Raw genomic sequence first — 143,151 nt, forward strand, 5'->3', positions numbered from 1 at the left:
TTGACTAACATTTTTGTTATTTATAACATTGTTTTTTCAGAATCGTTTTCTCTCTCTAGCCTAGCAGATCTTAAGATAGATTCATGTCCAATGTTGGAGTCACTGTTTACGACATCTGTAGCTAAGACCTTGACTTCATTGGAAGAATTGAAAATATATAACTGTCATGGTTTGAAGTATATAGTAACTCCTGAAAGAGTGAAAAGAAAGGAAAACATGGTTGAAGATGAGCATGAATTTGAAAGTGATATTTCAATGTTCTCAAATTTGAAAAGTATATTTATTTGGAATTGTGACTCGATGCAAGATATATTTGCAACACCTGCCAATGGGTCTTTCGAAAAATTAAAGAAACTATGCATAGAAGATTGCAAACAATTAACATGTCTCCTCACATATGTCATTGCTCAAAGAATGACAGAGTTGAATATTAAGAAGCATTTTCTCACCCAGCAAACTCTGCGCATGAGAAATGCCAACAATGGAGAATGGATGATGGGACAACATGTCAGTTTAAAGTTAGAATATTTGAAGTTGATAAGTCTACCTGAATTGACTCATATTTGGGTGGCTACTAATAACTCATTTACCCTCCATCATCTCAACTCATTAATAATACAAGACTGTCAAAAATTGGAAGTAATATTTCCTCAGTCTATGTTGAGATCCCTACCAGAGTTAAATTATCTGGAAGTAAGTGAATGCAAGGAATTAAGACAGATAATTGAAGAGGATTTGGAGGATAAAATGTTTATTCAACCATGCTTCCCCAAACTAGAATCATTGATTATTAAACAATGCCATAAGATGAAATGTTTCACCTCTGTATTTGCATCCAATGATCTTTCCAACTTGAAGATTCTAATAATAAAGGAAGCCAATGAACTACAAGACTTTATTGCATGCGAATACGATGAGACAGGAAAGACCAAAGTTCAACTTCCACAACTGAAAGTTATAATATTTATGCATCTTTTAAATTTTCAACAAGAGAGTATATTTTTAAATGTGAAGCATCGCATTATCCGCAATTGTCCAAAACTCTCTTTGACTTCAACAACTCCACCTCAGGAGCTCCAACAAAATCTTCTTTTGGAAGGTAAATACTATGAACGGACATGTTGTTGCAAACATTACATATTACGATGGAAGCTTTATATATAAACGACTAATGGTGATTTCGCTAAATGTGTTCAATGTAGCTGTGAAATCTGAAATCTTCAGGCAACATCTTTATTTGCTTATAGAATTAGAGCACAACTACATTTCAAATAACTACCCTTAATAACCAAATGATTTATGTTTCTTTCTTCCACCTAAAGAAAATACGAACAAATTACATGTTTCATTCAAATTTTGAACCAAACATTTGTACAAATAATCACTTGTATTTATAATTGTCTGCATGTTATTTTCTTTTCCATTTAATTATTTTTAGTTGTGACGATATAATGATTATTCATGGAATGTTGAGGGTGCGTTGATTTCTGTGTTTGCTTTGTTTCATTGTTAAACGAAGTCCTTAACTATATGCTTGAACTACAGTTTTGGAAAATTCTAGAATTCCTGACTGGCAAATTTGGTCACTGATGGAGGAAATAAAGAAATTAGATCAAGTTTCTAGGAGCAACAATTATACTGAGTTGCCTTCTTTACAGGTCAGAACCCGCCAACCTATTCAAGTTAACCAAGTGAACTTCAATATCATAATAATAATGACATTAAACTTTAGTATATACCACTAATTGCTTAACTAAAATAACATTACACAAACTAAATATTCTCATTTTTTAAAAAAATTTACAAAAAATGAATGGTTGATTTATATACTACAACAACTGAAGGAAATAAATTAGTCTGGAGGCTATCAATCACAAAAAGTAGTCCTAACTTTTTACGATCAATTGTTTTCGGCAGCATTTGGATCCTACGCCAAAAAACACTTCTCCCCTCCAAATGAATCGTGAAGATCCATCTATATCTCAAATTAAACCATTTTCTTCACAAGTCAATGATAACAATCAATCTATGTTGGAGAGCAAAGTTGAAATGGTGGGTCAACATAACAAAATTGAAGAGTTCCAAAAAATAGACAGAAAAAGTGAAATGACATCAGACCCAGAAGCTATGGAGCAAAACTTTCCAGACATTTCATCTCCAAACATGAATGAGGTATTTGCATATTTTCTTTTAATCTTCTGAAAATGATACATTATTCAACTACATGATGGAAGAAATTAAAACAACCACAACCAAACTTTACTTACTAATCAATCAACATAACTTTTGGCGTTGTAAAGCGTACTGATGAAATAGAGACAGACAACTTGGGAAAAACTACGACATCGGATAAACCTGCAATACCAACTTCTGTTTCAGAGGTAAGAAGTTCGTCTCAAACTTGTATGGTAACTCCTTTGCATAAAATACTTTTACTTGTAAATATGGTAACCGTTAAAAATGGTCAAATTATTGTGGTACCAACACATGATATACATTATGAAACAAATGTTTTTAAAAGTTATAACTTTAAATATACACAAACATTACTTTTCCATTGGTGATAAATAGAATATTGAGGAAATAGGAAGAGAAAGGAGCAGAGGTGGAGCTGCAACAGAGGGAGCTACAATTAAAACCTTGCCAATTGGTGGAGATAATATTAGCTTGGTTAGTGGTGTTACTATTCACAAGTCAAGCGGTGCAAATATACTCGTACAAGATTCCCAGGTTGTTAAACAAGATAGTGAGATGAATGAAGACAAGACAGAAATAGCACCATATCAAAATATCAAAATCCAAGAAGGGTTGAACTTGTTGGATAAAACAGAGGGAATAGGAATTGTTTCCAATAATGACGTTGTGGTTACTCCAGGTTATAGCTCTTTTCTTGTCTCCTCTCCATCTTATATATATTTGTCACCTACTTCTCAAACTTTTTACAGCTTTTACAGATATTCGTACAAGATTGGAAGAGTGTAAGCATTTTGCCGATCTCAATGATTCACAAATTTCTTTGTTAGTGGAGGCAATATCAGCATATCCACATCTTTGGAAAGCTTGTGAGAAGTTTAGCGATCGCTTTCAAGCTTTGATGTTGAAAACATTGACAGATATGTTGTTGTTTCTTCGAAGTGAAAGTGTTGGTAGTGTTAATCCTGATAAAGAAAAAGAGTTCCTTAAACTATGTGATGAAGCTGTTCAACTCGGATTTGAGAAGTCGTGGGTTGATGAAATGCGTCAACGTGTTGTGGGAAGGGATTCTAAGTTGGACCATGCTAAGACGAGAATTGGTGATCTTCTTAAGAGACACGCTCATTTAACTCAAGAACTACACAATATGAAGATAGAACTTGTGAGTCTCCATGACTATTTTGATGTTCCTACAAAATGTTTCGACTTTTTGTGATTTTCAAGTTCTACTCAAACACTTTTATTTTACGTTTTTTCTATTTCTCTTTATAAATACATTTGGCTTTGTCTGTCATACTTCTAAGAATGAGTGTCAGGTATACTGTTATTTCGTTTAATATTAAAACATTTCATATTAATAACACGATATATCATTAAAACATTTAGGATTTTTGTTTCGCCCATTACACAATTTTAATGCAGAGAATTTCATAAAAGGACTAATATATCAACAAATGTATCATTTATTTAAATTTAATGGCGTTAAAATTTGGCATAAGTAACGTCAATATCATTCCAGTCATGTGAAAAGGCTATTTAAGAGGTATAAAATAATAAACATATCATTCCACTGACAGAAAATAGTGGTTTTATGCTCTGCAAAATTTACTCATTTGCTATTTATTTTAGTTAAAATATGCTTTTAATAAACTGATGAAAACATAATACTTTTATTTCTTCAAGAAAAAAAATGGGTTATTATGAAATATTTATTTATGGTGACTTTTTTTAAAAAAATATTTATTTATTTTTCATTACAAAGTCTTGCTTATTAGGAATATAAGCATAATACTTTTGAGACTCAAGAGACTTGTAATATTTAAAAAAAAAATAGAAGGTACCGGTCGTGTAGAATTGAAAAAGAAGATAGATTATTAGTGTAATTGGAGAAAACTTCACGGAGTATTAGTATAAGTTATTTTTAAAAAAAATTAATAACTTTGAATAATAACATAATACAAAAACAACATAATACAATATGAAACAATATAATATAATAAAACTCAACGTAATACAGTATTGTAAGTACAGTATAGTAAATTTATATTATATATAAAGAAATGTATAAGTTAGTATTCGTCTGAATAAATTTTAAAAATATAGTATCAATAAAGAAATGTATAAGTTATTATTTTGAATCTGTTAAGGTACTATATATTTTGAATTTTGAAGCACATAGTAACTCATCTAAGAGTCAAAACAGATAAAAAAGGAAAAGACAGTTGAAAATGACCATATTTATAACGATCTTTTCAACTGTCATCAAACCTAGAAACGATGATGAAGCAAAATTTTCAAGACATTTCTTCTCCAAACATAGCTCTGGGAATTCTCAAGGATCTCTGTCTAACTCAGAATGTACATCAGAAAAATCAGTAATTTCATTTTCAATTTATTTTTCCGGTAAAGAAAAACGAAGACAATGTTTTTCTTAAAACACTTTTTTTAAATATTTTCTGAAATTATTTATCATTAATTAAAATGTATCAGAAATAAGAAACAAATATGTACTGTCTTATTTCTTATTTAATATTTTCTATTCTTGATTTTATAATTTGTATAAATCTTAGTTATAACAGAGAATATATCAGAAATAATAAGAAAATTAAAATTCCTCTATAGGAAAAATAAAAGAAACTTGACTTGGTCCAGTGTCATGTTTCCAATTAGTATTCTTTTAAAATCTATACTTTAGAATAAAAGTTGTATATTATATTATAAAATTTATTCAAAGACTATGATCTTAAAAGAGAAATCATTAGTATTAGACAGAACGTTGGTGTCCTTTTTATTTTAACTGTGTCGGGTATAAATTTATTTAGTTAATAAACAATAGATAATAATATTTTCTTTTGAAGCATATACAAAATAAGAATGCATTTCGAAGTGGATGTTCTACGATAAAAAATCAGGTGAGCTATATCATAATCAAATCTATTATTACCCTTAATAACTAAAAGGGATTCTGTCACAATTATGAAGTGAATTCTTAGTACGAGAGGAAATACTCAATTCAATTAGTAAATAAATTTTAATTTTAACTCAATCTTAGAAATTTTAATTCTAATTTAATCTTAGAAAATTGGCTGTAAACTTTATATTACTTATATATTTTTTATATATTTTAAATTGATCTTAGTTTTTAATAAACATGCGACTTTGAACTGAAAAAATTAACAATCGAAATTTAGTTTCCAATAAATTTTATATCTAATTTTAGAAAAGATAAATATTATCTAAAATTATATAAAATTGATAAATAAAAAGATAATAATGTAAATTAAAATAAATATTAAATAAAGTTATTATACAAAAAATATAGTTAGCCTAATTTTGTATATTTATACCTATATAGAAAAAGATACTTCTTGTACACAATTTTTATTTCCACTTTACTCTTTTATAATATAATTATTAATTGATTTGTAAAAAATATTATTATTAATTGATCTTTTAGAAATAACGACTATTTTATAAAACAGACACATGTTTCTTCTTTTTTTTCTTTATTATATTTTTCTCCATTTTTTTATTATATTTGTAATATCCACGGTTACTTTTTATTATTTTCATTATTTTTCTCTTATATATTTAATTAATCAATTTACATATATAATTAAAATATAATGTAATACAAATATTCAAAAAATATTATTAACTTATAATATAATTTGTTAACTGATTTTTGAGTGGTAATTTTAAATAAAAATGTCATATATTTTTATTTTCTTTATTATATTTCTTTTTTATTCTTTATTATATTTGTAATCTCTACCTTAACATTTAGGTACTTTTTATTATTCCCATATTTTTCTGTTATATATTAACTTATCTACACACATATATATATAACGAGGATATTTTTTTTGTATACACAATTTTTATTCTCATTTTATCTGTTATAATATAACTATTAACTGATTTTTTTAAAAATATATTTGTGAATTGATTTTTAAAAGTAATAACTATTTTAAAATATTTTGTATAAAACTGTCACATTTTGTATATACCTTTTTTCTGCTTTGATAATTCATTTTCTCAGAGAAGTTGATTGAACTTATTCTCCTAGAGAGGCTAGATATGGTTGTGTTTCAATATATTTTTGGGTAGAGGGATGACGAAACTAAAAAAAAAATGTTTTCTAAAAAAAATATTTAACAAAATTATAGAAATCATATAGTACGTAAAATTAAAATAATGATTAAAAGTTAGATTATTTTTAATTGTATTCTTTCCATCGTGTATCCAATAATTTAATATTTTTAGTATAAAAATGTAGAACTTATAACTACTAATAACTCTGTTATTGTGATTTTACCATAAAAGCCAGTTATGGACATTGAAAAGTTGTAAGCATAATGAATGATCTTTAAGTTTTTTTTTCCTATTATATCTAAATAATTTTTTATAATATGTTCATTTCTCTTGTTCAGGATAAAGAAAGTTGCATTTAGTAGAAGAAATTGATGGAATGTCTATATGGTTTTGCATCTTCTATTTCAAGAGATTTAGTGTGTGGAGGGTTAAATCAATTACGTTATCCTTGTTGTTTTAACAATTTCATTGAAGAGCTCGAGAAAGAAGAGGGAAATTTTGTTGCCACAAGAGCAAGTGTCCAAAAATTTGTTGTACAGACCCATAAACAAACGAGAAAGACCAGTGAAGTTGTCGAGAAGTGGCTACAAGATTCTAACATTGACATACAAAATGTGAATCAGTTGTTGAAAGAAGCAAGAAGAAAAAATAGTTGTTGTTTTGGATACTGTCCAAATTGATTTGAAAGTGTACTATAGGATACCGGATCCACCAACGGTCGACCGGTAACCCAGGCGATAGTTAAACCTAATAATAAGGATATGCAATGCAGAGCCTTCTCACGGTCGTAATGTCACACGATTACATGTTGATGTCGACCACTTGGTGATTGACAACCAAACAGTGATGTCGCGACATATAGCGTTCGCGCGACAAGTCGTCTATTTGTGTCGATACACAGGACGATCGACATACAGAACGCGATATCGCAGTATATGGTTTAGCAGTTAAGAATAAGCAGTTACGAATATTAGCTAACGCCACGAATCACGGAAGTAATTGACTCAGTATCAAACACGACCTAGCAGTTGTAACTTCCAAATAGTCAACTTCAGTAAGTGACCGGATTTTCAGGTAAACGGTTTATTATACTGTTTTAAATATGCAAAGCACACGAGAAAAAAGGTACGTTTTTCCCTAAAGAAAATTAAGAGAGAGATTATTCTTCTTCTGATCCATCACACATTCCTTTCTTGACTTGAGCGTCGGAGTGCCTTTGCAGGTACCCAGCCCATCTTCCTTTAGAGAGCGGAATATAGAGAGAGAAAGAGCATCGTAATAGCTTTGACAGGAGGAAGCAGTCCAGATTTGTTAGGTTCGTATCTCGGTCTTCACACCCCTACTGAAACAGAAAGTATGCACCTGGACCGCATTGCTAGTCTTTCTTCAAACACTTTTCATATCTCACAGAAGAATGTTTGAATTTTGAAAGTAGAAAACATGCTTCTAATCAACTAATGGAAGCACTGAGAGATGATTGGGTTATACGGGATGGGGGGTTGTGGTAAAACCAGCAATGGAAGTTAAAAAGAAAGCAGAAACTGAGCATCTTTTTGACAAAGAAACTGAGCATTTTTTGACGCGTTTAGCATAACTCTCATAGATGTTTTAACTTGAGAGTTGTTTAGTCATCTTGATGTGTTAACTTAGGTTGTTCTATGATGCATATATGCCTAAGAATTTTCCTAAGATTTTCCTATGTTGCTAGATGACTGTGGATTTTGATCTTAAACTTAGGTTTTTGCTTATTCTATTATAGATATATCATCTTCATATTTTCATTTCGTTTAATATTATTTGGTTAAACTTCAAAACATATATAATAGTGTTTAAACATATAAATTTTATAGACAATTTTGTCTTAACAAATAAATCATTTCAAACTGAAAATAAGTTAAGAGTACTTGGTACGAGATTATTTATAAGTGCAATAATCAGCATGAAGTTATTATATAGTATCTTATTATAACATAATAAACTAAGCGTAACCATTGTGAAGAAACAATTTTGAGACCTTACGAGAAGTTATCTTGTTTATCTTGCTTCCATGATAAATGAAAAGTAGTAGCTATCAAAATTTACTATGGATAATCAATTATAAAGATGATAATTAATGTGTAAACATTTAGTTTAACACCGTAAAAATATTTTCGGTTTGTGTGCCTTTAAGATACCTTGCTTGGATAAACTTAGACATTTTCATTTATTGTGACCTTTGTTCTTCCATGGTTACAAGTGAAGGAACTTTTCTGAGAATCCAAGTTGCCTTTCATTTGCAAAATTCGTGGATGCTCAACAATTTCCAGAAATTAATGAAGAATCACATAAGTTATTGCAAACACTTTAGGCATAACTTCAAACTAGGGATTGCCAAATTCTTCCTTTCATTCTTCAATAATGTCTACATAGAATCTCTGCTTTTTAACAGTTTCAATTTTAATACTTCAATAATTGATTTTTCTTTCCTTGCACTCAAAGAATATGAAACATTTTGGAAAAGAATAAAAGACCATCTATCTTCATTTTTTCTTCATTTGCATGTCCGTGTCCTATAATTGTTCTTCATTTCACCATAGCAACTCATATAGTACTCAACATTCGGATCATAAACTCACCAATCTTCACAAATATATAATTCAGAAGTTCTTGAATCTTCTGTAGCGACAATATTTTAAAGAGGTAAGGTTTCATATTTTTGCTCAAAATCCTTGTTGCAAATTTCTTTAGATCAGATATTCTTGTAGCAGACTTTGAAATCTCTTTCTGACCAAGTCACACATCAATATTCTAAACAATGCAATCAATAAATGGAAAATATTATGTTTTTATTATAGTCTACTGGATGAAAAACTCAACCAATGCATTAGTTCATTACCTTTATATTTTTATTTAATAGATATTATATATAATTAAACTTAAAAATTATTTAGTAGCATATTAAATACTACTACATTGAAATTGAAAAATATATTTATTATTTTTAATTGAATAGATATTTTCTTTAAAAACTAACGTGGATAATGAAATCTAAAACTATATTTTTCTCGTCAAGCAAGAAAGTAACAGAATACTTGTACAAAATATTGATACATTAAAAAACTATAAGTTTATAAATGAAAGTAATGACTTTATAAATATGTCATTAAGTTTAAAAATAGATTAATTATACTTTTTATTCATAAACTAAGCCATTTTGGTTTAATTTTCCCTTTCAAAGTTTAAACTTTGAAATGGTTACAAATTATTGCAAACACTTTAGAGATAACTTCAAACAAGGGATTACCAAACTCTTCCTTTTGTTGTTCAAGCTCGATTGCAATAATGTCTATAGAGAATCTCTGATTTTTTTTAATCACTTTTGTCTCTTGATTAACACTTCCCTGATTAATAATATCTTCACCAAACTCAACATTAATCAATTGTTTCATTTTTAATACATCAATTTGATTTTTTTTTTTCAATTTAATTTTCTTTCCTTGAAATCAAAGAATCTGAAACATTTTTGTTCGAATACAAGGTTATTTTTGCATGATATCCTTCTCATGTTCATGTCCTAATTGTTCTTCATTTCACCGCAGCAACTGTACTCAACATTTGGATCATAAAATCATATAAATATATAATTCAGAAGTCTTGGCGACAATATTTTAAAGACATAAGGTTTCATATTTTTGCTCAAAACCTAGTTTCTTTATTTCATATATTCAATGTTCTAAATCAATGATACTGTTTCTTGTAGCAGACTTTGAAGCCTCTTTCTAACCAAATCACTCATTATTGTACATTACATATAGCATCAATATTCTAAACAAAGAGGTAAGTAAGTGATTAAAGCTTTCTCATTTCTTAAATTTTAATTTTCCATAATTTCTCACCCGTGATTACTTGCTCAAATTTATGCCTTCTCTAGAGTGAAACTATGTTAAGATTTAAGTATGTTATGAAAATTAAATCTAAATTTTAATATTATATATGTTTACATATCTTAACTTTTTTTCTTATGTTTATAATTATATATACATTGTAAAAGTTAAATTTTAAAGAAAAGGAAACTTGACGATTTTTGTTGGGCGTGGTCAAAATTTAAATTTTATAATATCATTTATTTGAAAATTAAATATTTTAGAAGTATTTACTACAAAAATCTATAATTGGAAAAGTCGGTCTCTAGTAGTATTTAGAGCTTCGTGTCATGATCGACGTTAGATTGTCCACGCTGCCTATTAATAATTTAATACCAGAAACACAAAATCTCAAAAACAAAAGATCCTTTCATAAACTAGCCCACACCTTCTTTCACTATTAAAAAGTTTACCGGATCATCAAATCAGTGCATTAGCTCTACAAAATTTTCGAATCATAAAAAACATAGGGAGAAGAAACAACAAAAAAATAAGGCCAAATTTAGATTTTTTATTAATTAATGTTTCTAAAACGAAATTATTACTCTTGACATGATACAAATAAGCACAAACTGATATTTTCCCCTTTATCTTTTATCTATTTTCTTGAAACTAAAACAGTATAACAGAGCAATACCGACAAGAATGCCATAAAATGGATTATCTACATTTTTTTCTTAAAAGCATCTCCAATACTTCTCATATAACCAACCCACTTAATCTTTTTATATACCGTCAAATTACTTCAATTTATTCCAATAAAAATCACACAAATTATTCAAACACTTTAGGCATAACTTCAAACAGGGGATTACCAAATTCTTCCTTTCATTCTTCAATAATGTCTGCAGAGAATCTCTGCTTTTTAACCGTTTCAATTTTAATACTTCAATAATTGATTTTTCTTTCCTTGCACTCAAAGAATCTGAAACATTTTGGAAAAGAATAAAAGACCATCTATCTTCATTTTTTCTTCATTTCCATGTTCATGTCCTATAAGTGTTCTTCATTTCAACATTCGGATCATAAGCTCATCAATCTTGACAAATATATAATTCAAATCTTCTGGATCGACAATATTTTAAAGAGGTAAGGTTTCATATTTTTGCTCAAAATTCTTGTTGCAAATTTCTTTAGATCATATATTCAATCTTCTGTAGCAGACTTTGAAGTCTCCTTCTGATCAGTCACCCATTATTGTCCTTACATAGCATCAATATTCTAAACAAAGAGGTTGCTGATTAAGCTTTCTCATATTTTTTTTTTTAATTTCCTATTTGGTTTTAATCTTCCATCATTTCTCACCGCTCAAGGCTTCGTTACCCAAATTTATCCATTTTGTAAAGTCAAATTATGTTAAGATTTAAATATATAATGAGAATTCAAATCTTAAATGGAAAATATTATGTTTTTATCATAGTCAATTAGATGACCTTAGTTCCTTAACTTTATATTTTTATTTAATAGATATTATATATAATTAAACTTAAAAATAATAAATGAATATAAATATATGTGATTAAGTTTAAAATAATCCATTTAATTATAAATAAATTGTATTTATATTTTGAAAAACAATATATTTTATTTTTTTAATCTCATCGTTATGATTATTGTTTATAAAAAAAGGATTATAATAAAGACTCATTCCATCACATATAGTATTTATCAAAATAGGTCTCGTTCCATCATTAAAACCAACAACATATTCAACTCACAATTTTTTAGCTGTCCAAGGCTCAATTTCCACATAAAATATAATTTTTACATCTAACTGGATTCTATTAAACTTAGCAATTCCATATAAATCTTATTTTTATAAATTAGGTTGTATTTCATTACCCTAACTTCTATAGTTTTCCTCATTCTTTGTTTAGAGTTTACAAAAATTCACTTAAGGGAAATTAGTTTTATTTTACAATTTATTAATTTATTTGTTGTATATATGTAATATTTTGGATTTAATTTTTACATTGAATAATTGTTTCACATGACACATTAGAATTGATAATTTGGTGAAGCTTAAGAGATACTTTTAGTTCAAAACAAGTTTGAATATGAGTCAAAATGATATAGTAAAGTTTGAGATTAAATATGTTGTTATTTTAGTTATATTGAGTTTAATGACTTTTGGTTTATTAAATTTTCACTCAAACAAGTCATTCTTGCTTAAGTAATACTTTTTTCATCATATCTTATCTATGATATTTAATTATGTGCATATATATGTATTGTGGTGTGTAATTATTTGTAAGTGAAATGTGATAAAACAAATGATCAAAATGTTATGACATAGTAGTTATCGTTAATATGTAATGTTAAGCATTATGAACTACATATTATCTGTTATCAATAAATATAATTATTGAGTTATGAAGTATTATTTAGACATTTGTGATAGTCTTGATAATATTAATAAATGAATGTCATGGTAAAAAACGATGAAAATATTTGCTATCTTTTTAGGATGGATTTTCATGTGGAGAATCCAATCACTAAGTATATCATATATGTATTGTATTGGTACTAGAAAATTACTTATCTTTTTATATGAATAAACCAGATATTCTGTATAATATATAGAATAAACTACAATATCTTCGTACCCAACACATTTTTATACCTATCTAACATGTCTTTCTTCTTCTTCAACCAGATAATCTATTTTTTCAAAATTCATGATTTATTTTTTCAAAATCAACGACATTATTGTTTTCTTTAACATGACTGTCGATAATTCACGTCAACGTAACATGTAATGAATTATTTAATTCTTCACTTTCTCCATTTCCGTAACATTATCATCCATTTATTTATCTAGGGTTTTGCTTATGTAATTGTGATTATCATGTAAAAGTTTGGACGACACTCTCCAACCGAAAGAGTTTGTGAATTGCCTGCATGCAACTGAGAGAGCAATAGTGTTGCTGCTATTATTAATATAAAACTTAAGGGATTACCAAACTCTTCCTTTCATTCTTCAAACTCCATTATAATAATATAAATGTGTCATTAAGTTTAAATTAATATGTAATAATTTTTAATCAATAATTGAGGATATGAATAAACTGTATTTATATTTTGATAAATAATATATTTTATTTTTTTATCCTATCGTTAAGATATTATTTATGAAAAAGATTGTAATAAATAAAGACTCATTCCATCACATACAGTATTTGTCAAGATAGGTTTGGTTCAATAATTAAAACCAACAACATATTCAACTCAAAGTTTGTTAGCCATCCTAGCCTCAATTTCCACATAAAATCTGACTATTTACATCTAATTATTTCCCTTTAGGTTATACAAATCTTATTTTATTGAATTAGGTTATATTTCATTACCTTAACTTGTATAGTCTTCAAAGAATTGCTTCAAAAAATAAAAAAAAAAAATTAGAAAAGTCATAACTATTTTTATATTAAAATATTTATTTTTCATTTAACTTAAACTTTGTTGTTTTGAAAAAATTGTTCTTTAAAATTATGAAATGATGCTTATATTGATAATTATATTGGTAAGTTTTACGTATCATTTTGTGAAATTAGCCTGTTCTTTTACTAATAAAAATTTGTACTTATTGAGTTGGTTCTTAATTGGGTACAAAACTCATTATGTTTATTTGATCTTATATTTGTATATCAGGTTATTTAAGCTTAATCCAGTAAACTGAATAGATGGACATTCTGAATGGATTTTTGTCTGGAGTTTTAAAAGATGTGGCGTGTGGGGCTATTGATCAATTACAATACTCCTTTTGCTTTAATAGTTTTGCTAAAGAGCTTCAAAAAGAAGAAGACAACTTGGTCGAAACGATAAAGAGTGTAGATGATCGTGTCAAACATGCTCGAAGGCAAACTTTAAAGACTGCTGATGTTATTGATAAATGGTTGAAGAATGCAAACATTGCTTCAGAATATGTGAATGGTTTGCTTAAAGAGACAAATGCCAAAAAGAGTTGTTTTTTTGGATACTGTCCAAATTGGATTTGGCGATACCGTTTAGGAAAAAAGTTGGCAATTAAAAAAGCAGACCATCAAAAGATCATTCAAGAAGGTAAACAATATATACAACTTGAACGCAATGCCTCAATTCCTTCAAACATTGATGATATTCTCACAGAAAAATCTATGAATTTTGATAGTAGAAAATATGCTTCTGATCAACTTATGAAAGCACTGAAAGATGATGGGGTTACAATGATTGGGTTATACGGGATGGGGGGCTGTGGTAAAACCACATTAGCAATGGAAGTTAAGAAGATAGCACAAGCTGAGCACCTTTTTGACACAGTTATTTTTGTTCCTGTGTCTAGTACAGTAGAAGTTTCAAGGATTCAAGAAAAAATTGCAAGTTCATTAGAGTTTCCACTTCCAGGAAGCCAAGAAATAGAAAGAGCCAAACACTTGTGCATGAGATTAACCAAGGAAAATAAAATTCTTATGATTCTAGATGATGTGTGGGAAAAACTTGATTTTGGTCGCATAGGGATTCCCCTCTCTGAATACCATAAAGGCCGCAAGATTCTCATTACCACTCGATCTGAAGAAGTTTGTGTTTCAATGGATTGTCAAAAAATAATTTATCTACCCATCTTAACTGATGAAGAAGCATGGACTCTCTTCCAAGAGAAAGCACTTATGTCGAAAGACACTCCTGAAAACATAAAGCATTTGGCAAAATCAATATCAAATGAATGTAAAGGATTGCCTGTTGCCATTGTAGCTGTTGCTAGTAGCTTGAAGGGAAAACAAGAGGCGATATGGCGTAATGCGTTGAATAAATTGAAAAGTTCTAAATCGATCAATATCAGTAGGGGTTTGCAAGATCCCTATATGTGTCTAAAGTTGAGCTACGATAATCTAGATACTGAAGAAGCTAGATCACTTTTTCTATTGTGTTCTGTATTCCCCGAAGATTATGAGATTCCAGTGGAATGTTTAATAAGATGTGCAATAGGGTTAGGTGTGGCTAGAGAAGTTGAAACATATGAAGCGGCAAGGATTGAACTGACTGAACCCAAAATCAAGCTTGTAAGTTCTTGTTTATTGTTGGAGGCGGATGATAAACATGTCAAAATGCATGACTTGGTTCGTGATGTAGCCCATGGGATAGCAAAGAATGAAAATAAGATCATCAAGTGTGAAGTGGAAAAGGATGTAAGTTTGGAGCAAGGTTCGATAAGATATCTATGGTGTGTGAAATTTCCAGATGATGTGGATTGTTCCAATCTTGAATTTTTAACTATACAAACAAAATCAGAAGTATCTGATGGAATTTTTGAAAGAATGGGAAAACTTAGAGTTTTGATTATTACCAATAAAAACAACTATAATTTGCAGTTGTCAACAACCTCTTTCAAAACATTAACCAATCTCCGTTGTCTAGTCCTTCAATCCTGGGAATTGAGAGACATTTCATTTTTGAGAGATATGAAGAAACTGCAAAGTCTTTCGTTTCATAGTTGTTCATTTCCTTCGTTCCTTGACTTGCAAACTGATGTTGCACTCACAACACTTACAAACTTGAAGTTGTTAGAGTTTAACCGTTGTCACATTGAAAGCAATATTTTTGAAGAGATCAAAAGAATCCCATTTTTAGAAGAATTGTATATTTTTAAAGACTACTGGGGTCATCCAAAGGAAGAAAGTGTTAAATTCTCTAACTCATTTAGTGTCCCCCAAAAGCTGCAAAGGTATGGAATTATATATAATGTTTATACTTATATATTTCAAGAGTTTTTCTCTTGTGAGAGAACTTTAGGAATTAATTATTTTGACATATCAAATGAGGTTATTAAAGGTTTGGCCAAAAAAGCAAAAGAGCTATTTGTAGCAAATATTGAGGGAGGTGCAAAAAATATGATGCCTGATATATTTAAAAGTGAAGAAGGTATGAATGAGTTGGAAGAACTCAAGATACGTGAGTGTGAAGAAATAGAGTGTTTGGTTGACACTAGCAATTATTTGAGTAAGATGGGAAATATTTTCTCCAAGTTACGTTATATGGAGATCATAGACATGAATCATCTAAAAACTTTATGGCATGGTTGTCTACCTGCCAATGGGTCTTTTGAAAAATTAGAGAAATTATATATAGCAGATTGCGAACAATTAACATGTCTCTTCACAATTGACAAAACAAAGGAAAATGATCAATTTACAATTATGCAATTCAAAATTTTCCAGAATCTTCAACAACTGGAAATATATAGATGTGGAGAATTAAAACATGTATTCTCAGCCAATATCACAGGAGGCCTAACTCAGTTGAAAATACTTAAAATTGGAAATTGCGATATGTTAGAACAAATAATTGAGGAAGTTCTTCCACCAGCACACTGCGAAGAAACAAATGAAATTGTAGAAGAAGATGTGCAGAGTACATCCTCAGGTACCTTTTCCATATTACATATCTCTTAAGAATCTTATTCTTTTCTTCAAATTCAATAAAAGTTTTGGTAATAGCTATTTATAATTTAATTTTATCAATTAATTCCCTGAATCTATTAACCAATTAAAACTGGCTCCATTCCTTAAGAATTCAATTTAGATTTTTGTTTGAAATTTATCGAATAAGTATGTTTCTTACCTTACAGTTATATTTTAATGTAGTGGTTTAGATAAATTTGTGGGATAAGTTTTGGGTTTTCTTCCATTAATATTATGAATACATTGTCGTATATGAAAAATATAAGAAAATTAATTGTTAAAACATTATATATGATATTTGTCACGTAGTAAGAGAAAAGGGAAATATATTTGAATTCGAATTTTAAATATTAATTTTTCATATAAAATTATAAACTATTTACTCAATCGATCGCTTTGGTTAGAAAATTTTCTCTTTTAATCTATCTATTTAAGAACATATCTTTCAGTTTATATATATTACCTTGATGAGTAAAATAAAATACAAATGGTATCTTTACAGATTAAAAAATATACTATATTAGAATATAGGAAATTAAGATGGAATTATTGTAAATAGAGATTAAAAAAGTAATTAAATATGAAATTGTTAAAAGAAAAAAGGATGGTGAAAATGTGCAGTGGTTTTATCGTTATTATGAGCTGATTATTTGATGTTTGGATTTGTGATATTAGTTGGTGGAGATCAATGTATTGAAAATAAGAAAGGAAAAACTAATATTTTTGTTATTTATAAATGTTTTTCAGGATCGTTTTCTCTGTTTAATCTTGAATTTCTTAAAATATTTTCATGTTCAATGTTGGAGTCATTGTTTACAACATCTGTGGCTAAGACCTTGACTTCATTGGAAGAATTGAAAATATATAACTGTGATGGTTTGAAGCATATAGTAACTTCTGAAAGAGTGAAAAGAAAGAAAAACATGGTTGAAGATGAGCATGAATTTGAAAGTGATCTTTCAATGTTCTCAAATTTGAAAAGTATATATATTTGTAATTGTGACTCGATGCAAGATATATTTGCAACACCTGTCAATGGGTCTTTCGAAAAATCAGAGAAAAGTGAAGATCAATTCACAAATGGGCATTCGATACAATCCAAAATTTTTCAAAATCTTCAAGAAGTGGAGATACATAGATGTAAAGAATTAAAACATGTATTCTCAGTTAATATCAGAAGAGGCTTAACTCAATTGAAAACACTTACTATTCAAAATTGCTATACGCTAGAACAAATAATTGAGGAAGTTCTTCCACCTGCACACTGCGAAGAAACAAACGAAATTGTGAGCAATAGCTCAGGTACGTTTCCCATATTACATTATAAGCATCTTATTTTGTTTTTCAAATTCAATTAAATTTATGCTCAAGATAATTAAATAAATCCATATGGAAACCCACACCTTATGCATAAATATCTAATTCGTTTTTAGGAAAAAATCATATTGTAAAATATTTTTATTAAGGTGTATATTTTCAAAAAACTACAAAATTATAGATTCGCGGATGTTTTAGTATTCAACAGTTTGAAGTCAATAAAAGGATAAAAGTTTATTTAACTGTAAGAAAAATGAAAAAGCAACTAATTATTATTTCCAAAAACCGTTCACAATAATTATTATTCCTCTTATTCTTAAATTATATTTTTTTCTTATATTTTTTTCATAATTGCAATAATCTCATTATTAGATATATAACTATGATATTTTAAAAAACTGACAATATAATATTTTTAAGAGTATTAATATGCTGACATCCATATTCTTTACACTCTCACTCAAAACTCAAATAAATTAATATTTTATTAAAATATAAAGTGTAATTAAAAAATAAATATGTAGAATGTATGTTATATAGAATTGTGGTGTAAAAAACTTTTTTTTCCTTAATAAATGAAAGGTTTATGTAGAATCTAGAAAACGTATATTATTATATATAAAAAAATATAGTTTGACATTTATAAAGTTTTTAAACTCATTTAATATTATTTTTTCTTTTCTTTACTTTAAATTTTTCTTTTAAAATATAAAAAATTATTTTTTATGATCATTTTATTTTTATAATATATATCACATAAATCACATAAATGTAAATATATATCACAAATATAAATATGTATTATTATTTTGAAAAATAAAAATATAAGTATAATTTATTAAAAAAGTATAGTTAACATTAAATAGTTTACTCTAGTTATTAAGTGAAAAAATTCCTACATGGAGAGGAGAAACTTTTTGTTAAAACAGAATACAAATATAATAAAAACATGAAAAAGAAATCACTAAATTCAACTTTTGAAACCGTTTAATTTTTTGAAGTCATTCTTTCTATTAAACTCCAGAAATAACATATATATAATGACTAAATTTAACTTTTGAGATCGTTTAATCTTTTTGAAGTGATTCTTTCCATTAAACTCCAGAAATAAGACATAATATAATCTAATATAACAACATAATATATATATAATCTTACGAATAAAATAAATCACAAATAGTATCTTTACATCTGAAAAAAGATACAATTTTACATATGAAAAATGATACAATTTTAGAGATAGGAACTAAAATTAAGACGAAGTTGGTGTAAATATAGAGATTAAAAAAGTAATTAAATATAAAATTATTAAAAGTAATAGGATGATGAAAATGTGAAGTGAGATAATAAAATTGTATGGGATAATTATTTTTCATCATTATGAGTTGATTATTGGATGTTTGAGTCTGTGGTTGTAGTTCATCGAAATCAATGTATTGAAAATAAGAATGGATTCTTAATTTATTAACATTTTTATTTATAATTGATTTTCAGGATCGTTTTCTCTATCTAGCCTGACATATCTTAAGATAGATTCATGTCCAATGTTGGAGTCATTGTTTACGACATCTGTAGCTAAGACCTTGACTTCATTAGAAGAATTGAGGATATCATTCTGTGATGGTTTGAAACATATAGTAACTCCTGCAAGAGTCAAAAGAAATAAAAAGGAAAACATGGTTGAAGATGAACATGAATTTAAAAGTCATCTTTCAATGTTCTCAAGTTTGAAAAGGGTAAATATTTGGAAATGTGACTCATTGCAAGATATATTCGTAATGCCTTTTGTTGGGGGCATAGTGAATATTCAGAACCACTTTCCCACTCATCAAACTCTAAGCATGAGAAATGCCAAGAATGGAGAATGGGTGATGGGACAACAAGTCAGTTTAAAGTTAGAATATTTGGAGTTGATTCGTCTACCTAAAATGACTCGTATTTGGGTGACTACCAATAACTCATTTACTCTCCAGCATCTCAACTCGTTAACAGTAAAAGGGTGTGAAAAATTAGAAGTAATATTTCCTCAGTCAGTGTTGAGATGCCTACCAGAGTTAAATTATCTGGAAGTAAGTGAATGCAAGGAATTAAGACAGATAATTGAAGAGGATTTGGAGGATAAAAGGTTGTCCAATATCCTTTCTCCACAACTATGCTTCCCCAAACTAGAATCATTGTTTATTGAAGAATGCCATAAGATGAAATGTTTCACCTCTGTATTTGCATCCAATGATCTTTCCAACTTGAAGATTCTAATAATAAAGGAAGCCACTGAACTACAAGACTTTATTGCATGCGAATACGATGAGACAGGAAAGACCAAAGTTGAACTTCCACGACTGAAAGTTATAATATTTATGCATCTTTTAAATTTTCAACAAGAGAGTATATTTTTAAATGTGAAGCATCGCATTATCCGCAATTGTCCAAAACTCTCTTTGACTTCAACAACTCCACCTCATGAGCTCGAACAAAATCATCTTTTGGAAGGTAAATACTATGAATGGACATGTTGTTGCAAACATTACATATTACGATGGAAGCTTTATATATAAACGACTCATGGTGATTTCGCTAAATGTGTTCAATGTAGCTGTGAAATCTGAAATCTTCAGCCAACATCTTTATTTCCTTATAGAATTAGAGCACAACTACATTTCAAATAACTACCCTTAATAACCAAATGATTTATGTTTCTTTCTTCCACCTAAAGAAAATATGAACAAATTACATGTTTCATTCAAATTTTGAACCAAACATTTGTACAAATAATCACTTGTATTTATAATTGTCCGCATGTTATTTTCTTTTCCATTTAATTATTTTTAGTTGTGACGATATAATGATCATTCATGGAATGTTGAGAGTGCGTTGATTTCTGTGTTTGCTTTGTTTCATTGTTAAACGAAGTCCTTAACTATATGCTTGAACTCCAGTTTTGGAGTTCAAAGATCATCGTTCAAAGGAAGTGACTCCTGCAACTTCAATAAATGCAGAGGTGGATGGAAAATCTAATCGTGAAACATATTCCCAGGAAAGTAACGTTACACAAACTAAATATTCTCATTTTTTTAAAAAATTTACAAAAAAAGAATGGTTGATTTATATACTACAACAACTCAAGGAAATAAATTAGTCTGGAGGCTATCAATCACAAAAAGTAGTCCTAACTTTTTACGATCAATTGTTTTCGGCAGGATTTGGATCCTACGCCAAAAAACACTTCTCCCCTCCAAATGAACCGTGAAGATCCATCTATATCTCAAATAGAAGAGTTCCAAAAAATAGACAGAAAAAGTGAAATGACATCAGACCCAGAAGCTATGGAGCAAAACTTTCCAGACATTTCATCTCCAAACATGAATGAGGTATTTGCATATTTTCTTTTAATCTTCTGAAAATGATACATTATTCAACTACATGATGGAAGAAATTAAAACAACCACAACCAAACTTTACTTACTAATCAATCAACATAACTTTTGGCGTTGAAAAGCGTACTGATGAAATAGAGACAGACAACTTGGGAAAAACTACGACATCAGATAAACCTGCAATACCAACTTCTGTTTCAGAGGTAAGAAGTTCGTCTCAAACTTGTATGGTAACTCCTTTGCATAAAATACTTTTACTTGTAAATATGGTAACCGTTAAAATTGGTCAAATAATTGTGGTACCAACACATGATATACATTATGAAACAAATGTTTTTAAAAGTTATAACTTTAAATATACACAAACATTACTTTTCCATTGGTGATGAATAGAATATTGAGGAAATAGGAAGAGAAAGGAGCAGAGGTGGAGCTGCAACAGAGGGAGCTACAATTAAAACCTTGCCAATTGGTGGAGATAACATTAGCTTGGTTAGTGGTGTTACTATTCACAAGTCAAGCGGTGCAAATATACTTATACAAGATTCCCAGGTTGTTAAACAAGATAGTGAGATGAATGAAGACAAGACAGAAATAGCACCATATCAAAATATCAAAATCCAAGAAGGGTTGAACTTGTTGGATAAAACAGAGGGAATAGGAATTGTTTCCAATAATGACGTTGTGGTTACTCCAGGTTATAGCTCTTTTCTTGTCTCCTCTCCATCTTATATATATATGTCACCTACTCCTCAAACTTTTTACAACTTCTACAGATACTCGTACAAGATTGGAAAAGTATAAGCACTTTGTTGATCTCAATGATTCACAAATTTCTTTGCTAGTGGAGGCGATAGAAGCATACCCTCATCTTTGGAATGCTTGTGAGAAGTTCACTGATCGCTTTCGAGCTTGGATGTTGAAAACATTGGCAGATATGTTGTTGTTCCTTCGAAGTGAAAGTGTTGGTAGTATTAATCGTGAGAGAGAAAAGGAGTTCCTTAAACTGTGTGATGAAGCTGTTCAACTTGGATTTGAGAGGTCTTGGGTTGATGAAATGCGTCAACGTGTTTTGGGAAGGGATCCTAAGTTGGACCATGCAAAGGTGCGAATCAATGAGCTTCTTAAGAGACATGATCATTTAACTTGGGAACTAGACAACATAAAGAAAGAACTTAGGAGTCTTAATGACTTTCTTGATGCCCAAGCAAAATGTTTCGACTTTCTGTGATTTGAGATTTCTAGCCAAAACACTTTAGTTTTATCTGTTTTATGTTACTCCTTTGAATTATATTTGGCATTATATGCAATTCTTTTAAGAATGGGTGTTATAGTTTCAGAATGTACTTTTATTTGCGACGAGAAGTTGTTTAAGTTTCTGAATATTTAAGAAGTACAATAAATCAATATTTGTACAAGATTTCATCATTATTATGTTTTGCAGTATTCAATTATAACAACTATTTCGATAGGGCCGGTTTAGTACTTTCAATTGCTTGTATCGTTTCCATTTTTTTCTCCATTCGGTCTTCAAGGTCTTCCCTAGCTCCAAAACTGCTTGGATGGTACCTGCACAAGGTATTATAATGCTAAAGTCACTAACTGATCGATCGGGAGAATATTAAATGCTATATAATACATGTGTCTAAACAATCATACCTTAGACCTTAATTAGCATTAGTATTGGTTGATTCGTGATTATCATTGACTAAGTGTTAGTCTAATTTTAATTCTGCAATCGGTTCGTCTGCCACTCAATCAAGTTGATCGATGAGAGTGATCAAGATCAACAAGAATAATCAATCAGGATGATCGGCCAATGTGATTGGTCAAGATGATTGGCTAAAGTGATCGACCATATTGATCGACAAGAATGGTCTCAACTCAAGCATGATTTGAAGTTAAAACACAAGAGTTTCAAAAAATAGACAAAAAAAGTGAAATGATTGAAGTAAATTTGCCCGTCATTTCTTCTCCAAACATGAGTGAGGTATTTATATATTTTATTTTAATCTTTTGAAAGATGATATATTAGTAAACTAAATACAGAGAAGGAAGAAAATGAAATACCTGTAATGAAACTTAGCTTGCTAATCAATCAAGATAACTTTTGGCATTGTGAAGAGTGGTAATGAAATGTAGGCAAACAGTATTGGAAAAATTCCAACATAAGAGAAACTTGTAATACCAACTTTTGTTTGAGGTGAGAACTCCTTCTCAATCTTGTATGGTAACTCCCTCGCATAAAACACATTTGCTTTTAAATTTAAAAATTACTAGGATTGTTGTAAACAGATTTCCTGGTGTAAACACTAATTCTTGTTATGCTTATTCAATATTTCAAATAAAAAATGGTACACGAAGAATCAACAAATGATATTGGTTTTCCATACCAGAGAAACAATGATAACCACTAAATTTGCTCAAACTATTATTGTACCAACACATTATGTTTATTATGAAACAACTACTTTTCCACGCTATAACTTTAAGATACATGAACATTTCTTTTTCATTTGTGATGCACAGAATATTGAGGAACTAGGAAGACAAAGGACCAAAGATGGAACTCCATCTCTTAAGACAAAGAACTTCCTTAAACTATGTCATAAAGTTGTTCAACAAGTGAAGATCAATTCACGATTGAGCATTCTATGCAATCCAAAATTTTCCAGAATCTTCAACAAGTGAAGTTGTATAAATATGACGAATTAAAACATGTATTCTCAGCCAGTATTACACGAGACCTATCTCAATTGAAAAGACTTGAGATTAGAAGTTGCAATATGCTAGAACAAATAATTGAGGATGTTCTTCCACCAGCACACCATGAAGAAACAAATGAAATTGTTGAGGAAGACGAGGATCGACATTTTGAATCTAACCAAGTCAAAGTTTCTCCTAAAAGCATTTCAATTCCATCAGTATCTATTGTGAACAGTAGGTCAGGTACGTTTCCAATATTACATTTCTTAAGCATGTTATTTTGTTTTGCAAATTCAATAAAATTTTAGCTGAGAGAATTAAAGAAAACCATATGGAAACCCACATGTTATGCAGAAATACCTACTTCGTTTTTAGGTAAAAATCATACTGTAAAATATTTTTCAATGTGATCTTTCAATGTTCTCAAGTTTGAAATCTGTAAGGATCTGGAAATGTGACTCGTTGCAAGATATATTCGTAACACCTTTTGTTGGAGACATAGTGAATATTCAGAACCATTTTCCCACCCAACAAACTCTATGCATGAGCAATATTGCCAACAATGGAGATTGGATGATGGAAGCACAAGTCAGTTTAAAGTTAGAATCTTGTGGTTAAAAAATCTACCTGAAATGAGTCATATTTGGATGGCTACCAACAACTCATTTACCCTCCAACATCTCAACTCATTAACAATAGAAGAATGTGAAAAATTGGAAGTTGAATTGTCTAAAAGTAAGTAAATGCAAGGAATTAAGACAGATCATTGAAGAGGATTTAGAGTATAAAAAGTTATCCAATATCCTTTATCTTTTATGTATTTGCTTGAAACTAGAAACAGTTTAATTCATGAAACATTAAACGAGGTCAATTCTTGAATTGACTTAACTCTGTAAACTTTTTCCATGTTTCTGAATTTTCATTTTTTATTCTGCCATCGTTATTCTCACCTTTGTTCTGAGTGGTTACAAGTTAAGGAATTTTTACGAGAATCCAAGTTGCCTTTCATTTCCAGAAATTAAGTGAAGAATCACACAAGTTACTTCAAACACTTTAGGCATAACTTCAAACTAGGGATTGCCAAATTCTTCCTTTCATTTTTCAATAATGTCTGCAGAGAATCTCTGTTTTTTAACAGTTTCAATTTAATTTTCTTTCCTTGCACTCAAAGAATCTGAAACATTTTTTAAAAGAATAAAAGACCATCTATCTTCATTTTTTCTTCATTTGCATGTCCATGTCCTATAATTGTCCTTCATTTCACCTTAGCAACTCATATAGTACTCAACATTCAGATCAGAAACTCACCATTCTTGACAAATATATAATTCAAATCTTCTGTATCGATCGACAATATTTTAAAGAGGTAAGGTTTCATATTTTTGCTCAAAATCCTTGTTGCAAATTTCTTTAGATCAGATATTCAATATTCCAAATCAATGACACTGTTTTTCTCACCGCTCAAGGCTTGGTTAAACTTGTGTAGGAAGGACAACACACGTATACATATAGATCTCCTTTGGGATGTTGTCCACTCTGAACCAAGCTCTCACGGATTTGTTTATGGTATGATTCCAAATGGTCTCTTAAGGTATTTTATGTGTATATAAACTCATGTCCATCTCTTATTTTATCTTATGTGGAACTTTGCTTGTACCCAACATCCTCCCCTCAAACAAATGGCTATGGTTCTTCACCTCTACCTTGTGAAAGTCTTTTTCTTGTACCCAACAACTTGAGGTTTTTTTGGGCGTGGTCAAAATTTTAATTTTATAATATCATCTTTTTTAATATTAAATATTTTAGAAACACTTTTTATTATTAGATAATTTATAAATGTCTAAATACAATAATAATAACATCATATCTATATTAATAATCATTTTCTATTTATTTTTTTAAAACTTAGTTACTTTAAAAGATATTTCAAAAAAAAATTAATGACTTTATAAATATGTGATTAAGTTTAAAATAATCCTTAATAAATTTTAATTAATAATTAAGTATATTAATTATAAATAAAACTGTATTTATATTTTGAAAAACAGTATATTTTATTTTTAAATCCCATCGTTAAGATATTATTTATGAAAAATGATTGTAATAAATAAAGACTCATTCCATCACATACATTATTCATTTCGTTCCATCATTACAACCAACAACATATTCAACTCAAAATTTGTTAGCTGTCCAAGGCTCAATTTCAAAATAAAATATAATTTTACATCTACCTAGATCCTATTAAACTTAGCAATTCCAATTAAATCTTATTTTTATAAATTAGGTTATATTTCATCACCTTACCTTGTATAGTTTTCCTCATTCTTTGTTTAGAGTTTACAAAAATTGAGTTAAGGGAAATTAATTTTATTCTACAATTTATTAATTTATTTCTTGTATATATGTCATATTTTGGATTTAATTTTTACATTGAATAATTGTTTCACATGATATCTTATCTATGATATTTAATTATGTGCATATATGTAGTGTGGTGTGTAATTATTCGTAAGTGAAATGTGATAAAAACAAATTATCAAAATTTTATGATATAGTAGTTATCATCATATGTAATGTTAAGTATTATGAAATACATATTATTTGCTATGAATAAATATAATTATCGATTTATGAAGTATTATTTAGACATTTGTGATAGTCTTGATAATATAAATAAATTTATCTCATGGTAAAAAACGATGAAAATGTTTGCTATCGAACATATCTTATTTTACCCTTCATTATCTATTTCTTCAAACATTTTGGAAAAGAATAAAAGATGATCTGTCTTCATTTTTGTTCGAATACAAGGTTACCTTTGCATGATATCCTTCACACGTTCATGTCCTAATTGTTCTTCATTTCACCGCAGCAACTTATACGGTACTTTGGATCATAAACTCATACAAATATATAATTCAGAAGTCTTAGCGATAATATTATAAAGAGGTAAGGTTTCATATTTTTGCTCAAATCCTAGTTTCTTTATTTCATATATTCAATGTTCTAAATCAATGATATTGTTTCTTGTAGCAGACTTTGAAGCCTCTTTCTAACCAAATCACCCATTATTGTACATTACATATAGCATCAATATTCTAAACAAAGAGGTACGTGATTAAAGCTTTCTCATTTTTTAAATTTTAATTTTCTACAATTTCTCACCAGTCAAGGATTAGTTGTTCAAATTTATCCCTTCTCTAGGGTGAAATTATGTTAAGATTTAAGTATGGTGTGATAATTAAATCTAAATTTTAATATTATATAAGTTTTCATATCCTTAACTTTTTTTTCTTATGTTTATAATTATATATACATTGCAAAAGTTAAATTTTAAAGAAAAGGAAACTTGACGATTTTTGTTGGGCGTGGTCAAAATTTAAATTTTATAATATCATTTATTTAAAAATTAAATATTTTAGAAGTATTTACTACAAAAATCTACAATTTTTTCGAGGGTTATTTTTTTTTTTGTTTTCGACGGTTTTAATCCTTGAAAGATACATTATCCACGGTTTGGAAAACTTCTGGAAAAAGTTGAGTCGCTAAATAACTACTGATAGTTTATTGAAAAATCGTCACAATTTTTAAAGGTTTTGAGAAAACCGTTGGTATTAACGGAGTTTAGCACAAACCTCCGATATTAGCGAAGGTTTAACAGAAACCGTCAGTATTTACAGGAAGTTTGGAAAAATCACAATATTAGTGAGAGTTCTTCAAAAACCGTCAGTATTTACAGGGATTTTGAGAAAACCGTTGGAACCAACCAGGTTTGTAAAAATCACTGGAAATATGTACAAATTATTTTTCTTTTAGTTTTTAATTGTAATAAAATGAGATTATGATGAAATTAGTTTCACGATTATGCCTTTTTCTTTAACCGTCAAAGTTCATGTTAGTGTAAATTAGCTCTTAGCTCTTAGAGACTGAGATTATTTTATTTTGATTCTTATTCAAGAGAGACTAGTAGCACGCATAGCATAGTCTACTTTAGACATTACTAGTCCATACACCTAAGAACATGACAATTACCATAACAGTAGAAGATATAAACCCTATCAGTTATTTACCAACCAGGTCATTGAGATGCCCTACACAACCATGGATCAAACTCTAATTTTTCATTTTGTTCTTCTCAAAACTTCTTAACTGAGTTAAAGCGTGAATCAGATTCTTAAAGTTTGCATCCAGAACAAGCTTTCTCCGTACAGAGTCACTGCTCACTAAAGTAGCTGCATTTCCTACTACCCAAAGGCAATATCTGCATTAAAAACACTCTTATTAAACCTTACAGTTGAAATTATTATGATATCTTCTTCGCCTCCTTGAAAACCATCCATAGAACGAACGCTAACAAAGAAGCCAGGATGAGAAGTGCAACTGTATTGCTTAATTTTGTCCTGAATCTCATACACTTGTGCATTGTATGGAGATATAATTCCAATGCTAACCTTTTTCTTTGACTTCATAAACTCTGCCAAAAAACAGAATACAAGTAAGATGAATATTCTGTAATATTTCTTTCCAACATTTATTCTGATAATATTCTGTAATAGTCACATCACATTACATCTATCCTCTTTTTTTCTTCCCTTCCTCAAGTTACTCTCTTTTGAAATGTTTACAGAATTTGGCATATTACAATATTGTAAAAGGATATTGTCTCACCGTTTTATTCTCGAGTTCTGTTTTGCTAAAATCATTTGTTGCATGTTCCTTCCATTACCAAAAACCTCTTAAGTGTTAGCCAGTTTGCAAGGGATAATTCTACATTATCAAAAGAGAGATTAACATAAGTTAACCTACAAGATTACGAGTGACTTAAGGCCTTTTACAAAACCCACAATTCGAGAGTTCTTACCTGACATCTAGTAACTAAAGCATACTTTTCTAAAATATTCTTAACCGAGTTAAGTGAACATTTTGTTCGGTGACTGAGGTGCTTCTATTGCTTGTTAAATGTTTGTTTTGTTGAAGAATGAAACATTGTCAGTTTTTCAAACTTTTAAAACAATGGTTGAGTTGTAGCTGAATTCTAAAATTAAAAATGTTCAATCTGATTGGGGTGGTGAGTTTCGTCCTTTCATGCAATGTTTAGCTCATCATGGCATTGTTCATAGACTCATATGTCCTCATAATCATCACCAAAACGGAGTCATTGAACGGAAACATAGACATATTGTTGAATTGGGCCTTACTTTGTTACATCATCCCTCTCTTCCTTTGGGGTTTTGGAATTATGCCTTTGTCACTGTTTTATATCTATCTCATTAATATATAAACACACATATAATATAATATAATATAATAGCAGAGTCTATAAGGTCTAAAGTTCTATCTTTTTGGCCTAGTTTAAATAAACTTCTATATAAATATCTATATCTATACAAGACACAAAAAAATAAGTGAATTGAACTTCTGCACTTAACTTTTATGAAGTTGCCCGGTTTAACTTAAGAGTTTGCTCGGAACACAGAAGCCCCAAAGCTCTTCTAGCTTGAATTGTATAAAGAACTGTATCCAAACATTGTTTATATCAATTAGAATTCAATTTCAATGGCTTTGTGTCACTTTTCAACTCTTGTTACTGGTTTTGTCACACAAAAAAATGAAAGTAAGGAGTGGTTACTTGTTGAATGATTCGAAACAAATCGTTAGCAGCTCATCGTGTAAGTCTTCCCACTATTCGTTTGCCCGTAAGCGAAGACAGTACCTACGATTAACATTACATCACAAACCCTAAGTTATTCAATCCAACTAATTTACAGACAACAAAATGAAGAAGAAAGCAAATAGGAAAGCATGCTGCAAACCTTTGAATCCCCGAACTCCGGCCTCCACAATATCTTTGGTGCGAGCTTTGAACTGCAAACCGTCAAATCGTGAAGAAGAAGCACAAATCCATAAGTCGAAAAGTGGAGTGAAGAAGAAAATCTTGAACGATGAATGCGAGGTCGAGAGAAAAATATCAACTGGACAACTGGTGTAGAAGAAAATGATTAATTGTGAAGGCAAAGTGAAGAGGAAAATGGGAAATGAGGAAGAAGAAATAGAGGGAAGCCTTGAGATGGTAAATCGTGAATGCAGAGTGAAGAAGGAAACATGAGAGAAAAGAAGAAATAGAGGAACCTAGGATATGGGGAATATTTTTTAACATATTATGGGCGGTTTAGCACAAAACCACCGAAAATATAATTTAAAAGAAAAAGACTAAATTCACTGCAGTTTTATTAAAAACCGTCGAAAATAAAGCTCCACTATACATTATTTTCCTAGTGTTTTTTTATTATTAGATAATTTATAAATGTGTAAATACAATAATAATATCATTAGATCTATGATTATTATTTTTATTTAAAGTTAGTTACTTTAAAAGATATTTCAAAAAAATAATAAGTTAAAGTAATGACTTTATAAATATGTGACTAAGTTTGAATTAATTTATAATGATTTTTAATTAATAATTGAGTATTTGAATTATAAATAAAATGTATTTATATTTTGATAAATAATATATTTTAATTTTTAATCCCATCTTTAAGATATTATTTATGGAAAAAAGATTGTAATAAATCAAGACTCATTCCGTCACATATTTATAAACCAATAACATATTCAACTCGAAGTTTATCATGCTAGCCTCAATTTCCATATAAAATCTGATTTTTTACGTCTAATTAGAGATCCCTTTAAACTCACCGATTCCATATGAATCTTATTTTATTGAATTAGGTTATATTTCATTACCTAACTTGTATAGTCTTCAACGAATTGCTTCAAAACTTAAAAAATGATCCTTATATTGATAATTATATTGGTAAGTTTTACGTATAATTTTGAGAATGGCTGAAAATTTGTTTGCCATTTAAGTATACTCACATTTGAATTTGAATTTTTGCGTGGAGGAGGGGAATTTTTTTTTTTTAAAAAGAAATAAACAAGAACAAAATGTTTTTTCATTTACAATTTTTTAAAATTTTACTATAAGATTGCTTTTGAACAATTTGAAAAACAAAATTAATCTTTAATCTAAAGTTGATTCTTAATTGGATACAAAACTCATTATGTTTATTTGATCTTATATTTGTATTATCAGGTTATTTAAGTTGAATCCAGTAAAGTGAATAGATGGACATTATGAATGGATTTTTGTCTGGAGTTTTAAAAGATGCGGCGTGTGGGGCTATTAGTCAATTACAATACTCCTTTTGCTTTAATAGTTTTGCTAAAGAGCTTCAAAAAGAAGAAGACAACTTGGTCGAAACGATAAAGACTGTAGATGATCGTGTCATACATGCTCGAAAGCAAACTTTAAAGAGTGATGTTATTGATAAATGGTTGAAGAATGCAAACATTGATTCAGAATATGTGAATCGTTTGCTTAAAGAGACAAATGCCAAAAAGAGTTGTTTTTTTGGATACTGTCCAAATTGGATTTGGCGATATCGTTTAGGAAAAAAGTTGGCAATTAAAAAAGCAGACCTTCAAAAGATCATTCAAGAAGGTAAACAATATATACAACTTGAACGCATTGCCTCAATTCCCTCAAACACTTTTGATATTCTCACAGAAAAATCTATGAATTTTGATAGTAGAAAATATGCTTCTGATCAACTTATGGAAGCACTGAAAGATGATGGGGTTACAATGATTGGGTTATACGGGATGGGGGGCTGTGGTAAAACCACATTAGCAATGGAAGTTAAGAAGATAGCAGAAGCTGAGCATCTTTTTGACACAGTTATTTTTGTTCCTGTGTCTAGTACAGTAGAAATTTCAAGGATTCAAGACAAAATTGCAAGTTCATTGCATTATAAATTTCCAGAAGATCAAGAAATGGAGAGAGCCCAACGCTTGTGCATGAGATTAACCCAGGAAAAAAAATTTCTTATAATTCTAGATGATGTGTGGGAAAAACTTTATTTTGGTCGCATAGGGATTCCCCTCTCTGAATACCATAAAGGCCGCAAGATTCTCATTACCACTCGATCTGAAGAAGTTTGTATTTCAATGGATTGTCAAAAAAAATTTATCTACCCATCTTAACTGATGAAGAAGCATGGACTCTCTTCCAAGAGAAAGCACTTATGTCGAAAGACACTCCTGTAAACATAAAGCATTTGGGAATATTAATATCAAAAGAATGTAAAGGATTGCCTGTTGCCATTGTAGCTGTTGCTAGTAGCTTGAAGGGAAAACAAGAGGTGATATGGCGTGCTGCGTTGAATAAATTGAGAAGTTCTAAGCCGACCAATATCAGTAGGGGCTTGCAAGATCCCTATATGCGTTTAAAGTTGAGCTACGATAATCTAGATACTGAACAAGATAGATCACTTTTCCTATTGTGTTCTGTATTCCCCGAAGATTATGAGATTTCAGTGGAATGTTTAATAAGATGTGCAATAGGGTTAGGTGTGGCTGGAGAAGTTGAGACATATGAAGAGGCAAGGACTGAAGTCACTGCAGCCAAAATCAAGCTTGTAAGTTCTTGTTTGATGATGGAGGTAGATCATGAATTTGTCAAAATGCATGACTTGGTTCGTGATGTAGCCCATTGGATAGCAAAGAATGAAATAAGATCATCAAGTGTGAAGTGGAAAAGGATGTAAATTGGGAGCAAGGTTCGATAAGATATCTATGGTGTGTGAAATTTCCAGATAATGTGGATTGTTCCAATCTTGAATTTTTAACTATACAAACAAAATTGGAAGTATCTGATGGAATTTTTGAAACACTGGAAAAACTTAGAGTTTTGATTATTACCAATAAAAACGACGATAGGTTGCAGTTGTCAACAACGTCTTTCAAATCATTAACAAATCTCCATTGTCTGATCCTTCAAAAATGGAATTTGAGAGACATTTCATTTGTGAGAGATACGAAGAAACTGCAAAGTCTTTCGTTTCATCGTTGTTCATTGCCTTCGTTCCTTGACTTGCAAACTGATGTTGCACTCACAACACTTAAAAACTTGAAGTTGTTAGAGTTTAAAAGTTGTGACATTGAAAGCAATATTTTTGAAGAGATCAAAAGAATCCCATTTCTAGAAGAATTGTATATTTTTAAAGACCCCTACATTGATCGAAAGGAGGAAAGTGTTAAATTCTCTAACTCATTTAGTGTCCCCAAAAAGCTGCAAAGGTATGGAATTATATTAGAATATAATTTTTATACTGATAGATTTCAAGAGTTTTTCTCTTATGAGAGAACTTTAGGAATTAATTATTTTGACATATCAAATGAGGTTATTAAAGGTTTGGCCAAAAAAGCAAAAGAGCTATTTGTGGGAAATATTAAGGAAGGTGCAAAAAATATGATGCCTGATATATTTGAAATTGAAGAAGGTATGAATGAGTTGAAAGGACTGAGGATACGTGATTGTGAAGAAATAGAGTGTTTGATTGACACTAGCAATCATTTGAGTAAGATGGTAAATATTTTCTCCAAGTTACGTTATATGGATATCCTCTACATGAAACGTCTAAAAACTTTATGGCTTGGTTGTCTACCTGCAAATGGGTCTTTTGGAAAATTAGAGAAGTTATATATAAGAGATTGCGAACAATTAACATGTCTCTTCACAATTGACAAAACAAAGGAAAATGAAGATCAATTTACAATTGGGCATTCCATGCAATCCAAAATTTTCCAGAATCTTCAAGAAGTGATGATATTTAAATGTAAAGAATTAAAACATGTATTCTCAGCCAATATCACAGTAGGCCTAACTCAATTGAAAATACTTGTAATTGAAAATTGCAATATGTTAGAACAAATAATTGAGGAAGTTCTTCCATCAACACACCGCGAAGAAACAAATGAAATTGTAGAGGAAGACGTGCAGAGTACATCCTCAGGTACCTTTTCCATATTACATATCTCATAAGAATCTTATTCTTTTCTTCAAATTCAATAAAAGTTTTGGTAATAGCTATTTATAATTTAATTTTATCAATTAATTCCCTGAATCTAATAACCAATTAAAACTGGCTCCATTCCCTAAGAATTCAATTTAGATTTTTGTTTGAAATTTATCGAATGAGTATGTTTCTTACCTTACAGTTATATTTTAATGTAGTTGTTTAGATAAATTTGTGGGATAAGTTTTGGGTTTTCTTCCATTAATATTATGAATACATTGTCGTATATGAAAAATATAAGAAAATTAATTGTTAAAACATTATATATGATATTTGTGACGTAGTAAGAGAAAAGGGAAATATATTTGAATTCGAATTTTAAATATTAATTTTCCATATAAAATTATAAACTATTTACTCAATCGATCGCTTTGGTTAGAAAATTTTCTCTTTTAATCTATCTATTTAAGAACATATCTTTCAGTTTATATATATTACCTTGATGAGTAAAATAAAATACAAACGGTATCTTTACAGATTAAAAAATATACTATATTAGAATATAGGAAATTAAGATGGAATTATTGTAAATAGAGATTAAAACAGTAATTAAATATGAAATTATTAAAAGAAAAAAGGATGGTGAAAATGTGAAGTGGTTTCATCGTTATTATTATTAGCTGATTATTTGATGTTTGGATTTGTGATTTTAGTTTTGTAGAGATCAATGTATTTAAAATGAGAATGAAATTTTTAATTGACTAACATTTTTGTTATTTATAATATTGTTTTTTCAGGATCATTTTCTCTCTCTAGCCTGACAGATCTTAAGATAGATTCATGTCCAATGTTGGAGTCATTGTTTACGACATCTGTAGCTAAGACCTTAACTTCATTGGAAGAATTGACAATATTTAAGTGTAATGGTTTGAAGCATATAGTAACTCCTGCAAGAGTCAAAAGAAATAAAAAGGAAAACATGGTTGAAGATGAGCATGAATTTGAAAGTGATCTTTCAATGTTCTCAAATTTGAAAAGTATATTTATTTGGAATTGTGACTCGATGCAAGATATATTTGCAACACCTGTCAATGGGTCTTTCGAAAAATTAAAGAAACTATGTATAGAAGATTGTAAACAATTAACATGTCTCCTCACATATGTCATTGCTCAAAGAATGACAGAGTTGAATATTAAGAACCATTTTCTCACCCAGCAAACTCTGCGCATGAGAAATGCCAACAATGGATTAAAGTTAGAATATTTGAAGTTGATAAGTCTACCTGAATTGACTCATATTTACCCTCCAACATCTCAACTCATTACTAATAACTCATTTACCCTCCAACATCTCAACTCATTACTAATACAAGACTGTCAAAAGTTGGAAGTAATATTTCCTCAGTCTATGTTGAGATCCCTACCAGAGTTAAATTATCTGGAAGTAAGTGAATGCAAGGAATTAAGACAGATAATTGAAGAGGATTTGGAGGATAAAATGTTTATTCAACCATGCTTCCCCAAACTAGAATCATTGATTATTAAACAATGCCATAAGATGAAATGTTTCACCTCTGTATTTGCATCCAATGATCTTTCCAACTTGAAGATTCTAATAATAAAGGAAGCCAATGAACTACAAGACTTTATTGCATGCGAATACGATGAGACAGGAAAGACCAAAGTTCAACTTCCACAACTGAAACTTATAATATTTATGCATCTTTTAAATTTTCAACAAGAGAGTATATTTTTAAATGTGAAGCATCGCATTATCCGCAATTGTCCAAAACTCTCTTTGACTTCAACAATTACTCCTCAGGAACTCCAACAAAATCTTCTTTTGGAAGGTAAATACTATGAATGGACATGTTGTTGCAAACATTACATATTACGATGGAAGTTTTATATATAAACGACTCATGGTGATTTCGCTAAATGTGTTCAATGTAGCTGTGAAATCTGAAATCTTCAGCCAACATCTTTATTTCCTTATAGAATTAGAGCACAACTACATTTCAAATAACTATTCTTAATAACCAAATGATTTATGTTTCTTTCTTCCACCTAAAGAAAATACGAACAAATTACATGTTTCATTCAAATTTTGAACCAAACATTTGTACAAATAATCACTTGTATTTATAGTTTTCTACACGTTATTTTGTTTTCCATTTAATTATTTTTAATTGTGACCATATAATGATTATTCATGGAATGTTGAGGGTGCGTTGATTTCTGTGTTTGCTTTGTTTCATTGTTAAACGAAGTCCTTAACTATATGCTTGAACTACAGCTTTGGAAAATTCTACAATTCCTCACTGGCAAATTTGGTCACTGATGGAGGAAATAAAGAAATTAGATGAAGTTTCTAGGAGCAACAATTCTACTGAGTTGCCTTCTTTACAGGTCAGAACCCGCCAACCTATTCAAGTTAACCAAGTGAAATTTAATATCGTAATAATAATGACATTAAACTTTAGTATATACCACTAATTGCTTAACTAAAATAACGTTACACAAACTAAATATTCTCATTTTTTTTAAAAATTTACAAAAAATGAATGGTTGATTTATATACTACAACAACTGAAGGAAATAAATTAGTCTGGAGGCTATCAATCACAAAAAGTAGTCCATCTACATCTGTTTTCGGCAGGATTGGGATCCTACGCCAAAAAACACTTCTCCCCTCCAAATGAACCGTAAAGATCCATCTACATCTGAAATTAAACCATGTTCTTCACAAGTCAATGATAACAATCAATCTATGTTGGAGAGCAGAGTTGAAATGCTAGGTCAACATAACAAAATTGAAACCAAAACACAAGAGTCGGAAATAGAAGAGTTCCAAAAAAATAGACAGAAAAAGTGAAATGTCATCAGACCCAGAAGCTATGGAGCAAAACTTTCCAGACATTTCATCTCCAAACATGAATGAGGTATTTGCATATTTTCTTTTAATCTTCTGAAAATGATACATTATTCAACTACATGATGGAAGAAATTAAAACAACCACAACCAAACTTTACTTACTAATCAATCAACATAACTTTTGGCGTTGAAAAGCGTACTGATGAAATAGAGACAGACAACTTGGGAAAAACTACGACATCAGATAAACCTGCAATACCAACTTCTGTTTCAGAGGTAAGAAGTTCGTCTCAAACTTGTATGGTAACTCCTTTGCATAAAATACTTTTACTTGTAAATATGGTAACCGTTAAAATTGGTCAAATTATTGTGGTACCAACACATGATATACATTATGAAACAAATGTTTTTAAAAGTTATAACTTTAAATATACACAAACATTACTTTTCCATTGGTGATGAATAGAATATTGAGGAAATAGGAAGAGAAAGGAGCAGAGGTGGAGCTGCAACAGAGGGAGCTACAATTAAAACCTTTCCAATTGGTGGAGATAACATTAGCTTGGTTAGTGGTGTTACTATTCACAAGTCAAGCGGTGCAAATATACTTTCACATGATTCCAAGGTTGTTAAACAAGATAATGAGATGAATGAAGACAAGACAGAAATAGCACCTTATCAAAATATCAAAATCCAAGAAGGGTTGAATTTGTTGGATAGAACAGAGGGAGTAGGAATTGTTTCCAATGATGACGTTGTGGTTACTCCAGGTTATTGCTCTTTTCTTGTCTCCTTTCCATCTTATATATATATGTCACCTACTCCTCAAACTTTTTACAACTTCTACAGATACTCGTACAAGATTGGAAAAGTATAAGCACTTTGTTGATCTCAATGATTCACAAATTTCTTTGCTAGTGGAGGCGATAGAAGCATACCCTCATCTTTGGAATGCTTGTGAGAAGTTCACTGATCGCTTTCGAGCTTGGATGTTGAAAACATTGGCAGATATGTTGTTGTTCCTTCGAAGTGAAAGTGTTGGTAGTATCAATCGTGAGAGAGAAAAGGAGTTCCTTAAACTGTGTGATGAAGCTGTTCAACTTGGATTTGAGAGGTCTTGGGTTGATGAAATGCGTCAACGTGTTTTGGGAAGGGATCCTAAGTTGGACCGTGCAAAGGTGCGAATCAATGAGCTTCTTAAGAGACATGATCATTTAACTTGGGAACTAGACAACATAAAGAAAGAACTTAGGAGTCTTAATGACTTTCTTGATGCCCAAGCAAAATGTTTCGACTTTCTGTGATTTGAGATTTCTAGCCAAAACACTTTAGTTTTATCTGTTTTATGTTACTCCTTTGAATTATATTTGGCATTATATGCAATTCTTTTAAGAATGGGTGTTATAGTTTCAGAATGTACTTTTATTTGCGACGAGAAGTTGTTTAAGTTTCTGAATATTTAAGAAGTACAATAAATCAATATTTGTACAAGATTTCATCATTATTATGTTTTGCAGTATTCAATGATAACAACTATTTCGGTAGGGCCGGTTTAGTACTTTCAATTGCTTGTATCGTTTCCATTTTTTTCTCCATTCGGTCTTCAAGGTCTTCCCTAGCTCCAAAACTGCCTGGATGGTACCTGCGAAGGTATTATAATGCTAAAGTCACTAACTGATCGATCGGGAGAATATTAAATGCTATATAATGCATGTGTCTAAACAATCATACCTTAGACCTTAATTAGCATTAGTATTGGTTGATTCGTAATTATCATTGACTAAGTGTTAGTCTAATCTTTATTCTGCAATCGGTTCGTCTGCCACTCAATCAAGTTGATCGATGAGAGTGATCAAGATCAACAAGAATAATCAATCAGGGTGATCGGCCAATGTGATTGGTCAAGATGATTGGCTAAAGTGATCGACCATATTGATCGACAAGAATGGTCTCAACTCAAGCATGATTTGAAGTTAAAACACAAGAGTTTCAAAAAATAGACAAAAAAAGTGAAATGATTGAAGTAAATTTGCCCGTCATTTCTTCTCCAAACATGAGTGAGGTATTTATATATTTTATTTTAATCTTTTGAAAGATGATATATTAGTAAACTAAATACAGAGAAGGAAGAAAATGAAATACGTGTAATGAAACTTAACTTGCTAATCAATCAAGATCACTTTTGGCATTGTGAAGAGTGGTAATGAAATGTAGGCAAACAGTATTGGAAAAATTCCAACATAAGAGAAACTTGTAATACCAACTTTTGTTTGAGGTGAGAACTCCTTCTCAATCTTGTATGGTAACTCCCTCGCATAAAACACATTTGCTTTTAAATTTAAAAATTACTAGGATTGTTGTAAACAGATTTCCTGATGTAAAAACTAATTCTTGTTATGCTTATTCAATATTTCAAATAAAAAATGGTACACGAAGAATCAACAAATGATATTGGTTTTCCATACCACAGAAACAATGATAACCACTAAATTTGCTCAAATTATTATTGTACCAACACATTATGTTTATTATGAAACAACGACTTTTCCACGCTATAACTTTAAGATACATGAACATTTCTTTTTCATTTGTGATGCACAGAATATTGAGGAACTAGGAAGACAAAGGACCAAAGATGGAACTCCATCTCTTAAGACAAAGAACTTCCTTAAACTATGTGATAAAGTTGTTCAACTTGGATTTGAGAGGTCATGATGAAATGCGTCTTAAGAGATATGATCATTTAACTCAGGAACTAAGCAATATAAAAAATGAACTTTGAAGTCTTAATGACTTTGTTAATGCCCAAACAAAATGTGTTGACTTTTTGTGATTTGGAAGTTGTAACCAAACACTTTGGTTTTATATGTAATTTTTGTTACTCCATAAACATACATTTGGTCTTATTTTTTATTTTTCTAAGAATGCAATGTTTTTTGGAGGGCAAAGCAAGATGTTTAAGCTTATTATGTCGCATTTAACGTCAACATTATGTCGTTTTTTAAACTTTTTCAAGTATGGTTTGATATATATTCCCCCTCATATTTTATCTATTTGCTTGAAACTAGATACAGTTCAATTCTTTCTTTTAATTTATGAAGCATTAAACCAGGTCAATTCTTTAAATAACTTAACTTCGTTTTACCAAAAAAAATGTATATTTTGTTAAATTAATTATCATTAAACCAAAATATTTTTCCAGTTTAAGATCATTTTTAAGAGAAATCTCATCTTTAGACTCAGAAAACATGCCTAAACTGTAAGGCTTGAAGATAGACAATTGCAATGAGTCATCACAAAACAGTGAAGATAAGGAACGTGAAAAGTGTTCCAAACTGAGTTTGCTGTTGTTGGAAAAGTCGGTCTATAGTAATATTTAGAGCTTCATGTCATGATCGACGTTAGATTGTCCACTCTGCCTATTAATAATTTAATGCCAGAAACACAAAATCTCAAAAACGAAAGAAAAAAGTTACCTTTAATCACAGATCCTTTCATAAACTAGCCCACACCTTCTTTCACTATTAAAAAGTTTACCGGATCATCAAATCAGTGCATTAGCTCTACAAAATTTCGAATCATAAAGTTTACCTTATCATTCATTTTCTGGATATGACAAGAAATTATTACTCTTGACATGATACAAATAAGCAACAAACTGATAATAAAGTTTCAAGAGGGGTTCTTAGGAGATGTGATTGGCTTGGTAAACCAAGTGGTATAGAGAAACTGTTTATGAGCCCCAACGTGGTTGCAAACGAGACGAACCTTCTGCCTCTCTCTCATCCATCTCAGCATGATTTTCATGTGATTCTTGCTTGTCAAATCTTTCAATCCAACTTCCTAAAATCCAACATCTCAACATTATTTTCTTTCAATCAAGTTTATATCAAGAAAGTAAATTACAGTAACATCTCCAAAAGTTTCGACGCATAGCATGAAAATATCTTCTTTTGTCTATTCTTGCACAATCTTAATTATTCGAAAAACATCTTCCATCCATTATTTGTACATTACACTAGTCATTAAATGTTTGAAAAACATTATACTGTATCTCGGAAAACTTAACAAAAAAACTTAATTATACTTCTGGTCCTGAGTTGTTGCAATTGCACAATTTTAGAACCAAAAGATTATCAAATCTCAAGTTATCGCAAATGTGCAACCTCTCTCATGTTCTAATGGTGTCAACGGAGTATCTAAATATTGCAATTGCAATTGCAATTGTGTCCATCGAATCCCAAACATTGTAATGGTAAGATTTTAGTTCTTCGATCAAATGTTACTTGTCGAAATAACATACACCAACTAACTTAAATCACACAAAAGTGAAATTCAGTATTCAAAAAGTCATGTCTAATAGGATAATAAAAATGAACTTGAGGAAGGTGAAAGAGAAACCAAGGTACCTTGACGCGTTCCCAGGTGTTAGCAACGGTGATGGGACCATGCTCCTTGATGATATCGAATAGGGTTCTGGTGATCGTTTGCCTCTGCTCCGGCGGCGTTTTAACTGCCACGGGTCCCATCTTTGGCTTCGGCTTCTTCGCCAAAAATCTAATCGCCGTCCCAAACATTGCCTTCTTCAGTTTCTCTATTCGTCAAGTGTGAAGTGGAAAAGGATGTAAGTTTGGAGCAAGGTTCAATAAGATATCTATGGGTGTGTGAAATTTCCAGATGATATGGATTGTTCCAATCTTGAGTTTTTAACTATACAAACAAAATTGGAAGTATCCGATGGAATTTTTGAAAGAACGGGAAAACTTAGAGTTTTGATTATTATCAATAAAAACGACTATAGGTTGCAGTTGTCAACAACGTCTTTCAAAACATTAACAAATCTTCGTTGTCTAGTCCTTCAATACTTGGAATTGAGAGACATTTCATTTGTGATAGATATGAAGAAACTTCATAGTCTTTCGTTTCATAGTTGTTCATGGTCTTCATTCCTTGACTGGCAAACTGATGTTGCGACAAACTTGAAATTGTTAGAGTTTAGAAGTTGTTTCATGGAAAGCAAGAATTTTGAAGAGATCAAAAGAATCCCATCTCTAGAAGAATTGTATATTTTTAAAGACTGTCGGAGATATCACAAGGAAGAAAGTGTTAAATTCTCTAACTCGTTTAGTGTTCCCCAAACGCTACAAAGTATGGAATTGTATTAGGATACTCTTCTTTTTGTAATAATTATAGATTTCAAGAGTTTTGCTCTTATGAGAAAACTTTAGTAATTAACTATTTTGACATATCAAATGAGGTTATTAAAGGTTTGGCCAAAAAAGCAAAAGAGCTATTTGTAGCAAATATTGAGGGAGGTGCAAAAAATATGATGCCTGATATATTTCAAATTGAAGAAGGTATGAATGAGTTGAAAGAACTCAAGATAGGTCATTGTGAAGAAATAGTGTGTTTGGTTGACACTAACAATCATTTGAGTAAGGTGGGAAATCTCTTTTCCACGTTACGTTATATGGTGATCAACCACATGAAACATCTAAAAGCTTTATGACATGGTTGTCTACCTGCCAATAGGTCTTTTGAAAATTTGGAGGAGCTATATATAAAAAATTGCCCACAATTAATATCTCTGTTCACATATGTCATTGCTCAATGTATGACTGAGTTAAAAATATTAGACATATACAATTGTGAAATATTGAAGCATATAGTCGATGATGACAAAACAAAGAAAAGTGAAGATCAATTCACAATTGAGCATTCTATGCAATTCAAAATTTTCCAGAATCTTCAAGAAGTGAAGTTGTATAAATGTGACGAATTAAAACATGTATTCTCAGTCAGTATTACAGGAGACCTATCTCAATTGAAAAGGCTTGAGATTAGAAGTTGCAATATGCTAGAACAAATAATTGAGGATGTTCTTCCACCAGCACACCATGAAGAAACAAATGAAATTGTCGAGGAAGACGAGCATCGACATTTTGAATCTAACCAAGTCAAAGTTTCTCCTAAAAGCATTTCAATTCCATCAGTATCTCTTGTGAACAGTAGGTCAGGTACGTTTCCAATATTACATTTCTTAAGCATGTTATTTTGTTTTGCAAATTCAATAAAATTTTAGCTGAGAGAATTAAAGAAAACCATATGGAAACCCACATGTTATGCAGAAATACCCACTTCGTTTTTAGGTAAAAATCGTACTTTAAAATATTTTTGTTAAGGTGAATATTTTAAAAAAGTACAGAATTTATAGATATGCGAATGAGTAAAAAAAAACTACAATTGTTATCTTTACGGATGAAAAAAAGATACCATTTTTGAGATAGGAACTAAAATTAAGATAAAGTTTGTGTAAATATAGAAATTAAAAGAGTAATTAAATCTGAAATTATTAAAAGAAAAAGGATGGTGAAAATGTAAAGTGGGCATAATAAATTTGTATTGGATGATTATTTTTCATTATTATCAATTGATTATTTTATGTTTGGATTTGTGGTTTTAGTCCGTCGAGATCAATCTATTGAAAATAAGAATGAAACTTTTAATTGACTGACATTTTTGTTATTTATAATTGTTTTTCAGCATCATTTTTCTCTGTCTAGCCTCGCATTTTCATTGGAAGAACTGAGCATATCTTATTGTCATAGTTTGAAGCATATAGTAACTCCTGCAAGAGTCGAAAGAAACAAAAATATGGTTGAAGATGAGAATGAATTTGAAAGTGATCTTTCAATGTTCTCAAGTTTGAAATTTGTAAGGATCTGAAAATGTGACTCGTTGCAAGATATATTCGCAACACCTTTTGTTGGAGACATAGTGAATATTCATAACCATTTTCCCACCCAACAAACTCTATGCATGAGCAATGCCAACAAAGGAGATTGGATGATGGGAGCACAAGTCAGTTTAAAGTTAGAATCTTTGTGGTTGAAAAATCTACCTGAAATGAGTCCTATTTGGGTGGCTACCAACAACTCATTTACCCTCCAACATCTCAACTCATTAACAATAGAAGAATGTGAAAAATTGGAAGTAATATTTTCTCAGTCTATGTTGAGATCCCTACCAGAGTTGAATTGTCTAAAAGTAAGTAAATGCGAGGAATTAAGACAGATCATTGAAGAGGATTTAGAGGATAAAAAGTTATCCAATATCCTTTCTCCACAACCATTTTCCAAACTATAATCATTGGTTATTAAACAATGCCATCAGTTGAAATATTTCACTTCTGTATTTTCATCCAATGATATTTCCAACTTGAAGATTATAATCATAATGGAAGCCACTGAACTACAAGAGTTTATTCTGCCATCCAATGATATTACCAACTCCATGTTCCTGAATTTTCATTTTTTATTCTGCCATCGTTATTCTCACCTTTGTTCTGAGTGGTTACAAGTTAAGGAATTTTTACGAGAATCCAAGTTGCCTTTCATTTGCAAAATTCGTGGATGCTCAACAATTTCCAGAAATTAGTGAAGAATCACACAAGTTACTTCAAACACTTTAGGCATAACTTCAAACTAGGGATTGCCAAATTCTTCCTTTCATTTTTCAATAATGTCTGCAGAGAATCTCTGTTTTTTAACAGTTTCAATTTAATTTTCTTTCCTTGCACTCAAAGAATCTGAAACATTTTTTAAAAGAATAAAAGACCATCTATCTTCATTTTTTCTTCATTTGCATGTCCATGTCCTATAATTGTCCTTCATTTCACCTTAGCAACTCATATAGTACTCAACATTCAGATCAGAAACTCACCATTCTTGACAAATATATAATTCAAATCTTCTGTATCGATCGACAATATTTTAAAGAGGTAAGGTTTCATATTTTTGCTCAAAATCCTTGTTGCAAATTTCTTTAGATCAGATATTCAATATTCCAAATCAATGACACTGTTTCTTATAGCAGACTTTGAAGTCTCTTTCTGATCAGTCACCCATTATTTTCCTTACATAGCATCAATATTCTAAACAAAGAGGTTGCTGATTAAGCTTTCTCATGTTTTTTTTTTTAATTTCCTATTTGGTTTTAATCTTCCATCATTTCTCACCGCTCAAGGCTTGGTTACCCAAATTTATCCATTTTCTAAAGTCAAATTATCTTAAGATTTAAATATATAATGACAATTCAAATCTTAAATGGAAAATATTATGTTTTTATCATAGTCAATTAGATGACATTAGTTCCTTAACTTTATATTTTTATTTAATAGATATTATATATAATTAAACTTAAAATAATAAATGAATATAAATATATGTGATTAAGTTTAAAATAATCCATAATATTTTTTAATTAAAAATTAAGTGTATTAATTATAAATAAATTGTATTTATATTTTGAAAAACAATATATTTTATTTTTTTAATCTCATCGTTATGATTATTGTTTATAAAAAAGGATTATAATAAATAAAGACTCATTCCATCACATATAGTATTTATCAAAATAGGTCTCGTTCCATCATTGAAACCAACAACATATTCAACTCACAATTTTTTAGCTGTCCAAGGCTCAATTTCCACATAAAATATAATTTTTACATCTAACTGGATTCTATTAAACTTAGCAATTCCATATAAATCTTATTTTTATAAATTAGGTTGTATTTCATTACCCTAACTTCTATAGTTTTCCTCATTCTTTGTTTAGAGTTTACAAAAATTAACTTAAGGGAAATTAGTTTTATTTTACAATTTATTAATTTATTTGTTGTATATATGTAATATTTTGGATTTAATTTTTACGTTGAATAATTGTTTCACATGACACATTAGAATTGATAATTTGGTGAAGCTTAAGAGATACTTTTAGTTCAAAACAAGTTTGAATATGAGTCAAAATGATATAGTAAAGTTTGAGATTAAATATGTTGTTATTTTAGTTATATTGAGTTTAATGACTTTTGGTTTATTAAATTTTCACTCAAACAAGTCATTCTTGCTTAAGTAATACTTTTTTCATCATATCTTATCTATGATATTTAATTATGTGCATATATATGTATTGTGGTGTGTAATTATTTGTAAGTGAAATGTGATAAAACAAATTATAAAAATTCTATGATATAGTAGTTTTCAAATATGTAATGTTAAGCATTATGAAATACATATTATTTGTTATCAATAAATATAATTATTGAGTTATGAAGTATTATTTAGACATTTGTGATAGTCTTGATAATATTAATAAATGAATGTCATGGTAAAAAACGATGAAAATATTTGCTATCTTTTTAGGATGGATTTTCATGTGGAGAATCCAATCACTAAGTATATCATATATGTATTGTATTGGTACTAGAAAAAACTCCATTATAATAATGTCTACAGAGAATCTCTGATTCTTTCTAATCACTATTGTTTCTTAATTTTCACTAAATTCAACATTATCAACTGTTTCATTTTTAATACATTAATTTGATTTTTTTTTTCAATTTAATTTTCTTTCAATATTTTAAAGAGGTAAGGTTTCATATTTTTACTCAAATCCTAGTTTCTTTAGTTCATACATTCAATGTTCTAAATCAATGATACTGTTTCTTGTAGCAGACTTTGAAGCTTCTTTCTGACCAAATCACCCATTATTTTACATTACATAGCATCAATATTCTAAACAAAGAGGTACGTGATTACAGCTTTCTCATTTTTAAAATTTTAATTTTCCATCACCAGTCAAGGATTAGTTGCTCAAATGTATCCATTCTCTAGAGTGAACTTATGTTAAGATTTAAGTATGTTATGAAAATTAAATCTAAATTTTAAAATTATATGTTTACATATCCTTAACTTTTTTTTCTTATGTTTATATATATATATATATATATATATATATTGTATATATATATATATATATATATATATATATTGTAAAAGTTAAATTTTAAAGAAAAGAAAACTTGAAGATATTTTTTGGTCGTGGTCAAAATTTAAATTTTTTATAATATCATTTATTTGAAACTTAAATATTTTAGAAGGAGTTTTTTTTTAGATAATTTATAAATGTGTAAATACAATAATAATATCATTAGATCTATATTAATAATCATTTTCCTATTTTTATTTAAAATTAGTTACTTTAAAAGATATTTCAAAAAATAATAAGTGAAAGTAATGACCTTATAAATATGTCATTAAGTTTAAATTAATATGTAATAATTTTTAATCAATAATTGAGGATATGAATTATAAATAAACTGTATTTATATTTTGATAAATAATATATTTTATTTTTTAATCCTATCGTTAAGATATTATTTATGAAAAAGATTGTAATAAATAAAGACTCATTCCATCACATACAGTATTTGTCAAGATAGAATTCGTTCAATCGTTAAAACCAACAACATATTGAACTCAAAGTTTGTTAGCCATCCTAGCCTCAATTTCCACATAAAATCTGATTTTTTACATCTAATTATATCCCTTTAAACTTAGCAATTCCATATAAATCTTATTTTATTGAATTAGGTTATATTTCATTACCTTAACTTGTATTTATAAACCAATAATATATTGAACTCAAAGTTTGTTAGCCATCCTAGCCTCAATTTCCACATAAAATCTTATTTTTTACGTCTAATTAGATCCCTTTAAACTCAGCAATTCCATATAGTCTTCAACGAATTGCTCCAAAACTTTAAAAACAACATTAGAAAAGTCATAACTATTTTTAAATTAGAATATTTATTTTTCATTTAACTTAAACTTTGTTGTTTAAAAACTTTGTTCTTTACAATTATAAAATGATCCTTATATTGATAATTATATTGGTAAGTTTTACGTATCATTTTGAGAAGTTGGCCTGCTTTTTTACTAATAAAAATTTGTGCTTATTGAGTGGCTGAAAATTTGTTTTCCATTTAAGTATATAATTAGATTTGAATTTGAATTTTTGCGTGGAGGAGAGGAAACACTTTTTACAAAATTCCATGCTGACAAAAAAAATCATGTCAGAATAAAAAAAGATAAACAAGTAAATAATGTTTTTTCATTTATAATTTTTTAAAATTTTACTATAAGATTGCTTTTGGACAATTTGAAAAACAAAATTAATCTTTAATCTAAAGTTGGTTCTTAATTGGGTACAAAACTCATTATGTTTGTTTGATTTTATATTTGTATTATCAGGTTATTTAAGTTGAATCCAATAAAGTGAATAGATGGACATTCTGAATGGATTTTTGTCTGGAGTTTTAAAAGATGTGGCGTGTGGGGCTATTAATCAATTACAATACTCCTTTTGCTTTAATAGTTTTGCTAAAGAGCTTCAAAAAGAAGAAGACAACTTGGTCGAAACGATAAAAAGTGTAGATGATCGTGTCATACATGCTCGAAGGCAAACTTTAAAGACTGATGTTATTGATAAATGGTTGAAGAATGCAAACATTGATTCAGAATATGTGAATCGTTTGCTTAAAGAGACAAATGCCAAAAGAGTTGTTTTTTTGGATACTGTCCAAATTGGATTTGGCGATACCGTTTAGGAAAAAGTTGGCAATTAAAAAAGCAGAACCTTCAAAAAGATTCATCAAGAAGGTAACAATATACAACTTGAACGCATTGCCTCAATTCCGTCAACACTTCTGATATTCTCACAGAAAAATCTATGATTTTGATAGTAAAATTGCTTCTGATCAACTTATGGAAGCACTGAAAGTGATGGGTTACAATGATTTGGTTATACGGGATGGGGGGCTGTGGTAAAACCACATTAGCAATGGAAGTTAAGAAGATGCAGAAGCTGAGCACCTTTTTGACACAGTTATTTTTGTTTCTGTGTCTAGTACAGTAGAAGTTTCAAGGATTCAAGAAAAAATTGCAAGTTCATTACAGTATACATTTCCAGAAAGCCAAGAAATAGAAAGAGCCCAACGCTTGTGCATGAGATTAACCCAGGAAATAAAGATTCTTATGATTCTAGATGATGTGTGGGAAAAACTTGATTTTGGTCGCATAGGGATTCCCCTCTCTGAATACCATAAAGGCCGCAAGATTCTCATTACCACTCGATCTGAAGAAGTTTGTATTTCAATGGATTGTCAAAAAAAGATTTATCTACCGATCTTAAGTGATGAAGAAGCATGGACTCTCTTCCAAGAGAAAGCACTTATGTCGAAAGACACTCCTGAAAACATAAAGCATTTGGCCAAATCAATATCAAATGAATGTAAAGGATTGCCTGTTGCCATTGTAGCTGTTGCTAGTAGCTTGAAGGGAAAACAAGAGGCGATATGGCGTAATGCGTTGAATAAATTGAAAAGTTCTAAGCCGATCAATATTAGTAGGGGTTTGCAAGATCCCTATATGTGTCTAAAGTTGAGCTACGATAATCTAGATACTGAAGAAGCTAGATCACTTTTCTATTGTGTTCTGTATTCCCCGAAGATTATGAGATTCCAGTGGAATGTTTAATAAGATGTGCAAAGGGTTAGGTGTGGCTAGAGAAGTTGAAACATATGAAGCGGCAAGGATTGAACTGACTGAACCCAAAATCAAGCTTGTAAGTTCTTGTTTATTGTTGGAGGCGGATGATAAACATGTCAAAATGCATGACTTGGTTCGTGATGTAGCCCATGGGATAGCAAAGAATGAAAATAAGATCATCAAGTGTGAAGTGGAAAAGGATGTAAGTTTGGAGCAAGGTTCGATAAGATATCTATGGTTGTGAAATTTCCAGATGATGTGGATTGTTCCAATCTTGAATTTTTAACTATACAAACAAAATCAGAAGTATCTGATGGAATTTTTGAAAGAATGGGAAAACTTAGAGTTTTGATTATTACCAATAAAAACGACGATCGATTGCAGTTGTCAACAACGTCTTTCAAATCATTAACAAATCTCCATTGTTTGATCCTTCAAAATTGGAATTTGAGAGACATTTCATTTGTGAGAGATATGAAGAAACTGCAAAGTCTTTCGTTTCATCGTTGTTCATTGCCTTCGTTCCTTGACTTGCAAACTGATGTTGCACTCACAACACTTACAAACTTGAAGTTGTTAGAGTTTGAAAGGTATGACATTGAAAGCAATATTTTTGAAGAGATCAAAAGAATCCCATTTTTAGAAGAATTGTATATTTTTAAATACTACTGGGATGATCGAAAGGAAGAAAGTGTTAAATTCTCTAACTCATTTAGTGTCCCCCACAAGCTGCGAAGGTATGGAATTATATTAGAATATAATGTTTATTATTACTTATAGTTTTCAAGAGTTTTTCTCTTGTGAGAGAACTTTAGGAATTAATTATTTTGACATATCAAATGAGGTTATTAAAGGTTTGGCCAAAAAAGCAAAAGAGCTATTTGTAGCAAATATTGAGGGAGGTGCAAAAAATATGATGCCTGATATATTTGAAATTGAAGAAGGTATGAATGAGTTGGAAGAACTCAAGATACGTTGTTGTGAAGAAATAGAGTGTTTGGTTGACACTAGCAATTATTTGAATAAGATGGGAAATATTTTCTCCAAGTTACGTTATATGAAAGATCAGCTACATGAATCATCTAAAAACTTTATGGCATGGTTGTCTACCTGCCAATGGGTCTTTTGAAAAATTAGAGAAATTATATATAGCAGATTGCGAACAATTAACATATCTCTTCACAATTGACAAAACAAAGGAAAATGAAGATCAATTTACAATTGAGCATTCCATGCAATTCAAAACTTTCCAGAATCTTCAACAACTGGAAATATATAGATGTGGAGAATTAAAACATGTATTCTCAGCCAATATCACAGGAGGCCTAACTCAGTTGAAAATACTTGAAATTGGAAATTGCGATATGCTAGAACAAATAATTAAGGAAGTTCTTCCACCAGCACACTGCGAAGAAACAAATGAAATTGTAGAAGAAGATGTGCAGAGTAACTCCTCAGGTACCTTTTCCATATTACATATCTCATAAGAATCTTATTCTTTTCTTCAAATTCAATAAAAGTTTTGGTAATAGCTATTTATAATTTTTTTTATCAATTAATTCCTGAATCTATTAACCAATTAAAACTGGCTCCATTCCTTAAGATTCATTAAGATTTTTGTTTGAAATTTATCGAATAAGTATGTTTTCTTACCTTACAGTTATATTTTAATGTAGTCGTTTAGATAAATTTGTGGGATAAGTTTTGGGTTTTCTTCCATTAATATTATGAATACATTGTCGTATATGAAAAATATAAGAAATTAATTGTTAAAACATTATATATGATATTTGTCACGTAGTAAGAGAAAGGGAAATATATTTGAATTCGATTTTAAATATTAATTTTCGATATAAAATTATAAACTATTTACTCAATCGATCGCTTTGGTTAGAAAATTTTCCTCTTTAATCTATCTATTTAAGACATATCTTTCAGTTTATATATATTACCTTGATGAGTAAAATAAAATACAAATGGTATCTTTACAGATTAAAAATATACTATATTAGAATATAGGAAATTAAGATGGAATTACTGTAAATAGAGATTAAAAAAGTAATTAAATATGAAATTATTAAAAGAAAAAGGATGGTGAAAATGTGAAGTGGTTTCATCGTTATTATTAGCTGATTATTTGATGTTTTGGATTTGTGATTTTAGTTTGTAGAGATCAATGTATTTAAAATAAGAATGAAATTTTTAATTGACTAACATTTTTGTTATTTATAATATTGTTTTTTCAGGATCGTTTTCTCTCTCTAATCTAACAGATCTTAAGATATTATCATGTCCAATGTTGGAGTCATTGTTTACTACATCTGTAGCTAAGACCTTGACTTCATTGGAAGAATTGGAAATATATAAGTGTAATGGTTTGAAGCATATTGTAACTTCTGAAAGAGTGAAAAGAAAGAAAAACACGGTTGAAGATGAGCATGAATTTAAAAGTCATCTTTCAATGTTCCCAAGTTTGAAAAGGGTAGGTATTTCGGAATGTAATTCGTTGCCAGATATATTCGCAACACCTGTTAATGGGTGTTTTGAAAAAATCCAAATTTTCCAAAATCTTCAAGAAGTGAAAGGTATATGCATGTGAGAATTAAAAACACGTATTCCATCCAATATTTATAGAGGAGACCTGTCTCAATTGAAAAAGCTTCAGATTGAATCTTGTAATAGAACAAATATTGAGTCAGCAGACCATAAAGAAACAAATGAAATTGTTTGAGGAAGATGATGAGCAGCATTTTGAATCTAACCAAGTCAAAGTTTTTCTCACTACAAGCATTTCAATTCCATCAGTATCTACTGTGAACATAGCTCAGGTACCTTTCCCATATTACATTATAAGCCATCTTATGTTGTTTTGCAAATTCAATAAAATTTACGCTCAATAATTAAATATGGAAACCACAACGTTATGCATAAATATCTAATTCGTTGTTTAAGAAAAAATCATATTGTAAAATTTTTATTAAGGTGAATATTTTCAAAAAAAATACAAATTATAGATTTCGCGGATGTTTTAAGTATTCAACAGTTTGAAGTCCAATAAAAGGATAAAGTTTATTTAACTGTAAGAAAAATGAAAAAGCAACTAAGTTATTTCCAAAACCGTTCACAATAATTAATTATTCCTCTTATTCTTAAATTATATTTTTTTTCATAATTGCAATAACTCCTTATTTATATTATTAATAATATTTTTAAGAGTATTATATGCTGACATCCATATTCTTACACTCTCACTCAAACTCAAATAATTAATATTTTATTAAAATATAAAGTGTAATTAAAAAATAAATATGTAGAATGTATGTTATATATGAATTGCGGTGTAAAAAACTTTTTTTTTTCTTTAATAAATGAAAGGTTTATGTAGAATCTAGAAACGTATATTATATATAAAAAATATAGTTTGACATGTTAAAAGTTTTTTAAACTCATTTAATATTATTTTTTCTTTTCTTTACTTTATATTTTTCTTTTAAAATATAAAAAAATTATTTTTATGATCATTTTATTTTTATAATATATCTCATAAATGTAAATACATATCACAAATATAAAATATTGTAACTCTATTATATTTTGAAAAATAAAAATAAATCAGTATATTTATAAAAAGTATAGTTAACATTAATAGTTTCTCTAGTTATTAGTGAAAATTCCTACATGGAGAGGAGAAAACTTTTTTGTTAAAAAAATCCAAAAGTAAAAAATACAAATATAATAAAACATGAAAAAGAATCACTAAATTCAACTTTTGAAACCGTTTAATTTTTTGAAGTCATTCTTTCTATTAAACTCCAGAAATAACATATTATATATATATATAATCTTACGAATAAAATAAACCACAAATAGGATCTTTACATGTGAAAAAAGGTTCGAGATGGGAACTAAAATTAAGATGAAGTTTGTGTAAATATAGAGATTAAAAAAACTAATTAAATCTGAAATTATTAAAAGAAAAAAGATGGTGAAAATGTGAAGTAGGCAAAATAAAATTGTATGGGATAATTATTTTTTATCATTATGAGTTGATTATTGGATGTTTGAGTTTGTGGTTTTAGTTCATCGAGATCAATGTATTGAAAATAAGAATGAGAGTCCTAATTGAATAACATTTTTGTTATTTATAATTTTTTTTCAGGATCGTTTTCTCTATCTAGCCTGACATATCTTAAGATAGATTCATGTCCAATGTTGGACTCGTTGTTTACGACATCTGTAGCTAAGACCTTGACTTCATTAGAAGTATTGACAATATCTAACTGTGATGGTTTGAAACATATAAGTAACTCCTGCAAGAGTCAAAAGAAATAAAAAGGAAAACATGGTTGAATATGAGCATGAATTTAAAAGTCCTCTTTCAATGTTCTCAAGTTTGAAAAGGGTAACTATTTTGGATTGTAATTTGTTGCAAGATATATTCGCAACGCCTTTTGTTGGAGGCGTGGTGAATATTCAAAACCATTTTCCCACCCAACAAACTCTAAGCATGAGCAATGCCAACAATGGAGATTGGATGATGGGGACAACAAGTCAGTTTAAAGTTAGAACATTTGTTTTTGGAAAATCTACCTGAAATGAGTCATATTTGGGTGGCTACCAACAACTCATTTACTCTCCAGCATCTCAACTCATTAATAATACAAAAGTGTGAAAAATTGGAAGTAATATTTCCTCAGTCTATGTTGAGATCCCTACCAGAGTTAAATTATCTGAAAGTAAGTGAATGCAAGGAATTAAGACAGATAATTGAAGAGGATTTGAAGGATAAAAGGTTGTCCAATATCCTTTCTCCACAACTATGCTTCCCCAAACTAGAATCATTGATTATTAAACAATGCCATAAGATGAAATGTTTCACCTCTGTATCTGCATCCAATGATCTTTCCAACTTGAAGATTCTAATAATAAAGGAAGCCACTGAACTACAAGAGTTTATTGCATGCGAATACGATGAGACAGGAAAGACCAAAGTTCAACTTCCACAACTGAAAGTTATAATATTTATGCATCTTTTAAATTTTCAACAAGAGAGTATATTTTTAAATGTGAAGCATCGCATTATCCGCAATTGTCCAAAACTCTCTTTGACTTCAACAATTACTCTTCAGGAGGTCCAACAAAATCTTTTTTTGGAAGGTAAATACTATGAAATGGACATGTTGCAAACATTACATATTACGATGAAAGCTTTATATATAAACGACTAATGGTGATTTCGCTAAATGTGTAGCTGTGAAATCTGAAATCTTCAGCCAACATCTTTATTTGCTTATAGAATTAGAGCACAACTACATTTCAAATAACTACCCTTAATAACCAAATGATTTATGTTTCTTTCTTCCACCTAAAGAAAATACGAACAAATTACATGTTTCATTCAAATTTTGAACCAAACATTTGTACAAATAATCACTTGTATTTATAATTGTCTGCATGTTATTTTCTTTTCCATTTAATTATTTTTAGTTGTGACGATATAATGATCATTCATGGAATGTTGAGGGTGCGTTGATTTCTGTGTTTCCTTTGTTTCATTGTTAAACGAAGTCCTTAACCATATGCTTGAAAATGGAAAATTCTAGGAGGAAATTCTAGAGTTCCTAACTGGAAAATGTGGTCACTGATGGAGGAAATACAGAAATTAGATGAAGTTTCTAGGAGCAACAATTCTACTGAGTTGCCTTCTTTACAGGTCAGAACCCGCCAACCTATTCAAGTTAACCAAGTGAAATTCAATATCATAATAATAATAATGACATTAAACTTTAGTATATACCACTAATTGCTTAACTAAAATTCGACAAATTTTACTGAGACTCAATTCATTATTTGAAAAACAGTCTTTTCATTTATAGCTATTATTATTCTAAAAGAACTGACTTATTGAGATGCTCCTTTTCTATATACTTTATCGTTTATTAGATCAATGAAAAATCAGATAAGAGTGTCACTGAGAAAGATTATCGTTCAAAGCAAGTGGCTCCTGCAACTTCAATAAATGCAGAGGTGGATGGAAAATCTAATCGTGAAACATATTCCCAGGAAAGTAACGTTACACAAACTAAATATTCTCATTTTTTAAAAAAATTTACAAAAAATGAATGGTTGATTTATATACTACAACAACTGAAGGAAATAAATTAGTCTGGAGGCTATCAATCACAAAAAGTAGTCCTAACTTTTTACGATCAATTGTTTTCGGCAGGATTTGGATCCTACGCCAAAAAACACTTCTCCCCTCCAAATGAACCGTGAAGATCCATCTATATCTCAAATTAATCCATTTTCTTCACAAGTCAATGATAACAATCAATCTATGTTGGAGAGCAAAGTTGAAATGGTAGGTCAACATAACAAAATTGAAACCAAAACACAAGAGTCGGAAATAGAAGAGTTCCAAAAAATAGACAGAAAAAGTGAAATGACATCAGACCCAGAAGCTATGGAGCAGAACTTTCCAGACATTTCATCTCCAAACATGAATGAGGTATTTGCATATTTTCTTTTAATCTTCTGAAAATGATACATTATTCAACTACATGATGGAAGAAATTAAAACAACCACAACCAAACTTTACTTACTAATCAATCAACATAACTTTTGGCGTTGTAAAGCGTACTGATGAAATAGAGACAGACAACTTGGGAAAAACTACGACATCAGATAAACCTGCAATACCAACTTCTGTTTCAGAGGTAAGAAGTTCGTCTCAAACTTGTATTGTAACTCCTTCGCATAAAATACTTGTACTTGTAAACATGGTAACCGCTAAAATTTGTCAAATTATTGTGGTACCAACACACGATGTACATTATGAAACAATTTTTTTTCAAAGTTATAATTATTTTTCCATTGGTGATGCATAGAATACTGAGGAAATAGGAAGAGAAAGGAGTAGAGATGGACCTACAACAGAGGGAGCTACAATTAAAACCTTGTCAATTGGTGGAGATAACATTAGCTTGGTTAATGGTGTTCCTATTCACAAGTCAAGCGGTGCAAATATACTCATACAAGATTCCCAGGTTGTTAAACAAGATAATGAGATGAATGAAGACAAGACAGAAATAACACCTTATAAAAATATCAAACCCCAAGAAGGGGTGAACTTGTTGGATAAAAGAGAGGAAGTAGGAATTGTTTCCAATAATGACGTTGTGGTTACTCCAGGTTATAGCTCTTTTCTTGTCTCCTCTCCATCTTATATATATTTGTCACCTACTTCTCAAACTTTTTACAGCTTCTACAGATATTCGTACAAGATTGGAAGAGTGTAAGCATTTTGCCGATCTCAATGATTCACAAATTTCTTTGTTAGTGGAGGCAATATCAGCATATCCACATCTTTGGAAAGCTTGTGAGAAGTTTAGCGATCGCTTTCAAACTTTGATGTTGAAAACATTGACAGATATGTTGTTGTTTCTTCGAAGTGAAAGTGTTGGTAGTGTTAATCCTGATAAAGAAAAAGAGTTCCTTAAACTATGTGATGAAGCTGTTCAACTCGGATTTGAGAAGGCGTGGGTTGATGAAATGCGTCAACGTGTTGTGGGAAGGGATTCTAAGTTGGACCATGCTAAGACGAGAATTGGTGATCTTCTTAAGAGACACGCTCATTTAACTCAAGAACTACACAATTTAACTCAAGAACTACACAATATGAAGATAGAACTTGTGAGTCTCCATGACTATTTTGATGTTCCTACAAAATGTTTCGACTTTTTGTGATTTTCAAGTTCTACTCAAACACTTTTATTTTACGTTTTTTCTATTTCTCTTTATAAATACATTTGGCTTTGTCTGTCATACTTCTAAGAATGAGTGTCAGGTATACTGTTATTTCGTTTAATATTAAAACATTTCATATTAATAACACGATATATCATTAAAATATTTAGGAGTTTTATTTCGCCCATTACACAATTTTAATGCAGAGAATTTCATAAAAGGACTAATATATCAACAAATGTATCATTTATTTAAATTTAATGGCGTTAAAATTTCAAGACATTTCTTCTCCAAACATAGCTCTGGGAATTCTTAAGGATCTCTGTCTAACTCAGAATGTGAAGCTGTGGGTGTAAATGAAAAATGTACATCAAATTCTGAAAGTTTTTGGTAGAACTGTCAAAACGGGCTATTCGGCTCGATCTACTCCAGTCCACTACGGGTTGGTCATTTAGTGAACAACTCAACCGACTCATTTATTAGTGAACCAGAAAAATTCGAACCTAGCCCGACCCATCACGGGTTGGTGAGTAAACATATTCACTTAATTACAATTTTTTTTAAATAAAAAACAATTATAAACTTTCTATAATTCAAATCTAAACAAATTTTATTCCCAAATTTCACTCCTAACATGAGTGTTTAATTAATTTTGAAAATAAGAAACTTAAATAATTTTTTCAAGCAAAACCAAAATAATAAATATTTCTTTTATAAAATTAAAATTAAATTTTAATAAAATAAAATTAGGTAGGTGGGTTGGTGGGTCAATCCGGTCCACCATAGATTCAACCAGCATGAGTCGGGTTTAAATGAGTCAGGTTAAAATTTGACCCGCATAAAAAAAATATAATTTTTTCAAATCCAATCCAACTTAAATCCGTAATGAACCAGATTGACCCACGGATTATGATCTATTTTGATAGCTCAAATGTAATATCTCATATTATATAGAAGCATATAACATAGTAAGTTCACATTTAAACAAAAAAGAACAGTTAGAGTAGACTATAAACAAAGTAGTTAAGCTTACAGTCATCCCAAAATGAGACATAATTTTAAAACTTAAAACGCAAGTAGAGTGTTTCAAAAGAATAGGGATCACCGGAAAAAACCTTAACAACTAAATAGTAATTCAAAATACAAGAAATACTACGAGAGTCCTAAGAAGACTAAGCTGCCGCATCGTCTTCTTCTAAAACCTGCTGCAGAGACACTTTATCCATCTCTTTTATCTTATATTAAACTCCTTCTGATCAAAGAGATACTTCATACTCTTATAATCACTAAATACCTGAAACTGAGTGCCATATTATTAACCGTGATTAAATCTAGAGGACAAAGGCTATGTTCGATTAAAGCATTCTGTTAAGGCATATAATAACTGTTATATGCCTGTTTACTGACATGCCAAATGAAAACACATGTCTTTTTGTTGGGAAAATAAATAATTAATTGTTTTCTTAATTTTGAACTTATTAAAAAATAAATAATAATAATACTTTTGGAAAACTAAATAAAAAACTTAGGAAATTATGAAAATTGATATTAAATCTAATCATACTCTTGTTAGCAATCTTTTATAAATAATCAACAATCTTCATCGCGTGAAACAGAATACGTAAAAAAACAGAAATAACATGGTGAAAAAGATTGAATTTAAAAAAAAAAAAGTCTATATATCAGAATTATAATTTATCTAAAGGTATGTGGAGTGCGTCACAGCTATGTCCAAAAATTTGTTGTACAGGCCCATAAACAAACGAGAAAGACCAGTGAAGTTGTCGAGAAGTGGCTACAAGATTCTAACATTGACATACAAAATGTGAATCAGTTGTTGAAAGAAGCAAGAAGAAAAAATAGTTGCTGTTTTGGATACTGTCCAAATTGATTTGAAAGTATGCACCACTGGACCGCATTGCTAGTCTTTCTTCAAACACTTTTCATATCTCACAGAAGAATGTATGAATTTTGAAAGTAGAAAACATGTTTCTGATCAACTAATAGAAGCACTGAGAGATGATTGGGTTATACGGGATGGGGGTTGTGGTAAAACCACATTAGCAATGGAAGTTAAAAAGAAAGCAGAAACTGAGCATCTTTTTGACAAAGAAACTGAGCATCTTTTTGACGCGTTTAGCATAATTCTCATAGATGTTTTAACTTGAGAGTTGTTTAGTCGTCTTGATGTGTTAACTTAGGTTGTTCTATGTTGCATATATGCCTAAGAATTTTTCTATGATTTTTCTATGTTGCTAGATGATTGTGGATTTTGATCTTAAACTTAGGTTTTTGCTTATTCTATTATAGATATATCATCTTCATATTTTCATTTCGTTTAATATTATTTGGTTAAACTTCAAAACATATATAAGAGTGTTTAAACATATAAATTTTATAGACAATTTTGTCTTAACAAATAAATCATTTCAAACTGAAAATAAATTAAGAATAATTGGTACGAGATTATTTATAAGTGCAATAATCAGTATGAAGTTATTATATAGTATCTTATTATAACATAATAAACTAAGCGTAACCATTGTGAAGAAACAATCTTGAAACCTTAGGAGAAGTTATCTTATTTATCTTGCTTCCAATGTAAAGTAGTAGCTATCAAAATTTACTATCGATAATCAATTATAAAGATCATAATTAATGTGTAAACATTTAGTTTAACACCGTAAAAATATTTTCGGTTTGTGTGCCTTTAAGATATTTTGCTTGGATAAACTTAGACATTTTCATTTATTGTGACGTTTGTTCTTCCATGGTTACAAGTGAAGGAACTTTTCTGAGAATTCAAGTTGCCTTTCATTTGCAAAATTCGTGGATGCTGAACAATTTCCAGAAATTAATGGAGGATCACACAAGTTATTGCAAACACTTTAGGCATAACTTCAAACTAGGGATTGCCAAATTCTTCCTTTCATTCTTCAATAATGTCTACATAGAATCTCTGCTTTTTAACAGTTTCAATTTTAATACTTCAATAATTGATTTTTCTTTCCTTGCACTCAAAGAATATGAAACATTTTGGAAAAGAATAAAAGACCATCTATCTTCATTTTTTCTTCATTTGCATGTCCGTGTCCTATAATTGTTCTTCATTTCACCATAGCAACTCATATAGTACTCAACATTCGGATCATAAACTCACCAATCTTCACAAATATATAATTCAAATCTTCTGTATCGATCGACAATATTTTAAAGAGGTAAGGTTTCATATTTTTGCTCAAAATTCTTGTTGCAAATTTCTTTAGATCAGATATTCAATATTCCAAATCAATGACACTGTTTCTTATAGCAGACTTTGAAGTCTCTTTCTGATCAGTCACCCATTATTGTCCTTACATAGCATCAATATTCTAAACAAAGAGGTTGCTGATTAAGCTTTCTCATATTTTTTTTTTTAATTTCCTATTTGGTTTTAATCTTCCATCATTTCTCACCGCTCAAGGCTTGGTTACCCAAATTTATCCATTTTGTAAAGTCAAATTATCTTAAGATTTAAATATATAATGACAATTCAAATCTTAAATGGAAAATATTATGTTTTTATCATAGTCAATTAGATGACATTACTTCCTTAACTTTATATTTTTATTTAATAGATATTATATATAATTAAACTTAAAAATAATAAATGAATATAAATATATGTGATTAAGTTTAAAATAATCCATAATATTTTTTAATTAAAAATTAAGTATATTAATTATAAATAAATTGTATTTATATTTTGAAAAACAATATATTTTATTTTTTTAATCTCGTCGTTATGATTATTGTTTATAAAAAAAGGATTATAATAAATAAAGACTCATCCCATCACATATAGTATTTATCAAAATAGGTCTCGTTCCATCATTAAAACCAACAACATATTCAACTCACAATTTTTTAGCTGTCCAAGGCTCAATTTCCACATAAAATATAATTTTTACATCTAACTAGATTCTATTAAACTTAGAATTCCATATAAATCTTATTTTTATAAATTAGGTTGTATTTCATTACCCTAACTTCTATAGTTTTCCTCATTCTTTGTTTAGAGTTTACAAAACTTAAAATAAGGGAAATTAGTTTTATTTTACAATTTATTAATTTATTTGGTGTATATATGTAATATTTTGGATTTAATTTTTACATTGAATAATTGTTTCACATGACACATAAGAATTCATAATTTGGTGAAGCTTAAGAGATACTTTTAGTTCAAAACAAGTTTGAATATGAGTCAAAATGATATAGTAAGTTTGAGATTAAATATGTTGTTATTTTAGTTATATTGAGTTTAATGACTTTTGGTTTATTAAATTTTCACTCAAACAAGTCATTCTTGCCTAAGTAATACTTTTTTCATGAGATCTTATCTATGATATTTAATTATGTGCATATATATGTACTGTGGTGTGTAATTATTTGTAAGTGAAATGTGATAAAAACAAATTATCAAAATTTTATGATATAGTAGTTATCATTATATGTAATGTTAAGTATTATGAAATACATATTATTTGCTATGAATAAATATAATTATTGATTTATGAAGTATTATTTAGACATTTGTGATAGTCTTGATAATATAAATAAATTTATCTCATGGTAAAAAACGATGAAAATGTTTGCTATCGAACATATCTTATTTTACCCTTCATTATCTATTTCTTGTTTCTTAATTTTCACTAAATTCAACATTATCAACTGTTTCATTTTTAATACATTAATTTGATTTTTTTTTTCAATTTAATTTTCTTTCAATATTTTAAAGAGGTAAGGTTTCATATTTTTGCTCAAATCCTAGTTTCTTTAGTTCATATATTCAATGTTCTAAATCAATGATACTGTTTCTTGTAGCAGACTTTGAAGCTTCTTTCCGACCAAATCACCCATTATTTTACATTACATATAGCATCAATATTCTAAACAAAGAGGTACGTGATTACAGCTTTCTCATTTTTAAAATTTTAATTTTCCATCACCAGTCAAGGATTAGTTGCTCAAATGTATCCATTCTCTACAGTGAACTTATGTTAAGATTTAAGTATGTTATGAAAATTAAATCTAAATTTTAAAATTATATGTTTACATATCCTTAACTTTTTTTTTCTTATGTTTATAATTATATATATATATATATATATATATATATATTGTAAAAGTTAAATTTTAAAGAAAAGAAAACTTGAAGATATTTTTTGGTCGTGGTCAAAATTTAAATTTTTTATAATATCATTTATTTGAAACTTAAATATTTTAGAAGCAGTTTTTATTATTAGATAATTTATAAATGTGTAAATACAATAATAATATCATTAGATCTATATTAATAATCATTTTCATATTTTTATTTAAAATTAGTTACTTTAAAAGATATTTCAAAAAAATAATAAGTGAAAGTAATGACCTTATAAGTATGTCATTAAGTTTAAATTAATATATAATAATTTTTAATCAATAATTGAGGATATGAATTATAAATAAACTGTATTTATATTTTGATAAATAATATATTTTATTTTTTAATCCTATCGTTAAGATATTATTTATGAAAAAGATTGTAATAAATAAAGACTCATTCCATCACATACAGTATTTGTCAAGATAGGTTTGGTTCAATAATTAAAACCAACAACATATTCAACTCAGTTTGTTAGCCATCCTAGCCTCAGTTTCCACATAAAATCTGACTTTTTACATCTAATTATATCCCTTTAGGTTATATAAATCTTATTTTATTGAATTAGTTTATATTTCATTACCTTAACTTGTATAGTCTTCAAAGAATTGCTTCAAAACATAAAAAACAAAATTAGAAAAGTCATAACTATTTTTAAATTAGAATATTTATTTTTCATTTAACTTAAACTTTTTTGTTTTAAAAAAATTGTTCTTTAAAATTATGAAATGATGCTTATATTGGTTAGTTTTACGAATCATTTTGTGAAATTAGCCTGTTTTTTTACTAATAAAAATTTGTACTTATTGAGTTGGTTCTTAATTGGGTACAAAACTAATTATGTTTATTTATCTCTTATATCTGTACTATCAGGTTATTTAAGTTGAATCCAGTAGAGTGAACTGATGGACATTCTGAATGGATTTTTGTCTGATGTTTTAAAAGACGTGGCATGTGGGGCTATTAATCAATTACAATACTCCTTTTGCTTTAATAGTTTTGCTAAAGAGCTTCAAAAAGAAGAAGACAACTTGGTCGAAATGATAAAGAATGTAAAAGATCGTGTCAGACATGCTCGAAGGCAAACTTTAAAGCCTGCTGATATTATTGATAAATGGTTGAAGAATGCAAACATTGATTCAGAAGATGTGAATCGTTTGCTTAAAGAGACAAATGCCAAAAAGAGTTGTTTTTTTGGATACTGTCCAAATTGGATTTGGCGATACCGTTTAGGAAAAAAGTTGGCAATTAAAAAAGCAGACCTTCAAAAGATCATTCAAGAAGGTAAACAATATATACAACTTGAACGCACTGCCTCAATTCCTTCAAACATTGATGATATTCTCATAGAAAAATCTATGAATTTTGATAGTAGAAAATATGCTTCTGATCAACTTATGGAAGCACTGAAAGATGATGGGGTTACAATGATTGGGTTACACGGGATGGGGGGCTGTGGTAAAACCACATTAGCAATGGAAGTTAAGAAGATAGCACAAGCTGAGCACCTTTTTGACACAGTTATTTTTGTTCCTGTGTCTAGTACAGTAGAAGTTTCAAGGATTCAAGAAAAAATTGCAAGTTCATTAGAGTTTCCACTTCCAGGAAGCCAAGAAATGGAGAGAGCCCAACGCTTGTGCATGAGATTAACCCAGGAAACAAAATTTCTTATGATTCTGGATGATGTGTGGGAAAAACTTGATTTTGGTCGCATAGGGATTCCCCTCTCTGAATACCATAAAGGCCGCAAGATTCTCATTACCACTCGATCTGAAGAAGTTTGTACTTCAATGGATTGTCAGAAAAAGATTTATCTACCCATCTTAAGCGATGAAGAAGCATGGACTCTCTTCCAAGAGAAAGCACTTATGTCGAAAGACACTCCTGAAAACATAAAGCATTTGGCAAAATCAATATCAAATGAATGTAAAGGATTGCCTGTTGCCATTGTAGCTGTTGCTAGTAGCTTGAAGGGAAAACAAGAGGTCTTATGGCATGCTGCGTTGAATAAATTGAGAAGTTCTAAGCCGATCAATATCAGTAGGGGTTTGCCAAATCCCTATATGTGTCTAAAGTTGAGCTACGATAATCTAGATACTGAAGAAGCTAGATCACTTTTCCTATTGTGTTCTGTATTCCCCGAAGATTATGAGATTCCAGTAGAATGTTTAATAAGATGTGCAATAGGGTTAGGTATGGCTGGAGAAGTTGAAACATATGACGAGGCAAGGACTGAAGTGACTGCAACCAAATTTAAGCTTGTAAGTTCTTGTTTATTGTTGGAGGCGGATCATGAAGGTGTCAAAATGCATGACTTGGTTCGTGATGTAGCCCATTGGATAGCAAAGAATGAGAATAAGATCATCCAATGTGAACCGAAAAAGGATGTAACTTTGGAGCAAGGTTCAATAAGATATTTATGGTGCGAGAAGTTTCCAGATGATATGGATTGTTCCAATCTTGAGTTCTTAACTATAAAAACAAAATTGGAAGTATCCGATGGAATTTTTGAAAGAATGGGAAAACTTAGAGTTTTGATTATCACCAATAAAAACAACGATGAGTTGCAGTTGACAACAACGTCTTTCAAATCATTAACAAATCTCCATTGTCTGATCCTTCAATCCTGGAAATTGAGCGACATTTCATTTTTGAGAGATATGAAGAAACTGCAAAGTCTTTCGTTTTATCGTTGTTCATTTCCTTCGTTCCTTGACTTGCAAACTGATGTTGCACTCACAACACTTACAAACTTGAAGTTGTTAGAGTTTATTAGTTGTCACATTGAAAGCAATATTTTTGAAGAGATCAAAAGAATCCCATTTTTAGAAGAATTGTATATTTTTAAAGACTACTGGGATCATCCAAAGGAAGAAAGTGTTAAATTCTCTAACTCATTTAGTGTCCCCCAAAAGCTGCAAAGGTATGGAATTATATATAATGTTTCTACTTATATATTTCAAGAGTTTTTCTCTTGTGAGAGAACTTTAGGAATTAATTATTTTGACATATCAAATGAGGTTATTAAAGGTTTGGCCAAAAAAGCAAAAGAGCTATTTGTAAGAAATATTGAGGGAGGTGCAAAAAATATGATGCCTGATATATTTGAAATTGAAGAAGGTATGAATGAGTTGGAAGAACTCAAGATATATGATTGTGAAGAAATAGAGTGTTTGGTTGACACTAGCAATTATTTGAGTAAGATGGGAAATATTTTCTCCAAGTTACGTTATATGGAGATTAGGGACATGCAACATCTAAAAACTTTATGGCATGGTTGTCTACCTGCCAATGGGTCTTTTGAAAAATTAGAGAAGCATATAGTAGTTGATGATGACAAAACAAAGAAAAATGAAGATCAATTTACAATTGGGCATTTAATGCAACTCAAAATTTTCCAAAATCTTCAAGAAGTGAATATATTTGGATGTGGAGAATTAAAACATGTATTCTCAGCCAATATCACAGGAGGCCTAACTCAATTGAAAATACTTAAAATTAGACATTGCAATATGTTAGAACAAATAATTGAGAAAGTTCTTCCATCAGCACACCGCGAAGAAACAAATGAAATTGTAGAGGAAGACGTGCAGAGTAACTCCTCAGGTACCTTTTCCATATTACATATCTCATAAGAATCTTATTCTTTTCTTCAAATTCAATAAAAGTTTTGGTAATAGCTATTTATAATTTAATTTTATCAATTAATTCCCTGAATCTATTAACTAATTAAAACTGGCTCCATTCCTTAAGAATTCAATTTAGATTTTTGTTTGAAATTTATCGAATAAGTATGTTTCTTACCTTACAGTTATATTTTAATGTAGTCGTTTAGATAAATTTGTGGGATAAGTTTTGGGTTTTCTTCCATTAATATTATGAATACATTGTCGTATATGAAAAATATAAGAAAATTAATTGTTAAAACATTATATATGATATTTGTCACGTAGTAAGAGAAAAGGGAAATATATTAGAATTCGAATTTTAAATATTAATTTTCCATATAAAATTATAAACTATTTACTCAGTCGATCGCTTTGGTTAGAACATTTTCTCTTTTAATCTATCTATTTAAGAACATATCTTTCAGTTTATATATATTACCTTGATGAGTAAAATAAAATACAAATGATATCTTTACAGATTAAAAAATATACTATATTAGAATATAGGAAATTAAGATGGAACTATTGTAAATAGAGATTAAAAAAGTAATGAAATATGAAATTATTAAAAGAAAAAAGGATGGTGAAAATGTGCAGTGGTTTCATCGTTATTATTAGCTGATTATTTGATGTTTGGATTTGTGATATTAGTTGGTGGAGATCAATGTATTGAAAATAAGAAAGGAATTTTTAATTAACTAATATTTTTGTTATTTATAATTGTTTTTCAGGATCGTTTTCTCTGTCTAACCTTGAATTTCTTGAAATATATTCATGTTCTATGTTGAGTTCATTGTTTACAACATCTGTGGCTAAGACCTTGACTTCATTGGAAGAATTGGAAATATATGACTGTAATGGTTTGAAGCATATTGTAACTTCTGAAAGAGTGAAAAGAAAGAAAAACATGGTTGAAGATGAACATGAATTTAAAAGTCATCTTTCAATGTTCCCAAGTTTGAAAAGGGTAAGTATTTCGAAATGTAATTCGTTGCCAGATATATTCGCAACACCTGTCAATGGGTGTTTTGAAAAATCCAAAATTTTCCAAAATCTTCAAAAAGTGAAGGTATATATCTGTGGAGAATTAAAACATATATTCTCATCCAGTATTATAGGAGACCTGTCTCAATTGAAAATGCTTCAGATTCAATATTGTAATATGCTAGAACAAATAATTGAAGAAACAAATGAAATTGTTGAGGAAGATGATGAGCAGCATTTTGAATCTAACCAAGTCAAAGTTTCTCCTACAAGCATTTCAATTCCATCAGTATCTACTGTGAACAATAGCTCAGGTACCTTTCCCGTATTACATTATAAGCATCTTATGTTGTTTTGCAAATTCAATAAAATTTACGCTCAAATAATTAAATAAATCCATATGGAAACCACACGTTATGGATAAATATCTAATTCGTTTTTAACAAAAAATCATATTGTAAAATATTTTTATTAAGGTGAATATTTTCAAAAAATTACAAAATTATAGATTCGCGGATGTTTTAGTATTCAACAGTTTGAAGTCAATAAAAGGATAAAAGTTCATTTAACTGTAAGAAAAATGAAAAAGCAACTAAGTTATTTCCAAAAACCGTTCACAATAATTATTATTCCTCTTATTCTTAAATTATATTTTTTTCTTATATTTTTTTTCATAATTGCAATAATCTCCTTATTAGATATATAACTATGATATTTTAAAAAACTGACAATATAATATTTTTAAGAGTATTAATATGCTGACATCCATATTCTTTACACTCTCACTCAAAACTCAAATAAATTAATATTTTATTAAAATATAAAGTGTAATTAAAAAATAAATATGTAGAATGTATGTTATATATGAATTGCGGTGTAAAAAACTTTTTTTTCCTTAATAAATGAAAGGTTTATGTAGAATCCAGAAAACGTATATTATATATAAAAAAAATATAGTTTGACATGTATAAATTTTTAAACTCATTTAATATTATTTTTTTCTTTTCTTTACTTTACTTTAAATTTTTCTTTTAAAATATAAAAAATTATTTTTTATGATCATTTTATTTTTATAATATATATCACATAAATGTAAATACATATCACAAATATAAATATGTGTAACTCTATTATTATTTTGAAAAATAAAAATATAAGTATAATTTATTAAAAAAGTATAGTTAACATTAAATAGTTTAGTCTAGTTATTAAGTGAAAAAATTCCTACATGGAGAGGAGAAACTTTTTGTTAAAACAGAATACAAATATAATAAAACATGAAAAAGAAATCACTAAATTCAACTTTTGAAACCGTTTAATTTTTTGAAGTCATTCTTTCTATTAAACTCCAGAAATAACATATATATATATATATATAATCTTACGAATAAAATAAACCACAAATAGGATCTTTACATGTGAAAAAAGGTTCGAGATGGGAACTAAAATTAAGATGAAGTTTGTGTAAATATAGAGATTAAAAAAAGTAATTAAATCTGAAATTATTAAAAGAAAAAAGATGGTGAAAATGTGAAGTAGGCAAAATAAAATTGTATGGGATAATTATTTTTTATCATTATGAGTTGATTATTGGATGTTTGAGTTTGTGGTTTTAGTTCATCGAGATCAATGTATATTGAAAATAAGAATGGATTCTTAATTTATTAACATTTTTTTTTATAATTGATTTTCAGGATCGTTTTCTCTATCTAGCCTGACATATCTTATAATAGATTCATGTCCAATGTTGGACTCATTGTTTACGACGTCTGTAGCTAAGACCTTGACTTCATTAGAAGAATTAAGGATATTTGACTGTTATGGTTTGAAGCATATAGTAACTCCTGCAAGAGTCAAAAGAAATAAAAAGGAAAACATGGTTGAATATGAACATGAATTTAAAAGTCATCTTTCAATGTTCTCAAGTTTGAAAAGGGTAATTATTGAGGATTGTAATTCGTTGCAAGATATATTCGAAACGCCTTTTGTTGGAGGCGTGGTGAATATTCAAAACCATTTTCCCACCCAACAAACTCTAAGCATGAGCAATGCCAACAATGGAGATTGGATGATGGGACAACAAGTCAGTTTAAAGTTAGAAGATTTGAAGTTGAAAAATCTACCTGAAATGAGTCATATTTGGGTGGCTACTAATAACTCATTTACCCTCCAACATCTCAACTCATTAATAATACAAGAGTGTCAAAAATTAGAAGTACTATTTCCTCAGTCTATGTTGAGATCCCTACCAGAGTTAAATTATCTGGAAGTAAGTGAATGCAAGGAATTAAGACAGATAATTGAAGAGGATTTGGAGGATAAAAGGTTTATTCAACCATGCTTCCCCAAACTAGAATCATTGTTTATTAAACAATGCCATAAGATGAAATGTTTCACCTCTGTATTTGCATCCAATGATCTTTCCAACTTGAAGATTCTAATAATAAAGGAAGCCAATGAACTACAAGACTTTATTGCATGCGAATACGATGAGACAGGAAAGACCAAAGTTCAACTTCCACAACTGAAACTTATAATATTTATGCATCTTTTAAATTTTCAACAAGAGAGTATATTTTTAAATGTGAAGCATCGCATTATCCGCAATTGTCCAAAACTCTCTTTGACTTCAACAATTACTCCTCAGGAACTCCAACAAAATCTTCTTTTGGAAGGTAAATACTATGAATGGACATGTTGTTGCAAACATTACATATTACGATGGAAGTTTTATATATAAACGACTCATGGTGATTTCGCTAAATGTGTTCAATGTAGCTGTGAAATCTGAAATCTTCAGCCAACATCTTTATTTCCTTATAGAATTAGAGCACAACTACATTTCAAATAACTACCCTTAATAACCAAATGATTTATGTTTCTTTCTTCCACCTAAAGAAAATACGAACAAATTACATGTTTCATTCAAATTTTGAACCAAACACTTGTACAAATAATCACTTGTATTTATAATTGTCTGCATGTTATTTTCTTTTCCATTTAATTATTTTTAGTTGTGACGATATAATGATCATTCATGGAATGTTGAGGGTGCGTTGATTTCTGTGTTTGCTTTGTTTCATTGTTAAACGAAGTCCTTAACTATATGCTTGAACTACAGCTATGGACAATTCTAGAATTCCTCACTGGCAAATTTGGTCACTGGTGAATGAAATAGAGAAATTAGATGAAGTTTCTAGGAGCAACAATTCTACTGAGTTGCCTTCTTTACAGGTCAGAACCCGCCAACCTATTCAAGTTAACCAAGTGAAATTCAATATCATAATAATAATAATGACATTAAACTTTAGTATATACCACTAATTGCTTAACTAAAATTCGACAAATTTTACTGAGACTCAATTCATTATTTGAAAAACAGTCTTTTCATTTATAGCTATTATATTATTCTAAAAGAACTGACTTATTGAGATGCTCCTTTTCTATATACTTTATCGTTGATTAGATCAATGAAAAATCAGATAAGAGTGTCACTGAGAAAGATTATCGTTCAGAGGAAGTGGCTCCTGCAACTTCAATAAATGCAGAGGTGGATGGAAAATCTAATCGTGAAACATATTCCCAGGAAAGTAACGTTACACAAACTAAATATTCTCATTTTTTTTTAAAATTTACAAAAAATGAATGGTTGATAAATAATATATACTACAACAACTTAAGGAAATAAATTAGTCTGGAGGCTATCAATCACAAAAAGTAGTCCTAACTTTTTACGATCAATTGTTTTCGGCAGGATTTGGATCCTACGCCAAAAAACACTTCTCCCCTCCAAATGAACCGTGAAGATCCATCTATATCTCAAATTAAACCATTTTCTTCACAAGTCAATGATAACAATCAATCTATGTTGGAGAGCAAAGTTGAAATGGTAGGTCAACATAACAAAATTGAAACCAAAGCACAAGAGTCGGAAATAGAAGAGTTCCAAAAAATAGACAGAAAAAGTGAAATGACATCATGACCCAGAAGCTATGGAGCAAAACTTTCCAGACATTTCATCTCCAAACATGAATGAGGTATTTGCATATTTTCTTTTAATCTTCTGAAAATGATACATTATTCAACTACATGATGGAAGAAATTAAAACAACCACAACCAAACTTTACTTACTAATCAATCAACATAACTTTTGGCGTTGTAAAGCGTACTGATGAAATAGAGACAGACAACTTGGGAAAAACTACGACATCGGATAAACCTGCAATACCAACTTCTGTTTCAGAGGTAAGAAGTTCGTCTCAAACTTGTATGGTAACTCCTTTGCATAAAATACTTTTACTTGTAAATATGGTAACCGTTAAAATTGGTCAAATTATTGTGGTACCAACACATGATATACATTATGAAACAAATGTTTTTAAAAGTTATAACTTCAAATATACACAAACATTACTTTTCCATTGGTGATGAATAGAATATTGAGGAAATAGAAAGAGAAAGGAGCAGAGGTGGAGCTGCAACAGAGGGAGCTACAATTAAAACCTTGCCAATTGGTGGAGATAACATTAGCTTGGTTAGTGGTGTTACTATTCACAAGTCAAGCGGTGCAATACTTATACAAGATTCCCAGGTTATTAAACAAGATAGTGAGATGAATGAAGACCAGACAGAAATAGCACCATATCAAAATATCAAAATCCAAGAAGGGTTGAACTTGTTGGATAAAACAGAGGGAATAGGAATTGTTTCCAATAATGACGTTGTGGTTACTCCGGGTTATTGCTCTTTTCTTGTCTTCTTTCCATCTTATATATATATATATATGTCACCTACTCCTCAAACTTTTTACAACTTCTACAGATACTCGTACAAGATTGGAAAAGTATAAGCACTTTGTTGATCTCAATGATTCACAAATTTGTTTGCTAGTGGAGGCGATAGAAGCATACCCTCATCTTTGGAATGCTTGTGAGAAGTTCACTGATCGCTTTCGAGCTTGGATGTTGAAAACATTGGCAGATATGTTGTTGTTCCTTCGAAGTGAAAGTGTTGGTAGTATTAATCGTGAGAGAGAAAAGGAGTTCCTTAAACTGTGTGATGAAGCTGTTCAACTTGGATTTGAGAGGTCTTGGGTTGATGAAATGCGTCAACGTGTTTTGGGAAGGGATCCTAAGTTGGACCATGCAAAGGTGCGAATCAATGAGCTTCTTAAGAGACATGATCATTTAACTTGGGAACTAGACAACATAAAGAAAGAACTTAGGAGTCTTAATGACTTTCTTGATGCCCAAGCAAAATGTTTCGACTTTCTGTGATTTGAGATTTCTAGCCAAAACACTTTAGTTTTATCTGTTTTATGTTACTCCTTTGAATTAGATTTGGCATTATATGCAATTCTTTTAAGAATGAGTGTTATAGTTTCAGAATGTACTTTTATTTGCGACGAGAAGTTGTTTAAGTTTCTGAATATTTAAGAAGTACAATAAATCAATATTTGTACAAGATTTCATCATTATTATGTTTTGCAGTATTCAATGATAACAACTGTTTCGGTAGGGCCGGTTTAGTACTTTGAATTGCTTGTATCGTTTCCATTTTTTTCTCCATTCGGTCTTCAAGGTCTTTCCTAGCTCCAAAACTGCTTGGATGGTACTGCATAAGGTATTATAATGCTAAAGTCACTAACTGATCCGGAGAATATTAAATGATATATAATGCATGTGTCTAAACAATCATACCTTAGACCTTAATTAGCATTAGTATTGGTTGATTCGTGATTATCATTGACTAAGTGTTAGTCTAATCTTTATTCTGCAATCGGTTCGTCTGCCACTCAATCAAGTTGATCGATGAGAGTGATCAAGATCAACAAGAATAATCAATCATCGTGATCGGCCAATGTGATTGGTCAAGATGATTGGCTAAGGTGATCGACCATATTGATCGACAAGAATGGTCAGTCCAAGAGTGATCAACTCAAGCATGATTTGAAGGTGAAATACAAGAGTTTCAAAAAATAGACAAAAAAAGTGAAATGATTGAAGTAAATTTGCCCGTCATTTCTTCTCCAAACATGAGTGAGGTATTTATATATTTTATTTTAATCTTTTGAAAGATGATATATTAGTAAACTAAATACAGAGAAGGAAGAAAATGAAATAGCTGTAATGAAACTTAACTTGCTAATCAATCAAGATAACTTTTGGCATTGTGAAGAGTGGTAATGAAATGTAGGCAAACAGTATTGGAAAAATTCCAATATAAGAGAAACTTGTAATACCAACTTTTGTTTGAGGTGAGAACTCCTTCTCAATCTTGTATGGTAACTCCCTCGCATAAAACACATTTGCTTTTAAATTTAAAAATTACTAGGATTGTTGTAAGCAGATTTCCTGGTGTAAACACTAATTCTTGTTATGCTTATTCAATATTTCAAATAAAAAATGGTACACGAAGAATCAACAAATGATATTGGTTTTCCATACCAGAGAAACAATGATAACCACTAAATTTGCTCAAATTATTATTGTACCAACACATTATGTTTATTATGAAACAACTACTTTTCCACGCTATAACTTTAAGATACATGAACATTTCTTTTTCATTTGTGATGCACAGAATATTGAGGAACTAGGAAGACAAAGGACCAAAGATGGACCTCCATCTCTTAAGACAAAGAACTTCCTTAAACTATGTGATAAAGTTGTTCAACTTGGATTTGAGAGGTCATGATGAAATGCGTCTTAAGAGATATGATCATTTAACTCAGGAACTAAGCAATATAAAAAATGAACTTTGAAGTCTTAATGACTTTGTTAATGCCCAAACAAAATGTGTTGACTTTTTGTGATTTGGAAGTTGTAACAAAACACTTTGGTTTTATATGTAATTTTTGTTTCTCCATAAACATACATTTGGTCTTATTTTTTATTTTTCTAAGAATGCAATGTTTTTTGGAGGGCAAAGCAAGATGTTTAAGCTTATTATGTCGCATTTAACGTCAACATTATGTCGTTTTTTAAACTTTTTCAAGTATGGTTTGATATATATTCCCCCTTATATTTTATCTATTTGCTTGAAACTAGATACAGTTCAATTCTTTCTTTTAATTTATGAAGCATTAAACCAGGTCAATTCTTTAAATAACTTAACTTCGTTTTACCAAAAAAAACGTATATTTTGTTAAATTAATTATCATTAAACCAAAATATTTTTCCAGTTTAAGATCATTTTTAAGAGAAATCTCATCTTTAGACTCAGAAGACATGCCTAAACTGTAAGGCTTGAAGATAGACAATTGCAATGAGTCATCACAAATCAGTGAAGATAAGGAACGTGAAAAGTGTTCCAAACTGAGTTTGCTGTTGTTGGAAAAGTCGGTCTATAGTAGTATTTAGAGCTTCATGTCATGATCGACGTTAGATTGTCCACTCTGCCTATTAATAATTTAATACCAGAAACACAAAATCTCAAAAACAAAAGATGCTTTCATAAACTAGCCCACACCTTCTTTCACTATTAAAAAGTTTACCGGATCATCAAATCAGTGCATTAGCTCTACAAAATTTCGAATCATAAAGTTTACCTATCATTCATTTTCTGGATATGACACGAAATTATTACTCTTGACATGATACAAATAAGCAGCAAACTGATAATAAAGTTTCAAGAGGGGTTCTTAGGAGATGTGGTTGGCTTGGTAAACCAAGTGGTATAGAGAAACTGTTTATGAGCCCCAACGTGGTTGCAAACGAGACGAACCTTCTGCCTCTCTCTCATCCATCTCAGCATGATTTTCATGTGATTCTTGCTTGTCAAATCTTTCAATCCAACTTCCTAAAATCCAACATCTCAACATTATTTTCTTTCAATCAAGTTTATATCAAGTAAATTACAGTAACATCTCCAAAAGTTTCGACGCATAGCATGAAAATATCTTCTTTTGTCTATTCTTGCACAATCTTAATTATTCGAAAAACATCTTCCATCCATTATTTGTAGATTACACTAGTCATTAAATGTTTGAAAAACATTATACTGTATCTCGGAAAACTTAACAAAAAAACTTAATTATACTTCTGGTCCTGAGTTGTTGCAATTGCACAATTTTAGAACCAAAAGATTATCAAATCTCAAGTTATCGCAAATGTGCAACCTCTTTCATGTTCTAATGGTGTCAACGGAGTATCTAAATATTGCAATTGCAATTGCAATTGTGTCCATCGAATCCCAAACATTGTAATGGTAAGATTTTAGTTCTTCGATCAAATGTTACTTGTCGAAATAACATACAACAACTAGCTTAAATCACACAAAAGTGAAATTCAGTATTCAAAAAGTCATGTCTAATAGGATAATAAAAATGAACTTGAGGAAGGTGAAAGAGAAACCAAGGTACCTTGACGCGTTCCCAGGTGTTAGCAACGGTGATGGGACCATGCTCCTTGATGATATCGAATAGGGTTCTGGTGATCGTTTGCCTCTGCTCCGGCGGCGTTTTAACTGCCACGGGTCCCATCTTTGGCTTCGGCTTCTTCGCCAAAAATCTAATGGCCGTCCCAAACATTGCCTTCTTCAGTCCCAAACTCTATTCTGTAAAAGCAAACACAAAATATTTATGAATCAATCAACAAATCTTCCAATAATTACATCATTATACAACTCTGTTTCCATGAAAATGCGATCATAGCATAGCAAGATTTCGAAACTATACAATGCTACGAAATCAAGATTTCGAAACGATACAATGCAAAGCTCGCTGTTGTCGTCGTCCACTGAGAGAAAAGAAAGAAAGACAGTGCAATCAATTTAGGGTGAACTGAATACTGAGCAAACATGCTGTGGGTGGAGACTTCAATTATGGGCCGCCTCTGTATGGGCCTACAAAATTGTGGATTTTGTTATTAGGCTGAACCATAATAAGGGAATAAGTGAAAGGCTTTTTCTTTCTGCACTTCTATAGTTTTTATATGTACTCTATAACGTTTAAAATGACATTTTACCTTAAAATAAGGGTGACTACTAGATTACTTTCTTCTTCTTATTTTTAATTTTTAGAAGAAAAAAAATTCAAAACAACATTTTTGAAATGATATTTCTGGAACAAGTTTTTTAAAATTCATGAAATACATTTTAAAATAAACTATGTGATGCAGTAAAGAAAATTATAATTTCGCGATATTCAACTCCACTGTTTATAAATTATATTTTAAGTTAATTTTATTTTTAATATGATATTTTTTATTAAAATCTAATAATAAATTATATATATTTATAATTTATTCTAAAAAATAATTATTAAAATCACATGTGTAATTTTTGTATTACAGATTCAATACATTTGTTTTATTTATCTAAAATTAAAATAATAATTTTTTAAAATATTGATACAGTATTTTTCTAATTACAATTCTTATATTTTTAAAAATTAAAGACAAATATATTTAATGGAACAAAATTACGGGAATTTAATTTATATATATGATTATTTACACGGACCTGTATTAAGATCTGATTATTTTATGCATTATCCTTTTCCGTAAGATGTAATACGAAATATTTTTTTATTGTGATGTATACAAATATTTTGGTTGTTATTGTTGGTAAGAGTTTTTTTTTATGATGATCGAAACGGTAAAAAAAGAATAAGAATAAAAAGTGTTAAATGGATTATTCCATAGAGTAGAGTTAATATTTAAGATGAAAAATTTTAAATTATATTAGAGGAAAATTTTAAATTAGTTCGTGAAGAAACTAGTTTTGTTTTATAAAAAAATAATATTTATTTTGTTTATAATTCTTTTAAAAAAATCCAAATATAGTCTGATTTCAATAAATCTCATTTTTAATATAGAGATGAAACTTTGATAATAGTTTTGCTGATTTTCTAAAGAGATTCAAGACACACATAAGTCTTCATAATGGAGAGATATTGTCTCCTCTAGACCAAACCTTCATAGTTTTATTTTTTGTGTCCAAAACGCCTTTTATTAATGAAGTACATAAACTCATGTTTATCTCTTATCTAATTTAGGATTTTTCTTTGCTAACAATCCTCCCCTCAAACAAATGACTATGGTTATCTATTTCTTCTACCGCGGAAGTTTTTTTTATTCACGAGTACACCATAGTTTGCAGACTCATGGTTATACCATTGAGCATCGTTTGTTCTCCACCTTCCATTCCCTACTTCATTTGGTTGTCTATTATTGACCGTTCCAAGGCTTCGCCTTTGCCATAGAGGGACGTGCTCATTTGAGTTTGGTCACCATAATTGAATCATTGACTCTGATACCAATTGTAGGGAGATTCAACACACACATAGGTATCACAATGGTAATATATTGTTTGCTCTCGTCAAGTCCTCGCGAATTTGCTTTTGATACCACTCTAAAAGACATTTTACCAATGAAATCATGTTCATTTCTTGTTTTATTGTTAGATAAGTTTTTATTTTCTCCAAGTAAAAAGGAGTATGGTTGAGATAGTGGTGGTTATCTTTCCTATATTATTCAATCAGTTTTTGTAAATCAATTTTTTGTACGCTTATTTAAATGACTTATTGTTTAATCAACAACATAACAAGAGAATTCCTCCAAATTATTCTCTGTCTTTGATAAAGTTTTTGCCAGCCACATCACACTCCACATGAAAAGTTTGAGAAAAATATGGTAAAACTAAGATTACAGCGGTTGTCAGAGTTGTCTTTAAGATCTTCATAACTTATAAACTTTGGTTGGTCCATGCAAATTTCCATTTTCTCAATAAGTTGTTAGAGGTATTGTAATCTTTCCATAATTCTTAATGAAGCGTTTATCCTGTAAGGCCTAGGAAGTCCCTAAGAGCCTTAATAGTCCACTAGATAGGCCAATTCTGAACAACCACCATCTTCTCTAGATCCATTTCCACCCTTGACTGGAAATAACATGTCCTAAATACCGGATTTGCATCTTTCCAAATTCACACTTCTTTCTATTGATATAAAATTGTTGTTGCCATAGGGTACCAAGGAATTGTTGGAGATGTTGTGTGTTCCGCCCAAGATGCACTATAAACTAGTATATTATCAAAGAAAACAAGCACACACTTCCTTAAAAACCTCTTAAGAATGGTGTCCATAACACTTTGAAACGTGATAGGGGCATTAGACAACCCAAAAGACATCACCAAAAGTTCATAATGTCCTTAGTGTGTGCACAAAATCGTTTTAGGAATATCTCCCTCAAAAGTCAGTTGGGTGGTAGCCACTGTGGTGCACTGAAAATTCCCTCAAAAGTTCTCAAAATCTCTTCCGGCTTTGTGCTAATTGGTTTAGTATATCAGACCCTCCCTCCAATTCAGCACTTTCCATATCTCATACCAATGTTACCAATTCAATCTTCGGTTCTTTTAATAACGTTGTGGTGTGACAACCCTTTTTGCTAAGGAGGGTTCCCTTTTATTAGTACTTTTCTTCTTCCTTGAATGAAACTCATCATTAAATCCCATCAATTGTTCTTCTATCAAGTTTGTTGCTTGTCCGACTAACATCTAAACTCTTGTATATATTCCTCTAGTTCACCTTTCTCAAATTTTCAAATACCGAACATCTATTCTTCCTCCAAACCTTCTTATTAATGCTTTTGTCAATTCGTCTGAGGAAGAATTTTTGGTTAGTCTCAACAACCACCATCTTAGACACAAAGAGATGATGACCCTAAAAGCATCATTAGAAAAAAAAATTACATTTAGATGTGACTAAATATGTTCGAAGATAAAATGTTAATTAATTTTGAAATCTATTAAAGGTAAAATAAGTTTATTAGGAAAGAGAAAAAATTAAAAAAAATATTAAGATTAATTATGAAATTTTTGCAAAAAAAAAAGGAGATATATGAAAAAAAATAATTGCAGGTATAGGGAGAAATCTCCGTTGTAAAACATTAGATTGACTATGAATTCTTTTATATTGATGCATCTTTATCTTAATTTCAATGATTTTTTTTCGTTAATTAATAACTATTTAACTCAAGTTAATATGTTATTCAACGCGAGTTATGTCAAAATTAATTAACGTTCTGTTGATTACCTCCATGATAGAATAGAAAATAAATCAAGAACATGAATTGACGAGTTATTCGATGATTTTATTGAATTTAACTATTTCTCTAACTGAATAGTTTTTTTCTTTAAAATTATTCTGAATTTTTTAGAGTTAGTAAATGACAGCGAAATATATATTTACGAAGTTTGTCATAAAATAACACTTAATCAATTGCAAAGACTTATTAGGAAATTTTATAATTAAAAGTTATTTAGGCGGTTAAACATCAAAATCATGATTGATTTGGCAATAAAATTACATGATTTATCAATAATGTTGCTCAAAATCTGAAGCAAATACAATTATTTATTTGAGTGGCAAGTGGCAAAGCTGGCGCGTGGCCTATGATGCAGAGGAGTCGCGTGGTGAGTGGCAGATGCGTTAACACGAAGCATGAGCTGAAGAAAAAAGACTTCTCCCTCTTTCCTCTGTTCTCTCTCTGACTTCCCACACCACACCACTCACTTTCTCTCTCCTTCTCTCCATGTCTTCTTTCTTACATCAAACGTAGATTTTCTTTTTTCTTTTTTAATCTTTACCCGAGTTTTACTCTCGCAAACTGGTAAGCAGCATATTTGGTCTATATTATTTATTTATTTTGGATTTCTCCTTTAATTCCATGAATGGCCCTTGAGATCTTGCAATTGGAGCTTCCATTTTAGCTGCTTGTCCAATATTCTTATTGTCAGATCGACCCCTTTTCGGTTACTTAACTGGGGAAAGTTACTTATGAATTTTCTCCACTAAAAATGTTTTTTTTCTTTTGGTGGAGGGTTTTGATTAGCTGTTTGACCTCTGTTCAGGTTTATTTGGGGAAGTTTGATTTGGGAAATGAACAAAGGACAGTCACCGGAGCCTCTTGATTTCTTCATCTGGACTGTTGAGGTTAATCATTTATCTCCCTTACTCAATCGATGTACTTATTTTCATGTATTATTTACTTTCTAATATAAGAAACTATTCCTTGTGATCTCCTTTATGTGATTTGCTCTTTTAACATGTAATTAGGTTTCTTGTCACAGTTAGTTTAACTATTGTTTGGGTTGATAACTTCAACTTTCTCTGTGGTAGTCTGTTTTGTGATGCTCATTTGTAGCAAGTAAAAGTGGAGATTTAACTTTGTTCTTATGTGTCGAAAAATTTGAACATAGTGTTGTCTGATCAAGTTGGAAATTTGGTGGATGATGTTCAAGTCCTTCTCAGTTTGGAAATAGTTGGCTAATCAAGCTTTTGTGTGCATTATTTCGTTTAATTCTGAATCTCATCTTCTTCCTATTCTTGTCACAAGTTATCTGGTATTTATACAGAGTCTTCAATTCTTGCCAGATAATTTTGTTCAACTCTTCAGTTTGACATTCGCAGTTTCTAAGATCATTACAAAAGTGAGGGGTTTAATATTCTATCGAGAAAATAATATATTACATTGAATGCTTGGTTACCCTTTTTTTGCAGCACACCGTAGGTGTAAATCTTCGTTTGATGAGTTCCTGCAAAGCTATATTCTTCTTTCCATGGTCATTGGATTTTTGGACTCTGCTGTTGTAACTATGTTTCGGAAACATAGCATCTGAAACTAGATTGAAACTTTATTATTTATCTTGATTATGCCCTTAGTCCATGTTCCTCTTTCAGTGGTTTATCCTTGTTGTCAGTTACTCCGTTAAGTATGTTTTTAAGCCCATATATCTGAAGTGTAAACACTATAGATAACAGGGTATCAGCTCGTAGTTCTCCTTTGATGTGTTTATGAAGGTCCCAAGATTGCAGTATTATTTTACTCATGTATTGTGTATGTTTCTAGTTATGTGTTGTCAAGTGTTTAGCAGATGCTTATTCAGCACTGTTTTACAGGTCTAGACTCTTTAATGTAATTGATGCACAGTTAATATCTGATATTATCTAGCCTGGAATGCTTCCACATATTTTCTTTTAATTCATTTGTGTTGCTAACTGCATTATGAATAGCTCAAATTACATAAGAGTTACGTTGAGAACGATCTAAGCTTGGTGAATATAAAATCCGGGTGCTGTTATACAAGCATATCATACATATAGTGCATCTCCATAGCAGAGTCCAAAATGTAACCGATCATTTGAACTAACATCTGAATTCGTGCTATCTCGTGTGTTTTACCAGGATGTTGGCTTGTGGTTGGAGACTATAAATCTTGGTAGTTACCGCCAAATTTTTAAAGAAAATGGTGTTAATGGAGAATACCTGGAGGGCATGTCCATGTTTACGACTGAACAGATCCTACGTTTTATAAGACGTTGCCACATGAAGTGGGGAGACTTCATCACATTGTGCAAAGAATTGAGACGGATTAAAGGTTCTCTCTCTTTCTCTCTCTTCTCCCCTTTTAAACAGTAAACAGACAAACACTTGCCAATAAACTTTCATTGAACATTTTCATTTTTACCTATCTGTTTTGTGCTCCTCCCCTGGTAAGGCATGATCATTGATGTTGTCACAATCATTTTCCGCTATTTGAACAATCTATAAGGAAACATGGATATACTAGAAGAATGATTAAAGTAGGGGTCTAATATTGCTGTATTAGTGTGAGATATATCTAGAATTTTGATAACTTGTCTATTAGTTATTGGTACTGCTGTCATTTCGTCACAAACATCAACCATTAAAGGGTCTCGTCATAGCACATAATTCTCTATTTTGTGCAGCATCAAGACAAGCTGTGAATTACATTTTCTAAAAAGTTCTCCTTCCTTATATATATGGTTTTTTAAACTCTAAAATCATTTGTGATTTTCCAATTTGTTTTCACATTTTTCTTTCAAATTAGTGTTCCTGTTAAACATTTTTCTTTACCAAGTGAAAAATATAAATAGTTGTGCAGTATTTCTTTCTTATTTGGCTCCTGTATATATCATGAGTTTCTTCTCATTTAGTTCCTCTAAATATAAAGATTTTTCTACCTGGTCTCTGGTGTAGAGAGATCAAATGAAATTTTTGTAACATTTAAGAATGATCAAATGGGAAAAAAAAAAGAGTTAAATTATATGCATGGAAAGCTTTTCACACGTATCTAATAGGAATTTATCCTATGATCACGTCATTCTATTCATTAATATGGTGTTATGACATGCTAAATTCCTACTGAATGCTTATGCTAAAAAATTTACACTAAAAATACAGTTAAACACCAAAAATCAAACATAAGACTATCAGAGGAATCATTTCGGTAACAAAACATGGCTGAATCAAATATGAAATTAGTGATTTTTTAAAGGACCAAATGATATTATTATACAGGATGAAGTCATCCAGAACATGATTGTCAAGACGTCCATTCCTAAACATGTGACATGTTTATATATAAGGAGACATGAAATGTACATATGCCTGTTGTGTTTGTTGTGTTGTGACTTTTCTTGCAAGATGATATATTCCTGTGTGATAACACTAAAAGAGAGAAGTGGGTGTTTACCCCAGTAAAGTTGAAGAAAATGGCTTTATCTGTTACCTGCTCCTAACCTTTGAAAGGCCATGTTGGTGTCTGTAGTGGCTTGTCTGAAAGGGGAGCAGAAGGTGCGGCGGCCATGGTGGGCACCGGCATGCCTATCCACAGTGTTCTTAAAGGTTGCAAAATCCAACAGACAATCAAGAGTTGTTTCCTTGAAGCTGGAACCATGATACAAAAAATCTCTCCAACTGTACCAGTGTACGTATAGCAAATTTCTTTTTGCCTAGAAAACAAAAGATAGGAAAGAACTTTTTCTAGCCCTTTTTTTTATATATATATATATTTTTGTTTTCTTTGGATTCCAAAACCTGGTTGTTTTTTCTCCTCTGGAGAACTGTTATGTTGTAGAAGATCCTTGTGCACTAATTTCCAGTGCTGTGTAATTATGTATTCTATTATATGTGAACGAAAATACTATATATGCCGTTTCTCTTCATTTTCTAATACCCCATATTTGTACGTCTTCATTTCTCTGTATCAGTAGTAGTTTCTTTATACCAGTTAAATGATTGATATTTTCATTTCAAGAGAATTTTAAATTCAAATCGTGTCACTGTCAAAACTAAAGTAAAATAGTGTTAACTTGATATAATTTCAATTTAAAATACACTGAACTGAAGTTATCGATACTATTTTTTGTAACGAAGTTGTATCACTTACCTACTTTTGTAATTTTTTTATATTTTTGTAATGAAGTTGTATCACTTGCCTATTTTTGTAAATTTTTTAAATCTGATTATTTTGATAATTTTGAAAAAACAATATTTGAAATCTGTTCATTTTAATAATTTTGAAAAAAAAAATTGTACATTTTAATGGTTTAGCCATCACTTTTTACTATCTACTTTTCATTTTTGCCATCACTTTTTACTAAGCACTTTTCATAAATTTGTCACCTTGAGAATGAAATAGTGCACATTGTGCTATGATGTCTAAGTATTCATCTCTCATTTCTGACTTGCAACCGAAAGTAAACGAAATTTGCTTCCTTTATCTAGTTCAACTGTTTTCATTCACTAGGGTTATACAAAGTGGTTTTTGCGTTGAATGGATATATTTATTAATAATATTTTTTAATAATTATTAATAATATTTTCTAATAATTGTTTTAAGGGTAATGAATGACAGATGAAAAATGATTAGGATGTTTAATAAAAAAATATTGTAACTATTAAAAACATAAGAGAGTATTTTTTTTCTTCTTAAAATTGCATTATTTTGATTTAAAATAAAATAAAGTAAAGAATTTGAACCTAGTGTATAGTTTTGTTCTCATCTTCATGTTTTTTCTTCTTCTCCATGTCGTTTTGTTTCTCTACCTCTTTCCATGGTCTTTTTTATCCTCTTCCTCATGCATAATGATTTTTTTTTTCCTACTTTTCTTCCTTATCTCGTGTTCCACTTTTTTTTTCATTAATCTTTTTCTATCTTTCTTTTTATTGATATTAATGTAAAATGTGATAATATTTATATTTTAATTATTAAATATTATTTTATATCGTTTTTGTGGTTAACTTTTTAAAATTAGCCAATATTTTTGTTAAATTTGAATATTAATATTTCGTTTTTAAATATATATTTAATTTTTTTATATAATTAAGTTGCTACAAAAACTAGCAATTTAAAATTTTAAAACTAACGGGCACAATTTAAATTAAACAAATCAAATCCAATCATTTTAAAAAATTGAGTACCTTAATGAATTTTACTCCTAATTTTGTATATTTTAATAAATTTGACAATTGACACCATAAAATAGTTTTACATTTGACGCTTAAAATTAGTTTTCAATATGAATGCGTATTTTTTTTCTTTAAATTTTAACTTAACCCGTAAAAAAAAATAACGATTTTTATATAAAAAATAATACCGGTATTTCTTTCCAGTCATTTATGCACATTTGTCTACCAAAACCAAAGAAAGTGAAAGTTTTAAAAGTAAAACAAGCAAATTTATTCATTAAATCTTTCAAAACCAATTAAAATCTAGTAGTTTGTCTCTGTCTATTATATAAACCTTTTAAATAGATAATAATAATAATAATAATTTTAATTTGGATGTTACGAACACTAAAGTTTGTTTGTATGAATCAAAATATTTAAAGATATGTTTGGCCTTTCATTGCAAGTATTATGTTTTCAGTGTAGAAGTATTGGAAAAAATAAAATAAAGACGTTATGAGTAGATATTTTATTACACTTAAAAGTTACAGAAATCTGGCTTGTGGGAACATGTCTTCCTTTTCCCTCTCGTGATTCAAATGGCGAAAACCCCATAAACCCTAACATCTGGCGCTACTAAGTGATCGTCATGTTTTCTTGCGGAACGAAGAAGAGCAATGCTCGCGTTCGGAGAGAGCAAGGTCGCGGTTCGGCGGTGGCAGATTCTCCGGTGACTCCTGCACGAGCCTCTTTCAACGACAGCGCCGTTCCAAATCGCCCTAGCTCCGGCACTCCTGCTCCTTGGGCTCCTCGTTTATCTGTCCTTGCTAGGTACTCGTTCGTTCGCTTCTTTGCCGAAATCTGCCTCGAAAATCGCGTTCTGCTTCTGACTCTTTTTCGTTTTCCTTGCGTAGGGTTCCTCAGGTCAACCGAAGTGGAAAAGGAGACGACGCTGATCCTACCAAACCTGTTTTCGTCGGCGAGTTTCCGCAAGTGGTTCGAGATGAGCAGAATATTTTGCTGCACAAGCGAATGCCTGGTGAGAACAATTTGACTTGTCTCTTTATCGCGTTAGTTGGCACGTGTGTTAATTCCTTCAGATTTGAAGTAAATTTAGTTTGATGTGTTTGAAATTATGGTGTAACGCAATGTAGCCAATGATCGCGCGTGTGGTGGGATTGACAAGTGCACATCACTCGCCTGGATTATTTGCGGGAACAGGGTCTACCTATGGAGTTATCTGTCCCCGGCATCCTCCGTGAAATGTGTGATCCTTGAAATTCCTCTGAATGATGGTGACGTTAGCATAAATGACGCTGGTAGTTGGTTGCTTCGTGTTGTTAATTGTGATGTCGCGTTTATGGGAAGGAATGAGGTTGCCAAACAGTGCACCTCTGCTGCTGTAGTTTTGTGTAATTGTCAAACTCGGGCTGTTTTTTATTGGCCAGACATTTATTCTCAGCCGCTTGCTCCGGTAACTAGTATAGCATCTGCCAGTGAGCTGCGGGCTGTTTTTACTTCTGATGGGAAAGCTTCCTTCAACAGGCAGCGGCGACAAAGTAAACTAGCAAGTGGTTTGAGTGGATTGTTCACGTTTAACTCAATGATTGCTTCTAGCGTTCCCAATCGTAAGTTTGCATGTGTTGCCCTTGCGTGTAGCTCAAGTGGTGAGCTCTGGCAGTTTCAATGCACTCCTACTGGCATTGACCGAAGGAAAGTGTTTGAAAATATTATGCATTTCCAACCTCAACGGGGTGAATCAGTTCAAACTGTGAGCAATGTGGGGTACCCAAGGTCTCTGACTTGGGGTTGCCCGCATTATTCTATTCAGGAGACAAATAGGCAGTTCTTGATATTGACGGACCATGAGATACAGTGTTTCAAAGTAGAGTTTGATTGTGATATACCTGTTTCTAAGCTTTGGTCTCAGGAAATTGTTGGAACTGATGCTGAGGTTGGTATTAAGAAGGATCTGGCTGGTCAAAAGAGAATATGGCCTCTTGATATGCAAGTAGATGATCATGGTAAAGTCATTACTATTCTTGTTGCAACCTTCTGCAATGACCGAATTAGCAGTTCAAGCTACATGCAGTATTCTCTCCTGACCATGCAATATAAATCAGTGCTGGGTTTAGAGACAACAAATGACAAGGTTTTGGAGAAAAAATCCCCTATTGAGGTGATAATGCCAAAAGCTAGAGTTGAAGATGAGGATTTCTTGTTTTCCATGAGGCTTCGGATAGGGGGCAATCCTCCAGGCTCTGCAGTCATAATATCTGGGGATGGAACAGCAACTGTCTCCCATTATTATAGAAACTCTACACGACTCTATCAGTTTGATTTACCCTATGATGCTGGTAAAGTGCTAGATGCTTCAATCCTTCCTTCTGCAGATGATTATGAAGAAGGTGCATGGGTTGTATTGACAGAGAAAGCAGGAATATGGGCAATACCAGAGAAAGCTGTCATTCTTGGAGGGGTGGAACCACCTGAGAGAAGCTTATCTCGGAAAGGCAGCTCTAATGAAAGATCTGCACAAGAAGAGATAAGAAATCTTACATTTGCAGCTAATGTTGCTCCCAGAAGGGCTAGCTCTGAAGCATGGAGTGCTGGGGATAAACAGAGGACGGTTTTGAGTGGGATTGGACGACGAAATGCTCTAGATGAAGAATCAGAAGCTTTGTTGAATAATCTTTTCAATGAATTTTTATCATCTGGTCAAATTGATAGGTCTCTTGAAAAGCTAGAAACTTCTGGTTCATTTGAAAGGGATGGCGAAACCAATGTTTTTGTACGGATGAGCAAATCAATTGTAGACACCCTAGCTAAACACTGGACAACTACCAGAGGTGCAGAGATTTTAGCCATGGCTGTTGTTTCCACCCAACTCTTAGAAAAGCAGCAGAAACATGAAAAGTTTCTTCACTTTCTTGCCTTGTCCAAATGCCACGAAGAGCTGTGTTCTAAGCAGAGTATGAATTCTGCAGTCTATTCACCAAAAGTTCATTTACTGTTATTTGATCCTCAAACATTTAGTTGTTACATGATGTGGATATCTGACTCCGTATATGCTTAATTTATCTGCCAACCTGCTTTATAAAGTAAAATTAATGAGCTGCCTCCTTCGAACTATTTGTTACAGATTGTGCTGATGGTAAAATAGTTAGACTTTTAAGGATGACTTTATGCCAAGTATATCATAAGTAATGCCACAGAGTGTTTTTTCACTAATAGTTTTTTGACTTTTATAAATTGCATGAAATGCATATGAATATAATCTCAAGTATCATCTAATGCTCCTTTGACTCTGCGTCGTGTTTGAAAAAAATGAAAGGCATGAGGTTTATGCTGTGACTAAATGCTTAGTTTCCTTATTTCTTAACCTCACATGTGAGTTTTAAAAAAAGAGTAAGCTTATCCTAAAATAGATTCGGTTGTTGACTAGATGCCTTTTGTAATTTAGATTTTAGGTATGCACATGGATTCTTAATTCTTGTTGTTTGACTTCGTAGGGTGGGATCGTATGTGAAGACACATTATTTATGATTTTGTTAATTTATGAATCTGCCAATCTTTTTAATTGATGTATAGATTAAGGCAGTGAATAAATAATTATAGGTTTAGGTAAAATGCAAGATAAGAGCAGCACATTGACAACAAGTGGATATAACATGACTATATGATGCTTTTTTGGTTGCCAGGACATGCCTTGCAAATTATTTTAGAGCATGGTGAAAAGTTATCTGCAATGATTCAGCTGAGGGAGCTACAAAATCTGATCAGCCAAAATCGATCAACTAATGTTGACTCCTCAAATTCTAGTTTGGACATTCAGATGTCAGGTGCCCTTTGGGACATGATACAGTTAGTTGGTGAGCGAGCTCGTCGAAACACTGTCCTTTTGATGGATAGAGATAATGCAGAAGTTTTCTACAGTAAGGTTTCAGATCTTGAAGATCTCTTCTACTGCTTAGATAAAGAGTTAGAATATGTAATAAGACCGGAACACCTGTTAATGATCCAGATCCAGAGGGCATGTGAACTCTCTACTGCATGTGTTACCGTAATTAGGACATGCTTCAACTATAAGAATGAGCACAGATTATGGTATCCTCCACCTGAGGGTTTAACTCCTTGGTATTGTCAACCTATTGTACGGACTGGGATTTGGAGTGTTGCTTCTGTCCTGCTGCACTTGTTAAGTGAAACATCTGGACTTGATAAAACCTCAAAATTGGACTTGTATAATAATTTGGAAGCACTAACTGAAGTTCTGCTTGAGGCATATTCTGGAGCTGTTACAGCAAAGAGTGAGCGTGGAGAAGAACGCCAAGGTCTGTTAAATGAATACTGGGAGAGACGAGACACCCTTCTTGAATCTCTATATCAAAAAGTTAAAGAATTTGAAGAGGCTCACAAGGTTATTATTTTATTTTGTTTACGTTATCCTTGCAATCCTGGTGTGGAATTGATATATGTTGTTCAATTGGTCTAATGTACAGGATTCGTTTGAAGTAGCTGGAGAGCAGAATGACGAGACCATAATGAAGCTTACTTCACATCTACTATCAATTGCTAAACGACATGGATGTTACAAAGTTATGTGGACAATTTGTTGTGATGTGAATGATTCGGAATTACTGAGAAATATTATGGTATGACTGATTTTATTCATTGTTGTCATGTTGGACACCCATGTTACTTTTGTTCCCTCTTTTCTAGGTGTTTGCAAATTCAGTGATTGTTTTCTTAGCATATCAACCCAAATATTATGTTACTAATTTATTCTGTTACTAATTGGGGCTTAGGATTTGAAAAGACCCTGGGAAGAAATATTTGCACTTCTAAAACTATTGTCTAAAAGGAAGCAACGATACGGTATTATCCTGATCTAGAGCTAGAGTCAGAACACAAAATGCCTCTTAAAATAATAAAGGTCTATTAATTAAGAATCAACCGCAGACCTCACAGTTCCACCAAATTTTTACAGCTCCTGTACTCCTTCATTCTATTTAAACCTTTATATATTATATGAACGAGCTCCAAAGGAAAGACGATGCAAACAAATGTTAACCAGGCATCCGGAAATTTCTTTTATCAATATGGAAATTTCTTTTATGACATTCTTCTCCAATGTTCAAGCACATTGTAACATTTGATGTTTACAAAAAAAATGGCCTTATTTTGGACGCAACGCCTGAAATGAGTTACTAGTAGTAACTAAGTCGTTTTCAGTTACATTCCTGACAACCCCCAATGTCAAATAAAACTTTGGCCTTTCACGAAAAGTTGGTTACTGGAAAATGATAATTTAGGATATCCATTTCTTCAGAAATGTATTCTTGCTTATGTCTCGACGGTTTGTGTGCAGCATGAAAGCCTGAGACCAGATGGGGGATTTAGTTACTATGTCTTTAAGAAACTCCATGAAAGCAGACAATTTTCTCAACTTTTAAGGCTAGGGGAAGAATTTCCCGAAGAGCTATCCATTTTCCTGAGGGAGTATCAAGATCTTCTATGGCTTCATGATTTGTTCCTTCATCAATTTTCCTCTGCTTCAGAATCACTTCACACATTGGCGCTCACACAAAACATGCATTCTAATTCAGTCGCTGAAGAGAAAGGAGAACAGGAGTGTCCGAAGATGAAACTAAAATTGACTGACAGAAAAAATCTTTTATATCTATCTAAGATTGCTGCCTTTGCAGGTATAGTGCTGTGTGTTTTTCAACTGTTATGGAGATTACTTCCTTTCTCTTCATCTATTTAATATTTCTTTAGATCTCTTCCTTCAAATTCTGATAGTAACATGTGAGATTTGGATTTTGTTTTTCTTTCCAGAAAACTGGAATTAAATTTATGATTGCACTCAACTTTTAATGTTCTGTTACTATAAAGGCTGCAGCCTTTTTTCACTTTTATTTATTTTTGGGAATTGGTGATTATCTAGATGTTAGAAAACTTTAATTTGCATTAGAATATATTAAAAGTATCCTTGTTGCCTTGAATTTTTTTTAGCTCTTTTTCTTCTGTGAGTTGTCATTCCAGTTCCTCTGTCTTATCCTCTCTATTTAAAGACTGGCTTTGTTTCATCCTATCTTGCCGTGGATTAGCTCCATTTTCATCCTGTCTTTCCATATATTGGCTCAATCCAGATGCAATTTAACCCATCTAGATGTGCAATATGGTCTTTGATCTCTCTTATAATTTTTGCTCTGTGTAATGTGGAGTTTGGTATCTCTTTATTTGATGTCTTCAATTTCAGATACGATTTGGCCCTGCTGAAAGTGTAGGCTGGTCGTTTCCATTTTTTTTCTATCTCCTATATCGCTTTCAGTTTAGCCCTTGCTGATGTGTGGTCTGATCTGCCCATGATCCTATCTCAGATGAGTAGTTTTGTGATCTCTGATAACGTGAATTTCGTTTTTGTTCTCATGCTATTATGTCTAGTTGTAGTAAGCTAAATGGAAAATATCTAATATCATATTGGTTGTATCGTATAGATTTGTACTAATAATACTTTAGTACCTCGGATTAGTTTCCTTATTTACTTATTTAATCAGGATGAAGGGTCACTTACAAGTATACTAGGGACCAGTGCCTTGTACAGTATCATATTAAATCATGTTGACTACTCATACGTTAATCCCCATAATTTCAACATTTTGCTTCTACTACAAATATGTTCCTGTACTAACATCTTGAGTGTTTAAAATCATGACCAATGCCACTTAATGTAGAAAAAGTTGTTGTGTTGTTTGTTCATTGATTGTGCCCATGATATGCGTGACAAAGCTTTATATCTTGTTCAAATTTAGTTGTGTCTAAAATCATTGGATAAGATTTGGTATTAGGAAGTGAACTTTAAACCTAATGTTATTGACGTGCAAGGTGATGTTTGTATTTACTTATATATTGTAAATTGACTTTATTTTAATCGACGTAAAATCTCTAGCACACCTTCTCCGGCCAAGGATTGAACCTCTAGTGTGCGATTAGATATTTGTGGGTAATATAATAGCAACCCTATAACAGGTGATGCGATAGTCCCGATAAAACTCATTAGAATAGACTCTGATACCATATTAATAAGTAGGTTTAGGCCCAATTTAATCTCAAAATTGATTTTTATAAGTTGAGGTTGCACCTTATGTGTATATTATGATTTAATCTGTGTACTGTTTCCATATTTAGTAAGTTAAATATCTACTCTTTTTTGGATGAATTGATATTAATAAATTGCATTTGCTATAAATAAATCCTTTTCTTTGGTACAGCTGGCAAGGATGCTGGTACTCAAGTCAAGGTCGACCGCATTGAGGCTGATTTGAAGATTCTAAAATTACAGGTAAGTTTGAGCGACTTCTGCATATAGTCTTGTGTAACTGTTTTATTTGCCCTTCAGATATTATATTAGTGAGTTAATATTTACTTTGTTTCTGGAGAACTTGGTTTGCGCTGGTAAATAAGCCTTGTTGCACTTTTTTAAAACTCCTCTTTATCCTTCTTTTTGTGCTTTACCTGTAGGAGGAAGTAATGAAGCGTTCTCATTCCATTGAGGATACGCAACTAGTTCAAGATGAGCCGCTTCATCCTCTAGACTTGATTAACTTGTGTCTGGAAAGTGAAGATCAAGAGTTAACTCTGTGGGCCTTTGACGTTTTTGCATGGACTAGTTCCTCGTTTCGGAAGATAAACAAAAGCCTTTTGGAGGATTGTTGGAAAAAAGCTGCTAGTCAGGATGATTGGAGTAAATTCCACGATTCATACAGAGCTGAAGGATGGAGTGACCAGGAAATTCTGCAAAACTTGAAAAATACCATACTTTTCCAGGCTTCAAGTAGGTGTTATGGACCTCGAAGTGAAACATTTGAAGAAGGGTTTGACCAAGTATTGCCCTTGAGGCAAGAAAACATGGAAGGCGGTTCAGTTGAAACAATATTAATGCAGCACAAGGATTTTGCAGATGCTGGCAAACTTATGCTAATGGCAATAATGCTTGGTAGCGAACATGGTGGTGACATGAGAATGGAAGAAGGGCCTTCCCCAATGGATTAGCGTGACTAGAGATCATTCCTAACAAGTTGGTGTAGGTTTTGTGCACAAGCATGACATCTGGAATATGCATTTGTTGTTGTGATCGTTCCTCTTCCATGCACTGCATTCCCAGCATTACCCTGCATGAGAAATTGGTGAATGGTAATGCCGTAATCACAACAAATACGCCAATATCGAAAGTGAAATGCTTCTTGCATACGGTTTTTGCATACTACCCCTGAAACATAATTGTTTGGTAAATGAAAAATTGTGATTTTTTTCTATATTCAAAACAAAAAGAGCAGTGTAAGAATGGGGCAATTAAAATGCCTTGCAAATAACATTGTTGATATTGAAATCGAAATTAACTGGATCATATCATTGCAGGTACATCAAATGAAAAAAAGATGGTGTTTTTATCACTGGTGAAAGGATATTAACTGAAAATGAAAACAAGTGCTTAAAAATGTGCCCAGTGACTCAAACTGTCATCCAATCTAAATATTTGAATATTGACAAATCTTTTCATTCTTGGACATCGGTGAGATGTCCTAGATTTGTTTCTCATAATGCGTTTCATAAATTTCTATAGAAACATATTTCTTATCACTGATTTACCAACCTTGAAACTGAAATTTGAGAATAGAAAAACTTGATACAAATAAAGGGAAAATAGAACATAGAAAGTCTGTAACTATGTTTTGTTGTGCCTATGGGTTTGGATTTTTAATGCCATTGTTTAAGAGTAATTAAGGATGATGAAAATTATTGACTTTATGTTATTAAAATACATATGAAGCAAATAACGCAATTGCTTCTTTCACCTCATCAAATTTCTTCTCCCACCCACAACAAAATCTTCGGAAAATGTTTTTCGTAAAACGAGATGTTTGACGTCAAAAATCGTTTATTGTGTTTCAGAAAATAAGTTTCGAAAAAGCTGAGTGCAGGAAGTAAATGCCGGCTAATAAATGTGGTCTGCTGTGGAAAATTATGTTCATCCGTCCGGAACACGACATTAACTTCATTTTAGAATATTTTTTATATTTTTGTTTTCTTAAAAATAATAAATAGTTTTATATTAAGAAAAATGAAAAAAAATGAAAAAATTAATATAGAAGTATTTTCATGTGATTTATTTATTTACTCTATTTTCACTACTTTTCTTTATTATTATTTTCATCCTAAAATACTCTTTTTTGTTTCTTCCAATTTTTTTATTAAAAAAGTATAAAAAATTAACCACCTTTATTAATTCACTGCATGTATTTCCATGTGCTAGGTGTGTCTCTTGGTTAGTGAATTACTCTAGAGGTTGAAGGTATTACCCAGTACAAAATTTGAGGTAAAATTATAAGCAAATATGACATTTAAGATCGTATTATTTAAAAAAAAAAAATGTTTGACGTCAAAGTTCCTTAAGATAATCAATATAATTTATCAAATTCAACCATCAACTATATGAGATATCATTTTCTAAATTATTGTTTGGTGAGTGTGTATGGTTTTGTTTTTAAAGATACTTTCAAGAATTGAGAAAATAATGTTTATAAATTACTTTTAACTTCTAAATAATATAACATTTTTGAGTGTACAAAGTTAAATACTTCGTTTCTGCAAAGGAAATAAATGTTTTTATTTTAAAGGCCACCGATAGTTAAATTTATAAATAAAATATTATAATAAATTTTAGATATAACTTTCAATCATGTGTATAAATTGAAAAGACAATAAATAAGCAATATGAATTATTTTTAATTATATTAAAAATATACATATTAATACTTTACAAAAAATATTGTATTTCATTAACTTACTTACACTTGATGTATAAGATAAAACATTAGTAAGTACTAATGAAGCTTGTATATACGATAGAAAGAAAAGTATTATAACCAGAGCTGAAAAATCATGTTGTTAAGTTTGGTATTAAAGTATGATTTAAATATTCATTCAAAATAATCAATAACCATAGTTTTTCAATTAGTTGTATAACAACATCAATACTTTTATACTTTATATTTTAATCTATACTAATGATATTTTGTTCACACATTTATTTTCTCATTGCACCTAAGTTTTATCTATATTTTGTTAGATTATTTTAAGAATAACATTTTAAGTTTAAAATTTAAAAATAAATTTAACAAACTATGTATTATTTACACATTTTAAGTTGCAACCTTATCCATTTTCAATCATTAATCATCAACTCATAATACACAAGAAGGATCTTCCTAATCCCAAAGCAAGATGATTCTGCAACGAACACAGAAAGTAATGATTTATGAATAACACAATGCACTTTAAGATATACGCGGAAAGGAAAAATAAACATTTCGATGAGGAAGAGTCAAAGATAGAAAAATGAAGAATTATATACTCCATTCCAATTTTCTTAAAATATAAAAAAAAATACAGTGTCAATAATATATCATTGTTTTCAAAAAATATACGCAATAAAAAAAATATTAATAGAAAAGAGTCTGAAATCATTTTTTTTCAGAAGTGCTTTTCAATCTACCTTCTTAATTTGGATTAAGAACAAAGGTTAACATGTTTTTTAATATTTTTTATCGATTAATATTTATTATAAAATGTGTATATATTACTTTATGTCTAATAAATTATTATAACTTTTATTTGCAAATTTTATTTTATTTTTAATGAATTTCACCAGTAATTTATAACTTTCTTGTACATTTTAAACAATAAATAAGCATTAGAAATATAAGTAACCTTTATTTAATATAAAATGAGAAATGAGAATAGTCCAAAAAAACGCGTACAACCATTCTTATTTTAATCACAATAAATGTTCTAACATGCTTGAATAAATGAACTCAAAAATGAAGTAAGATAATTAAAGATAAGAAGACAACCGTTTTTATAATAATTAAAGATAAATGTTCTCTCAATATTATTTTAATTATAATAATGAGAGAATATTTGTCACTTCATAATTTATCTTACAATGACATGTGAAAACTGACTCACTTACAAAATGACTTTTTTGAAAAAAAAATATATTAATAAAATACCAAAATCACTGTTTTTTTTTTCTCTCTCTGCAGTTTAAAGCATCAATTTAGTACATCAAATTCATGTCTCATAACTTTATAAATCATCAGGTTATCAATAACTTCATATAAGAAATAATCTTTTTTAATCTAATTATGGACTTATAATTATGCATTACATTGATGGCATATAAAAAATATGAAAAAGTATAAATAGAAAAAATTTATATATTACAATCATTTAAATGTTTTACTGTATGAGTTAATTAAAAATGAGCTTCTGCATAATTTTAGAAAAAATGATTATGGACATTATGCTCAGTTCGACATTGAAATACTTTGTTTGGATTTGAAGAATTGAAAAAAAGAAAAAGAAACTGAAAAGTAAGTCAATGAAAACTGAAATTAGTTAGATTGAAGAAAGTAAGTAGATTTGAATGCAGAACGAGATAAAAGTTTTTAATAGTTAGAATTGACGTGACTCAAAAAGAATGTGTAACAATTATCAAAATTATATTTTATAATAAAAATATATTAAAATAAAATAATTTTATTTTATGTATTATTTTTTTAATTGTTTCTTTATTTTAATTTTAGTTATATATTATCAAAATCTTATTTTATTTTATAGTTATTCATTTCATTATAATATAATAAAGTATTTTTTTTATTTTAATATCTATTATAAAATATAATTATTAACCGAATATGACTATATTGAAAAAATAGTTATTCAATTATAAATTTGTAATAATTGATTATTTACTTTTACTAAAGCATTGTTTGGAACGCGTCCTTCTCATTTCTCACTACACGTATGGTGTTTTTCATTTATCAGAAACGCAAAACGTAAAATGCAAAACGCGTAGATTAAACTGCATTATAATTTCATTTTTTTTTAAATAATTAAGCTTAAAAAGTTGCGTGTATCACATCCAATTTGATCTTATAAATTGAATCATATTCAGTTAATCTTTCAATTGCATTTCTAGAAGTATCTAGAAATTTACAGAAAAAAAATGAATAGTAGTTGATTTTTGATTTTCCTTCCTCAAGAAAAACACTACATTTGTTTTTGTGAGTATCAAGAATGTCTGGAAAAAATAAGTTGTTCTTATTTTTCTTCTTGCTGCTAAAATGAGGAATAAATTAAACTATTAGTTAATTCCTTAACATATATATATAGGATAGAAGCGAAAAAATACTATAATAATCAGAGTTAAAAAATAATGTGTGTTAACTTTGGTATTGAAATATAATTTGAAATATTCTTTCAAAATAATAAAACAATTTTTCAGTTAATTATATTATAACTATCACTGTTGCAAATATGTTTTATCTATGCTTTGTTAGAAGAACATTTTCTGTTTAAAATTTAAAAATAATAAATTATATATTTAAATTAAAAATAAAACACAGGTGATACAGGTTACAATCCTATCCATTGACAATCATTAATCATCAACTTCCTAATGGCAAAGCAAAGATGATTTTGAAACAAACAGAAAATAATTGATTAATGAATGACTAAAGTATATTTAAGAGATACACTGAATAAAAAAAAGAAACAATTTAATGATAAACAGTGTGATAAATAGAGAGATAGAAAAATGTATACTCCATTCTAATTTTCTTAAAAATATAAGAAAAATTATAATGTGAATATATTATTGTTCTAAAAAGCATGCACGATACCAAATAACTAAAGGAATTGAATTTCAATCTACCTTGTTACAAACACGTCTTTTAATATTTTTTTATTGATTAATATTTTATACTTCATTTTAAGCAATAAAAAAAGTGCTAAAAATATATGTACCATCTATTCACAATAAATTAAATTTATGCTGAGAAATGAGAATAGTAGTCCAAAGCGCGTTTTGCATGAAGTTATTTGTTAGAATGTTTGAATAAAGGAATGAATGACCTCAAAACTGACGCAAGACAAGAAAACAAGAAAACATAGTCTAGCCTGTCTTCTAATTTAGCTAATACATATACTCTGTGCGAAATTCTTAATAATGAGAATCCTTGTTACTTTATAGTTTATCTTACAATGACACATGTGAAAGTTCACTCACTTACAAAATTATCGTACACACTTAAATTGTATTTAAATTTACCAATCTATAACTATTAATTACTTTTTTTTGAAAAACAAAATTGAGAAAAATACTGAAACCAATGTTTTTTTTTCTACCCAGTTTAAAATATCAATGTCGTTAATCAAATTCAAGCGCCTCATAATTTGTATAAACTATTGCCTTATCAATATCTTTATATAAAAAATAAATTTTATGAACCTAATTATGGACTTATAATTATTCATTACATTGATGGCATATAAATAATATGATAAAATATAAATAAATAAATTATATATTACAATTATGACAGTTCTAATCACTTAGATTTTGGTTATTTGAGTGAATTTTGAGATAAATAAGAGTGTATTTAGAAATAAAATTTGTAAAAATTAATAAAAGATTTGATTGATACAGCATATTAAAAGAAATTACTTTCAAATTCATTTTTATTTATCTGAAAATCCACATAAAACAAAATTATCTTCAAATGGTCTCAGTTCTTTCCATCTCTATCTCCAAATTCATTCCTGAATTAAAGTAAATAAAGTTAACAAAGTGTTAAATTGGTTATGGTACTAATTAATTAAAGATGAGCTTCCAAATAATTTTGAAAAAAAGTATAGATATTTATGGCCACAAAGAGTTTGGCACTAAAACGCTTTGTAAATGAAATCTATAAGACGCGTGAAAAAAAAAGACGGTAATCGTAAATTGCTTCAGAATTTCCAAGCCGGCTATGTTTGCTAAATGATTTTAAAATTAAAAAAATGCGTCCAAAAATTACTTGCATCTGCCTATAAAATCCCCCTCCCTTCCTCGTGTAAATTATCATATCATCACTCTCACTTGATTCAAGCAATTGAGTTTCACTTTCCAATTGCATCTTTTGAAGTGTCTCTGACACATGCTCTGTCTCAAGGTCTCATGACTCATCTAGTTATGAGATTCCACAGAAGAAAGAGAGAGAGATGAAGAGTGGTTGATTGGAGAGTGCAAGAGAATTGAGGTTGGACATACTGTCAAAATATTGTTTTTTTGCCTTCTTGCTAAACACCAAACACCGCGTTTTTTTGTGAGGATTAAGTGTGTCTGAAAAGTTCCACTTTTGGATTTATTTTCCCAGAAAAGGTTGTCCAATCATTGTTCTTGTTCTTGTTTTTCATCTTTCTGCCAAAACAAGGAATTAACTAAACTGTCAGAGACATGTCCCAAGAAAGTATGTCCTCAGCTGGTGGTGATGGTGGTGCCAGCATTGAACTTGGCGCAGCCTTACTTGGTTCTACTACCCTCACCAAGGGGAAGTACAACAGGATATGGCGTAGGAGTTTATACATAGGGATCCTCATCTCCGTGAAGAAGCCATCAACTTCCAGTTGTAACCATGTCACAGTTGATATAGAAGAGTGCATTAGCAGTGATACTGATGGAATTGTGAAGGGCCAGGGCTTGAATTCTCTTCCTGGGCTTGGTGGTCAACGTCAACACACACAGGTAGCAATTCATCCATATATTTGGTCGTTTTGATGGTGTTTGGTAGATTCCCTGTGGTTTACACTCACCGAACTAGACTTTATAAATTTTTGGTTTATTGAAGTGTTCAGGATGAATCTACTAACTTTTGTTCCTGTGTGGGTTGAGAGAGATGTGTTTTGTTGATGGGATTTTGTCTTTATGAACAGGATCACGGTGCTGTTGATGAGGGGAACCCCACTGTACCGTACACAGTTTTAGGAATTGACTTTTTTAAGTCTTTATTGAATAGCTACAAATGCTACCGCTGCACAATCTTGGTGCTGTTGGTTGCAGCTGGGTTGTCATTCACCATAGACTTCAAGCAGGAGGGACCTAAACATGGTTGGCATGATGGTGTTGGTATATTGTTTGCTCTTGTCCTGCTGGTTCTGGGAAAACCAGTTGCAAACTTTTTCTGTGAGAGGAAAAAGTTGAAATTGAAGGAGAGAAAGCAGGAGTTGGAATTCAGAGTGAAACGAGGTGAAGAGTCCGTAGTGGTTCCCGTTCCCGTATCTGATATTGTGGTGGGAGACACAGTTTTCCTGTGGCCAGGCGATGAGGTTCCAGCAGATGGTGAGCTCCAAAGTGATGGCATCCTTTTTGTGGTTGAGCTTGAAAATATAGAAAGCAAACAGAGGGGGCAGAATTCGTTTCTTAAATCTGGTTCAAAGGTGATCGGGGGCCAGGGAAGGATGTTGGTAAAATCAGTTACAACCAAAACCAATTTGGCTAAGACAGGTACCTGTAATTCTGAAAGGAGGGGTTTGTTGGAAAGACAAATTGAGAAGCCAATTTCTTACATTGACATGGTTGCACTTTCTATCTCTGTACTGGTTGCATTTGTGGTGTTAATTCGCCTAATTTGTGGAAAAGATGGGAGCAATGCAGACTTGCCAGAAATGAAAGGGAAGGTCTCAATTGGCCTGTTTATGAAAGTCCTTGAGAGAACTTTTCTAAGACCCCAAGGAAGGGTTTCCATTTTAACAGGTCTTGTCACTGTTGCAATACTTTGCGTTCAGCACGGAATGCCATTTGTGGTTACCATTTCTCTTAAGTACCAGATTGAAAAGGAAGTACGAAACCAAGATGTAGTTCTTAATGATTTGTCCGCTTGTACGACAATGGGGTTGGTAACTGTGATCTGTATTGATGTATCAGGGGAACTCATATCTAAACCAATGGAAGTTAGAAGAATATGGATGGGAGAGAAAGATATCAGCATGGTCGAGGGATCTGAAACAGAAAAACCAGTGCTTGACATGCTTAAACTAGGGGTTGGTTTATCAGTCCTAGCACCTGAGATTTATCTTTCCCCTGTGTTCAATTCACTTGTTTGTTGGGCAGAAACAACATGGGAAATGACCATGAGATCTTTCACAGAAGAAAAATTTGACATTCTTAAGCACAGCAAATTGAATTCTGGCAAAGAAGGCAGTGGAGTTTTGGTGAGAAAAATTGGGGATAGTGAAGTTCTGCACTTGCACTGGAGTGGAGCAGCATCCGCAATATTGGAGATGTGTTCGAGATACCATGACAGTAAAGGGAATTGCCACGCCATGGAAAATCAGAAAATCAAATTCGGGCAGGTGATTAAAGAGATGGAGGATAGTGGTCTTACGTCAATTGCTTTTGCTTATAAGCAAACAGATGGAGAAGAACTTGGGCAAGAAGAACTGATCTTGTCTGGACTGATAGGCCTGAAAGAAACTAGTCAAGAATCCATAAAATCAGCTTTGGAAAATTTCAGAAATGCTGCAAATGTACAGATCAAACTGGTCTCAGAGGATGGCATCGAGAAACTGGAAGGCATTGCTCGTGAACTAGGACTAGAACATGATGTTGTGCTAGAAGGTAAACAACTTCAAGATTTGAATGAGGAAGCTAGATTGGTCGAAGTGGATCGAGCCCATGTAATGGCAAGATTCCTTCCTGAGGACAAACTTCTCATGATACAGTGCTTGCAAGAGAAAGGCAAGGTGGTTGCATTCATTGGGACAAGGTTGAGAACTAGTCTTACTTCAGTTCTAAAAGTAGCTGACGTGGGGATAGTGCTGGATTCTTTAAGCACAAGAGTGGATAGAGATAGTTGTGACATATCTATCAAATGCTTCAGTGCATTGAAACCCGTTGTGATAGCTGGCAGAAGTAAATACCACAATATTCAGAAGTTCATTCAACTTCAGCTGACATGTACCATATCAGGATTAGTCATAACCTTCATCACAGCCTGTACTGGAGATTCTCCGCTTGCACCGTTCCAGTTGATTTGGGTGAATGTTTTTGTGTGCATTCTGGGTGGCCTAATGATGGTAATGAAGTTAACCAACGAGGAACAACTTGCTAAACAACCATCTGATCACAGGAACCAAAATATAATAGCTAAGGAAATCTGGAAAAGCATTGCTATTCAGGTACTATATCAGACTTCTGTATCAATGATACTTGAGTTTGGGGGACACGTTACTGACCGGGAGAAAAAAGTTAGAGAAACCATGATCTTTAACACCTTCTTATTGTGCCAGATAGTCAATCTGCTCAACACCATGAAGTTGTTGAGAAAGGAAGTTCTTGTTCAGAGCTTCTATTTCTTGGGGGCCTTGGTTATCTGTTTTCTCATGCAAGTGGTGGCGATTGAGTATGCTAAAGGCCTGTCAGATTGCATGCACCTGAATGCTACGAGATGGGGTATCTGTGTCATGATTGGTGCTCTTGCATGGGTTTTTGAGTGGAGCATGAAGAATATTCTTCCAGTTATTCTGAATCCCAGCACCAATTATTCTTCCGAATTCAATACTTCACCTTCTTTCTTTCTTTCTCCATCTTTTCCATTTCTGATGCTACTTTTGCTCCCCATAGGACTGATTTTTAGTCAAATGGGAATGAACATGACACTTCGTTAGAGGCAGGGATATAAACTTTACACGCCCACCGACTTTAGTCTGTGTATAATACTGTTGTTGCATATGTATGTCATCATTTTGTACTCATCATAGAGTTATCATGTAGATAAAGCTTCGTTAATTCATCATGTCTTTCCCACTGTAAATCAATGTGAATTAAAGCAATTATAGATTTATTCATTGTAGTTTCATTAGAACTTCTTGTTTCTGTGTACATGTGTCCATATTGTCTCCACTGGTGCATCGCTTACCAAGTTTGCCTTGAAAAAGGTAAAATAACGTAGAAACTGAGTGAAGCACAAAGTATTTTTCTTCTTTTACAAACCCTTTCAAAACTCTGTTGCATACGTTGAAAAATACGAAAATTATTATGATATATAAGTTTAGGGCAAGAGAGAATAAAGATAAACTAAAGTACTGTATAACTATAGTGAATGTTGAAACTATATATCATCAAGAAAAAATCTCAACAATCCCCCTAATGTAGCGTAGGGTAGACTGAGTGTCAATCCAAGAAAATCAGTATTTAGGTAGCTATTTTGTGTAGATTTTGCCAAGAAAACAATGCAATGAGAGGGGGAATATATAAACAACAATAACTAGTCTAGAATGACAAAAGAAACTCATGCAAGGAAACTAAAAGAGTGAAAGCAGATATGCACAACCTGTGACAGTGTTCATGGTATGCAACAATGAAGAAAGTGCTCAAATCAATATAAAAATAATTTTTTAATGATGTGTGATGAATGTTGAGTTACAATCACAAAAATTACTTAAAACAATGCAGAAATATGAAAAACGAAACTGTTCAACGAAATGTCTAAGAGAAAACAGAAACTGCACAAGGTGTTTAACAAAATGCCTAAGAGAACTAAATCTGTAAATTATGCAGTTTGAGTGGCTGGAACACATTTGAATGATTAAAACTATGGATGATATGAATTAAATCCTACTAAACAATTAAAAATTAACAAAAATGCATTTGAAACCAGAATTATAGTAATTAGACCGCAAATGGAATAAAACAGCGTGACTCGTGCTGACAGCAAAGTGCATCAGGTGGTCTATTATGCAGAATTGATTCATATGAAATGCTATGGATCATGATATGATCATGAAAAGAAGTTTGAAACAATACTAATTGAACAATAAAACTGAGAAATACTAAAAGGAACTAAAATTCCTAAAATTCAGAAAATCACTAACTAATAAGAACTAGTAAATTGAGTTCTTACTCAACCAGTAAGAACTGAAAACTAAGAATTAAACCTATAATTGAGTTCAGAGACATGAATCTAATACAGAAACAATCATGAAACAATACTTGAAACTGCAATTAAGCAAGAAAAATAAAAATTCAACATTAAAACCAAAGCTAGATCCAGTGGCGCGAGAGGTAACAAACTTAACAACCAAACTGGAAATTTGAGAAATCTGAAACAGAACTGGAACAAATGTTTAGAACAAGTTTCAAACGATTAAAATGCATTGTTGAATATAAAAGCAGATTAGAAACTAAATGACTGAATGAACATCAAGTGCTGAAATGTAAATTAGTGAAAGTAGGTAAAAGCAGGAACGGAAATCAAGTGTAGAAACGTAAATCAGGTGCAGAACGGAAAATTGCACTACTTAATGTAAAAGCAAGTTGGAAAGTAAATTCTGGAATTGAATTGAAATGCAGAACTAAAAATTACAAAAAGCATAATAAACAAAATATCATATGAGAGTATTAAACAAATTAAATTACCAAGTTTATTTTTTGAGTGACCGTTTTTTAAATTTATCTATTTTTTATTTGATATTTTTTTAAATTAAACTATTTTTTTAAATAAAATAATTATTTATGATAAAAAAATTACCTGCAAAATAAATAAAAACTATTTCTAATTATAAAAATGTATTTATACTTTACAATTTTAATTTTATTATTCTTTGTTATTATATAAACATGTATTTCCACCAGTAAAATATAAATTGATTTCATTTTTAGTTGATATTTTTAATTTTTATTTCTTAACTTTGGTGGACCTTTTTGTGTGGCTTACATTAACCATTTTTGAGTTGTGCATATCGTCATCCACCATGGCCCCTGTCACCCTTCTATCTTCATTCTCCACAACACACTCACAGAACCAGAGAAAGAAGAGACCTTTGCCAACACATCACAGGCATGGCCACCACTGCTTTCCAGCAATCAGCATTCGCTGGTCAAACAGCTCTGAAGCAGGTCAATGAGTTCGTCCGCAAAACCGGTGGCTCCGGCAAAGGTCGCACCAACATGCGCCGCACCGTCAAGGATGTTCCTCAGAGCATTTGGTAAGTGCTCCAATTGCATCCATCCATGCACCTTCTTGTTATCCTACAAAATGTTTTGTTTTCCCGCTCAATTTCCTCCTGCAATTCACCACCGACTCATCCTCCTTGTTCAGGTCTTCTCTACATTCCTCGCGAACCTTCCCTCGGAGTCGAAGCATCGTTGTCAAAGCCTCTTCTTCTTCTTCTTCCGACGACATTTCCCGGAGCAGGAGACGCTTCCTCGCCGAAACCGCCGCAATATCGGTTTCGCTTCCTCACTTTCCGGCGAGGGCCGAAGACACGCTCTCGGAGTGGGAGAGAGTGTACCTCCCTATTGACCCCGGCGTCGTGCTTCTCGACATCACTTTTGTCCCCGACGACCCCAACCACGGTATCGTAAATTCGTAATATCCTCTCGCTTTGCCTTAGATGCTGTTGTTTTGGTTTGAGTTGGAGTTTAATGAATGAGCGGTGTTCGTGTTTTAGGTTTTCTTCTCGGGACGAGGCAAACAATTCTGGAGACGAAGGACGGAGGAAACACTTGGGCTGCGCGTTCGATTCCCTCTGCCGAAGATGAAGATTTCAACTATCGCTTTAATTCTATCAGTTTCAAGGGGAAGGAAGGGTGGATAGTTGGAAAACCTGCGATTCTGTTGTACACTGCTGATGCTGGAGAAAGCTGGGAGAGGATACCTCTCAGTGCTGAACTTCCAGGGGATATGGTTGGTTATGGTTACCCTTATGCTTTGTTATTCGTTCTAATTTTCACAACATTTCTATGTTGTGAAAATTGTGCTGAAATGTAATGGGATGTATTACAGGTGTACATAAAAGCGACTGGTGAGAAGAGTGCAGAGATGGTGACTGACGAAGGTGCAATATACGTTACTTCTAACAGGGGTTACAACTGGAGAGCTGCTGTTCAGGAAACTGTGTCAGCTACTCTTAACAGGTGAGTTTCCTATAATGCACAAGTGTATATGTTTGCATGGAACTGTCATGGATATGGTGTAGTGTAGTAATGCTATTCTTTCAAAATATCAAGTGAAGGTTAATAAAAGTGAAATGTTTGAGTTTTTCTATAGGGTGAGTGTTGATGGGTTTGTTTGTTGAAAAAGTTTGACTTATTTGGCTTTGTGCTTCAAAAACTCATTCATTGGGTTCTCTTTTGTATTATGTGAACCTTGAGCATTTTCAGTTTTATACGTCAAGGCATTTATCTATCTTTGTCACTTCTTCAGAACAGTTTCTAGTGGTATTAGTGGTGCAAGCTATTACACCGGGACTTTCAATACTGTCAATCGCTCTCCAGATGGAAGGTATGTTGCAGTCTCAAGTCGAGGCAACTTCTACTTAACCTGGGAGCCTGGTCAGGTGAGGATTTTACTTCAAGATGATTTGGTTTTTTTTGGGCCTCTGCTCCTGATACTTGTGTTATGTCTTTCCCAGAATTTGAATTTTGAGAAAATGTTGCCTGAAATGAAATTGTCAATATTAAAATTCTGAAGTAGCAGCCATTTTAGCTGGTCAGGTGGAAGAGATTACATCAGTTTTATTTTTTAAATGAAAATATTTTCTTTGATACTGGGTCTTCTTTGGTGTAGGACCCAAAAAGTAAGCTAAAGTGATGTACAAAACTTTCCTATTGGATTTGCCCTAAAATTTCTTTTTTTTTTTTTGTATATTCTTTTTTTGTTTTCATCCAGTTGTCCATATTCAGAATATACCTCCGAGGAAAAAAAATTATTTAACAGGCAAAATCAGAGGATTTTCTGTTTCTTTTTCACCAGCTTTTTACTGTAAAAAACTTTTCGTCCTTTCTCAATGCATAATGATTCTAAAGTCTATTGTGATAGATTATTTCTTTTCTATTTAACCATGAGATAGCACATTGATTGGTGATTTGTCTTCTGCATAGTATTTGGTAAAAACTGTTTTATTATATTTTATTTTCAGCCATTCTGGCAGCCACATAATAGAGCAGTTGCCAGAAGAATACAGAACATGGGATGGAGAGCTGACGGTGGTCTGTGGCTTCTTGTTCGAGGAGGTGGTCTTTATCTCAGCAAGGGCACTGGGGTAAGTAATTCTGAGAATGTCATTCCATAGTATGAATGTGAGATAACAGTCTTCCATTTCACTGCTACCAATGTCATTGTGGATAATCTTTTAAATGGTTTCTAAGTCTTAAATTAGCTTTGAATTTTGTTACCTTCCTCACTCGAGCATTAGTGCATGTCTGGAAATGGGTTGATTTTGGAAAATAATTATTGCCCGACACATAATAAATCTATCATATTTATCTGTGTCTCCAATTCAACTAGCTAAAAATGTTTGAGTTGCACCTTGTTAAACTAGGGAGAAGTTGAATAGGGTTATAAGAATGAAACCCTTTCTAAGAAAGCACTAACGTGCTTGAAACGTTTTTGTTTTTGTTGTTATTGTACTAAATAGGATAGATATCTAAAGTGGTGAACTAAAATCTCTTGATAAAAGAAAATTGGCTCTGTTGCACTTTTTTTTTGCTGCTTCATTTCTTTTCAAATATGAGCAAATATATATTATTGTTTCAGTTAACTGAAGAATTTGAGGAGGTTCCTGTCCAAAGCAGGGGTTTTGGCATTCTTGATGTTGGATATCGTTCAACGGTAAAGTGTTCCTTCACTCAAATAATTGCTTTATTAAGTAAGTAATTCTTGCTTGTAACAGTCGAGCCACAGGTTCCAAAAGAAAAAAAAAAAGAACTTTTGAAATATGAATGCTGACTCTACAATTCTTGCAATATATTTTTTTAAAATTGTTAAACCAGAGCAATGCGGAAGACATTCTTTTGTATATATAATTTGGTAAATTATGTATACAGGATGAGGCTTGGGCAGCAGGAGGAAGTGGTATTCTTTTGAGAACTACTAATGGTGGCAAGTCATGGATCCGCGACAAAGCTGCTGACAACATTGCTGCAAATTTATACTCAGTGAAGTGAGTCTAGCTATTACTCAGCCTCAAATTTATAATTATAGCTATTTATTTGTCTATCCTTTAAAAACTAAAAATTAAAATTTACTTGAACAAGTTCCCTGCCCAACCACACTAGGCTCCACATGTTGCCTTTTTTAATATTTATATTTGAGTAAATCACACTCATTTCCCCTATCTTTCTTCAGATTTTGTCCCATACCCTCTTGTTTGAGAAAACTCCTTAATTGTTTTAACAACATTACACCAACACCCTTATAAATTTCACCATTTTATCCTAAAAGTAAGGATAGCATGACACACATTAATATTCATTTGACACATCTAACAAAGGTAAAATGGTCTTAAAAGAGTGAATTTTTATAGTTTTTCAAAAAAGAAGAAAGTAAAAAATAAGGATTGACAGTGACAATTGATTGTAAAGAAATTATGTGTCAAAGTATCCATTTTTCTTATCCTAATTGTTTGAAAAAGGTTATGTTTGCCCTTATAAAGGAGGTTGTTTTGTAAACGTAAAGAAAACAAATACATCATGTGCAATCTGAAAAAGTATCAGGGGATGTCAATATAATTTAGTCTTTGTATTTTTATTTGTCTCTGATACTTTTCAATTTTAAGATAGATGGAATTGACTAGAAGTAGACTTTTATATGTTATATGTTTTAAAAAATAACAGATTTTCTAGGAAAGAGTATACAAGAGTTTTGAGAATTTGTTAGTGTTACTTTGAAGATTATAAAACTTGTGAGTAAAATGTTCTTGTATACTTGATGCAGGTTCATTGATGACAAGAAGGGATTTGTATTGGGGAATGATGGAGTTTTGCTTCGCTTCCTTGGGTAGAGTGGTTGTCTCGACCGAAATCCCAATGGGATGACTAATTAAAAACAATTTTTTTTAAAGAGTTTAGAGTCATTACATATTTTGTAAAACTACGAAAAAATAGAAAAGATAATACGAAACTGAATTTTGGATCTGGTGTTAGTCTAAGAAGGTATTTTTAATTAAATGTGTGAATTTTCAAAATATTTAACTGTTTAAAAAATAAAAAATGCATTGTACAAATAAAGAATATTATTTTATTTGATTGTGATAGGATTAATTCTTGTTTTAATATGTTTTTACTTATAATGAAAAATCATGGTTTATACAGTTTTTAAAAACTATTTGAATGCTGATTTGATTTTTTTAAAACTTTTAACATCTTTTTTTTTTTTTTTTGTATTTTTTGAAAATTAATAAAATGGGTGTTAGACGAGAGGTTTTTTTATGTTTACATTTGTCTTTCAAAATTATTTTTTACATAAAAGTTTTTTTAAATTAAAATGATTATTTTATCAACTTTTTTGTTTTTTTAAATTTGTTTTTTTAAATTTGTTTATATTCTTTAATTTAATATTTTTTAATTAAATAAATATAAATTATTTACAATAAAATCATAAAAAATATTTATATTCAATTTTATAATTATAATAATAGTAATAGCAATAATTTATATTTTATCTTCAAAAACACATATAAGTATGTATTTTTATTAGTTATTATCAAAGTAATGTTTTTTGTTAACATTTTATTTTACTCTTTTTATATCAGTTTTTTAAGTTAAATTAATTGTTTATTATTTTACTTTTTAAAAATTTAACTTTTTTTTCTGATTTGATATATTTTTTAGATTTAACCATTTTTAAATTAAAATAACTATTTATAATAAAAATTAAAAATAAATAAAATCCATTTGTAATAAAAATACAAAAAAATATTTATATTAATAATTTTATTATTAGAAAAAGTTAACACACATGTTGACTATGTGTTTTCACTCTTTATAAATAATGCCATTATGTTATATGCATGTTGTATCAGAGAAAATTTAAATTTAATGTATATATACACATTCAAAGAAGTGAAAAAGAATAATAGTTCATTTGATTAAAACAAGATAAAATTAAGAGCAAAAAAATAAAAAGCAAAACAAGATGGCTGAACCTTTTTTTATATAAAAAGATAAACTAAATTAATTTATAGCTAAGGTAAAGTTTAGAATACAAATTAATCGAAAAAATGATTTTTAACTTTCAATATAATAAATTTCGTGTCCAAATGCTTTATTACCAATATCACCGCTTTTCAAATGCGTGTCAGTATACTTTGATAAAGAAAACAAAAGAATGCTAATAAAAATACAACATTATTCAATTTTTAAGTAAGAAGAAACCTTTAGTAGAATATACTCAATTTTTAAAATTATGATATAAAGTGGAATATGCATTCTATTTTTACTGATTTTAGTGATTACACATTAAAACCAAATAGTTATTATTAGAATATTTTTTTAAAACAGCATTAGAAGGATAAATAAAAACATATATCATATAAGAACAACCTTTGATAATTATCGATGTTATACCCTCATTATTTTCGTCAGTTGTTGTTGTAATATTACATCTCGACAAGTGAATCTGAAACCAGTAAGCCAAACTCTTAAAAAATAGTAAATGTTTTAAGTGATGTTTCATTGCAATCATGTTGATTTTAATTTGTCTATCTTAAACTCATTTTCAGTTTCTTACTATATTTTAAATTTACTAAATTAATATTTAAAATAGCAAATATCATTGAAATAATTGATAAAATATTTCATCACAACTTTATTTTACGATAACTTTTGAAAGGGTTTTTGTATTGAAGGTTTAAACAGAAACTTTGTTACAGTATTGGTGATGTTTATAACCTTATTTGATGTGCTTTAATTGTTTTTTTCTAATTCTCATCTAATTATTACAACTTATTTTAGAATTTAATTCCCACATAAACCAAATTTGTAATGTAGCAAAGATGAGCTGCCACCATGAATTCCTGGTAGCCGAGTATTCTGTGTGTGGTTTCAGATTCTCAGGAACACCAACTGTTTGTTTTTTTGTTTGAAAAGAAAAGAAGAAAAAGAATGTGATGGGTCACGGGTTTGCACTGTAGAATGAACCCAACCCAAACTATCTGCAATTTCAAGTTGATATTTTTAATTTTGATTTCTTAGACTTTGGTGGGCCCTTTTTCTGTGGCTTACATTAGCCCTCTCGAAAACATCTATGGAAGAAGATCTTTGCATCCACGTGGCAGAAGCAGAGACAGTTTAGCAGCACAAAATATCAGCATGAGAATCCACATCCATATCCAGAACCAATGAAGTGTTGCTGAGTTGTGCATATCCTCATCCACAATATCATGCCACCCTTCTATAAACATTTGTAGTACCCTTCTTCATTCTCCACAACACACTCACAAAACCAAAGAAAGAAGAGACCTTTAACCACACAACACAGCCATGGCCACCACTGCTTTCCAGCAATCAGCATTCGCTGGTCAAACAGCTCTGAAGCAGGTCAATGAGCTCGTCCGCAAGACCGGTGGCTCCGGCCAAGGTCGCACCAACATGCGCCGCACCGTCAAAAGTGCTCCTCAGAGCATTTGGTAAGTGCTCCACTTGCATCCATGTACCTTCTTGTTATACAACAAAATGCTAGTATCTGGTATTACTAGTTATCAGTTTTAGTATAATAATACTAAATTTACATGCAATTCCATGTTTTCATGATTTTGGTGTTGTTTTGTCTCACCACTTTACCCTGTAAGGGTCTCCATTGAATGTCAAACTCTAATTCTGATAAAAGAACACAGCACAAGAGCATCTATAGAACTGTATTTGTATTCTGTGCTGAACAACTCTCAGGGATAACTAGAAAACCAGTGATTATGCAAGCATGATAACTATTGTCTAACACTATGTGCTAAGTGGGGTGTTAGCTCTATCTGTTTGAGAAAATGACTGATTTTTCATTGGGTGTGATTGTGGAACACAGGTATGGCCCTGACCGTCCCAAGTACTTGGGTCCATTTTCTGACCAGATTCCATCATACCTGACCGGTGAATTCCCTGGTGACTACGGATGGGACACGGCTGGATTATCAGCTGACCCTGAAACCTTTGCCAGGAACCGTGAGTTGGAGGTGATTCACAGCAGATGGGCCATGCTTGGTGCTCTAGGATGCACCTTCCCAGAGATTCTTGAGAAGAATGGTGTGAAATTCGGTGAGGCAGTGTGGTTCAAGGCTGGTGCACAGATCTTCTCTGAGGGAGGACTTGACTATTTGGGGAACCCAAACCTGATCCATGCTCAGAGCATTCTTGCCATCTGGGCTGTGCAGGTTGTGCTTATGGGGTTTGTTGAAGGTTACAGAGTCGGTGGAGGACCTCTTGGTGAAGGGTTAGACCCTATCTACCCTGGTGGTGCTTTTGACCCTCTTGGTCTTGCTGATGACCCTGATGCATTTGCTGAGTTGAAGGTCAAGGAACTCAAGAATGGTCGCTTGGCTATGTTCTCCATGTTTGGTTTCTTTGTTCAGGCCATTGTCACTGGCAAGGGCCCTATTCAGAACCTTTACGACCATGTTGCTGACCCTGTTGCCAACAATGCTTGGGCTTATGCCACCAACTTCGTCCCTGGACAATGAGCATGTCAACTTGTGCCTTCTTGGATGCAATGCAATGCAATCTTCTGCTCATATTTGCAGTTTTTCCCTTGTGTTTAACTCAAATTTCACTGATGTAACTACACAGCGTGTAGCAGAAGAATCTGTATGAGAACAGTTATATATTACAAATTTGGATCTCTGAAATATCAAACTCTTGACTAGTGTTTGTTAATTGTATGGTTTTCTATTTTCCTCATAGCCTGAACTGAACAAACTTTTCCAAAATGTTAATTGGTTCATACATTAAAACCATGTGTACCAAGTACACCATCGCATTCAAAGCTGAGATTAAAGCAATAAAAGAATGAATCTTTCTGTTATCTAAATGCTTCAATATTGTAGTCAGTGAAAGAGGATTGAAACTATGATTTCTAAAGAAGAGAACAGCCTACACTTTCTTTGCTCGTTTGGGAAGAATGCAAATAGCATAGAATTTAGAGTGTAGTATGAAAAAGAATGGTATTTAATAGGTTGTAAGTGATTTATTTTTCATATGAGGATAATTTGATTCTGATTTGTAGCTTTTTGTTTAATAAATGTAGTGTCTAAGTTTACTTAAGAATCTTTCGAAAATAGATAAGTATATGTGATGATTAAATGGTTTGATTATTGAATGATATTAATTAAATGATAATTGAGATGTGAAAAGGTATGTTTGTGTAAATTTTTATTTTATAAGTTGTATAGTTCTGACTTGTGTGGGTAAAGTAAATATAGTTTCTAATACTGAATGCAAGAGTTTTATGAAAATAGAATCAAGTATATTTGATGATTAAATGGTTTGATTATTGAACGATATTAACTAAATAATGATTGAGGTGTGAAAAATGATTGTATAAATTTTTATTTTATGAGTTGTATGATAATTTTAAATAATATAAACTTATCTTATTGCTGTTTGTATTATCTTTAATCTATGATGTGTTATACGAATATTATAGTGATAATTTGTATAATATATGTGTGTGCTCTGAATGTATGTTTGATTCTTTGTAAAAAAATGATAATTTTATTTTGAATAAATATATATATATATATATATATATATATTACTAGATAAAATATAATTAGAAATGAGAAGTTACATAATTAGGAATTGTTTTGTTAAACTCGAAAATATTTTATTGAACAAATTTATTTATTTATCTTTTTAAACTTCTGCGTAAAATGCATAAAATTAAAAGAATATCATAATAAAAAGTACGTAAAATTCCTTTTTAAGTTAAATAACAAAAGTTCATTGTGTGAAATGAAAATAAAAATGTTAAAAATTATTAATAAATTTTATTTAAATATTTTAGACATAAATAAGTTGACATATATTAATTATTAAAAAATGGTTTAAAATATGATCTTTTATATATATATATATATATATATATATATATATATATATATATATATATATATATACTATTTAGATATATAAAATTAATTTTTTCTTAGAATTTTTTTTTAAAATTTATCCTTTATGGTATAATTTATTTTTAGCTAGATTAAATTAATTTTTTATTTAAGTTTATATTATTTTTTTTTTCAAATAACTTAATTTAAAATTAAAAATATAAAAATAAGAATATTGATACTTTGAAAATAGAAAGGTTTACAGGGTTCAAATCAGTAAAATTTTTGGACGGAAATAGTGTATCCGACCCGCCCCCACGGAGTTGCCAATTCCTAGATGCGTTATGCCCCATTCGATTGAATGCGTTTCAGTTTTATCTTTTTCGATTGTATTTTCGAAATCCCATCTTATTCTGTGTTTTTCTGGCAGTAGTAACGGACCGGATCGGGCAAGAAGGGAGGCAAAAGAAGTGACGGGAAAATGTTTTTCCACATAGTGCTGGAGCGAAATATGCAGCTGCATCCACGATACTTTGGTCGTAACCTTCGTGATAATCTTGTTTCCAAATTAATGAAAGACGTGGAAGGCACTTGCAGGTGATTCCCCTTATGGGGGCATTCGAAAATAGTGGTTGAAAATGGCATGTTGTAGTTTTACCCAGTTATACAAGTTATTATATAATTTAGATCAGAGAAAAGTATTTATCCGTAAGTGACTGATTTGAACCTTGGATGAATATAACATTTGGATTTGGATTTTCAACTATTATGCAGTGGTCGACATGGATTTGTGGTGGCAGTTACAGGGATTGAAAACGTAGGGAAAGGGTTAATTCGTGATGGTACAGGGTTTGTGACATTTCCTGTTAAGTACCAGTGTGTTGTCTTCAGACCATTTAAGGGGGAGATCGTAGAAGCTGTTGTTACCATGGTGAACAAGGTTTATGCAATTCTTTTCTCTTTAGGGTAATTAAACTATGTAATTCTAATATGTGGAGATTGTAGTTTATGACTGTTGAGCTATATTTGTACAGATGGGATTTTTTGGTGAAGCTGGACCTGTCCAAATCTTTGTTTCAAACCACGTAAGTTTGTCTTCAATAATCGGAGAAATGGTCTTTATTATCTACATGTTATATCTAAAAGGTTGTTAGTATTGTTCTTCATTTTGAATAGTAAAGATGTATTTTTTATTGGAATATTATCCTAGTTTTTAATTTTGAACACTAAAATTGTATTTGTCATTTATTATTTGCTATTTGCTACTACTACGTAGTTTAATTTATACTGTGGTGATTGTAGACTTGCAAACCATCTTAAATTCTAGATCTCAACGAACTCTCTTTGTTTTACCTTCTCAAATCGTTATATCTCTGTTGTTTTTAGAATTACCAAGGATTATTTTCTGTTCCTTTTCTATTTTCTTAAAATTAAATTAACATAGACTCTGTCATTTCATTGCAATGAAAAAGTTTTATCTTGTTACTCGTACATTTTTATATAATTTTTGTTTATTAAGATATCTTTTATCTTCCCTATTAGTTGATTCCGGATGATATGGAGTTCCAGTCTGGAGACATGCCAAATTACACTACTTCAGATGGATCAGTATGTATCATTTATAACTTCCATAATGTAAAACAGTAGAGAATTTTCTTTTTTATTTGTTGTCATTTGTTTTTCATCTTATGATTATTTTTACTATCAATTTTGTCTTTTGCAGGTTAAGATTCAAAAGGACAGTGAAGTGAGACTAAAGATAATAGGGACTCGAGTGGATGCTACTGAAATTGTAAGAATATATATGTGTATGTATGTATGAATATATGTGTATGTATATATGTATATGTATATCATGTTTTTTACTTTATTTTTTTGAATACTGTCAAGATCCATCAGCTTTATCCAAAATTGTGCTTTGAGAAATTTGAATAAATCGAAAAGCATTTTAGCTCTGTAGCAGATGTAGCTTTTTGTTTCTCTGCAAATTTTCTACCCTATTTTGAATTCTTCCCAAAAGAGCCACTGTGTTTTGCTAATTTTAATTTTAGCTCATGCACTGGCTTAGCAGTAGTATTTGTGCATATCATGAAAGCCGTTATATGTTTACATCTCTAGGATGGTAGTTTTTACTTGGTTTGTTTGTAATTTACTGTTTTGGCAACTCTATAATCACTATTGAACTTCATCCATTTCAAAAGTTATTTGCAAAGTTCTAGCTACCCTGAGGAAATTATAAATTTGACATATTTCTTTGGTATGCAAGAATCGTGACAGTTCCATGGTGCAGCTTTACTTAATTTCTAAAATCTTGATCGTTGTGACTCGCAAAAGTTGAGAAAATTGAAATCACAAATTCTCCAGTTGCTGCATGCAACGAGAATGATGATACTTTTACCACATTGTTTGCCTTACCTGTTGACTGAATTGTTCCTTCCATGATTATCTTGTATGCCATGTTTGATGATGTCTTCAAATAACTCTTGACATGCCTTTCAGCCTAATGTCAGTTTTAGCAAGTATATGATACAAGGATTCATGCTGGCTAATGAAGTTTTATTACTACTGCACATGCTTAGCCCATGTTTTCCTTCCCTTTGGTTGTATGGCTATAGATATGAGCTGTGACACTGTTCAGTTTTAAAATGGAAAGTACAGTGATACAAATCGCTTTTACATTTTGGATATTGAATGTTTATCTGATTTACAGTTTCAATGTGTTCTAGAACCCGTTTTTCTAATAATGCATATTTTTTTCTTTTTGCAGTTCTGCATAGGTACCATAAAAGATGACTTTCTGGGTGTGATCAACGATCCTACAACAGTTTAAACACCCCTTACTGTATCATTCTGTTGAAAATAGGAGCATTTAATGATTGTTACTTTTCTAACAAGCATAGTTGTCGTGTTTAGTTAAGTTCAATGTATCCTTAGAAGTAGTTCTCCTGAAAATAGTAGTAGTTATTTTGTTATCATTGTATTATTTTATTATTATAAATAGATCACTCTTCTGAGTGAAAAACCTACTATCGATATTTAGAAAATAAATATTGTTTCTCTATTCTCGTATTGTATCAAAGTTCTCGATTTAAGGGGATTTTTCTTCTACTACAATGCAATTTAAAATATATTTTCCCAACATATATACATATTATATTATAATTCACAAAGTTATATACAGTTAAAAGTTAAGTGAAGTTCTATATCCTCCTTTAGCATCCAACTAAACTAGCCATCTTAGTACTCGTGTTTTAATTGCTACTCAAATTTAAGCGACACAATCATTGCATTGCTTGTCTTCTAACACTTAGCCTACTCGTTTTAGCCAAGTTTACAAGTCAAATCAACCCATATAAAATCATTTAACAAATCACTAATCTATGCTAAGACATAGCACCAAGTTGACACTCTACTGGTCCACAACCATTCAAATTGCATAAAATATCCCATCTTTAAAGTTAATCTCATCATGGATATACACTGTTAGTTCCACTGAACTTGTTCACATTGAGGGTGTATTAGGATTGTATTGAAAGCTTTCAAACGTCAATTTGCTTTTTCCAATACACAAAATGGAGATGGAGCTACTGAAAAGAGCAACTTTTTCTCAAACGCACATTCAACATTAGAGAAAACAGAAAAATGATGAACAAACTTCTATGTAAGAAACCCAGGCAGTGAGCATGAAGTTAGAAACTTGTCACGTTCAAATTAGACAAAACTAACCTTTATGGCATTCCATCAATCCAGAACCCACAAGAAAATTTTGTGTAAATGAATTAGAACTAAATCTACAATCTAAAAGTAGCTAGAGGGTATAGTTAAAGAAAGCTTATTGTTACACGGTAGAGTTTGTTGGTCCTATGTCTTTCCTTCATGAACACTACATTAGGACTAATTTAATCATTGATGGCAAAGTCCAAAAATATTCCTTCTCTATTCCTTTTGTCTCTTGTGCACAGCACGACACTCTCCTTCCAGCTCCAAAACAAGAATAGCACATTCAACAGTTAAAGGGTATTAAAAAGGGGGAATTATAGCAACAAGATCAAACAAAGAAGTACCATCTTCTCCTAAGAAAACAGTGGCTAAAATTGACAAGCCCAGATAAGCATTGCATTACCTAACCATTTATTCTCCACAATACTCCCTTCCAAATGCTACTGAGCATCATCATTTTGGACTCTACCTCTCACCCTTTTCCTCCTTCAAAAAGTCCCTTTGGCCACACATCCAGCGACCCTGCTTTTCCCTATACTAACTTTCACCATTTTTCTCCTTGGCATCTTCTCCAACACCAGTCGATTCTAATCTCTGTTGCTATCATCAGGAATCAGTAACATGCACCCAAACGAAAAAAATAAACTATGAACAGCTAAAAATGATTATCTCCTATACATGCACTCCCTTGTATTGTATACCACTTCCAACCCACTCCATGCCAAACCCCACCAAAATATAAAGAACACCCCAACTTCATTTTTTACTCACTGCCAAATGGGTAGGCAAGCTAATGATCCTACTACCACTGTGAACTCCTCCATTGCTCTTCTTCAAGAAAGGTTTAGACAGTTGGAGAAGGTCAAAGAAAGAAGAGAGGGCAAACAACTCCTTAAACTCTTATCATCTGAGAACACTTCATCATCTATTATGCAGAACCCCTCATCACAGAACTCTCAACAACAACAACAACAACCAAGAATGGTGCCTCCTCTACATAGGCCAATTCTCCATGATTCTCTTTCTCTTGGCCTCAACTTCTCCACACAAGGTGATCACAACACCATGAACACGAAACCACCACCTTCCTCCAATCTATGGCCTCAGGGATCACCAACATCAAGAAATTTTGATACCTCAGACGTTGATACTTCTCTTCATCTGTAAATATGTTTACTACTACTACTACTTGTCTCTGCTTCCCTGGTACCTATATAGATGTATAATAATAACCCTGTGTTCTGCATCTTTTTGTATCAGTAATCAAGGAGGATTTGTATCAGTTATGCTTCTTTTTTTCCCTCGAAAGTATGTGAATAACTTGTGTAATTCGTTTTCATAGGCCAGAAAATTGAATTTTGGGGTTGCATGTTCTCAAAAACATAACTTATTATTCCGTAGTTAATTCACAGATTCTTGTTTTCATCGAATGTTAAATTGTTTTTTCGAAAAAATAATATACAATATGAGTCATTGTCTAACTCATACATGTATTTGTGAGTTATGATTTTGTGATATACTGATATGACTAATCTTATGTGAGACTGGAAATTTGATCCCTTTCCAATATTTCTGCATTCATTGAAATTATAAAAAAAACAACAACTTTTATTTTTAAGGCTAACAATTCTCATATTTGTTAATATTTAAAACTTAAAAAATTGTATGAAATATGCAAAGACATGGATGCATCATGCTGTACTCAAATATCAAATCACGCACTTATATATTCAGACACACAAACACGACAATTATATTATGCTCTTTATGTATTTGGCAGTATCTCAAGGTGGCTTATTAAACTTATTTCTCATAATATTGAACACAGAAAATATACTACATGCCATATTGTTGATTTCTAATGAAATTTTTTTTAAACATTCGACAATATTTTTGAGTTTGAAACAATTTTCACTCGGAAAAGTGTAAATATATATTTATTTATGATGATTTCTTTAATGAAAGAATGTGGACAATCTTTAAGAAATTAATTACAAATTTCAAGGGTTTTCATAAATTATTTTTCTCTGTTTTTTTAAGAGATATGTCTAAAAGATATATCCTAATTCAACTCAAAAATTTTAATTTTTTAGTTATTTTTCTTCTTTTCTTCATTGACGAGAGAGCAAAAAAATGTGTTATTTTTTTCATAATACTATTTATGTTTGTCGTTTTACTAAGACAACCATCAAATAACACCATTTATTAACATTGACATAATTATTTCTCTTATAATTTTGATTTAATTTAAGGATAATGATTTTCATGTCTAAGCTATGGCAGAAAATTGATGAAAGTTTCCGTTTATAAAATAATAAATTTATATTTTGATGATTTGCATCAATAACTAACATTACAGACTAGTTTTACACCATCATTACATAGAATATTTATTTTCTCATAATACTATGGAAATATGGACTTCGCAAACGTGTATTTATACTTTTATTATTTTAAAACAAAAAATGTTAAAAATATTTAATTTTATTAATTTTCTAAACTAGTGATTGAAAATAGAAAAAATATAATTTAAAAATTATATATGTATAGTTTTGTAAAAATAATAATAAAAAGTATTCAACATTTAGTTATAAAAGGAAAAATTATTTAAATATTTTAAAATAGAGAAAAGGTAGTCAATTATTTATTTTACTAAACAAATAAATTATTATTTATATTATTTAATTTTATTAAATAAATATTTTTTTATTTATCAATATCATTTCATTATACAAAGAGGAGACACAATAACTTCATTTTGTATTATATTTTAATTAGATAATTTTACTATTTCATAAATAAAAATAATTTATTTATTTAATAAAAATACATAACTAAATATATTTTTAATTAAAATTAATTAAATAATTTCTTTTGGCTACATAGTTTATTTAATACTGTTTCCATAAGTTATATATGTTTTTTAAATAATATTAATTTTCTCCTTTTAATTATCATAGAAATAATAAAATTTATTTCTTCATATAATAAAAATATAATGTATATTGTTGTTAGTTATAATATTAAATTTTTTTAATTAACAGATGACAAAAAAATTAGTTAAAGATGTTTTTCTTATAATAATATAAATATAAATTTAAAAAAAAACCGGTCAAAAACCCCGAAACCGGAAATAACTTAGAGGAATTTGTCGGAACTAGTAGTATCCAGAAGCTTCGAACTCCATATTTTGATGAACACAACCAATTCAAAACCCTTCTAAAACCCTACCATTTCCCTGCTTAACGAATCCCTCTATCGTGCTTGTGGCTACAATCTTCTTCTCTCACCTCTTCTTTCTCTCATCAATTCACTATGCACAGACTCTCCACCACTGCTCGTTCTTCTTCCGTCTCCGCCTTGTTGCGCTATGGCGGCGCACTTCGAAGGGACGTTGTTGCTCCCATTTCCTCTTCTCAGTTAACTAAGGTGTCCCTTTAGTTCATCTTTCTCCCTTTATGAATTGCTCTTCGGTTTGATTTTTAATTTCATAATCCCTAGCTTGCTATTCATTCCTCATTTGCTTCAGTAACCAGGTCGATATTTTTCAGTCAGTGATTCTGTTTGTTTTTATAATACTTTGGACAGACGTACTATATTTATAGAAACTTTAATATATTATGTAGTGTTAGTTTATCTGATGTTCGTGAGATAACAAACACGTGTTGCAACCATTTTGAAATATTGTCGGCTTTTGTGTGTCCCTTTTGTTTTGCTTGTGAGGAGCAGGTGAGTGAGAAGGACACCCAAGCTAGATGGTTTTCTATTCTGGGCACGGACAAGTCCAGCACAATTGAATCTGAAAATCATCCAAACTTGAGAAGAGATTTGTTCTTGGGTAGACGATGTGAATCAACTGCTGCAGAATCTTCTGCTTCTAGTTCCACACCAGCCGAGAGATATGAATACCAAGCTGAGGTACGGCTGTTTTTCATGTTGTATGGTTTCTAGTTCATTTGTATGGTTTTCCTTGAGCTTAACTTTGGATAATATGCATCATTGGCAGGTTAGTCGGCTCATGGACCTCATTGTTAACAGTTTATACAGTAACAAAGAAGTGTTTCTTAGGGAACTTATTAGGTATGCTCTTTCATAGTTGTAGATTTTTTTTGGTACTACTACTATTTGCATATTTAATGTCTGGAAACCTTTTTGGCTGAAGTAGACTTGGGTCGTTTTTGCTGGTGATCCTATATAGAATTATGTTGTTAGAGCATTTGTGTTTAGATGGTGTGAATACATTTATCTATATTAATTAATGTTATACTAACAATTGCATTTAAGGGTATGTCCTGGTTGTGGCAAGTGATTTCATGCAGATATACTACAATTACTTTCAGGATCTGTTTTGAATAAATTATTCAAGCTTGTCCTTCAACCTTTTAGGAGACTATTTTTAAGAAGGGAGTTATGTATGTAACTGCGTGTTGCCCAATCTGCTAATCTATATATTTTTATGTACAGCAATGCAAGTGATGCTTTGGATAAGCTGCGATTTCTGAGTGTAACAGAGCCTGGACTGTTGAAGGATGCAGTTGATTTTGATATCCGAATTCAAACTGATAAGGATAATGGGATCATATCTATTACGTAAGAGAAATAACTTTGATTTTATATTTAATATACTATTATAATCTCAGTTGGTGCTGCAACATATGTTATATGCAGTGATACAGGCATTGGTATGACTAGGCAAGAGCTAGTTGATTGCCTTGGAACTATTGCTCAAAGTGGAACTGCAAAGTTTTTGAAGGCTCTGAAGGTCTTAACTTCTTTTGATATATGCTTTAAGATTTTATCATCTTTATTTGCTTTCTAATTCATGTATATTACCTTCTGACAAATGTCTATCTTTTAAAAGGATAGCAAGGATGCTGGTGGTGACAACAACTTAATTGGGCAGTTTGGTGTGGGATTTTATTCTGCTTTCCTGGTTTCTGATCGGGTATGAATTTGTGTAAAAGTAAATATGTCATGGTCTTTTATTTTTTTGTTTAATTTGGTAGTTATATCAATTTGTGTTGTTTGAAGGTGGTTGTCTCGACAAAGAGTCCAAAATCTGATAAGCAATACATCTGGGAAGGGGAGGCAAATGCTAGCTCATATACCATAACTGAGGAAACAGATCCTGAGAAGCTGATTCCAAGAGGAACTCGTCTTACTCTTTATCTCAAGGTATGTTGGTAATCATCTTTTTTTTAACATTAAGTAATTATTTAAGTTTTCTTTTTCCCGATCTTACAAAAGTGATTTTATTATGCCCATTGCTACCTTTCAGAGGGATGACAAAGGTTTTGCTCATCCAGAGCGTATTGAAAAGCTTGTGAAAAACTATTCACAATTTGTCTCGTTCCCAATATACACTTGGCAGGAAAAGGGATTCACCAAAGAAGTATGGCAATTTAACATAGATCTTTTCAGTTTGATGGCACTATCTATGATGATATTACTTCTCTTGAGTTAATTTCATCATCCACTGGATTTTATTTTAGTATTGACTTCTTTAGTTTTAAATGAATTTTGTTCTCATTCTAGGTGGAAGTTGAGGAGGATACGGAGGAAGCTAAAAAGGATGATCAAGATGGGAAGACTGAGGTAACATTCTGATTGTTCTGCGTATGTGCTGTATCCAGTGTTTTCATTGATGTGAATGTGTAATTGTGTACCTTCTGCAAAGGAAGACTGAGGTAACATTCACTAGTGACTTTGACACATTGTCATGACAGAAAAAGAAGAAAACTAAAACTGTTGTTGAGAAGTACTGGGATTGGGAACTGACAAATGAGACCCAACCAATCTGGGTGAGTTTTATGATTTCCAATTTCATGAGTTGCACTCAAATATTTAGAAAATTATTAATTGAATAAAGTGGAATTACTTTATTTTTGCAGCTCCGCAATCCTAAAGAAGTCACTAAAGAGGAGTACAATGAATTCTACAAGAAAACTTTTAATGAATACTTGGAGCCATTAGCATCCTCACACTTTACCACAGAGGTAAGGATTTTATGGTCTCAAGTGCCACCTTGTTGTGCATAAGGGATACCTTTATTTGTTAATGAAAATTCAGAGTTTGGCTGAAAAACTAGATTGATAATGTCAATTTTTCACCATATTCCTGGGGAGGTTCATAGTCTTACAGATAATAATTGTGATGGTTATTTTTATTGATACGTGATGGTTGTTATTTCAGGGTGAAGTAGAATTTAGATCTATACTTTTCGTTCCAGCCTTTGCTCCCTCAGGGAAGGATGACATAATCAATCCCAAGACCAAGAATATAAGACTTTATGTGAAGAGAGTGTTCATTTCAGATGACTTTGATGGAGAACTGGTATAAGCATTTTGCTATCTACATTCTACAACCTCGAGTATCTGGTTGCTATTATCAAAATTGAATTATGGTGGGCTTATGTGTTTGTTGAACAGTTCCCTCGATACTTGAGCTTTGTCAAAGGTGTTGTTGACTCAAATGACCTCCCACTTAATGTGTCACGTGAAATTCTTCAAGAGAGCCGCATAGTAAGTAGATAGGGCAATGTGAATAAGCTTGATGTTTACATCTGGATCTCTATTTTATCATACCAGTTATGCCTTAATTTTTTCTGTAATGCTTGAAGGTGCGGATTATGAGGAAACGTTTAGTTCGGAAAGCTTTTGACATGATTCTGGGAATATCCATGAGTGAGAACAGAGAGGTATATTATTATTCTGAAAATTGTTCATTGTATACACAGTTTTCTTTTATTATTTTTGAAGTTGTAGGGTAGCTAGGAAAAATTTAGGTGTAGGAGTATCAACATTATATATATATATATATATATATATATATATATATATATAATCATTTATTTTAGGTCTCTTTTTATATAACTGCTCTTGATAAAAGGGTGGTCTTTTTGTTAGTAGTTTACCAGATGACTTGTTCCTGTATGCAGGATTATGAAAAATTCTGGGAGAACTTTGGCAAACACTTGAAATTGGGTTGCATTGAAGACCGTGAGAATCACAAACGTATTGCTCCATTGCTTCGCTTTTTCTCATCCCAAAGTGAGGAAGAACTGATTGGCTTGGATGAATATGTGGAGAACATGAAACCTGATCAAAAGGATATTTATTATATTGCTTCTGACAGTGTGACTAGTGCGAAGAACACCCCTTTCTTGGAGAAACTTGGGGAGAAGGATCTTGAAGTAATCTTTGTTTTCTTTTTAGACTTTACAACTTTGCATCTTTTAAGTACTTATTTCTATCAGTTAATACGTATATTGGTGTTTTTTGTTGTGTAATTTTTCAGGTTCTGTTTTTGGTGGATCCAATAGATGAGGTTGCCATTCAAAACCTTAAATCATACAAGGAAAAGAATTTTGTTGACATTAGCAAAGAAGACTTGGATCTAGGTTTAACTTCTTTCTTTAAACTTCCTCAATAATTTGATTAGACAAACACTCGCGTTTAGTTTACCAAATATTTCTTAGTCTCTCTGGCAAATCTTACTGTCGACAATGGTGTGAATTCATAGCTTTGTTTTTTATTGTTCAAGTTTGTTACCCATTTGTTGTTTCTTTAGGTGATAAGAATGAGGAAAAGGAAAAAGAAATGAAGCAGGAATTTGGCCAAACATGTGACTGGATCAAGAAGCGACTGGGAGAAAAAGTTGCAAGTGTGCAAATTTCAAACCGACTTAGCTCTTCACCTTGTGTTCTGGTGTCTGGGAAATTTGGTTGGTCTGCAAACATGGAAAGGTTGTCCTCTTTTCTTAGATTGATCGTGTATTTTGAACGTTTAAGTAACAATGTGCAGCATGTAACCAAACTTGTTGCAGGCTGATGAAGGCACAGAGTATGGGTGATGCATCCAGCTTGGAATTCATGAGGAGCAGAAGGGTGTTTGAGATCAACCCTGACCATGCCATTATCAGGAATTTGGATGTAAGATAAATGGACAATTTCCATTTCTTCGTCATGATTACAAATTGAAATTATGATAACGCAATCAAATGGGTATTTTCAGGCTGCATATAAAACGAATCCCAATGATGAAGATGCCCTCAGAGCTATCGATCTTTTGTATGATGCAGCTTTGGTTTCCAGTGGTTTTACGGTGAGCTCATGCTTGATATTATTATTAAGAATGTCGTTTGAGTTTCCTTTGTGAAGTCCTTAAGTCGTATCTTTTGACTGGTTGTTGGCGTGCAGCCTGATAATCCAGCACAACTTGGAGGGAAGATATACGAGATGATGGGTATGGCTCTTACAGGTAAATGGTCGACTCCTGATCAGTTCCAGTCCACTGTAGCGCAGCCCCATATCCCAGAAACTGTAGAAGCTGAGGTTGTCGAACCTACTGAGGCTGGCAGTCAGAAGTGAGAGGACAGTCATATGGACATTTTTGTCTTTTCCCGTTCGCTTTCTGTTCTTTCTTTCAAAGCTGTTTGCTTATAGGTGAAGTTGTATTCTTGAGGAACGTGGGTGTTGGTAGTAACCATTTATAGATATATCATGAGGAATTCAGTGGCAATGGAAGCACGTGTTATTTCATCCTTTCAGTTGTTTAGTTAGTCAAAACCATTGCCAAGTATCATATTTTTATTAGTTTTTCTTTTGTTCATATTAATTTGGATAAAGATTTCTTACGGCAGCATTTGACATAAGAATGACTGCCCTAGAACAGTTGCTACTGCTGTGATTTGGTACCTGCGCGGTGGTCCATTATTAGTTTGGATTGTGGGGGCTGTCAACTGGGCACTATTAAAGTTACATTTTTTTTCTAAAAATAAAGCGGTCTTTTTGGTGAATGCATTGTCGTTTTCAACACCCAAAATAAATTGAATATTGAACCATAGTACGGTAAATGTGATTATGTGATTGAACATTTTATAATTTAGGACATTTTCAGGATAAATTCAAAATAATAGATTTTAAATAAGTTCAGGTATGGATGATAACATGTGTTCAAAAATACTAACTTACTAAAGGGAGATGTATTTTAAATTACTTGAGTTAAAAATAATTAGCTGAAATTATTTGAAAAAATGTTTTCAATATTTTAAAAAAAATAACTTTAAATACCACTTACATTGGTTATAGAACTTCAATGCATTTATTACTGTACATTATATCGTTTTTACTCCCGAATTATTAAACGGAAATGTAAGTTCAACAGAGAAACACATTAACTTTTCAATGACGTATTTCATTATTTTAACAAACCGTGCAATAAGTCGGCGTGCCACTCATTGGTTGTGGCCACTTAGTAACCATATGGAAATAGTGCTAACAGAACACTCCAAGTCTCTTCACACTTTTTTTTAACATCTATTTACTATTTGTTAAAATCCATGTAGGTCCTACTACTTTAGGGATGAAACTCACCGAGTGACAAATAAGACCCATTAGGACCCGCATAAATTATACTGCAATTCATTGGCATGTGAGCTGTATAGACAAATATGAACACCCAATAGGTAGAATGAGTTGTGTGCATGATGGTTTGCCGGACCCCCAATTTGATTGAAGCTACTCTTCAGTTCATGATAAATAAACCCAACATATGGAACGTGCACTCCGATGTTATATCATATAGATTCCCTGCAGGGCACAACACTAATATTCAAATTTAGTAAAGGGTGATGATGCAAAAGTCTGTAGCTATGCATAAGGGTAAGTTACTCAGTGGAAACACAGCGGAAGCACAGATGCATTTGACACAAGGACTGGAAACGGTTAGCTTAGCCTTGCTGAATAAGATACAGTAGCATTCAGTGGGACCGAAAATTTAAAATCAAAGCGTTCAAAAAATTGAGTTAGGGTTGTATATAACACTGCCATTTGCCGCAGTGGCAAGTTGGTCGTGACGATGCTGCAAAGAGCACATAAGGAATTGAGAGAATGAGAAATTAGAAAGAACAGTAATTGTTTTTCTTTTTTTTGGAAAGTAATGATAGAGTAACATCATCCCCCCAGAAGAAATGTTACTCCTATAAAACTCACTTCCTTAAAAAACTCTACCTTAAAATCTCTCCCACTTCTTACCCACAAACAACAAAACCCAATGGTTATTGGGGCAATCATTTATGAACTAAATTTTAGTCTCCCTGAAATGCAATTACAAACAACTGTGTATTTAACACCAGATGCATATTAGTACAATTGAAACTGATGATAAAATTAGGTGACATGCAGACTCAAATATTTCGATGCTCAGAGATTCACCTATGCTGATGAGATTGAAAATCAACAGAATAATAATCTTAAAAACTGAAACAAAGTAGTTCAATATGAAACAGAAAATAAGGAACAACTTCCCATGAACAGAACAAAGCAGGGTGTTCCACAAAATTTATCAAGATATGGAATACAATTTGAATGATGGACATCCTCTTTGGTCAAAAGATACCTTCTGTAATTACATTATTGCCTGTTGATACAGTATAGCATGGCTTTTATGGTACTCACGATGAATTTGAAAGTGTGGGTGAATGAGATGCATTTCAGACTACAGAATTCAGCTTACGTGGGCTTCTATCTTAAAGTGAATTTTAGGCATAGTAAAGAGATATAGGAAGTGTTGAATCTATGATTTAGATGAATCTATGCTTACCTGCTCAAGTTCTCAAATCAAATCTTTCTGAGCGAGGATCACCAAGGAAAATGCTGAGTAAATTTTAAGTGTTGAATCACAATTATCCACGCTAGCATTCAATCAACTTAATGCCTGTTGGTAAAAAATCGGGTAAGGTGTGTCAATGATATAAAGTTTATTCGAGGGAAAATGAATCAATTCGCGAAAAGCAAAACTTGGGCCTTACTATTGGAGAAAAGTAATTATATGAAGGCAAAAAGAACAAATGGTCTTCCTCAATAAGACTGATACAAAACAGAACGCCTAGCTCAACCCAGCTACGCCCCTTTACTTTTAGACTGATACAGAAGTAATACTTTCGCACAACAACACTCACTAACTGCTTTGGATTCCACAAAACTTCTTTCTCACATTCTGCATCCACTCTGGTGGCATGAGCTCATTCCTACTCTAGGTCCGATCCAAGATTGTCAAACTAAAGATCCTACCCAAGATTGGAAGAAGAGAGGAAACGTACAAATCATGGGATCGTAAATTGACTGAAAAGTTCTACTAAAACTAAGAAACTGAACTAGAGGGAAAGGGGGTGCTATGAAGCACAAAAAACCTCTCCAACTTACATTTATAGAGCCTCTGTATATTTTCGCAATGTTCCTTATTTTGCAGTCTCAGCCCAACCTAACAAGCTAACGAACTCAATAATGACTAATACTAATAGGCATAAAACATTATCCAGCACAAAAGTTGCCTAGCCTCAAATACCAAGGAATGCTTAGTAGATCATGCATTTCCTACTGAGCACAATGGGACCAAAACAAAGAAAAGATATCAAAGAACAAGTAGCACAAATTGAAACATACCCAAGTTATCTTTGGCAGAAATCATCATCTTTTCCAAATTTTGAGCAGCCTCAGTCATCCCGTGGGTGTTGTATGCCTGGATCATGCAAGCAAAAGTGATGCCATCAGGTTCACATTTTCTTTCTCTCATGGCCATGAATAACTCGCTCATCTTTTTTAGGTCACCAGCCTGCCCATAGGCGCTAATTATGCAATTAAAGAAGGGAGTATCCAATACTACACCAGAATTATCAACATGCCTCATAATTGACTCAACTTTGTCAATACGTCCAACTTTGCTATATGCACTGACAAGTGAGCAATAAGTAATAGAATTAGGCTTCACTCCAAGATGCTTCATTTTTAGAAAGTATTGATCCATCTTCTCAATTTCTCCAGCTTTGCCAAACACCTCGATGACAGTATTATACGTGACAACTGTTGGAGTGAAAAACCTTCTTCCCATGAAATCCATGACAGTCTTCATCTTCTTATACATGCCAGCTTTTCCATAGGACTTTATCATCAAATTGAATGTTGTTATGTCTGGTTTTATGCCCATTAGCTGAAATTCATCATACCACTTCTCCATCTTATCAATTTGCCCATCCTTTCCAAGTGCCCCAACAAAAGAATTCAGCGTGAAAACATCTGGGTGGCAGTTGCCATTTTCAATCATATCATTCAATGTATTATCCATCTGTTCAAACATGCCAGCCTTACCATAACCATCAATTATGGAATTATACGTCACAGAGTTACATTGGATGCCCAGAAATGACATCTCCGCAAGGACATGTTCAATCAAATCAAAACGATGAAATTTTGCACAGCAACTGACAAGAATAGAATATGTATATATATCTGGTTCGCAGTCAACAACCGATTTCATATCTTCAACAATAGAAAGTGCCTGATCAAGGAGACCGCTATGACCGTAAGCACTTACAAGAGCAGTGTAGACATCAACAGTAGGTTTCAGCCCTTCAGAAAACATGATCTCAAAGAGATGAGAAGCCTCTTCAGGCTGCCTGCACTTGCCAAGCATCATCAACAGTTTTGCATATGTTTGGCATCGTGGTTCGTACCAGCATTGCTTTCGAAGAAGTGCAAAAATCTGCAAAAGGAAACAAGTCCTACTTCAGACACAACTGAGCACAAATATTAATCCTAAAATCAATTGCAGTCACGTTTCCCGGCCTAAACAAAATCTACTCATGTCTTACATTCATAGACTACGAAATATTTCAAATTCAAAGCAGCCCTAGGTTTTTGCCAAAGAAATCTAAGATTGCATGAAGGCAAAATGAACCAGGTGAACGATTGAATCAAGATTTGTCGCTCAAAAATAAAGATTTACATAACTCTCCAAGTCATGCCCATTTGGAAAAATTTCACGGTCACACTCAAGATGAAAAGTTAAACAGTAAATACAAAGCATCACATGATATTGTTCGAATTAAACACCTGGCAAGTTTCCAGAACAGCACACTTTACATACTACTCTCAACTGTCCACAAAACCAACAGTCACTACAAAATTTAATAACCCCAAGAATAGCTCAATCTAGTCAATATAACACAGCTGACCATAGCATTGCACTCAATCCAAAAGTTAATTCTCAAAACATGTAGATGAATTAAAGGCAGATGAAACCATCATCCCCCATCATTATAAACTCAGTGCAGGGGCTAAATTATCCCTAATTTGATTATTTGAATAACTCAGTGTCCACTTAAGTGTGTTCATTGTTCTATATCCCGCTCAAAAAAAAAAAAAAAACAAAGTCAATCTCCCACCAATGAAGGTTGGGTCCATTCCCGCAGAAAATCCCAACATCACGGAAGTGTCTAAATTTAGAATTGCACAGCATCTAAAACAAAAATTGTCTTTGCCTCAAGAGAGGATTGCCAACGACGGCGTTTGATGGCGTCATCTAGGGCTTCAAGAAGGGCCTTGGGCCAGAGCTGCTTGTGGGAGTTAGACTTGGCTTTGTTCTCAACGCCTCTGATGGCGGCTTCGGTTCGGAGAATGCGCGACAACTCCTTCTTCGGCTCCTTCACTAGCCCCGCACTCCCTGCTTTCGCCCTCCGCTTCAACGACACCACGTTAAAACGACGCCGCTTCTTTGGAAGGGCCTTGTTGGTTGCAGGAGCGAAAGGTGTGGCGGAGGAGACACCAGACGACCATGTCAAGTTCATTTCAGACCCACGCAACAACCACAGGACTCACATCTTTTGTGGTAAAAAAAATCAAAAGGGTTGTTATAATATATATATATCAAAATTCATATAACTTCTTCAATTTTTAATTTATGTACAAGTTAGATAATATTTTTTTTATTTTATTTTAAAAAGATAAATTTCAAGTTTTCTAATCTATTTTTCCAATAATAAGAGAAATGAAAGTAACATTAAACAATATCCATATCACTGTATAAAAATTATCCATTTTAGTTTAAACATATTTAGCTTCCATGAGTCACCTTCAAATATTACTCATGTGTTGTTCATGCATAAGCAAACTGCTTTGCAGCTCATCAATTAATGTTATATAATATATTGTAATATATAATAATTATATTATCATTAAATAATTTAAATATTAATAAATATTTATTAATATTTTAGGGAGTTTAATGTATTTATTAATAATAAATATAACGTAAATAATATTATATAAATATTAAAATTTACATGTAATATTTAATATATGTATTAATATTTATAATAAATCAGCATACATTATCAAGAAATGGTTTTGGATATTGACCTGGCATAATTTGGTCAGAAGATAACAGTGTTAACTTAACGCTCTTTGCAACCGCGTGGACCGGTCACCGTTGATAAATACCACCCTTCTTCCGTTCCCACTCCAACTCACGGAGTCACAGTTCAAACGAAAAAAGACCAGTTTGATTATTCTATTTCCGTTTCTCCTTCATTCTCCGTTTCACTCTTTTTCACAGTTTTTTCCTTCCTTTGACCTAACCTACCCCTCTCCTTAATTCCTTGTCTTGTGTTTTGTGTGAAGAACATACTTTACCTTCTCTTCCCTTCTCTCTCTGGTAAGTTTCTTCTCTTTTTTAATCAATTTTTTGTTCTTATTTTTTTAAGCATATATTTGCTCTGATTCTCTGAATTTCGATGCACCACGTTCAACAATTCAAAACATTCTTTGTAGCAATTTTTTAAGTCTGAAATTTCATGATCAACTTGTGCTCTGGGTCGTTTAAGTTGTCTCTTCGTCGTATGATTTGATGATTTGATTATCAGCAAACTTGTCTCACATCAATTTTTCGGTTAGAGATTGATTGCATTTCTCTCCAGCTTCTTTTGTACGGTTTGTTGCATAATAGAATTAAGTGTGATTTTTTCTTCTCTTCTGTTATTACTGATGGATTTTGATGTGATTATTGTGCGAGATACGATCATTTGCCTTTTTCGAATTTATTTGCATTTTGCCATCAGTTGTTGGAAAAATTAGGGCCGGATTGATTACTAAATATTTTGATATTTTTAATCTCTCCGATCTCTGGCTCTTGCTTTGGATGAAAGCCTGCACCTGTTGGCAGACTATGATTTTTTCAAGTTCCTTTGACTGTAACAAAGAATATGTGTAGCTGCTTAAAAACTAAATATTTTTTGTTGGGTATGGCCACTAGGTTTTAACAAAAACTGAAGCGTTTGCCGAATAATCATGCACCCTCCACGACAGCAGTCACAAGGTGGTGAAGGACTACGAACTTCTCTGTCTCTAGTTTCTTCAGATCCCCGCCTTTCACTTGAGGAGCCTAGATCAAACACTGGCAATCTCCGTGAATCTCCGACTGAAAGTGCCAGTTCTCGGGAAATTTGGCCTCCTGCTGCAGCAATAAAAAGGGAGAGTGACTTCCCTGATCAGGCTGTTATACGTCGTGTTTCTGGTTCTGACAAAATTACTCTTCATGACGTTGCAAGAGAACGAGTTGATATAATATGTGAAAAAATGGTTCATCTACCTTCCGAATTTCTTGACGAACTGAAAAATGAACTTCGAGTTATCCTTGAAGGAGGGAATGGCTCGCAGCATAGAGAGGAATTTTTTATTTTGCAGAAGCTTGTTCAGAGTAGATCTGATTTAACAACCAACACATTGGCACGAACACATCGTGTGCAGCTCGAAATCCTTGTTGCCATAAATACTGGAATTCAGGGATTTTTACATCCTAGCATCAATCTATCTCAGGCTTCATTGATTGAGATATTTCTGTATAAGAGATGTAGAAACCTAGCTTGTGGGAGCCAGCTTCCTGCTGAAGATTGTACCTGTGAAACATGCACCAATGGAAATGGTTTCTGCAATCTTTGCATGTGTGTTATCTGCAGTAAGTTTGACTTTGAAGTAAATACATGCCGCTGGATTGGATGTGATTTGTGCTCTCATTGGACTCACACTGATTGTGCCATTCGCGAGCAACTTATTTGTGTGGGCCCTGCTACACAGAATGGAACAGGGCCAAACGAAATGGTATTTAAGTGTCAAGCATGCAATAGGACTTCAGAACTGCTGGGTTGGGTTAAAGATGTCTTCCAGCATTGTGCGATGTCATGGGATGGAGAGGCCCTGATTAGGGAACTTGATTTTGTCAGTAGGATCTTTCATGGAAGTAAAGACCCACGAGGGAGGAAACTCCACTGGAAGTCTGACGATCTCAAGGAAAATTTAAGAAGTGGCAAAGTCGAAACTACGGCTGCATGCACGGGAATATTGATGTTTTTCAAAGGTACAAGTTTTCTAGTTTACCTGAAAATTGTAGTTAGTATAATGTGATTAGTTGGTGAAGCAATATTGGTGTTAAGATATTGGTAGTTTTATTCATTCTCTTTTCTTTTTGTTCTAACCAATACGTTTCATATGTGAAGAGCTTGAGCTGGACTCTCAAAAGACCCTGGAAAATGTTGAAAGTGGAAGTGGAAGACTGATTGTTCCACAGGAGGCATGCAATAGAATTTCAGAGGTGGTGCATGAGGCTGTAAGAAATATGGAAATGGTAGCCAATGAGAAGATGAGAATGTTCAAGAAGGCTCGGTTGTCTTTTGATGCTTGTGAACGTGAATTAGCAGACAAGGCCAGAGAAGCAGGAGAACTAAAAATGGATAGGCAAAAAAAGAAGTTAGAGATTGAAGAACTAGAGAAAATTGTGAGGCTTAAAAGTGCAGAGGCTGATATGTTCCAGATGAAGTCTAATGAAGCTAAAAGAGAAGCTGAGCGGCTCCAGAGGATTCTTCTTGCCAAGTCTGATAAATCAGAAGAAGAATATACCAGTAATTATTTGAAGCAAAGATTAAGTGAGGCCGAGGCTGAGAAGCAGTATCTGTATGAGAAGATCAAAATGCAGGAGTCTTCTCGTATATTGCAAAGCAGTAGTGGTGGTGACCCCTTGATGTTTTCCAAAATTCATGATCTTCTCTATAGTGTTCCTCCCAGTGCAGATGGTCCATCTAATGACTGCCATCCTTTTCGAACAAACCCATAAGCCTCGGTTAAGTGTATGCATATTGTAATCGTCTACCTATAATAGTAATATTATTTTATTACACCATTGATGCAGTCGGTGTCACTAGGTTCGAGACGTTTTAGACAATCTAACCCTTCGTGGGAAGAGGTAGTAGTAATTTGTTGTCCCGATCTATGTTTGAATACATTAACTTATTAAATGTTTTGATTTGTGAAATCTAATTAGTTAATCAATATGTTTGGAATACATTAAGTTATTGACTATCTTGATGTGTGGAATTTAATTAGCTAACCAATATGTTTAGTATTATGATATTATTCAGGATTACAGATCAAATAACATGGGATAGAATATTGAATTTTATTGATAAAATGGAACAGTACAGACCAAGTGTTTTTCTCGCCTTACTAGAAAAATGGGATACTCATCTTTTTGACAGATGCAGCTGGGTTTGGCACGTTAGCTTGTGGGGTTCGGTGGAACGAAACCATGTTTGCAAACGTCAAAGCAGCACTGATTCCATGGCATCTTATTAAAGAGCTTTGGCATACATTTGGTGTGACAATCCTTGCATTGTTGACAAACAAACCTGTTCTACCGCTGTTGGTGATGTTGATCATCCTACTTGGAATGCTAGAGGGAACCACAGACCCATTTGGAAAGCGTAATAGGTGACTGAGCAGCAACGGTGTTGGAATAGAATGGCTGAGTATGAAATCATGCAGCTGGTCTAGAGATATGGAGAACTGTGATAGTTCATCATCATTTGGCATTAGGAATGTCAAATCATTGCTTCTCAGTGAATTTTGCTGGCTGTTGAGAATTTTGAGGAGGATGACAAATCCATAGTAAGACCTGCTTCTCATGTCAGCCATGGCTGCCTCTAGGTCGGTTTGGTTGAATGAAATTGTTGTCTGACATTCAGCAATGGCAAAGAGGAGGGTGAGAAGTACCACAGACCTGAGAGCCATTATGGGAAACTTGAATGTTTACTGTTGTGTGTTGTGTGTTGTGTGTGATGAATGCAGTGTCATCTCAATTTGTTTGGTATATATAGTAACGTTTATGTTTGAGGCTTATGTTGTCACACTTTTTTCCTCTGTTAGAAGGTAGGCCGTAGGCCGATTGTGCATGAAGAGGTACCCAGAATGCAGTAGTTAGTTCAGAAAGCTGGGAATGCTTTAGGCATCTTGGTATAACAGATAAAAAAAGATAAATCAAAATAAGGACTTCCAGTGAAAACAAAAGTAAAACATAAAACAAGTTATGAAAATTTTGAAGATTGAATTAAAATTAATTACAACTTTTAAAAAATGTAAAACCTAATTTACAAACAAATAAAATAGCAATTTACCCAAAATTAATCAATGGTGATTTTTTCAATTATCTGAAAGTTGACTTGAGCTTAGTATTGTAATGGCAACGGTAACTGCTGATAGTTGGATTTGCTTTAAAAAAAATCACGGAAAATTTTGGATTTTCTTACAATTTTTATTTCTAAAACTTTAAATAAAATTATATATACATTATTATTTTATATATAAAATTAAATGACAGATTAATTTAATGATATTATTCAAATAAAAACGTGTTATAAAATATTAGTACAAAATATTATCCTTTTACATGTTTTTGTTTTATGATAACTAATAAAGAGTCATTTTAAGCCTTAAAAATTAAGTAGGTATCTCATTCATTCCAATGTAGGAAATAATATATAGGTAATTGGAATGAAAATTATTAGTTAAATATAATTTTTTTATTTCATAATAAAAAAAATTTTATTTTGTCTCAAATAATCTTAGTTTATAACATTTTTCTAAAAATTTATTAATATATTTTTTTATAAAAGGATTATCATGATAAAGTTAATATGATGTTATTTGATATTTGTTGTTCATATAGTATATAACTAATTGATGATGTCTCATTGGCTATTCAAGTTATATCATAAAATTATTATCTTAATTTGATAGAAAAAAATATTAATTTATTTTTAAAATGAAACTGAAAAATGATCATAACGTTGGATAAAAAAAAATTATTTTTACCAAAAATCCAAAACTATTTTGACAGAACTTATGAAAGAAAAAGAAATGAAAGATAAGGTCAATAAATAAATAAACCATAATCCTTCGTTCTTTAAACCATAACTTTTGTTTTAACTCATCAAATCTTTGCACACAAAAAAGAAAAAGAAAAATAGATGAGTTATAATTTATATTTTAAGTGTTAAATATTTTTGTAGTTTTTAAATTTTGATTCATAATTAAATTTTTTTATTCATTAATACTATAATTTGATTAACAAATTTTAATAATATTATATATATATATATATATATATATATTCGTTATATTGTTTATATCATACAATATATTTGAATTTAAATTTTAACATAAGAGATTATTAATTTAATTAAAATAATTTAATATTATCAAATTAAAATAATTTATTTTTAAAAATTAAAAATTAAAATATATTTAATCCAAATTTTATATTCAAATTTAATCACTCATGACTTTTAAAAGAATTTTGTGAATTAGTGAGAGATTAAAATATATTAAATTAAAATTTTGGATGAATTATGTTAGAAGTATCACGTAAATTAAATATAAAGTTAATTTATATTTAATAAATTGATACAACATTTATTTTACAAATCGATTTTATTTACAAATCGATTTTATGAGAGTTACACTTATATAAGTAACTTAAAATAAAACATATTTAATATTATCCTTTTAATTTAACATTCACGGGTGATATTTTGTTAATATTTTTTTGACAGTATTTTAACATCATCTACGTGTCATTTTGTGATTGGTCCAAAATTAATTTAGAATTAATAATAATAATCATAGACATCAACATCGACCAATCACAGAATAACACGTAAATGATGTTAAAATATTGTCAAAAAAATGTTGTCAAAGTATCACAAAAGTAAGAGAAGAATATGTGAATTAGTTGAATGAGTCCATTCACTTAAATGGCATAGCAGAAAGAGTTTTTTTCTTTTTTTCGGAATCTTCAATTCAGAATCTTAGTTTTTCCATGAATCATTTTTATCTCACTTCCATTCAATATCATTCTCATGCAAGATGGGGAATCCAACTTTTCTGGCAGAGAACAAAAGTTACAATTACATAAAAAGACTATATTACCCCTTTTGAAAATGTAATATTATATTTTTTCAAAATGTTTTGATCCTTCTATATATATAATTTGATTTTTCTTTCGTCTTTGTCTTTATGATTATTATATTACATGTCTTCTAATTACTGGACGAACTTAAAATTAGAAAATGTTTATGTAAGGCTGATAATGAGATATTTGGTATTTTAACTTTTTTTATTGAAAATAATCTGTCATTGTTTTTAGATTTTGACTTAATTTATATTTTTATCACAATCAATTATTTAAAAATACGTTGGAAGATAAATATTTAAAATGACCTGGTATTTATATCAACGAATAAATACAACATGATGACATTTGTTTCTTGTTTATTTTTGTCCTTTGTTGTAATCACTTTACTATCTTTTATATTTTATTTTAATTTGATTGTTGATAAAAAAACAAAGAAACAGTTGCTATTATATATAAAAGAATTGTCAAAACCGAGTATCGTGTTGAATGAAATAAATATATAATTACAGTAAAGAAAAAAAAATATTATTCATTATGATATAGTATTATATCATCATATCTATTAATAAAATTACAAAATCAATATAAAACAAACAATAAAAATTGGTTTGATTTGATTTCTTTTTATATATAATATTTATATTTAGTTTGGATATATATTCAACTTGCAATCGTGTCAAACCACATAAAAAATAGCGTAGTGCTTCAAACATGTATACTCTCTATAGTTTTAATTTTTTTTTTCTTTTCAAAAATATAATTTATTGTTTTCATTTTGGAATTATAATTTGAAGCATTTTTTTGTTAGCATCGAAGCAATTTTAGTAAAAATATTATTATCCTATTTTCAATCGAAGCATTTTTCATCAACTTTTTCTTTACAGGATGGTGACAAAAATCTACAACACTATTTTATGCCAGAAGGAATATTCTCGTAAAATAAAGTAAGTATTTTATTTTATGTTAAATGATAACAAATATAGTAAACAAATTGTAAATGAATGGGTTCTATAAGTAATAAATAAACTGGAAAGAGTAATCATTCTACGAAGATTATCGTATTATACTCTATATAATATGTTTCATTTTATTTCTCTAAGATCAATATATATATATATATATATATATATATATATATATATATATATATATATATATATATATATATATATATTCAGTTAAAAATGTCTTCCTTTTGCACAATTAACATTTAATTTCTCTAATTTAAATTATCTTCATCCTATGACCATTAATTCCTTAGATTGCAAAATTCAAACATGCACACAATTCATTTCTATTTCTAAACTCAAGAATTGTATATAATTATTAAAAAAAGAACATTAAAAAAATAATTTGTTTTTCAATTGCAAACTTCATATTTTTTATTAATGAATTATTTATGGAAAAGCATATTAAAACATGAACTCAATAATTAATATAAGAAGAAGATAAAGCATATGAAGACCCATCTAACCTAACCTAAAAGTGTGAAACTCACAAAAGAGTAATAAGAAGATAAAGTTGAAGTGATGCCATGAATATCTTCAAGAATCATTCTATAATATTTTTCTTTGTGATTCTTGTAGGAGCAAAAACACCCCAATTATGTAATATTTATTCAAATAAATGGTAAGTTTGGGACCACCAAAGGCCCTATGCTTAAAACATGAAAATTGGAACATCATGGACACAACAATGTGGGGGCAAAAGTTAAAATTGCATTTGATGTCATTTTTTGTTTCTTCAATGAATGGTATTCTTCAATGCTAAGAGATTAATATTACACCTTCCATGGTGAACAATGTCAACCCAATGGTAGTGTGCATGACCTGTTCACACTAAGCATAGTTTTTCAGCCACCCAACAACAATCTATGATCATTTGGAAGGTGATATTTAGAAATTGTCACGTGTTAAAATCAAAGCAATTCCAAATTAAAAAATGATTTAGACATTTATACGTAACAAATCTAAAATTTGACACGAATTACATCTCAAATGAAATTTTGTCTATTTAATAAAAGTGACCACGTTGTGTATTTTTTTTTAAAAATAAAATTCAATTGAAAAAACACAAAGACAAAAAGTAAATAAAAAATTTAAGTTTAGAGAATAAAAAAAATAAAACTAATTAAATGAAAAACATTATATTTTTTATGAATTAAAAGTAAGTAATCATCTCTAAAACATTTTGGGCAGCATGTTAGGAACATGAAATGGTCGAAATCGATTCAGCTGTTGAAAACTTCAACTGCCACTTGTTTGAAGTGGTAGTCGTGTCTCCACCAAAGGTGGGTACACCCTCTTTCTTAATCAAATACCCTCCAAACGCTACCTCCTATCTGAGTAAAACAAAAATAATTTCTCAAATCTTCAATTTGGTAAATCCATTTCAAGACAACCTTAGAGATTATAATCTTCCATCCCCATTATTATAAACCATAAACAGACATATATCATTATTATATTATAAAACTTCAAAATTAATTAGCTTGATCAACATATCAACCTTCCAGAAACAGTGTTCACAAGCTAATTAATTTAGGGTTGCAGACATTTGCATAGATTAAAACGAGCAGAGCAAAGGTTGCTATCAAGCTTGGTCAAGACAAGGTTGTGTGTCAGGAAAATAGATAGGCGAGCTAAATTATAATGTCTTTTGTCTTTTATCATCTTTGTCTTTATTTTTGTTTATGTTGTCAACTTCGGACTTGTACATGTTACATTTGTTATTATGAAAAATGACATTCATGGTTATATTAACTAAGAATATTAGTTCTAATACATTTTTTTTTTGCACACTGATTAAATATTTTGTATTTTTTAATGTATTAGTAGGAGAATAATATGAGAAATGATCAGAGTTTTGGTTAATAGATATTAGGATAATGATACTTTAACAATATTTTTTTGACAACATTTTAACATCATCTACGTGTCATTCTGTGATTGGTCCATGTTAGTGTTTATGATTATTATTTTTGATTGTGGAGTAATTTTGGATCAATCACAGAATGACACGTAAATGATATTAAAATGTTGTAAAAAAATGTTGTCAAAGTATCATTATCCTAAATATTATGATGTTGTTTTTTAGGATAATGATACTTTTTGACAACATTTTAACATCATCAACCGTCCAAAATTACTTCTCAATCAATAATTCTCAATCAATAATAATAATGATAAACACCAACATGGACCAATTACTGACACGTAAACAATATTAAAATATTGTCAAAAAAATGTTGTCAAAGTATTATTATTCTATTTTTTATGGTGATAATTGTGTCTGTCTAACTGAGAGTAGAATAGCTATAGCTACACAGTAGGAAAAAATAGGGCATAGGGGAAGGTAGTAACAGTAATAATAGTAACAGAGGAATAGGGTTTGTTACGTTGAAATTTGAAAGGAAAGGAGCAGTTATTGTGCATCCGAGGCAGACTACACATGTTGTTGGCTCAAGGATCACTTCTTTATGTTTGTTTGGTACCTGTGTTCCATCAAACCTCTGATGTTACCCTACGTAGTTAGTTATCTTCTTCAACTCTCTCTCTCTCTCTCTCTCTCTCTCTCTCTCTCTCTCTCTCTCTCTCTCTCTCTCTCTCTCTCTCTCTCTCTCTCTCTCTCTCTCTCTCTCTCTCTCCTGCATATGTTTCACATTCACTTTCTTTCAGGTTTCCTTTGCTTCTAAAACTTATAATATGCAAGAAGAAAGAAGAAGATTAATTTGTATCAATGGTGGAGATTTGGGTATTAGGGTATTTATCTGAAAACGTAAAAAATAATGTAGTTTACTGGGTTTGCATTCTTTAATTAAAAGTATAGATTTGAAAGAAAGTCGGATTGACTTATTTAATATATGTAATTATCTGAAATTTAAGGTGAATTGAAGTTTTATATTGAAAATAATAATAATAAGGATGACTAATAAATAAATAGAATAAAATAATAAATTCATTTTTTTAAGATTTTGAATTGGGTATTTTATTTGAATTTATTTAAGTTTTGTTGATGTTAAATATTGTTTTTCTTCCTTGAAATAAAACTAATAATTAAAGTAGGTAAAAAATTCTAAAGTTTAAAGATAATAAGTTTTCCGTTTAGAAAAAAATGTGTTATATTATACAACGCGATATAAAGGAATAATTACCATTAATTAAGATACTTGTGTTTGAGAGAAATGTTATAATGTGAAGAGACTTATACTTGAAAGAGTTGTTAAAAATTCAAAGTGAGTTGAAGTCTTGTATTAAATAAAAATAAATAAAATGACTAATAAATAAGTAGAATAAACTATAAAATCATTGTGAATTTTTAGATTGAAAATGGAGTGCTGATATTTTATATGTTTTTATATTAATGACTCGTTGATTTGTGTTTATCCTTGAAAAAATCTCACAGAAAATTAAACCATATTTTGTTTTTAATTTAATGATATTTAAATTATTTTGTAAATTATAAACTTATTGTGTATACATTTAGAATGGAAATGGTGTCCTAATTTGTTATATAATGTTATTCATTACTCATTGTTGTTGAATGATATTTCTCTCTCAGACAAATCCCACAGCTATTAAACCATATTTTGCTTTTAATTCAATGATAGAATTTTCAAAATATTTAATGCAAAATTAATGCAAAAGCTATAATCTACACTAGTAATTTGAATATCAGAAATGGACCAAACGTTTCAAAGTTGAGTTTGCGATTATTAGGTGATAAGAATAAAAAAAAAAAAAGAGTTATGATGTGTGGACACATTATAGTACCTTTTGTGTAAGATTTATTTAGACATCTTAGATATAAGATTTTAACCTAACACAAACATCTGAAAAATTAAATATTACATTATATTATGTAATTGGCATAATATGATGAAAAACATAGCTAAATGAATAACAAAATGCAATTAATTATTAACTATCTTTGCATATTTATGAAGAGATTTCATGTGTTCCTCTCTGTTTTATTTACATATGGACAAAACATTATATACATACAAAAAGTATCCATCAACACCTTTAAGTGAATTTGGGGGAGTATATTTGAGAAGGTTTTAATAATAATAATGACGAAATTTATTTATTTTTATCTAAAGGGTTTGTATCTTTGTCAACATTAGATTTATTGATAAAAAAATCAGTTATCAATATTTTTAATTTTAAACCATTCAAACTTATTCAATTAATAATTTTTTAAAAAAACAAATAAAAATTAAATGGTAAAAACTACTAAGATTCTAAAGTAAGATTTATCATCAGAGATTACAGAAAAAATGAAGTTGTATTTTATATGATACATAATGAGATTGAAAAAAGTAATATATATAAAATCTTAATTTTATTTTCTCACACATGCCATGTTTCAAAGGAGGTAGATGTTTGTGCCAGTGAAAGTGTAAAGGGTGAAAGAGACGAAAAATAATATAATGTCACATGGGGCTTATTAACCAAGCAAGCATCAAACAATCTAATAATAAGTAAAATATGTAGTGCACAAGGTGGTCCATACAAGAATTTGTCTTAAAAATAAACTATAATATATATATATATATATATATATATATATATATATATATATATATATATATATATATATATATATTATATGCTAAAAAAATAGTACTCATCGATGTGCACTTATGATTAAGAACAATTCAAGAAATCCTACTCAGCTATTAGGCAGCAGTCAGTATTTACAAGTACTTGTAACTTACAAAATTATTTAAAAAACAGGTCTTTTTTAATTGGGAAATTTTAGAACTTTTATATTTACATAAAAAGAATATATAAATTCAAAAATATTTTGTGGGAGTGTGATGTTTTTTTATATAATATACACTTTTTTAAAATGATTTGATTAGATTTATATAATTTTTTATATGTTAACTATATATATATATATATATATATATATATATATATATTGTAATTTACAATCAATTTAATTGAAAAATATATTAAAAGTATGATTAGAATATTGGTCACTAACTTTTTCAATGTGAAGACTATCCCCCTCAAGAATAAATACAAATAATAGCCTTGAAACTTACTCTCCTGACCAATGATTAAATGTTCTTTTTTGTTATATCATTATTGCCTACCTTTTTATCGTATTTATCCATTCCTTAAATAATTTCATATTCAACTATGTTTCTTAATAATTAATGAATTACATAAGTATGACAAGTTTATGTTTAGTACAGTGATTTTACGAGTAGTGATTACAGATATATTATTTTGTTATGGGATATAAGTACTGAGTTATAAAAAAAATTTGATAAAATATTCAAGTTCTATAATTATATACAATGAGTGTCTATAAAAATTTATGAAATTGAGAGGAAAGTAAAGATATATAATAAAGAGTTAAATATGTTTTTAGTCTCATTGGCCGTTTTTGATTTTCGTAAAATACTGTTTAAAAATTTGGTTCTCATTTAGTAAAAAATGAAGACTAAAACCAAAATTCCGCGGACTAAAACGAATGTTTTGAAAAGAATGAGAACCAAATTGTACCTTAGTTTGAAAAAGGGACGAAAACCAGAAACGACTAATAGTTTAGGAACTAAAAACATATTTAACTCTCTATAATAAATAACTCTGTTATAGAGAAGGTCAAGAGTTCTGTATTAAGATAGTTAGATTAAACAAACCAAATATTAATATTTAAATCTGAATTTAGTATTAATCTTTAAAAAGTAGTTTATTATTTATATATT

General features: G+C 30.8%; 16 protein-coding genes, 2 long non-coding RNA genes and 2 pseudogenes across 21 annotated transcripts in view; 15 read left to right on the forward strand and 5 right to left on the reverse strand.

Annotated features, from left to right (window-relative positions):
• LOC124822174 (uncharacterized) overlaps window positions 1-3,532 on the forward strand; it is a 7,025-nt gene extending 3,493 nt beyond the window's left edge. The window contains 6 exon segments of the mRNA XM_088116534.1: window positions 41-1,099; window positions 1,546-1,658; window positions 1,918-2,172; window positions 2,301-2,567; window positions 2,569-2,875; window positions 2,946-3,532. Coding sequence (XP_087972660.1) covers window positions 41-1,099; window positions 1,546-1,658; window positions 1,918-2,172; window positions 2,301-2,567; window positions 2,569-2,875; window positions 2,946-3,409 — 2,465 coding nt within the window. The 3' untranslated portion in view covers window positions 3,410-3,532.
• Window positions 3,533-13,870: 10,338 nt separating this feature from the next.
• LOC148204741 (uncharacterized) lies at window positions 13,871-22,672 on the forward strand. The gene is made up of 7 exons (XM_088116603.1): window positions 13,871-16,586; window positions 19,436-20,431; window positions 20,878-20,984; window positions 21,139-21,309; window positions 21,438-21,518; window positions 21,709-22,012; window positions 22,092-22,672. Exons 1-7 carry the CDS (start codon window positions 13,871-13,873, stop codon window positions 22,544-22,546), a joined length of 4,830 nt encoding a protein of 1,609 aa, XP_087972729.1. The 3' UTR covers window positions 22,547-22,672.
• A 2,602-nt stretch (window positions 22,673-25,274) lies between these two features.
• LOC148204742 (uncharacterized) lies at window positions 25,275-27,710 on the forward strand. Of its 2 annotated transcripts, none has more exons than XR_015783537.1 (4): window positions 25,275-25,387; window positions 25,488-25,612; window positions 26,897-26,973; window positions 27,061-27,710. It is a non-coding gene; the product is annotated as an uncharacterized LOC148204742 (long non-coding RNA). The 2 variants fall into 2 exon arrangements; XR_015783539.1 differs by having other exon boundaries at window positions 25,508-25,612.
• A 203-nt stretch (window positions 27,711-27,913) lies between these two features.
• Window positions 27,914-30,334, reverse strand: LOC148204743 (uncharacterized). The gene is made up of 3 exons (XR_015783536.1): window positions 29,838-30,334; window positions 29,654-29,737; window positions 27,914-29,538 (listed from the first exon to the last, which is right to left on the reverse strand). It is a non-coding gene; the product is annotated as an uncharacterized LOC148204743 (long non-coding RNA).
• Window positions 30,335-31,152: 818 nt separating this feature from the next.
• LOC148204744 (uncharacterized) lies at window positions 31,153-38,224 on the forward strand (annotated as a pseudogene).
• Window positions 38,225-40,231: 2,007 nt separating this feature from the next.
• On the reverse strand, window positions 40,232-41,343 carry LOC148204745 (uncharacterized). Its single transcript, XM_088104234.1, has 2 exons — window positions 41,169-41,343; window positions 40,232-40,602 (listed from the first exon to the last, which is right to left on the reverse strand). The coding sequence occupies exons 1-2, from the start codon at window positions 41,334-41,336 to the stop codon at window positions 40,432-40,434; spliced, it is 339 nt and encodes a 112-aa protein (XP_087960360.1). The 5' UTR covers window positions 41,337-41,343; the 3' UTR covers window positions 40,232-40,431.
• A 6,544-nt stretch (window positions 41,344-47,887) lies between these two features.
• LOC148204746 (uncharacterized) lies at window positions 47,888-56,976 on the forward strand (annotated as a pseudogene).
• A 6,001-nt stretch (window positions 56,977-62,977) lies between these two features.
• LOC148204747 (uncharacterized) lies at window positions 62,978-72,133 on the forward strand. The gene is given in 10 exon segments (XM_088116742.1): window positions 62,978-65,689; window positions 66,483-66,625; window positions 66,899-67,049; window positions 68,430-69,410; window positions 69,857-69,969; window positions 70,202-70,330; window positions 70,490-70,624; window positions 70,901-70,981; window positions 71,172-71,516; window positions 71,518-72,133. Coding segments are annotated over 10 exon segments (5,274 nt in total). The 5' UTR covers window positions 62,978-62,988; the 3' UTR covers window positions 72,013-72,133.
• A 2,036-nt stretch (window positions 72,134-74,169) lies between these two features.
• Window positions 74,170-75,558, reverse strand: LOC148204748 (uncharacterized). Of its 2 annotated transcripts, none has more exons than XM_088104254.1 (3): window positions 75,446-75,558; window positions 75,099-75,292; window positions 74,170-74,536 (listed from the first exon to the last, which is right to left on the reverse strand). In XM_088104254.1, exons 2-3 carry the CDS (start codon window positions 75,264-75,266, stop codon window positions 74,366-74,368), a joined length of 339 nt encoding a protein of 112 aa, XP_087960380.1. In that variant the 5' UTR covers window positions 75,267-75,292; window positions 75,446-75,558; the 3' UTR covers window positions 74,170-74,365. The 2 variants fall into 2 exon arrangements, with proteins under 2 accessions (XP_087960380.1, XP_087960376.1); XM_088104250.1 differs by having other exon boundaries at window positions 75,414-75,528.
• A 3,628-nt stretch (window positions 75,559-79,186) lies between these two features.
• Window positions 79,187-82,713, forward strand: LOC124836491 (Sterile alpha motif (SAM) domain-containing protein). The gene is made up of 4 exons (XM_047311657.2): window positions 79,187-79,344; window positions 79,586-79,667; window positions 80,920-81,112; window positions 82,307-82,713. Exons 2-4 carry the CDS (start codon window positions 79,614-79,616, stop codon window positions 82,435-82,437), a joined length of 378 nt encoding a protein of 125 aa, XP_047167613.1. The 5' UTR covers window positions 79,187-79,344; window positions 79,586-79,613; the 3' UTR covers window positions 82,438-82,713.
• A 1,751-nt stretch (window positions 82,714-84,464) lies between these two features.
• LOC124836497 (Nucleoporin, Nup133/Nup155-like protein) lies at window positions 84,465-92,341 on the forward strand. Its single transcript, XM_088096605.1, has 8 exons — window positions 84,465-84,759; window positions 84,843-84,967; window positions 85,083-86,900; window positions 87,630-88,348; window positions 88,431-88,583; window positions 89,300-89,636; window positions 91,206-91,276; window positions 91,456-92,341. Exons 1-8 carry the CDS (start codon window positions 84,578-84,580, stop codon window positions 91,984-91,986), a joined length of 3,936 nt encoding a protein of 1,311 aa, XP_087952731.1. The 5' UTR covers window positions 84,465-84,577; the 3' UTR covers window positions 91,987-92,341.
• A 5,485-nt stretch (window positions 92,342-97,826) lies between these two features.
• On the forward strand, window positions 97,827-101,675 carry LOC124836485 (calcium-transporting ATPase 12, plasma membrane-type-like). Its single transcript, XM_047311649.2, has 2 exons — window positions 97,827-98,563; window positions 98,752-101,675. The coding sequence occupies exons 1-2, from the start codon at window positions 98,276-98,278 to the stop codon at window positions 101,482-101,484; spliced, it is 3,021 nt and encodes a 1,006-aa protein (XP_047167605.2). The 5' UTR covers window positions 97,827-98,275; the 3' UTR covers window positions 101,485-101,675.
• Window positions 101,676-103,574: 1,899 nt separating this feature from the next.
• On the forward strand, window positions 103,575-107,734 carry LOC148204749 (photosystem II stability/assembly factor HCF136, chloroplastic-like). The gene is made up of 9 exons (XM_088096615.1): window positions 103,575-103,803; window positions 103,917-104,173; window positions 104,269-104,504; window positions 104,604-104,734; window positions 105,024-105,156; window positions 105,739-105,861; window positions 106,356-106,430; window positions 106,646-106,761; window positions 107,535-107,734. Exons 1-9 carry the CDS (start codon window positions 103,658-103,660, stop codon window positions 107,599-107,601), a joined length of 1,284 nt encoding a protein of 427 aa, XP_087952741.1. The 5' UTR covers window positions 103,575-103,657; the 3' UTR covers window positions 107,602-107,734.
• A 2,272-nt stretch (window positions 107,735-110,006) lies between these two features.
• On the forward strand, window positions 110,007-111,460 carry LOC124836486 (chlorophyll a-b binding protein 215, chloroplastic). The gene is made up of 2 exons (XM_047311650.2): window positions 110,007-110,226; window positions 110,616-111,460. Exons 1-2 carry the CDS (start codon window positions 110,081-110,083, stop codon window positions 111,265-111,267), a joined length of 798 nt encoding a protein of 265 aa, XP_047167606.1. The 5' UTR covers window positions 110,007-110,080; the 3' UTR covers window positions 111,268-111,460.
• A 1,430-nt stretch (window positions 111,461-112,890) lies between these two features.
• Window positions 112,891-115,693, forward strand: LOC124836483 (DNA-directed RNA polymerase II subunit RPB7). Its single transcript, XM_047311646.2, has 6 exons — window positions 112,891-113,229; window positions 113,407-113,572; window positions 113,667-113,717; window positions 114,175-114,240; window positions 114,356-114,424; window positions 115,400-115,693. Exons 1-6 carry the CDS (start codon window positions 113,114-113,116, stop codon window positions 115,460-115,462), a joined length of 531 nt encoding a protein of 176 aa, XP_047167602.1. The 5' UTR covers window positions 112,891-113,113; the 3' UTR covers window positions 115,463-115,693.
• Window positions 115,694-116,936: 1,243 nt separating this feature from the next.
• On the forward strand, window positions 116,937-117,717 carry LOC124836492 (uncharacterized). Its single transcript, XM_047311658.2, has one exon. It carries the CDS (start codon window positions 117,031-117,033, stop codon window positions 117,517-117,519), a length of 489 nt encoding a protein of 162 aa, XP_047167614.2. The 5' UTR covers window positions 116,937-117,030; the 3' UTR covers window positions 117,520-117,717.
• A 1,792-nt stretch (window positions 117,718-119,509) lies between these two features.
• On the forward strand, window positions 119,510-125,148 carry HSP89.1 (HEAT SHOCK PROTEIN 89.1). The gene is made up of 20 exons (XM_047311653.2): window positions 119,510-119,781; window positions 120,082-120,270; window positions 120,359-120,432; window positions 120,817-120,942; window positions 121,021-121,114; window positions 121,214-121,297; window positions 121,384-121,527; window positions 121,631-121,744; window positions 121,888-121,947; window positions 122,079-122,153; window positions 122,244-122,348; window positions 122,545-122,685; window positions 122,781-122,873; window positions 122,972-123,049; window positions 123,290-123,544; window positions 123,649-123,751; window positions 123,922-124,096; window positions 124,177-124,282; window positions 124,365-124,454; window positions 124,550-125,148. Exons 1-20 carry the CDS (start codon window positions 119,668-119,670, stop codon window positions 124,718-124,720), a joined length of 2,391 nt encoding a protein of 796 aa, XP_047167609.1. The 5' UTR covers window positions 119,510-119,667; the 3' UTR covers window positions 124,721-125,148.
• A 377-nt stretch (window positions 125,149-125,525) lies between these two features.
• Window positions 125,526-130,023, reverse strand: LOC124836490 (LOW protein: PPR containing protein). Of its 2 annotated transcripts, none has more exons than XM_047311655.2 (4): window positions 129,670-130,023; window positions 127,796-128,891; window positions 126,954-127,067; window positions 125,526-125,941 (listed from the first exon to the last, which is right to left on the reverse strand). In XM_047311655.2, exons 1-3 carry the CDS (start codon window positions 129,973-129,975, stop codon window positions 127,045-127,047), a joined length of 1,425 nt encoding a protein of 474 aa, XP_047167611.1. In that variant the 5' UTR covers window positions 129,976-130,023; the 3' UTR covers window positions 125,526-125,941; window positions 126,954-127,044. The 2 variants fall into 2 exon arrangements, with proteins under 2 accessions (XP_047167611.1, XP_047167612.1); XM_047311656.2 differs by having other exon boundaries at window positions 125,526-125,956.
• A 615-nt stretch (window positions 130,024-130,638) lies between these two features.
• Window positions 130,639-133,355, forward strand: LOC124836488 (OBERON-like protein). Its single transcript, XM_047311652.2, has 3 exons — window positions 130,639-130,841; window positions 131,439-132,539; window positions 132,679-133,355. The coding sequence occupies exons 2-3, from the start codon at window positions 131,474-131,476 to the stop codon at window positions 133,290-133,292; spliced, it is 1,680 nt and encodes a 559-aa protein (XP_047167608.2). The 5' UTR covers window positions 130,639-130,841; window positions 131,439-131,473; the 3' UTR covers window positions 133,293-133,355.
• A 314-nt stretch (window positions 133,356-133,669) lies between these two features.
• On the reverse strand, window positions 133,670-134,470 carry LOC124836493 (fasciclin-like arabinogalactan protein 19). The gene has a single exon (XM_047311659.2). The coding sequence runs from the start codon at window positions 134,243-134,245 to the stop codon at window positions 133,682-133,684; it is 564 nt and encodes a 187-aa protein (XP_047167615.2). The 5' UTR covers window positions 134,246-134,470; the 3' UTR covers window positions 133,670-133,681.
• Window positions 134,471-143,151: the final 8,681 nt, after the last annotated feature.

The sequence above is a fragment of the Vigna umbellata genome, chromosome 1, assembly GCF_029865625.1.
Source record: "Vigna umbellata cultivar VRB3 chromosome 1, Vumbellata_1.0, whole genome shotgun sequence".
In the NCBI taxonomy this organism is placed as follows: Eukaryota; Viridiplantae; Streptophyta; class Magnoliopsida; order Fabales; family Fabaceae; genus Vigna; species Vigna umbellata.

Coding starts and splice junctions, on each gene's coding strand:
- LOC148204741 (XM_088116603.1), top strand. CDS start 13,871: ATGGACATTCTGAATGGATTTTTGTCTGGAGTTTTAAAAGATGTGGCG. Junction 16,587..19,435: donor TGTGCAGAGTACATCCTCAG/GTACCTTTTCCA, acceptor ATTGATTTTCAG/GATCGTTTTCTCTATCTAGC. Junction 21,519..21,708: donor TACCAACTTCTGTTTCAGAG/GTAAGAAGTTCG, acceptor GGTGATGAATAG/AATATTGAGGAAATAGGAAG.
- LOC148204745 (XM_088104234.1), bottom strand. CDS start 41,336: ATGTTTGGGACGGCGATTAGATTTTTGGCGAAGAAGCCGAAGCCAAAG. Junction 40,603..41,168: donor ACACCTGGGAACGCGTCAAG/GTACCTTGGTTT, acceptor GTTGGATTTTAG/GAAGTTGGATTGAAAGATTT.
- LOC148204748 (XM_088104254.1), bottom strand. CDS start 75,266: ATGTTTGGGACGGCCATTAGATTTTTGGCGAAGAAGCCGAAGCCAAAG. Junction 74,537..75,098: donor ACACCTGGGAACGCGTCAAG/GTACCTTGGTTT, acceptor GTTGGATTTTAG/GAAGTTGGATTGAAAGATTT.
- LOC124836491 (XM_047311657.2), top strand. CDS start 79,614: ATGAACAAAGGACAGTCACCGGAGCCTCTTGATTTCTTCATCTGGACT. Junction 79,668..80,919: donor TCTTCATCTGGACTGTTGAG/GTTAATCATTTA, acceptor GTGTTTTACCAG/GATGTTGGCTTGTGGTTGGA. Junction 81,113..82,306: donor AGAATTGAGACGGATTAAAG/GTTCTCTCTCTT, acceptor TGGTGTCTGTAG/TGGCTTGTCTGAAAGGGGAG.
- LOC124836497 (XM_088096605.1), top strand. CDS start 84,578: ATGTTTTCTTGCGGAACGAAGAAGAGCAATGCTCGCGTTCGGAGAGAG. Junction 84,760..84,842: donor CGTTTATCTGTCCTTGCTAG/GTACTCGTTCGT, acceptor TTCCTTGCGTAG/GGTTCCTCAGGTCAACCGAA. Junction 88,349..88,430: donor AATTTGAAGAGGCTCACAAG/GTTATTATTTTA, acceptor TCTAATGTACAG/GATTCGTTTGAAGTAGCTGG.
- LOC124836485 (XM_047311649.2), top strand. CDS start 98,276: ATGTCCCAAGAAAGTATGTCCTCAGCTGGTGGTGATGGTGGTGCCAGC. Junction 98,564..98,751: donor GTCAACGTCAACACACACAG/GTAGCAATTCAT, acceptor CTTTATGAACAG/GATCACGGTGCTGTTGATGA.
- LOC148204749 (XM_088096615.1), top strand. CDS start 103,658: ATGGCCACCACTGCTTTCCAGCAATCAGCATTCGCTGGTCAAACAGCT. Junction 105,157..105,738: donor TAACCTGGGAGCCTGGTCAG/GTGAGGATTTTA, acceptor TTTTATTTTCAG/CCATTCTGGCAGCCACATAA. Junction 106,762..107,534: donor GCAAATTTATACTCAGTGAA/GTGAGTCTAGCT, acceptor TACTTGATGCAG/GTTCATTGATGACAAGAAGG.
- LOC124836486 (XM_047311650.2), top strand. CDS start 110,081: ATGGCCACCACTGCTTTCCAGCAATCAGCATTCGCTGGTCAAACAGCT. Junction 110,227..110,615: donor AGTGCTCCTCAGAGCATTTG/GTAAGTGCTCCA, acceptor TGTGGAACACAG/GTATGGCCCTGACCGTCCCA.
- LOC124836483 (XM_047311646.2), top strand. CDS start 113,114: ATGTTTTTCCACATAGTGCTGGAGCGAAATATGCAGCTGCATCCACGA. Junction 113,230..113,406: donor GACGTGGAAGGCACTTGCAG/GTGATTCCCCTT, acceptor ACTATTATGCAG/TGGTCGACATGGATTTGTGG. Junction 114,425..115,399: donor GAGTGGATGCTACTGAAATT/GTAAGAATATAT, acceptor TTCTTTTTGCAG/TTCTGCATAGGTACCATAAA.
- LOC124836492 (XM_047311658.2), top strand. CDS start 117,031: ATGCACTCCCTTGTATTGTATACCACTTCCAACCCACTCCATGCCAAA.
- HSP89.1 (XM_047311653.2), top strand. CDS start 119,668: ATGCACAGACTCTCCACCACTGCTCGTTCTTCTTCCGTCTCCGCCTTG. Junction 119,782..120,081: donor CCTCTTCTCAGTTAACTAAG/GTGTCCCTTTAG, acceptor TGTGAGGAGCAG/GTGAGTGAGAAGGACACCCA. Junction 121,948..122,078: donor ATCAAGATGGGAAGACTGAG/GTAACATTCTGA, acceptor TTGTCATGACAG/AAAAAGAAGAAAACTAAAAC.
- LOC124836490 (XM_047311655.2), bottom strand. CDS start 129,975: ATGAACTTGACATGGTCGTCTGGTGTCTCCTCCGCCACACCTTTCGCT. Junction 128,892..129,669: donor GTTGGCAATCCTCTCTTGAG/GCAAAGACAATT, acceptor TTCCTTTTGCAG/ATTTTTGCACTTCTTCGAAA. Junction 127,068..127,795: donor TTCTGCCAAAGATAACTTGG/GTATGTTTCAAT, acceptor TTTTACCAACAG/GCATTAAGTTGATTGAATGC.
- LOC124836488 (XM_047311652.2), top strand. CDS start 131,474: ATGCACCCTCCACGACAGCAGTCACAAGGTGGTGAAGGACTACGAACT. Junction 132,540..132,678: donor AATATTGATGTTTTTCAAAG/GTACAAGTTTTC, acceptor TCATATGTGAAG/AGCTTGAGCTGGACTCTCAA.
- LOC124836493 (XM_047311659.2), bottom strand. CDS start 134,245: ATGGCTCTCAGGTCTGTGGTACTTCTCACCCTCCTCTTTGCCATTGCT.